Source organism: Mobula birostris, chromosome 7 (genome assembly GCF_030028105.1).
Source record: "Mobula birostris isolate sMobBir1 chromosome 7, sMobBir1.hap1, whole genome shotgun sequence".
Classification (NCBI taxonomy): domain Eukaryota; kingdom Metazoa; phylum Chordata; class Chondrichthyes; order Myliobatiformes; family Myliobatidae; genus Mobula; species Mobula birostris.
In genome coordinates, this window is record NC_092376.1 from 7,280,692 (window position 1) to 7,424,870 (window position 144,179).

Genomic DNA, 144,179 nt, shown 5'->3' on the forward strand with positions numbered 1-144,179 from the left:
CAGGGAAGATATCAACAGATTGAAAGAGAGCAGAGAAAATTTACAAGGATGTTGCCAGGACTTCAGGACCTGAGTTATAGGGTTAATAGGTTAAATAGGTTTGGACTTTATTCCCAAAGTGTAGGACAATGAGGGGAGATTTAATAGCTCTGTACAAAATTATGAGGGGTATAGATGGGGTAAACGCAAGCAATCTTTTTCCACCGAGGTTGGGTGAGACTAGAACTAGAGGTCATGAGTTTAGGGTGAAAGGTGAGATGTTTAAGGGGAACTCGAGAGTGAACTTCTTCTCTCAGAGTGTGGCGTGAGTGTGGAACGAGCGGAGAGCACAAGTGGTGGTTGCAAATTCGACTGCAACATTTGAGAGGTCTGGCTAAGTAAATGGATGGGAGATATACGGAAAGCTATGGACTGGGTGCAGTCAATGGGACTAAGCAGAGTAACAGCCTGGCACAGACTAGATGGGCCAAAGGGCCTGCTTCTCTCCTGTAGTGCACTGTGACTTTCTGGGAGGATAGCGCCAGGTTTCCGCGGAGCAATCTTAGCTGTTAGTCCTTCTCACAATTCACACATAAACCACTTGAATTCCTGTTTCCATCACTTACAGAATCTGTAACTCAGCCCAAAAACTACATATTTCTATACACTCAGTGGACACTTAATTATCTATCTCCTGTACCTAATAAAGTGGCCATTGGGTGTATGTTTGTGGTCTTCTGTTGCTGTAGCCCGTCCACTTCAATATTCGATGTGCTGTGCATTCAGAGATGCTCTTCTGCACACCACTGTTGAGTTTTGAGTCTGGTCATTCTCCTCTGGCCCCTCTCATTAACAAAGAGTTTTCTCCCACAGAACTGCCGCTCACTGGATGTCTTTTTTTTTCATGCCATTCTCTTTAATCACTAGAGACTGGTGTGTGTGTGTGAGAATCCCAGGAGATCAACAGTTTCTGAGATACTCAAACCACTCTGTCTGGCACCAATAATCACTCCACAGTCAAAGTCTCTTAGATCACATTTCTTCCCCATTCTGATGCTTTGTCTGAAGAACTGAGCCTCACGTGATTGGCTGATTAGATATTTGCATTAATGAGCAGGTGTACCTCATATAATGGCCACTCCATGTAGGATCTCTAACTCACTTCCGCACAACTCCCACAAACTCTTCATTCTTAAAAAAATATATTAGTTTTCTGGTTAAGTCCATGCCATACCACTTTTTTCCAGCTTCCCACACCCAACGATTTGCCAGGTGAAAGCAGAATTAGGCCATTCGGCCCATTGAGTCTGCTCCGCCATTCCATTATGACTGATTTACTATCCCTCTCAACCCCATTCTCCTGCCTTCTCCCCATAACATTCGACACCCTGACTAATCAACCTCTGCCTTAAATATATCCAGTGACTTGGCCTCCATAGCTGACCGTGGCAATGAATTGCACAGATTCACCACTCTCTGGCTAAAGAAATTCCTCCTCATCTCTGTTGTAAAGGGATGAACCTCTAATCTGTGGCTGTACCCCCTGGACTTTGACTTCACCCACTATAGGAAACATCCTCTCCACGTCCACTCTATCTTAGCCTTTCAATTTCAATGGGTTTCTGTGAGATTCCTCCAGCTCCTCATATGGTAACCCTTTCATCCCTGGGATCATTTTCATGAACCTCCTCTGGACCTCTCCAATGCCGATACTGTACATCCTTTCTTAGATAAGAGGCCCAAAACAGTGCTCACAATATTCCAAATGCGGCCTGACCAATGCCTTATAAAACCTCAGCATTACATCTTTGCAAAAGAAATATATCCTCCTGTCCGTTTTTGCTCTTCTGCCAATCACTTTGATTATTATCAACCTGCAGAACTTGGTCCTGAACCAAAAGACTGGACGAAAGGGCCGGGTGGGGTGGTGGGGTCGGCTGTCGGCTGGAAGGGTGGGGAGTGTGTCAGGGGCTGATTGTACCATCACCCTTGTTGGGGCCCAAGACTGCCTGAGCTGGTGAGGACCTGCTGAGACCGAGAGCAGGTAGGAAGCTTGGTTAGTGTTTGGACTGGGCTAGAGACCTCATTGACTGCCTGAAAATTGGTCAGAGTGAGGAAGGGGGTGGAGTGCCAGCGTGGCGGAGGTGCGTCTACCACGACCCACTCCTGCGTCAATTGTGGTAGACGTTCGCACATGAGGACATGTCCGGGGGATGTGCACGCTGCCACGCCAAGGTGGGCTAATGTCTTATTCGCATACGCAGACACGAGTGAGCACAGCACGCACAGATTGATGTGAATGTAGGATGTAAACACGAAAGCACATATACACTAATGTCCCTCTGATGGACATGAGCATGCATGATCTCTTCGTATCTCTCTGTCTCTCTCTCCCCCCCCCCTCACTGTCCCTCTGTCTACTGCCTGTCTCTGTCTCTCTGTCTATAAACCTCTCTGTCACTCTTTCTTCCTCTCTCTCTCGCTCACTGTCCCTCTGTCTCTGTCCATATCTCTATTTACCTCTCTGTCACTATCTCTCTCTCCCTCACTAATTGTCCCTATCTGCTGGTCTGTCCCAATCTCTCTATGTACCTCTCATTTTGTCTCTGTCATTCTCTCTCCTCCCTCTGTCTGTCTCTCTCTCCTTCTCTCTCTCTCTGCCTGACCTCCCTGTTCACTGTCTGCTGTTCTGTCTCTCTCTCTCTCTCTGATGTCTCACTTTCTCTTTCACTCACTCACACACACGTACCGCTCTCTGTACTTCGATCATGGAATGCTCCCCGAACGTTTCAAGAATTGATGGGAAGACTCTCCTCACTGCCTCCCCGCCCCACCCCGTTCCAGCCCCGGTAACTGACCCCCCGGTGACAGGGTTGGGTATGTCGCACTTGGTCGCGTTTCAGTCATGTTGTGGTGGTGGGAATGATCAGTTGATGTCAGTGTGTAGCTCCCGGTTGTGATGTGATTTGTGAACGTTGCTTGCAGTTATTTACCAATAAATGCTGATTGCTGAAAAAATCCCTGAGGTGTTTGCTCATCCTCGTTCTGTTTGTCCGTCCCACACTCAGAATCAGGCATGACGTCGTGAAGTCTGTTGTTTTGTTACAGCGGTACAAGAGTTTGTTCGTAAAGATTCCAAATGAACATCAGTGGTTCAGCCAAGTGACACCACAAGAAGTAGCATTCTCAAAACTAGCACCCTGCGATTAGTGCTAATCAGGCATGCACTTAAATATTACAAGTAACATGGAATTCCCAAGCCTATCAAGATAAACTTAACAAGCCTAGGCAGAAAGCACCAGGAGACTGCATTGGGGAATCCAAGTTGGTGGTGAAAGCATCAATAACTTCAGATATGCAGATAAAACTGTGTTAATTGCAAGTACGGAGGAAGAACTACAAAACTTAATTGATATAGTTGTTGAAGAAAGTGCAAAAATGGGTCTATCTATCAATTGCAAAAGGACAGAATGTATGGTGATATCCATCAGGAGCAGATGTGGTCGTCCAGGAGGCTGGGAGTCTCCAGGGCCTCCCACATCTGACACCGAGCACAGCTAACTGGCCTCGCACACATACTTTCTGTCTTTATTTTAAACAGATAACCTACCTGGCCCCAACCCCTTATCACCTAAGCCCCGTTGAGCGAAAGCCTTCCTACTCTGTCTCCCGTTACTCTGACACCTGCTCCGTAAATCTGTCTTCCTTTTAAACTCTTCGCGCTGTTCTCACTGGCCGACCTCCACGTGCTTGCACAGTCATGCCCCGTTCAAACCGCTGAAGAAATAACTGGAAATTCACTGGAAATTAAAGAAATATAATAGAATTTATGAAAATCTATAAACAAAGACGGACAAAAGAAGACAAACTGTGCAAATATGGAAAGTCAATGATACTGAGAATTTGAATTCAAAAGATTCTGCAGACGCTGGAAACACACACAAGGTGCTGGAGGAACTCAGCAGGCAATCAACATATCAGGCCCAGACCCTTCATCAGGACTAATTATCCCGATGAAGAGCCCGGTGAAGGGTCTCCGTCTGAAATGTTGATCGTTTTTTCTTCTCCATAGCTGCTGCCTGACCTGCTGAAAACATTGACTTGAAAGTGAGTCAAAAGATTGTGGAACCAGTTCAGTGCCGAGGGGAGTGAGGTTATACGCTCCAGTTCAGCAGCCTGGTCGTTGAAGGGTGATAACTGTTCCTGAAGCTGATGGTGTGGGAACTCAAGTTCAGTACCTCCAGCTTGATGGTAGTAGCGAGAAGAGGGCATGGCCAGTAATTCCCTCTACAGTGAAGGTGGGTGCCCTCGGGTTAACACTGTACCTGAAAGCACAATCCTTTGGTGAAGACTCCTCCTGGTTAGGCCCAGTTTAACTCAGTTCTCTGGCATGAGACAACAAGCCACAGGAGGACAGCCAGCTTCCCTGCTGACAAAGCAGTGGCGCCAGGCACGGCTCCACGGGGAAACGACCGCCTGAGGCACACGTGCGAACAAAAACAGCTGCCACCCTTGGGGAGGGAAGGGGGGGAACTCGGCAAACAGAGCTGAGGGACAGAGGAGGAGAACGAGAGATGGAGGCACAAGGAAAGAAGGAGAGTGAGGAACAGAGAGAGGAGAGTGATGAACGGGGAGAGAGGAGAGTGAGGAACAGAGAGAGGAGAGTGATGAACGGGGAGAGAGGAGAGTGAGGAACAAGGAGAGAGTAGAGTGAGGAACAGAGAGAGAGAGTAGAGTGAGGAACAGAGAGAGAGAAGAGGGTAAGGGACAGAGAGAGGAGAGTGAGGAACGGGAGAGAGGAGAGTGAGGAACGGGGAGAGAGGAGAGTGAGGAACAGAGAGAGAGAAGGGGGTGAGGGACAGAGAGAGTGATGAATGGGGAGAGAGGAGAGTGAGGAAGAGAGAGAGAGAAGAGGGTGAGGAACAGAGAGTGAGGAGAGTGAGAACAGAGAGAGAGAGTAGAGGGTGAGGGACAGAGAGAGGAGAGTGATGAACGGGGAGAGAGGAGAGTGATGAACGGGGAGAGAGGAGAGTGAGGAACAGAGAGAGAGAGGAGAGTGAGGAACAGAGAGAGAGGGGGTGGGAGACGGAGAGAGGAGAGTGAGGAACAGAGAGAGAGAGGGTGGGAGACAGGGAGAGAGGAGGGTGAGGAACAGAGAGAGAGAGGAGAGTGAGGAACGGGGAGAGAGGAGAGTGATGAACGGGGAGAGAGGAGAGTGAGGAACAGAGAGAGAGAGGAGAGTGAGGAACAGAGAGAGAGGGGGTGGGAGACGGAGAGAGGAGAGTGAGGAACAGAGAGAGAGAGGGTGGGAGACAGGGAGAGAGGAGAGTGAGGAACAGAGAGAGAGAGGGTGGGAGACATGGAGAGAGGAGAGTGAGGAATAGAGAGAGAGTGGGAGACATGGAGAGAGGAGAGTGAGGAACAGAGAGAGATAGAGGGTGGGGAACAGGGAAAGAGGAGGGTGAGGAACAGGGAGAGAGGAGAGTGAGGAACAGAGAGGGAGGAGAGTGAGGAACGGGAGTGGGGGAGAGTGAGGAATGGAGAGAAAGGAGAGTGAGCAACAGGGAGAGAGGAGATAGTGAAAGAGGTGAGATGAAGAGGAGGGAGGGTGTATGGAGTGGATTGGGTTGATCATTTATAGCGCACAAATGAGAAATGTTTAGAGGCTGGCCTTAGGAGACGAGTGCGAAGTTTAAGAAGATTTGGCATACCATAGAAAACTTTGACAGACTTCTATAGATATGTGATGGAGAGTATATTGACTGCTCAGTCCATCTCAGGTAAAGGCCTCACCACCATTAAGCACATCGGCATGGAGCATTGTCACAGGAAAGAGAGTTGTGGAGGGGAGGCTGATGTTTTATGGAAGGAGAACACTCTCGGACAATACAGAATGTTACAGCACCAGCGATCATGATCAGGGTTCAATTTGCTCCGCTCCCCATCCAGAGTTCTATGTAGCTTCTCACTGTGACTGCGTGGGTTTCCTCCACATGTCCAGTTTCCTCTCGCGTTCCAAACACATTCCGAAGGTAAGGGTTAGTGAGTTGTTGGCATGCTATGTCAGTGCCGCAAGCATAGCGACAATTGAAGGTTGCCCCGAGCGCATCATCGAAGTGTGTTGGTTGTCGACATAAAGAACACACTTCAATGTATGTGTGACAAATAAAGCTAATCTTAATCTTAACCCAAATATGACTTTTATAAAAGAGCAAGACTTTAGCAATGACAGTATCTCTTAGGCAAACCCAACCATTTCTGGTCAATTACTTTGAAGTAAATTTATTTACAGGACTGTGCGAAAGTCTTAGTCACATGCAGTATATGTAGCTAGAGTGCCTAAGACTTTTGCACTGTATTGTATGTTGTTTAAAATTGGAAGGTGGCTGAGTAACAGAAATAAGAATATCACTCAATACCTTTCATATCCACGTACGTATCCAAATGCCTTTTAAATGTTTTTGTCCCTGCCTCAGCTACATTCGCTGGCAGCTCACTGCACATACAGTACCTACCCTCTTCAAGTTCTGTGTGAAGAAGTCACCCCTCAGGTCACTGTTAAACCATATAACATATAACCATATAACCATCTCGGCCCTTCTAGTCCGTGCCGAACTCCTACTCTCACCTAGTCCCACTGACCTGCACTCAGTCCATAACCCTCCATTCCTTTCCTGTCCATATATCTATCCAATTTAACTTTAAATGACAACATTGAACCTGCCTCAACCACTTCTGCTGGAAGCTCGTTCCATAAACCTTTCCCCTTTCACCTTAAACCTATGCCCCCCTGCCGACTTCTTTTTGATTCTTTTTCCCTGGGAAGAAGGTAGTGCATTCACCCGATCTCTGCCCCTCGTGAGTTTATACATCTCTATAACTTCACCCCTTAATCTCCTACATTCCAAAGAATAGTGAAAGGATGAAATATCTTCATTGTCATTGCATAGTACAATTTGTCATGCACCAATACAGTGAAAATGAGTTTGTAACTCTCGCACTCAATGCTATAAAACAACAAATAAAATAAAAAAAATAAATAAAATCAAGTAACCAGCCAGTACAAGCAATGTCCAGCAGTACAGAAGCACAACTCAGGTGCAGGACAGCCATAAAACCAGTATTAAAGTAGCAATATAACAATTCATGCATGATGCTTGATCGATTGGTTCAGAGCAATTATAGCTCTGGGGAAAAAGCTATTTTTCAGTCTGGAAGTGCGGGCATAGAAAATCTTATAATGTCTGCCAGAGGGAAGAAGTTCAAACAGATGATTGCATGGGTGTGTATTGTCCTTACAGATGCTTGTAGTTTTCCTCAGGCAGTGTGAGCTGTAGGTGTCCTCCAGGGCTGGGAGCTGTGTCCCAATGATCTTCTGTGCACTAGAGACGACCTGCTGAAGTGCTTTCCTATCAGCTGCTGTACAACTGAGACACCACACAGAGATGCAGTACGTTAAGATGCTCTCTATGGTGCAGCGGTGAAAGGTCAGCAGCATCTGTTCAGGTAGACCAGCTTTCTTCAGCGTCCTGAGGAAAAACAAGCGTTGCTGTGCTTTCTCAACTATTGTAGTGGTGTTAGTGGACCATGTAAGGTCTTCTGAGATATGTATTCCCAGAAACCTTAAACTGGACAGTCTCTCCACTATGCTTCCATTAATGTAGACTGGAGCATACCAGTATGTTCCAGTATGCCCAACCTCTCTCTACGTCTCAGGCCTTCAAGTCACAGCAATGGTCCTCATAGATCTTCAATAAGCTTTAGAGAGGGCGCAGAGGAGATTTACCGGGACGCTGCCTGGAATAGGGAGCATGTCCTATGAGGATAGGTTGAGTGAGCTGGGTGCTTTTCTCTCTGGAGTAAAGGTGTCTTAATACAGGTGTACAAGATGCATAGATTGAATGGACTTCTTCCCTGGGTGAAAATGGCTAATACGAGAGGGGCATAATTTCAAGGTGATTAGATGAAAGTATGAGGGGATGTCAGAGGAAAGCTTTTTTACACAGAGAGGGTTGGGTGTATGGAAAGTGCTGCTAGCAGTGGTGGTACACTGGGAATTTTAACAGACTCTTAGGCACATGAAGGATAGGAAAATGGAGGGTTATGTAGGAGGGAAGGGTTAGATTGATCTTAGAGTAGGGTAAAAGGTCAGCACAATCTCATGGGCTGAATGGCCTGCACGGTGCTGTACTATTCTATGTTCTATGTACGTTCTGTGACTTCCTGCCCCTTCAGAGCCTTAATGTACCGAGGGACGTTAGGGTGCAAGTTATAGCTCCCTAAAAGCAGCAACACGAGCATATCAGGAGGTGAAAAAGGCAGATGATGTACTTGCCTTCATCAGTTAGGATGTTGAGAATAAAAGTCAGGAATTCATGTTGTATCTGTATGTGCATGGTTGCGCTATATTTGTAGTTGAGGCAGGTACCAAAAAGTGTATAGAGTCATAGGGAAATACAGCACAGAAACAGGCCCTTCGGCCCATCTAGTCCATGCCAAAACCATTTAAGCTACCTACTGCCAACAATCTGCACTGGGACCATTTCTGTCCATACCCCTACTATCCACGTACCAATCCAAACTTCTCTTTTACATTGAAATCAAGCTCACATACACCACTTGTACTGGCAACTCATTCCACACTCTCATGACCCTCTGAGCGAAGAAGTTTCCCCTCATGTTTCCCTAAAACTTCTCACCTTTCATCCTTAACCCATGACCCTTTGTTGTAGTCCCACCCAACCTCAGTGGAAAAAGCCTGCTTGCATTTACCCTATCTATACCCCTCATAATTTTGTATACCTCTATCAAATCTCCTCTCAATCTTATATGTTCTAAAGAATACAGTCCTAATCTATTCAATCTTTCCTTATAACTCACATCCTTCAGACACAGCAACATCCTTGTAAATTTTCTCTGTACTCTTTCAACCTTGTTTACATCTTTCCTGTAGACAGAAGACCAAAACTGCACACAATACTCCAACACACAAGGAAATCTGCAGATGCTGGAAATTCAAGCAACACACATAAAAGTTGCTGGTTAACGCAGCAGGCCAGGCAGCATCTCTAGGAAGAGGTACAGTCGACATTTCAGCCTGAAACATCAACTGTACCTCTTCTTAGAGATGCGCTATACTCCAAATTAGGTCTCACCAACATCTTGAACAACTTCAACATCATATCCCATTTCCTGTACTCAATACAGTGACTTATGAAGGCCAATGTGCCAAAAGTTTTCTTTATGGCCCTATCTACATCACTTTCAATGAATTATATACCCATATTCCCAGATCCCTTTTCTCAACCACACTCCTCACTGTGTAAGACCTACTCTGGTTGGTCCTACCAAAGTGCAGAACATCACACTTGTTCAGATTAAATTCCATCTGCTATTTTTCTAGCTGATGCAGATCCTTCTGCCAGCTTAGTGTCCACTACACCCTCAGTCCTGGTGTCATCTGCAAATTTACTGATCCAGTTAATCACATTGTCATCCAGATCATCTGTTCAGATTTAAAAGGCATTTGGATAAGTACATAGTTTAGAGCAGGGGTTCCCAGTCTTTTTTTGATCCCAATGAGCCCTACCATTAACCATGGGGTCCATGGATCCCGGGTTGGGAATGCCTAGTTTAGAGGATATGCAGCAAACACGGGCAAATGGGAATAGCTTGGCTAGGATGAACAAGTTGAATAGAATGGACTGTATCTCTGCTGAGTAGTAGTGCCTGGGCCAAGTATGATTGGGTTATAGACTGAGGAGTTGTCTTTTGGTGGGATCTCGGGTGGCTGTAGAGGCCAATCGGGATCCACATATTCTGGTGCAGGGTGGGCAAGAGTAAGTAGTGGCTGTGGTTACCGGTTGGGTCTTTCAGTTGTTCAGTCTCTCCTTTTAGAGCTGCCATTTGTTCTCTGCGGCACAGCGGAGATCCTTCTCATTCCTCCAAGTCGAGTGCAATGTCCACCCAAGTTTTAGAAAGCAAGCAAGTTTATTTGCACAGCACTTTTCAAACACAAGGCAGTTCAAAGTACTTTACGTAGAACAGGATATAAAAATCAAACATCAAATTTCAGACAATATAGGTTGAACAAGTTGGGTCTTTATTCTTTGGAATGTAGAAGGTTGAGGGGGGACTTGATAGAGGTATTTAAAATTATGAGGGGGATAGATAGAGTTGACATGGATAGGCTTTTTCTATTGAGAGTGGGGAAGATTCAAACAAGAGGACATGAGTTGAGAGTTAGAGGGCAAAAGTTTAGGGGTAACATGAGGGGGAACTTCTTTACTCAGAGAGTGGTAGCTGTGTGGAACGAGCTTCCAGCAGAAGTGGTTGAGGCAGGTTCTACGTTGTCGTTTAAAGTTAAATTGAATAGATATCTGGACAGGAAAGGAATGGAGGGTTATGGGCTGAGTGCAGGTCGGTGGGACTAGGTGAGAGTAAGAGTTCGGCACGGACTAGAAGAGCCAAGATGGCCTGTTTCTGTGCTGTAATTGTTATATGGTTATATAAGAAAATAAAATCACATAAAAATAGATATGATAATAGAAGTTACAGTGCAGGAGAGTCTAATTAAGAGCTACAGTGAAAAGAAAAGTTTTAAGCCTCAATTTAAAAGAGCTTAAAGTTGGAACAGACTTCAGATCCTCTGGAAGGTTATTGCAGACATGTGGAGCATAGTAACTAAAAGCTGCTTCACCATGTTTAGTTTTGACCCTGGGGACGGTAAGCAGACTCGCCCCAGACAACTTGAGAGCTCGGGAAGGTTCATAAAGCAGCAAGAGATCGGAGATGTATTTTGGCCTTAGATCACTCAGTGCTTTGTAAGCCAGTAGTAATATTTTAAACCCAATCCTCTGATGGATAGGAAGCCAGTGTAGAGATCTGAGAACTGGAGTGATATGTTCTACTTTCTTGGTCTTAGCGAGGACTCTAGCAGCAACGTTCTAAATGAGCTGCAGCTGTCAGAGGGATTTTTATGGAGACCTGTGAAATCGCCATTACCGTAGTCAAGCCTACTTAAAATAAATGCATGGGTGAGTTTTTCTAGATGTTGCTGAGACATAACCCCCTTAACTCACTATATTTTTAAGATGGTAGTGGGCTGTTAAAATTTAAGTTGAGGTCTATCACAACACTAAGGTTTCTGGCTTGGTTTGTGGAATGATGCCATGAATGATGTAACGAGAGCATCTTGGACCTCCAGGTGGTCCACAGCGGCGGCGGCGGTGGGGGGTGGGGGGTGATTGATAAGTTTGTGGCCTAAGGTAGAAGGAAATGAGTTATACAGCTCTCGTTACATGCACATGCAGTTCAACACCTTGAGTGATAATGCAGAAAGTTTGAAGTTTCTCCTTGTCTCTTTCTACCTTCAGCCACGAACTTATCAATCACCCCTGCTTTGGACCACTTCTGGAGGTCCAAGATGCTGACTTCTACAAAGAAGGGATCCATATGCCCCACGACTGCTGGACTAAGTGTGTAAATGTAGGAAAAAAATAAATGTGCTAGGTTTTCTACAATTGACTCCTTCTACCTTGGGCCATGAACTTATCAATCACCCGTGGTATGATCCCTCTCAATCTCATCTAAGACCATAAGAAATCGGAGCTGAATCAGGCTACTTGGCCAAATTGTAACTGGTCATTGTAAATGGTCCTGTGATTAGGCTAGGGTTAACTAGGCGGATTGCTGGCCAGTGTGGCTTGTTGGGCTGTAGGGGCTATACCTCTATGTCCTGCTATATCTCTAAATATATAAAATACAGCACAGGGATTCTGAGTGAGCACTGACTTTCAATCATTCTTTAGATGTAATGTTGAATTTCTTCAGGCCGATTTTGATGTTATCTGTGAAGTGTTTCCATTTCCCACCAGGGGCTCGCAGAGCTTCCTTCAACTGGGAGTAAAGGATCTGTTTGAGGAGACGTGAGTTCGGCGTCCAGATGACATGACCTATTCCTGGGAGTTGGCGTTGCTTTATCGTAGTGGAGTTGCTGTTCATTGAATGGACAATGAAGCCATGAACAACTATTTTTTTCTTTTATTTTACTCTCTTTTTTGAAGTTTTGTTTCTGAGTCAGCTATTAGTACGATGTCATCAGCATATCTGATGTTATTTATATTATGGTCTCCAATTGTGAATCCTTTGAGGTCTTTGATACTTCTCCAGATATTTTCACTGTACAGGTTGATTAAGACTGGCGAAAAGACACAACCTTGCCTGACTCCTCTCATGATATTCACATACTCACTCACTCTCCCTCTGTTCTGATGAATGCTGTCTGGTCACTGTATAAGTTTCTTAAGAAATGTATATCTTTCCCATCTATGCCATTGTCTACCTGCTGGACAGTGTCTACGCCCACCTGGACAAGCCAGCGAGCACTATGAGGGTCATGTTTTTTGACTTCTCCAGTGCGTTCAACACCATCCGCCCTGCTCTGCTGGGGGAGAAGCTGACAGCGATGCAGGTGGATGCTTTCCTGGTGTCATGGATTCTTGATTACCTGACTGGCAGACCACAGTATGTGTGCTTGCAACACTGTGTGTCAGACAGATTGGTCAGCAGCACTGGGGCTCCACAGGGGACTGTCTTGTCTCCCTTTCTCTTCACCATCTACACCTCGGACTTCAATTACTGCACAGAGTCATGTCATCTTCAGAAGTTTTCGGATGACTCCGCCATAGATGGATGCATCAGCAAGGGAGATGAGGCTGAGTACAGGGCTACGGTGGGAAACTTTGTCACATGGTGTGAGCAGAATTATCTGCAGCTTAATGTGAAAAAGACTAAGGAGCTGGTGGTGGATCTGAGGAGAGCTAAGGCACTGGTGACCCCTGTTTCCATCCAGGGGGTCAGAGTGGACATGGTGGAGGATTACAAATACCTGGGGTTACGAATTGACAATAAACTAGACTGGTCAAAGAACACTGAGGCTGTCTGCAAGAAGGGTCAGAGCCGTCTCTATTTCCTGAGGAGACTGAGGTCCTTTAACATCTGCCGGACGATGCTGAGGATGTTCTACGAGTCTGTGGTGGCCAGTGCTATCATGTTTGCTGTTGTGTGCTGGGGCAGCAGGCTGAGGGTAGCAGATACCAACAGAATCAACAAACTCATTCGTAAGGCCAGTGATGTTGTGGGGATTGAACTGGACTCTCTGACGGTGGTGTCTGAAAAGAGGATGCTGTCCAAGTTGCATGCCATCTTGGACAATGCCTCCCATCCACTACATAATGGACTGGTTGGGCACAGGAGTACATTCAGCCAGAGACTCATTCCAATGCAACACTGAGCATCATAGGAAGTCATTCCTGCCTGTGGCCATCAAACTTTACAACTCCTCCCTTGGAGGGTCAGAGCCAATAGGCTGGTCCTGGACTTATTTCCATCTGGCATAATTTACATATTATTATTTAATTATTTATGGTTTTATATTGCTATATTTATACTCTATTCTTGGTTGGTGCAACTGTAACGAAACCCAATTTCCCTCGGGATCAATAAAGTATGTCTATCTACCTATCTATCTATGGCAAGATCTTGAAGCACTTCCAGAAGATCTTGGTGTCAGACAGTGTCAAAAGCTCTTGAGAAGTATCAAAGACATCAAAGGATTCACAATTGGAGGCCATAATATAAATAACATCAGATATGCTGATGGCATCGTACTAATAGCTGACTCAGAAACAAAACTTCAAGAACTACTCACTATACTGGCAACAGAAAGTAATCGCAGAGGCCTCTCAATCAACACCAAGAAGACAGAGAGCATGGTCATCTCCAGAAAGACAAACATCCCACAATGTGTGATCAAGATCAGAAATACAAACATCAAACAAGTCAACAAATTCAGATACCTTGGCAGCCTAATAACAAGTGATGGCAGGTGCGACACAGATATCAAATACAGAATAGCAATACAGAAGCTTTCCAAAAAATGAAGACAGAAAGATGAGCACGTACACTAAAAACAGAATACTACAGTGCTACATTTATTCTATCCTGACTTGTGGAAGTGAATGCTGGACCATTTCCCCAGTAATGGAAAAGAGACTAGAAGCAGCTGAATTATGGTTCTACAGGAGAATGTTAAAAATATCATGGACCACACACACATCAAATGAAGAAGTTCTCAGAAGAGCCCAAGCAGTTCGATCACTCATACCAACAATAAGAGAAAGACAACTCAGATTCCTAGGACGCATCATGTGGAAAGATGAACTAGAAAAACTCATATTTTCTGGAAAGATCGAAGGGAGCAAACCTAGAGGAAGACCTCAGCTTACGTACATCAAAAGCCTAGCCAGGTGGCTACACATTGAGGAAATGGAAGTCATCCAAAGAATGCGGGATAGATCTGTATGGAAAACCATGGTCACCAACATTCGCATCGGATATGGAACCTAGACAGACGGACAGACTCTCTTTTTTTCACCACTTACAGTATTTAACACAAACACACATACACTTATATATCTTACTGTAATTTCATCATTATTATATGCTGTGTCGTATGACATAGGCAATCACAGTCATTCTTCCACCCTGCCCTCAAATTTACCTGGTCCATTTCTGACACTTCCCTTCCCTTTCTCAATTTTGTTGGTGATATATATTGTGTTTGGTGCTCACGGTGTGGCCTCCTGTATATCAGTGAGACCCAACGTAGATTGGGAGACCGTTTCTCTGAGAATCTACACTCTGTCAGCCAGAATAAGTGGGATCTCCCAGGGGCCACCCATTTTAATTCTGCTTGCCATTCCCATTCCAATATGTCCATCCATGGCCTCCTCCACTATTGGGATAAGGCCACACTTAGGTTGGAGGAACAACACCTTATTTTCTGTCTGGGTAGCCTCCAACCTGATGGCATGAACAGCAATTTCTCAAACTTTCAGTAATGCCTCCCCCCACTTCACCATTTCCCATCCCCAGTCCCTCTCTCATGTTATCTCCTTGCCCACCCATTGCCTCCCTCTGGTGCTCCTCCCTGCTTTTTTCCTTTCTTCCATGGCTCCTGTCTCTTTCACCAATCAAATTCCTAGCTCTTTGCTTCATCCCTCCCCCTCCAAGTTTCACCTATCACCTGGTGTTTCTCTCTCCCCTCCTGCCACCTTTCAAATCTACTCCTTAGCTTTTTTTCTCCAGTCCTGCCGAAGGGTTTCAGCATGGAATGTCGACTGTGCTGTTTGCCATAGATGCTGCCTGGCCTGCTGAGTTCCTCCAGCATTTTGTGTGTGTTGTTCATTACATGTCCATGACTTTTCTCGGCGAATTTTCCTACAGAAGTGGTTTGCCTTTGCCTTCTTCTGGGCAGTGACTTTACAAGACGGGTGACCCCAGCCATGATCAATACTCTTCAGAGGTTGTCTGCCTGGCGACAGTGGTCGCATAACTAGAATTTGTGATCTGCACCAGCTGCTCGTACGACCATCCACCACCTGCTCCCATGGCTTCACGTGACCCTGATCGGTGGGGGTGGGGGTGGGGACTAAGCAAGTACCTACACCTTGCCCAACGGTGACCTGCAGACTAGTAGAGGGAAGAAGCACCTTACACCTTCTCTGGTAGAGACGTATCTCCACCTCACCACCCATATTGTAATTTATAGTTTTTTTATCATGTATTGCAATGTGCTTTTGCCCCAGAACAACAAATTTCACAACATATGCCAGTGACATTAAACTTGATTCTGATTCTGCTCACGTTGTCTCCTCCGGTATGTTGGTGTCTCTCATTCCAGCTGATGCTCAAAATCTTTGGTAAGGCTCTTTGGCGCAGAGCCCTGTTGGCAGCTGATGGAGTAACGTCATTTTAGATTGCTCCTACTCTATTTACTTTATTGTCTCCTACCGGTTTTTTTTTGGAACCTTATTATAATACTTTGATACTGCTCTGCTATGGCTGGGAAAAGAACCAAGGCGTCTGCAAAAGAAAGAGAAATAGTGACTTCCTTAAACGGCAAAAGTCATAATTTTCCGACTTAATGGCAAATTGGATACAATCCAACAAACTGAGCATGAGAACCGAATTCAGGAAAATACTGCAAAGCTGGTGACACTTAAAGAAGATTTTGAAGATACATTTAAACTCTGCAAAGAGTTATCCTTATCCAATGAAAAAATGATGAAAAGGATAATCTGTCTAGAAAATAGAAACAGGAGAAATAACTTGCGAATTCTGGGTCTTGAAGAATCAATTGAAGGCGCTGACCCTACGAAGTTCTTTGCAAACTTTCTGAAACAGCTATTCCCTGTTCTATTCACTTCTGAGCTGAAGCTCGATCGAACATATCGCTCGCCAACTTCGAAGCCATTGTCGTTGGCAGCGAGATCCGTGTTGGTCATTCTAAGTTTTCATGAATTTCGTATTAAGGAGCTTTTAATTTGCCATACCCGTCGACAAGGAATGATTGATTTCCATGGTTACAAGGTCAGATTTGTGGAAGATTATTTGCCTGAAGTTATGGCTGATCGTATGAAATATAAAGAAGTTATGTCAGAACTTTATAATAAAGGATTTAAACCATCCCTTTGATTTCCCGCCCGTCTGAGTATTGTTTTGAAGAACAGATTGCGAAAAAGAATAAAGTCAGTTGAAGACGCAAAAGAGTTTCTGAAGGATGAAGTCTAAAACTGTTATATTTCTTACTTGATCAATTTTTCACTCTGTTAATATGAATTTGAAATAAGGTTTCAATAAGCTTACGTTTTGGCTGATCATATATTGTCTTTTGTTTCTTTTGATACTTTTTTATTATATCCCTTTTTGAGGCTTTATTTTAATATAGCTTTCTTTGAATTTGTTTAAACTGGTCCTTTTTATATTTTTGAATACTGAGTTATTTTTCTTTTTATGTTGTGTCTTGGGAGGAACATATTTGACCTTGTAGGATCAGAGATTCTGTCAACAGGATTTTTTGGGGAGGGAACTTAGTTGTTAGCTCGCTGATTGTCTATTGGTCAGCTTTCTGGCTTTGGCTGGGGGAGACGCTAGGGCCTATTTCTCTCTGGGAGCTGCGTTGGGTTGATTATATGGTTGCCTGTTTGACTACCTTACCTTACGGTTTGCTTTCTAGTTTTAATAACTTATGGCCAGATCTTTTAATTACATGATGATTTGTATTTAAAACGGTTCAAAATATTAACTTATTTAGTTTGAATGTGAAAGGGCTGAATCGCCCCGTTAAACAGAACAAAGTGTTGGCTTATATTAAAAAATTAAAAGCACCCATTATTTTCTTGCAAGAAACGCACATACGTAGCTGTGATAGCTTACATTTTTTTACTCGGTGGAAGGGTACGCAATTCCATTCTTTGTTTAGTGCAAAATCACGTGGAGTTTCGATTTTTGTAGATAATACAGTTTTCTTTGTTCAACATAAAGTTGTTTCGGATCCTAATGGTCGATTTGTTATTGTATCAGGGAGTGTAGACAGCAAATTGATGTTTTTGCTTATGTATATGCCCCCAATGTAGGCGATCCAGGAATTTTTGAACGTCTATTTTCACTTTTGCCAGATTTGTGTACCTACTCTCTTGTGATGGGAGAAGATTTTAACTGCTGGTTAGATCCAGTATTAAATCGCTCATCTGTCAAACCAGCCACACTTAAATAATCAGCTTTATTTATCCAATCCTTTCTAACTAAATGTGGTATAGTTGGTGCTTGGCGTTTTCTTCATCTGACGGACAGGGAGTATTCTTTTTTCTCTCATGTCCATCATTCTTATACCAGGATTGATTATTTTTTTATTGACAATCAAATGATTCCATTGGTTCGATCGATCGAATATAAAGAGATTGCTATTTCTGACCACTCTCTTGTACTTCTATCTTTAAATCTCCCTGGTCCTATCCCTATGAGTAGAATTTTGGCGATTTAATTTAACTCTGTTATCCGATGGGGATTTTTTAAAATTTATGGAGAATCAAATTACTCTGTTTTTTTAAGAAATTACATTGGAAGAGATGTGTAGTCTTATTATATATCTGGGGTCAAATTATTTCTTATACTGCAAACATCATTAAAAAAGTTAACAAAGAGAGAAACGAACTAGCTAATCAGTTAAAACAACTGGACCATAAATATGCTTGGTACCCGATCCTGAAACATATAAGAGACATATTGAAACCAAAACTAAATATGATCTTCTTTTAACATATCCAACTGAAAGCCAGCTTTTAAAAGATACAAGTCAATTTTATATTCACGGAGATAAAACTGGTAAGCTACTGACTAATCAATTGAAGCCATTTATAGCCAAGCAGCAAAGTAAAGAAATACCTAAAATTAATGGGGACATGACAACTGACCACTTTGAAAGTAATGACACTTTTAGGGAATTTTATTCCAAATTGTATAGTTCTGACTCTGTTAAGGATAATATTGCAATGAATAATTTTTTAGATCAATTAAATATTCCTAATCTTTCGATAGATGATTGTAGGCAATTGGATCAACCCATTTCCCAGGAGGAAATTGCTCAGGCTATTTGAGAATTGCATTCTGGGAAATCCCCAGGACCCGATGGATTCTCTGTAAAGTTTTATAAGGCTTTTTCCTCCTTGCTTATACCAGACATCCCACCTCTCCCAGAAGTTCCGGGAGTCTCCCGCAAATGAATAGTGGCTCCCTGATGCCCGCAAATTATATACAATATCACGGAAATCAATTTTTTTGAGAGCGAGCGAGCGAAAGAAAGCAAGAGAGAGCCCGAGAGAGAAAGCAAGCGAGAGAGCGAGAGTGAGAGCGAGAACGCGCCATAGCAGAGTGTTCCAGAAAAAAGAAAATATAAAACGTACATCACCCCAGACTACACTAAAGTGTACCCTGCCTAATAGGGGTCAAAAATAATGACAGTGTTGCTCGCTGCACTGTTTGCAACAGTGACTTTTCTATTGCCCACGGTGGGTTAAGAGTTGAGGTGAGGTGAGTTTAACAGGCGTCATTCATTCATTAGCATAGCTAACGTTATTTAAACTAGCTGGCCAGCTGCTAAGGACCTACTCTACTGCAGACATCCCACCTCTCCCGGAAGTTCCGGGAGTCTGCCACAAATTGATGGTGCTACCTCCCTGAAATGAGATTTTGCAGGGTGGGATGTCTGTTATACCACACTTATGTTCTACCCTTACTGATTCTTTTAAGGTAGGAAGATTACCGTAGTCTTTTTACGAAGCTTCCATTTCCCTCATTCTCAAAAAGAATAAGAATCTACTGAATGTTCTTTGTATAGACCTATCGCTTTACTAATTTTGATACTAAAATTTTATCTATAAAGTGTTGGCTCACAGACTTGAAAATATTATACCTTCTATAGTTTCAGATGATCAGACAGGATTTATTAAAAATCGATGTTCCCATTTTAATATACAGCATTTGTTAAATGTTATGCATTCTCCATCTAAGGAAACATCGGAATGTGTGATATCTTTGGATGCGGAGAAGGCCTTTGACAGAGTTGAATGGAATTATCTATTTACATCCTCAGAAAATTTTAATTTTGGACCTAATTTTATTCATTGGATTAAATTACTTGATTTATCTCCCTTCGCTCCGGTTCTTACTAATCTTCAGAATTTCTAAACCTTTTAAACTCCAACATGGAACTAGACAAGGTTGTCCTTTGAGCCCTCTGCTTTTTGATTTGGTATTAGAACCCTTAGCAATTGCTTCTTGAGAGTCTAAAGAGATTACTGGTATTTTAAGGAGAGGTACTATCCATAAAGTGTTGCTCTATGCTGATGACTTATTGCTTTTTATATCTAACGTTACAACCTCTTTACCATTTGTGTTCTGTTTACTGACTAATTTTAGTCAGTTCTCAGGATATAAATCAAATTTACATAAGAGTGAACTGTTTCCTTTAAACAGTTTAATACCAACTGATATTAACTTTCCCTTTAAAATTTTAAGAAAACAACTTACATATCTAGGAGTAACAATTACTAAGAATTATAAAGATTTATTTAAGGAAGACTTTTTAACATTAATAAATTACGTTAAAAAACACTTTCTAATTGGTTGCTTCTCTCTTTATCACTGATTGGCCGAATTAATTCTATTAAAATGACTATTTTACCTAAATTTATATACCTTTTTCAAGCTGTGCCTGTTTTTTATTCCTAAATCATTTTTTGACTCTTTGGATTCAATTATTTCTTCCTATATATGGAAGAATAAAAAAACCTCATATAAATAAAGCTCAATGTAAACACAAAATAATCTGCAGATGCTGGGGTGAAAGCAACACTCACAACACGCTGGAGGAACTCAGCAGGTCGGGCAGCATCCGTGGAAACAATCAGTCAACGTTTCGGACGAAGGGTTCCGGCCCGAAACTTTGCCCGATCGTTTCCACGGATGCTGCCCGACCCGCTGAGTTCCTCCAGCGTGTTGTGAGTGTTGCTATAAATAAAGCTCACCTTCAAAAAACCAAACAGAATGGAGACTTTGCCTTACCCAATTTTAGGTTATATTATTGGGCAGGTAATATACGAAACATTACGTTCTGGATATATTACATCAACCATGAGAATTGCCCTATATTCTTTGGAAGTCAACTCTGTTACGAAATTTTCCATTATTTCTTTAATTGGATCCTCGATTCCTTTATCTTTAAATAAACTGACAATGCGGGTAGTCAAACATACTTTGAGGATTTGGTTATAGTTTAGAAAATATTTTGGTTTATTGAGATTTTCCCTCGAGTCCCATCTTTTCTAATTGTTTTTTTAAACCATCTTTAATTGACTTACCTTTTAAAGAATTGGATGGATTGGGTATTAAACGATTTCAGGATTTGTTTGATGAAGGGAATCTCTCTTCTTTTGTGCAACTTTCAATGAAATTTAACTTTCCCAATACCCACCTTCTTTGATACTTACAGATTAGAAATTTTTTAAGATCTCAATTACATACATTTCCTACAAGTCCAGATAAGAATATAATAGATACAATTTTCAATCTGAAACCCTTTGACAATGGTTCAATATCTTAAATTTACAGTCTGCTGTTGGGACTGAAAAGGGCCTCTTTAGATAAAATTAAAAGAGACTGGGAAAAGGATTTACAGATTTTCATATCTGAAGAGAGCTGGAAGATTATTTTAAAATGGATTAATTCTTCATCATTATGTGCTCATCATTCTTTATTACAATTCAAAGTGGTACACAGAGTTCATATGTCTAAAGACAAGCTCTCTCGTTTCTACGCAGATATTTCTCCTTACTGTGATAGATGTACTAATGGAGTGGCCACACTAATTCATATGTTTTGGACATGTCCGAGCCTTGAAAATTTTTGGAAAGATGTATTTCAAACTTTTTCTGTACTTTTCAATATTAGTGTTAAGCCCAATTCCTTTACTGCCATGTTTGGCATTGTTGAGGATAGTGCAACAAAACTGAAGCCGTCTAATTTGCGGGTATTGGCCTATATGTCTCTTATGGCCAGGAGGGCGATCTTGCTCAAGTGGAAGGAGGCCGCCCCGCCCACTCATGTTCAACGGTTATCTGATGTTATATTGTGCCTAGATCTAGAGAAGATTCGTTGTTCGATTTCTGATTCTAAACGATTTTCTAATGTTATGGGGACCCTTTCTGAGTTATTTTCATAATCTTTGAACTGTTATTAAAGTATGGATCTGAGCCATTATTATTATAATATTATATGGTAAGGTATTTCTTTTTTTCTTCTCTTTTTTTTTTTACCAACCAGCTCATTTTGGTAGTGGGGGTAGATTTTTTGAATAAAATACAATTATTTTATTTTATTTTATTTCATTTCATAATTCAATCTTTTTTTTCTACATGATTGATTTGGAATATAGGATACTGTGATGATATTACTGTGATTTAAATGTAATGTAATTCATATAACTTTGTATTTGTATTTATGCAATTTATATAATATTAATAAAAATATTGAAAGAGGCTCTTTGGCAGTATTGTTCCAGTGCTTACTGTCTACACTAGGTGGTCCATGATTCAGCTATATCTGTGCTGTAACGCTCTGGTGACGCTACGATGAATGGGGCTCATTTGCTGTAGTATTTTATTCATTTTATTTAGAGATACCGCAGGAACAGGCCCTTTCAGCCCAGCAACTCACTTATTTAAACCTAGGACAACTTACAATGACCTGTGTACATACATCTACTGATGCTTTTGGACGCATCTTCAGTGATGTTCCTGGAATCATCGGGTGTTTCGGGTCTTTCAACGTCATACACCCTCCTCCAGGTGACCCAGCCGGGGCTGATCAGACCCCAGCTTGTGTCCAGATGGCTATATGATTATGATTATGAAGACACGTAGTCCTCTTTTATTGTCATTTAGTAATGCATGCATTAAGAAATGATACATTATTTCCTCTGGTGTGATATCACAAAACACAGGACAAACCAAGACTGAAAAAACTGACAAAACCACATAATTATAACATATAGTTACAACAGTGTAACAATACCATAACTTGATGAAAGTCCATTAGCACAGTAAAGTTCCAAGTTTCTCAATGTCCCACATCTCACGCTGACGGGAGAAGGAAGAAAACTCTCCCTGCCATGCCGACCACAACCCGACTCTGAGTCATCCAAAAACTTTGAGCTCTGATCAGCTCTCCGACACCGAGTACTCAGCGCCATCTCTGTCCTCCTTCTCGGTCGCCAAAAGCAGGCAAGGCCGGGGATTTTGAGGCCTACCCTCCGAAAGATTCCTGACCACACAGTAATGACAGCAGCGAACGGACATTTCAGAAATTTCTCCAGACGTTCCTCTGTGCTTTCACGTCCAGCTACTTATGACTCCATGGCTACCCTCTTTTGAGCCACAGCCATCTTGAGGCCCTCTCTGCCGCATCGGTGGTACTGCTGATGGCTCTCCTCTTCCCCTCTCCCTCGATGCCCAAATTGCTGAAGGCTGTAGCTAAGGAATGGGCTGTGAATCCCCTACAACCAACCTCCACTGAGAGACACCTCGCTCTCCATCCAGCCTGCTGACAGTTGCTGACCAGTCCTGCGTACTTGGAGAGCTTCCTTTCAAAGGCCTCTTCCAAGTGATCTTCCCATGGGACTGTCAGCTCCACTTATGGCCAAATGCCCTGATTCTGCTCCTGTGTCGTATGGTCTTGACCTACTAACCGGTACGCCTTTAGACTATGGAAGGAAAGCAGAGCACCCGGAGGAAACCCATGAGCACACGGGAAGACACGTACAAACTTGCTTGGAGAGGATGCTGGAACTGAACTCTGAACTCCGGTGCCCCAAGCTGTAATATTGTGCCAACTGCTGCACTACCACAGTGCCCCAATACTGTTATACACTTTTCCAAAAATCTGTGCAGAGATGGAGCAGACTTCTTGCAGAGGGCAATGGCTGAGGAAAAATTCAAACCAGAAACTCTCACATGGAGTCAAAGTGCAGAAACACGGACCCTAATGTTCCCTCTAAGTTGTGTGCAGGCACACACATCTTTTGCCACTGATGGAGAAAATAATTCAAACTGCACACAAAAGGTTGTCACCCTCTCCCATTGGCACGTTACAAATATTTCACGATCATACACAGTCACATTTCCTTTTCCAGTTTCAGATGCGGACAGTGTTGACAATTTGGAGTTTGTCTGAAGATTTTAGAACTGGCTTATTTATACTGTTTTCATTGAAGGAATTATTGATTCACTATGTCACACTGACAGATCCTTCGGCCAGCCGAGTCCATGCAGGCCATCTTGTGCCCGCATACACGAACCCCATTTCATTCCCCCAACTCCCAAAAACACCCCCTGGATTTCATCACCTACGCACGCAGGGCAATTTACAGCAGCCAGTTAAATTGCAAACCCTTCCTTCTGTGGGGTGTGAGAGGAAAATGGAACAGCTGAGGCGGGGGACACACAGGAGAACGAGCAAACTCCACACGTGACAGAGCTGGAGACTGGGACGTTCATTGTCATACACACAAGTACTTGTATGCACGGATGCAATGAAGAACTTAATTGCTGCAGTATCATAGGTATATACATACATATATATACCTATGAGACTGTGCAAAACTCCTAGACACATGTAACTAAATCTGTAAAGCAAAGATGCTTTCAAAAATAACAGTTTCCAAATATCAAAAAAACTATAAAGGACAGTAAGCATTAAGAAATCAATATTTGTTGAGACCACTCTTTGCCTCCAGTGCTGCATCAATTCTCTTAGGTACACTGTTATGCAGTTTTATAAAAAAAATTGGCTGGAAGATTTTTCCAAGCATCTTGGATCAGCATCTGTGGAAAAGAGCACAGTTGATGTTTTGGGCAGAGATCTTTCGGCAGGTCTGGAGAAAGAAGCTGAGGAGTAGATTTAAAAAGTGGGCCAAGGGGAGAGAGGAACACAAGGTTTGATACAGCATTGTGGGCCGAAGGGCCTGTGTTGTGCTGTAGGTTTTCTATGTTCTAACTCACCACGATTCTTCTGCAGAATCTCTCCTGCTTCCGTTTCTCCTTAATCCCTGACAAACTGTTGATATCAGGGCTCGGCGGAGGCCATCCCATCTGAAACCACATAAAAATCTAGGGTGCCTGAGACCTTTGCACAGTATAGAACACAGAACAGTACAGCACTCCCACAGGCCCTTTGGCCCACGATGTTGTGCCAAACCAAATATATTAGTCATCAAATGGTCAACTATTCTTTATTGTTGCCAAACAATTGATACTCGAGCGTACAATCATCACAGCAATATCTGATTCTGCACTTCGCGCTCCCTGGAGTACAAATCAATAGTAAATATAGTAAAATTTTAAATTATAAATCATAAATAGAAAATAGAAAAGGGAAAGTAAGGTAGTGCAAAAAACCGAGAGGCAGGTCCAGATATTTGGAGAGTACGGCCCAGATCCGGGTCAGGATCCGTTCAGCAGTCTTACCACAGTTGATCTCACAGTCTAATCTCCTCTGTCTACACAACGTCCTCACTTTCATGTGCCTACCAAAACGTCTCTTATCTAATGTTTCTTCCCACGCGCCAAGCTGCAATAGTGTCGCATTGACTGTTATGGCGCCCATGTTCTGGACTTCAGGCTCGTCATGGGAGACGTGAGGCTGCAGCACTGCTACTCGACCGCTGTGGTCGAAGGGGAAAAGGTAAAATCGTGAATATGATGGCTGCAGATCTCCCAGAACATATTCAGAAACAGATGTTCACCTTTACTGCTGGGCTGTTGTCTCTGGCTGTGACCCCTGAACTCCTGGCTCACATTGGCAATGCTGTTCCTCAGAGACAATGACCAAAGTCAAAGCCGTGTTTGTTACCACACACACAAGTATGCGTCTGCACAGGTGCAGTGAAAAACTTACTTGCAGCAGCCGCAGGGGAATAGAGCATCAGATATGCAGCATTCACAATAAAACCATAAATTATTGTGGTGGGGAACCATTCAACAGTCTAATAACAGCTTGATAGAAGCCTGGTGGTACGTGCTTTCAGGCTTTTGTATCTTCTGCCCGATGGGAGGAGAGGAGATGTCCAGGGTGGGTGGGGTCTTTGATTATGCCGGCTGCTTTACCGAGGCAGTGAGAAGTGTAACTTGAGTCCATGGAGGGGAGGCTGGTTTCTGTAACGTTCTGAGCTGTGATCACAACTCTCTGCTGCTTCTCGCGGTCTGGGGCAGAGCAGATGCGTACCAGGCCATGATGCATCCGGATCACGGATCACGGGATTTTCCCGATCACAATAGCAGTCCGCGTAGTGCGTTCCCGAATCCAAACAACCACAAACAATTCTCATTGTAAGCACACATCATAGTGGAACTACCTGTACTGGATGCGTATTTACAGAGAATACACAAAATACGCTGGAGGAATTCAGGGGTCAGACAGCTTCTATAGAGCAGAATAAATAGCTGTCGACTCGGTCCGAAATGACGGCTTTGTTCCTCGTATGCGTGCGTGTGTTGCTTTAGATTTCCAACATCTGCAAAATATCTTGTGTTCACGGAGAACAGAGACCCCCCCCCCTTCTGTCAGGGTCGATAATGGGTGTTGCGCCCCAGCTGTCTGCGTGATAAGCAAGCCAAGGCAGTACGATATGGAGAGCAAGCTGTTGCCCATGCAGCAGGCTGCCCCTGCCCACACAGCTGATGAATCCAGAGGAATTGTGGAGTCGATACAGTTCGGCACCAGCACCGTCGCGGGAGTTACCAGTCAGCATTGAATTCAGTGTATGACTGCCTTAGGGGCTCCAGCTCCGGAATTTTCTCTCGGGGTCTACCCCCGATGCCTTCCCCACGAGTGGGTATAGCCGCAAAGCAGCAGAGGTTTGAAATCAGAGTTTTCCTCTTCCTAGACGAGCTACCAACCACAGCTGATATACCCCATCTGCCCCAAGTGACTGGTTTTTAAGGCGCTAATAACTTGTGGTTGCCCCTTCTCCTGTCAGTGGAAACAGTTCCGTCGGGCTCAACAGCTAAACTACACATGAAGGCCCGGAGCTGGACTTAGCTGTCAGAGGCTACTTGAGACCATTGGGGGCATTTAATAGGTAGTGGGAGCTTATCCCTATTACCACCCTGGGCTACAGCAAACTACAGGAACCACGGAGAATAACAGTGTGACTAATAGCACCACCTGCAGGCAACACACGGAATAGCATCGCAGTGTACATTACCTTGAATATAGCACAGCACAGGCGTTTGTTCCGAGCATGATACCAAATTAAACTCAATTCCTTCTGCCAGCACATGGTCCATACCCCTCCTTCGCTCAAAGCCTCTTGACCATCATGCATTTATTGTGAGAGGGGGTAATTTCAAAGGAGATGGGAAGGGGAAGTTTTTTTTACACACGGTGGTGAGTGCCTGGAATGTACTGTCTGGGGTGGTGGTAGAGGCAGACACATTAGGGACTTTTAAGAGACGTTTAGACAGGCACATGAATGTGAGGAAAATTGAGGGATGTGGACATTGTGCACTCAGGGGATTAGTCTAGCTGCCCATTTGATTTCTAATTTAATTGGTTCGGCACAACATTGTGGTCCGAAGGGCCTGTTCCTGTAATGAGAGACGAGTGGTGGTGAACCTAGGTGCAGGGTAAGGTCTAGAAAACACTGGGGCTCAGACTTGAAATAAATCGGGTGTCACAAACGAAATCCAAAGGTGAAATCACAAACAGTAGTACTAGAAATGGAACTCCTGCAATGAGCACAGAGTGCGCAGGGTGAGGCCTTTCAGTATTGACTTTCCATGAAGGAATGTGGCAGGCAATAATTGGCAGTCTGAGTCTTAAAGTGACAGTGGCAGACATCCAAACCCCAAAGAATAGGAGTGCTAAAACTTGGGTGCCTGCTGCTGTTCGGTCAGGGCAATGATAGTTCCTGAATAGAGGGCATATGGACAAACTGGAAACTTGGCTCGTTTTCTCTGGAGTGGTGCAGGCTGAGGGGAGATCGGATAGAAGTTTAAAAGATTATGAGAGGCAGAGATAGAGTAGACAGACTGTATCTTTTTCCCAGGGTTGAAATATCTGATTCCAGATGGCATGCATTTATCGTGAGAGGGGATAATTTCAAAGGAGATGTGAGGGGCAAGTTTTTTCCCCCACAGAGAGAGTGGTGGGTGTGACTGTGTGAATTTTGGCTTATGCCAAACATAGTATTTAGTCTGATGGCCAAAAACCTTAAGTTTGGTTTCATCAGACCATAGAACCTTTTTCCGGTTGTGTCTTTTTTTTCCAAAAATACTTTATTCAGAAATATTACAAAATAAAAATAATTACATACAGGAAAAGAAAACCATTCGTTGACTGTGAGTCCTTAACCATAAGCCTTCTGGCAAACTCTAGCCAAGATTTCATGTCAGTTTTTTTCAACAGTGGCTTTCTCTTTGCCACTCTCCCATAAAGCTGTGATTGGTGAAGCACCCGGGCAACAGTTGTTGTATGCACAGTCTCTCCCATCTCAGCCACTGAAACTTGAAACTCCTCCAGAGTTGTCGTAGGTCTCTTGATGGCCTCCCTCACTAATCCCCTTCTTGCACGGTGACTCAGTTTTTGAGGACGGCCTGCTCTAGGCAGATTTTCAGCTGTGCCATATTCTTTCCAATTCTTGATGATTGATTTAACTGTACTCCAAGGGATATTCAGTGACTTAGAAATTCACTGGTAAAATGAATGTAGCGAAAACCTGATGCAGTCTGCAAGAGAACTGCGACTAGAGAGAAGATTTGTTTTCCAGCAAGACAATGACCCCAAGCATAAAGGCAAATCTACACAGGAATGGCTTAAAAACAACAAAGTTAATGACCTGTGGAGTTGCCGAGTCAGAGTCCAGACCTCAATCCAACTGAGAATTTACGGCTGCACTTGAAATCCTAATCCACAATTGCCAGATCATTTCTGGTGCCATCAAAATTGTCCTTTCCCCAGTTTAGAATCTCAACCCGTGGACTAGACCTATCTCTTTGCATATTGACTTTGGATCTAATGGCATTATGATCACTAGATGCAAAGTGTTCCCTTACACAAACTTCTGTCACCTGCCCTGTCTCATTCCCTAATAGCAGGTCAAGAATCGCACGCTCGCTCATTGGAACTTCTGCATACTGATGATGGAAGTGTTCCTGAATGCATTTGACAAACCCTTTCTCCTCCAGCTCCTTTACAATGTGGGAGTCCCAGTCAATATGTGAAACCTTAAAAATCACCAAACATAACAACCTTATGTTCCTTGCAACAGTCTGCGATCTCTCTACAGATTTGCTCCTCGAAATCCCACGGACTGTTTGGTGGCCTGTACTATAGCCCATTAAAGTGGTCATACCTTTCTTATTTCTCAGTTCCACCCATAACACCTCACGCGATGGGTTCTGCAGTATGTCTGACTGAGCACCGCCGTGACACTTCATGCATCTATCATTAAAGATCCTCACCACCCATGAAATGGTCTCTTCTCATTAATAGCATCGGGCAGGAGGCGCAGGAGCCTGAAGGCACACACACACTGTTTCAGGAGCAGCCTCTTCCCCTCCACCACCAGGTTTCTGAATGGCTGATGAACAACCAGCTCACCATTTTGCTCCCTTTTCATCCTACTTGTACTACATCTCTTTCCCGTTGTAACCGGCGGCTGCCTTTTTCCGTATTGCTACTGAAAAACAGTAAACTTCGCGACATTTGTCAGTGATGATAATCCTGACCCTGGTTCTGATTTTGGAAAGTGAGTGGCAGAGCGGACAGACACAAAAAGAGGGGTAGGGGAAATAGAGAGGGGAGGGGGGTAGGGAGTGGGAGAGGGGGTAGGAAGAGGGAGGGTGAGCAGGAGAGGGAGGGAGAGGGGTGGAGGGAGATGAGGGAAATGGAAAGAGAGGTGGAGGGAGGGAGAGAGGGTAAGTAAAGGCATCCGTTAGTCTTGCGAGACCATGGATCTGCGCCTGGAAAGTCTTCACTCTCCAGGGCGCAGGCCTGGGCAGGGTTGTATGGAAGACCAGCAGTCGCCCATGCTGCAAGTCTCCGCTCTCCACAACACCAATGTTATCCAAGGGAAGGGCAAGGGGCCGATACAGTTTGGCACCGGTGTCGTCGCAGAGCAATGTGTGATTAAGTGCCTTGCTCAAAGACACAACACGCAGCCTTGGCTGGGGCTCAAACTCACGACCTTCAGATCACTAGTCGAGTCCTTAACCACTTGGCCACGGAGAGAGGGTAGGAGGGGAAGAAAGGGAGGGGGAGGGGAAGGGAGAGAAAGGGAGAGAGGGGGAGAGAGGGTAGAGAGAGGGGAGGGAGAGTGGGAGTGAGGGAAGAGGGAGAGGGGCTGAGAGGGAGAAGGGGGGGAAGGGAGAATAAGGACAGAGAGGGGGAAGGGGAGGGAGGGGGGAAGAGGGAGAGGGAGAAGGAGAGGGAGGGTGTTGTGTTCTTTATACGTACCATGGGTTAATAAGAACAAATCATATTCTGAAAGAATAGAACTAGAAGTTTTATTTACAACAGCAAACTGCAACCACGTTTCTTACAGCCATGCTTTCTAGATCATTCTCTCATTTCTGCGCATGCTCCTGACTCCGTCCAATCACGTTCTTACACATAACAAGTATGCCCAAATTGAAAAAGAATTGCTCAGCATTATGTTTGCTTGTGAGAGATTTCATCAGTTTGTGTCAGGGCAATCTATTGATGTTGAAACTGATCATAAGCCTTTGATTGTATTGTTTAACAAACCTTTAAGCGATTGTCCTTTGCGAATTCAGTGAATGATGATCAAGTGTGTTGAATGTGTCATACACACCTGGAAAAGTCATGTACACGGCTGACACACTTTCCAGAGCTGTGGATCCAACAACAAAAGACAGTCACAGGAACGTTATTGATGTTCAGGTATTTATTGATATGGTCATGGAAACTGTACCTGTTGCTCCCAAAAAGTTGGAGCTGCTGCGTCTTGAGACAGAGAAGGACAAAATTCTCAGTCAGATTATACAAGTGGATGGCCAGATAATAGGCATGACTGTACCTCAGAAGTACAAGAATATTGGAACCACAGATCAGAACTTTCTGTTGTGGATGGGATATTGTACAAAGGTAGCAGTATTGTGATTCCTAAAAGTCTCCAAAAAGAAATGCTTGGGAAAATTCATGAAGGGCACCTAGGTATTGAAAAGCGTACGAGAAGGGTGCAGGAAGGGATGTTTTGGCCCAGGATGAATCAAGAAATTGCAGAATTGGTGTGTTCTTGTCAAATATGCTTTAAATATCACCCTAGCAACCCTAAGAAGCCACTGCATCCACATCCTAGTCCTCAGAGACCTTATCAGAAGGTAGGCGTTGATCGTTTTGTAACTGACAGCAAAGATTTTCTATTAATAACAGATTACTACTCGTTGTATCCTGAAGTGCGTGGTCTGAGCAGAACAACAGCAGAGAATGTAATTACATGCATGAAATCAGTTTTTTCCAGACATGGTGTACCTGATGAAGTTTTCACAGACAATGGTCCACAATTCAATGGTGAATATATGAAACATTTTGCTCATGAATGGGGCTTTGTTCATACAACATCCAGTTCAATTTTCCCTCAGTCCAATGGATTAGTTGAGAAGTCGGTAGGAATTATCAACAAACTGATGCACAAAGCAAAAGATAGTGGAGGTGATTTTTATAAAGCTTTGTTAGCCTATTGTACTACTCCACTTGAATGTGGATTTTCACCTGCTCAGCTTTTGATGGGACGCCGTTTGAGACCCAATCTGCCAAAAGATGAGAGTCTTCTGAGGACAGAGGGAGGTGAACAAGTGAAAAGCTGGAAAGATGAACACAAAGCAAAGCAGAAAAAATACTTTGACAGATGTTCACGTCCATTACCTGAACTGCACCAAGGAGATAAAGTGAAGATACAAGACAAGATGAACGCATGGACATAGAAAGCCACAGTACTTGAAGGAGTACAACCCAGATCATACATGGTCCAAACAGAAGAAGGAGCAGTGTTAAGAAGGAATTGCAAAGGCCTTAAGAAAGAGCCAACTTCAGAGTTTCAGTAAACTGATGCAGACCAGACAAAACATGGAAATAACCACGAAACACAAGAACTGTGTGAATCACTTAGAAGGTCAACTCGTGTTCGTAAACCCCCAGAGAGACTAGAGACATGTTAAATTATGTATTTGTACTGATCAATGTTGCTAATTGTTTTTCTTTTTAAGGAAAGGAAGACGTGATATCACGTGTCACGTGTAAGAACGTGATTGGACAGATTCCGGAGCATGCGCAGAAATGACAGAATGATCTAGAAACTATATGTTAAAGATGTGATTGCTGTTTGCTGTTGTAAATAAACGTTCTGGTTTTAATTCTTCCAGAATATGGTTTGTTCTTAGTAACCCACGGTATGTGTAAAGAACACAACAGAGGGGTGAGGGAGAGGAAGAAGAAGAAGGAGAGATACTTAGTTAGTTCTCTGCTTTCCACTATTTCCTTCCTGTTGTAATGGATAATCCTGGGTAATTTCTCTGGCTGTTCAACTAGGGAAGAGCGAGCACACAGATCATTAGGGTTTAGGATTAACCACGGCATCTCCCTAAACCACTGGGGTACCCAGCTTCGGTGCTGAATAATCTACAGATATTGTCAGCAAGATACTGCTCATGGGTTTCCATAGAAACCCAGGCCTGTAGGCCGGTGCTTAAAGAGAAGAACCGGGCCAGACTTTAATTGATGCCAGGAGGTGGAGTTGTTGACAGATGGTATATTCACTTCTTACCCCTTGGAGACCAGCCCTGGGAAAGTGGTTCACGTATAATTAACAGGCTCCAGTCTCCTGTGACCAGACTCTGAAAGAGAAAGTGTGCAGGGGTTGTGGTTAGGCCCAAATGGTGATAGAATTTTGATTAAAGGAGTAGTCTTCAAGCTGTCAGAATATTAGAAAGATATACGAGGGAGCATGAAGCTTAGTCTAATGTTTAATTCTAAGCCACTTTCATTTCATAGTTTGCTCTCTGAGAGGGTCAACGAGTCACTCCCAGTCGGTCTCTGACGAAACTTGCGGAGAGAGGTTTAGGGGGTGTCACTCTGTTACCTTTGACATTTATGAGTGGAGAAATGGCAGATGGAGTTTAATCCAGACAACTGAGAGACGTTACAGTTCGGCAGGTCAAATGCAAAAGGCGAAACTGTTATGCTTTGTAATGCCTAAACATAAATGAATTGAAAGAAAAACATGTACTCTTTGATTTTACTTTCAGCAAGACGTGCACATATGACGAGGTGGTGTAATGACGTTTGCCATTCCCGTACTTTTATATATAGCGTGTAATGAATTATGTAAGCAACAAAGGTTTAATCTAACAATATACAAATACACAACAGAAACTAGACAGCAAACTCTGAATCAGATATAGATTTGAACAGACAATGTATATATGATAAATTGAGGTACCACAGTAGTGTAGCGGTTAGCCCAACGCTAAGGGTGCTGGAGTTCAGAGTTCAATTCCATGCCGTCCATAAGGAATTTGTATGCTCTCCCCGTGACTGCATGGGTTTCCTCTGGATTCTCCGGTTTCTTCCCACAGTACGTAGACATATCAGTTGGTAGGTTAATTGGTCACTATAAATTGTCCTGTGATTAGGCAAAGACTAATTAGGTGAGTCCAACAAGAGAACCTCAGTCTCGTCGTGGTTTGGAGGCTTGCGTGCCTCAATGACCCGGAGAGCTATGTTGGCTGGAATCAGGCCTTTATGCTTTGGTTCTTGGTAGGGTCACCCATGCCAAAGAGGTCAAAGGGTAGAGGCCAGACTAAGACTGCGCTAGGTTTGGGGGGGGGCGTGCGGGGGTCAGCTCAGGGCTAACAACCCTGACGGGTTAAAAAAAAAAGCATTGAAGAACCCTTACATATCTCTGTGACTGTATGGACACAGATGGAGGACCTTCATTGCTGCCCACAATGCCAGCAGCGTAAAGGGCAGTAGGTAAATAATTAGGTGGGTTGCCGGGCAGCATGACTCATTGGGCTGTTCCACACTGCATATCTAAAGCAAAAAAAATTAAATAAATACACTGAAATTCATTGTTTGGGTTAACAAAACAACACACTCAAGATGGTGCTGGGGGGCGGCTCACAAACACCGCCACACATGCCGGCGAGATAACTTGGCAGAACAGCTCAGGACACAACAAAACGGAGTATACCAGGTGACAAAGCAACAACAGCAAAACAAGCCGCGTCCCTCCCTCCCTCCCCACCCACCCACGTGCGCAGTCCTCGAAACCCCAGAACAAGTTGTCTTCTTTGGATTCACAGACACTGGGCCTTCAGCTTCCACAGCAAACCTGCAGCGACTGGCAGACACGGGACTTTGGCCAGCGGGTCGAGGAAGCATTGATCTGCTGGAGTACATATCTATATCTCATGCACTGGTCATGCAATTTGGCAGAAGAAATAGGACATAGACTATTTTCTAAATGGGGTGCCAATTCAAAAACGGGATCCCTTGTGCAAGATTCCCGAAAAGTTAACTTGCAGGATGAGTCAGTGGTAAGGAAGGCAAATGCAATGTTAGCATTCATTTTGAGAGGATTAGAATATAAGAGCAAGGATGTAATGCTGAAGGTTTATAAGGCATCAGTCAGATCGCACTTGGAGTACTGAGAACAGTTTTGGGACCTTAACCTAAGAAAGGATGTGCTGGCATTGGAGAAGGTCTAGAGAGGTTCACGAGAATAATCCCAGGACTGAAAGAGTTAATGTATGAGGAGCATTTGATGGCTCTAGGCCTGTGCTTGCTGGAGTTTAGAAAGATGATGGGGGTATCTCATTCAAACCTATTTAAAATTGAAAGGTCTAACTAGCGTGGACGTGGAGAAGACGTATCTTATAGTGGGGCAGCATAGGACAAGAGGGCACAGCCTCTGAGTACAAGGGTGCCCCTTTAAAATAGAGACGAGCAGGAATTTCTTTAGCTAGAGCCTGGTGAATCTGTGGAATTGTCATAGACAGCTGTGGAGGCCAGGTCATTTGGAATGTTTAAAGTGGAAGTTGATAGGCTCTTGATTAGTGAGGGTGTCAAAGTTTATGAGGAGAAGGCGGGAGAATGGAGTTGAGAAGGATAAATCAGCCTTTGTTTAATGGTGAAGCAGACTCGATGGGCTGAATGGCCTAATTCTGCTTCTATGTGTTTTATCTCCCTGAAGGTGGATAAAGTGGTATTGAAGGCTGACAAAACACTTGCCTTGATTAGTCTGGCGATGTGTATTAAAAAAATAGGCCTGTCAATGAGTTGCTTATTGGCAGAGAGACTGAAGGAGCTGGACTTAGTGCAGATCACATTGCTGCCCACCGCAGAGAGGCGCTGATGCGTGAAGGCAGTGTGCAGTCTGAGAGTGAGTGATTGCCTTCATTGCTTTTCTCGCGATGGCAAGACCCTGTTGGACATTGGTAATGTGGAATGCTGCAAGCCCAATACTCTGTTTTATTGGCAAAAGGTGGAAGGGGGCGGATGGTGGGGGAGCTGCATGACCTCAGTCATAGCGAGGAGTAGGCCTCGTACCACTGTGCCCCAGGACAGCAGTGTCAGAATCGGTGTGCTCCACCTCAGGCAGCGCCGAGTGTTCACTTGGCAGATGTGTTCAACTGCAGACTGCTGTAAGATTCATGGATTCAGGGACTTGGACTTTTTTTTTCTCTGAATGTATTTTACTGCTGTCTTATACGTGCAATGTGTGCCTTGTGTTGTGACTGACTGTTCATACTGTGTTTTTCACCTTGATCCCAGAGAAACGCTGTTTTGTTTGGCTGTCTCCCTGGGGATTCATGTGTGGTTAAGTGACAATTAAACTTGAAGTCAGACATCCCACCTCTCCCGGAACTTCCGGGAGTCTCCCGCATATTAATAGTGGCTCCCTGATGCCTGCAAATTATATACAATATCACGGAAATCAATTTTTTTGATTGCGAGCGAGAGAGAAAGCAAGCGAGAGCGCGCGAGCGACCACAAGAGAGAGCGAGAGAGAGCGTGCCATGGCAGAGTATTCCAAAAAAATATAAAACGTATGTCACCCCAGACTACACTAAAGTGTACCCCTTCCTAATGGGGGTCAAAATAATGACAGTGTTGCTCGCTGCACTGTTTCCAACTGTGACTTTTCTATTCCCATGGTGGGTTAAGACTGTAAAAGTCATGTTGAGGTGAGTTTAACAGGTGTCATTCATTCATTAGCATAGCTAACGTTATTTAAACTAGCTGGCTAGCAGCTAAGGAGCTACTCTATTGCAAACATCCCACCTCTCCAGGGAGTCTCCCGCAAATTGATGGTGCTACCTCCCTGAAATGAGTTTTTGCAGGGTGGGATGTCTGTGAACTTGAAAACAAACCAACAGCAGCAAGACATGTTCTTTCCCACCTACCCACCATTACACACAGAGACAGGCCTCCAACCTCCAGTCCTTGGCCCTAGACTCGCAGATACCCGGCGAAGAGCTTCCAAACCGCGGCCAGAACTCTCAGACCCAATCTTTTTGGCTTGTCGACTTTGGTCTTCAATAATTGGGCTTCTTACTTCTTGACTCTCCGCGTTCTGGACTTAAACCTCCAGATCACTGAGCCAGGATCTGCCAAACACAGATTTGCCGTTCAGCCTCAACTTCCAGACTAGTACTCCGGTGACCTGAGGGGGCCGGACTGCCCTCGTATAAAACTTTGGTTGGCCACCCTTCTAGTATTGTGTGTAGTTCTGAACACCACATTACAGGAAGACCAGTCCAGCTCTGCATTTGATTAACGTCCCATTGTAACCATGTTCACAGGGAGAACATACGAAACTCCTTACACTGAGCAGAAAATTGCACTGGGGTCAATAGCACTGTAATAGCATAACACTAACCACCACACTACTGAGCCACTCTCAGTTCTGGCCACCCCATTACAGGAAGGGAGACGTACAAACTCCTTACAGAACAGCAGTGGAGATCAGGATTCAACTGGGGTGTTAGATCTGTGAGGCAGCAGATCTACTGGAGTTTAGAAGAATGAGGGGAGACCTCATAGAAACATTTCAAATATTGAAAGGCGTGGACAGAGTGGATGTGGCAAAGTTGTTTCCCGTGATGAGGGAGTCTAGTACGAGAGGGCATGACTTAAGGATTGAAGGGCGCCCATTCAGAACAGAGGTGCGAAGAAATTTTTTTTAGCCAGAGGGTGGTGAATCTATGGAATTTGTTGCCACGGGCAGCAGTGGAGGCCAAGTCATTGGGTGTATTTAAGGTAGAGATTGATAGGTATCTGAGTAGCCAGGGCATTAAGGGTTACGGTGAGAAGGCGGGGGAGTGGGACTAATTGGGAGAATGGATCAGCTCATGATAAAATGGTGGAGCAGACTCGATGGGCCGAATGGTCAACTTCTGCTCCTTTGTCTTAGGTCTTATGGTCTTATGATTGTCCTGGTGCATTGCTCAATAATTAGACCAGATTTCTGCAAGGCACTTATTACTGGCCTTCCAAAGTAATCTGTTGACAAACTTCAACTCTTTTAGAATGCCGCTGCTAGACTTTTAACCAAATCCAGCTTGAGGGAGCAGATCACTCCCATCCTAGCTACTCTGCATCGGCTTCCTGTATCTTTTAGAATTGATTTTAAATTCCTCTTACTTGTTTTTAAAGCTCTTAATGATCTGAGATCAGAGTAAGTCACAGAACTGCTTTTGTTTTCTAATCCTATTCGAACTCTCGGATCTTCTTCTGCCAGTCTCTTAAATTTAAATAATCTCCCTCAAAAGATAATTGGCAGCTCAGCTTTTTTTGAACTACATTGCTAAACTGTGAACTCTACCTAAAGCTATAAGGGATGCAGATTCAGTTGTCACTTTTAAACGCCAGCTCAAAACCTATTTATTTAACCTTGCTTTTAACTAACATCTTTTTATCTTTTAGATGGTATGCGCTTTCAGGTTTTTGTATCTTCTGCCAGATGGGAGCAGGGAGGAGAAAGAATGTCTGTGGTTGGTGGGGTTGATAGGATATCAGGAATTAACCTGTTATTAAGAGGCCCGGGGAAAGTTTGGGGTCCCAGCTCAATAAGGGTTTGACCAGCCTCTCCTATATCCTGTATTACAGAAGAGGTTCACCAGGATGCTGCCTGGATTCGAGAGTATTGGCTGTCGGGAGTGTTTGGACAAATTTGGATGGTTTTCCCTGGAGTGGTGGAGGATGCGGGGAGATGATAGAATTTTTCTAGGATGATGAGAGGGGTAGAAAAGCCTGTATCTTTTACCCCAGGGTTATAATGTCTAATACCAGAGGGCATGCTTTTAAGATGAGAGAGTTAAGATGTGTGGGGCAAGTTATTTTTTTTTCTAAGCACAGAGTTGGCTGGAATGAGCTGCCATGGCTGGTGATGGAGGCATTAAAGAGGCTCTTCAAGAAGAATATGCAAGAGGAGGAGGGATATGGACATCTGTAGGCAGACAGGATTAGTTTATCTTGGCAACATGTTCAGTGTAGACTGAATGGGCCAAAGGTCCTGTACCTGTACTGTACTGTTCTATGTTCCGTGGGGTCTAAATCAGGTACAATTGTACTTGGCCTGTTTCCAGATACCAAAGATCATTTCCAGTTGGGCAGTAATACGCATTATCACTCGTATCTGGGCACCATCTGCTCTTTGAGGACACTCTGTGGCAAGGAATCCCACTGACAGACTTTGTCCTCTCCGAACTCTAGTGCCAAACCCAGTGCTCTCTGGACCCCAATCTACCTCATTACGAACTCAGACTAATACATCGAGTGGCTCCTGCAGGGAAGTGCCTCCAACAAGGTGGCCACTGAGTGCATGTTTGTGGTCTTCTGCTCCTGTAGCACATCCACTTCAAGCAGCGACATAGTTTGGCACATCTAGTCCATTCTGAATTGTTATTCTGCCTGGTCCCACTGACCTGCACCCAGACATAGCCCTCCATACCCCTCTCATAAGACCATAGACCAAAAGACAAAGGAGCAGAAGTCGGCCATTCAGCCCATCGAGTCTGCTCCACCATTTTATCATGAGCTGATCCATTCTCCCATTTAGTCCCACTCCCCCGCCTTCTCACCATAACCTTTGATGCCCTGGCTACTCAGATACCTATCAATCTCTGCCTTAAATACTCCCATCCATGTACCTATCCAAACTTCTCCTAGGTATTGAAATCTGCATGCATCACTTCCACACTCTCACTACCCTGAGTGAAGAAGTTCCCCCTCAGGCTCCCCTTAAACATTTTGTATTTCACCCTTAACCCTTGAACTCCAGTTCTAGTCTCACCCAACCTCAGTGGGGAAAACACCGCTTGAATCTTCCCTGTCTATAATCTTCATCATTTTGTATGTCTATCATAGACTTTAGAGGAATTCAAGTTCTTTCTTGGCCAACTAATTTAATTCAGAGCCATTGTGAAGAAGACAGTGCTAAACATAGAAAAGTTTTATTTGGTCCTGAATATACATTAATTAACGGATTATATAAACTATATTGCTTAAATATTACAACAGAAAGCTCACAACAATAACACAATTAACAAAGACATTGCTTAATTCTAACTCTAGTATCAACAACAGCAAAGCAAATAAGGCTCAGTATCTTGGCTCAGTGGGTTAGACAGCTGGGTATGATCCAGAAGGTTGTGGGTTCAAGTCCCCCTCCACAAATGTTTTCCCAGAAACATCAATTAAAGGATGTGGAAACTTTAGAGAGAGTGTAGAGGACATTTACCAGGATGCTGCCTAGATTAGAGAGCACGTCTTATGAGGGTCGGTTAAGCAAGCTCGTGTTTTCATTTCCCTGTGTTACAGTCCAGAGTTGCAGCTCAGATCATGGATCCAGAGCCTGGAGCTGAAACACAGAGCTGGGGAACATTTCCACAAACCTTGCTGTTTCACCACAATCTCTGTCCATCCAATCAGAGGGAAAACAGGTTAATGTATTTTAGTTGGTTGGGATAAGAGAGTAAGAAATAGAACATGTTGGTGAAAGAGTTTGATTCATGCATTATTTGTGGTCTAGCTGAAGGCTGAGAAAGGATCAATCTTGCTAGACCAGGGGTTCCCAACATTTTTGATACCATGGACTAATGCCATTAAGGGGTCAATGGACCCCAGGATGTAAACCCCTGTGAGTGAGACTGACCTCTCACCAAGACTAATGTAGAATGAAGATGATCATAAGATATAGGAGCAGGACGAGGCCTTTCAGCCCAGAGTCTGTCCACCATTCCCTCATGGCTGATTTATTATCCTTCTCAGCCATATCCTCCAGTCTTCACTCTGTAACTCCTGACACTCTCTTGGCCAAAAATATCAACTTTTTATTCTTTTCCATAGATGCTGCCTGACTGCTAAGTTCCTCCAGCATTTTGCATGTGTTACCCTGGATTTTCAACATCTGCAGCATCTGTTGCATTTACATACCTATCAATACTTGTATAATTTGTTGGTCTTGTATGTGAGTCACCTCTCAACCATCAGGCTCTTGAACCAGAGGGGATAATTACATTCGTCCCACCACTGAACTGTTCCTGCAACCTATGGACTCATTATCTCATGTTCTCATTAAGGAAGGCACAGGAACATCAGGACCCACACCACCAGGTCCAGGAACAGTTATTATCCCTCAAGCATCAACCTCTCGCTCTGAAAGGGATAGCTTCACCAAACTTCACTCACCCCAACACTGAACTGTTCCCACAACCTGTGGACTCACTTTCAAGAACTCTTCATCTTATATTCAATAGTCACTGCTTGCTTGCTTGTTTGTTTGTTTATTTATTTACTTATTTTAGTATTTGTAGTTTGTTGTCTTTTGCATGTTTGGCTGCTTCTCTGACCTGCTGCTTACAGTCTTTCACTGATTCTCCTGTGTTTCTTGTATTTACAGTGATTGCCCACAAGAAAATGAATCTCAGGGTAATGTATAGTGACACATACATGCTTTGACAATAAATTTACTCTGAACCTCTGCTTTAAATATACTCAATGACTTGGCCTCCATTACCGTTCATGGCAATGAATTCCATAAACTCACTACCCTCTGGCTAAAGCTGAGACAGTGTTCGTTAGGCAACACGCAGAAAACGCTGGAGGAACTCAGCAGCTCAGGCAGCATCTATGGAAACGAACAAACAGTTGATTTTTCGGGCCGAGACCCTTTAACAAGAGGGGAAGGGCATTAGGCAAGTTCTAGCACACAGAGCCAATACTCACAATAAAAAACAACTTCACATTTCAAGATTAATGAGCAGGTAGGTATTAAATCAAGGTTAACAATAGTTGAAGACATTTCACAGTTTTGAGCATAAGCAGAAGATACTCCTGAAACATATTCTATGCTAGTGAGGTATGACAGTTTCCCTTTAAGAACCTTTACCTTTAAGTGGTTCGGATGATAATGGTCAGTTGAACACAGAGAGACCACATCACCCTCAGTGATGGCAATTGAACGGGTGAATGTAGAATGTGATGCAACATTTCAGATTTGTTAAGGCACAGCAGATGGGCATGTTATGGTTACTGGGACATTGTTGAGGAATGAGTGCACCTCATGAATCTCCTGTCAGCAGAGCAGGTGCACATGGAGGGACAGAAAAAAGTGTGTCCGTGCTTGAAGAAGCATTTCATTCCGGGTCCCATTCATCCATCGCCTTAAATGTTCACTCCTTCACCGCCAGTGCACGGTGCCGGAAATGTGTACAATCAATGCAGTACAGTAACTACCAACAGCCTCTCCCAAGCCCAGAACTCCACTGACCAGGTTTGCAAGTGCCATTCTCAGTGTTTTGCACACAGATGACGGGGTTGGGGGGACTTTCCTGAAGAAATGGATTTCTCTCTGGGAGCTGAGAGGTGTTGAACATCTTCTCCAAATCCTGTGGACATCCCATTCTTGGATACATTCTAGCCTACATTTTCTAAACTCCAAGAGAATTGGAGATGTGGTGCAAGTGGGGGGGGGGGTGGAGGGCCAATGTTTCTGCTGCTGCCTGTGTGTCAGCGGGGGTGGGGGAGCTTTGGAGCTCTGATGTTACTGTCATTTATACTTTGGAGTTTATTTTTTCGTGGATGTCTGAGAAGAGTAAGAATTTCAAGTTGTATACATTCTCTGATATTAAGTTGAAACATTTAGGGATCAGTTAGCTGAAGTCAATGTTTAATGACAGTACAAGAGGGAGTAATGAGTTTGGACATTAGACAGGGAATTTTCTACAGTCAGGATCCCTCAGGATGGATTAGGAGTACAGGAGATAGCAAGTCACTCATGGAAACAGTGCATTCTCCATTTTGTGACAACAGAACCCTCTGCCCTTTCTGACAGGCTGGCTTGTAACAGGTTAGGGAAAGGACCTTTTCTGGTATCTCATCTAACATCCAGTGTTGAGCATGTCCTCAGAAAGCCTGTGTGCGCTGCCTCACATGCTGGTGGATGGTGACACATCCATGATAGCTGATGCAACGTGGCATGTTGGACAACTGGCTCATCTTGCCCGAGGTGGGGTCAATGCAGAGAACTCGGTCCGTGCCTTCTGCCAAAGCGTCTTTCCCTCCCAGGACATAGACCATGCCACCGCAGACCGTCAGTCCACTGTTCTCCTGTGAAAGAAGAGATCAATTTTTTTTAAATCTATTGTCACCCAACATTTCCACGCCATCATGGGAGAATATACTGACTGGCTGCAGCATGGCCTGGTACGGAAGCACCAATGCCCTTGGACAGAAAAGTGACGTTCAAAGAAACAACAGTACATCACCGTATACAACCCCAAGATGCATCTTCCTGCGGGCATATACAGTAAGTTCAAGAACCATATCAGAATCAATGAAAGATTGCATCTAACAGGACGAACTAATGACCAGTGTGCAAAGGACAATTACTGTGCAAATACAAAACAAAAAAGCCTACAACAAGTAGTGGATACGGCCCAAACCATTGCAGGAAAAGCCCTCTCCACCCATTGAGCACATCTGCAAGGAGCACTCTTGAAGGAAAGCAGCATCCAGCATCAAGGAACCCTACCATCCAGGCCATGCTGCCATCGGGAAGGAGGTACAGGACCCTCAGGACCCACACCACCAGGTTCAGGAACAGTTATTACCCCTCAACCATCAGGCTCCTGAACCAACGTGGATAACTTCACTCATCCAAACGCTGAACTGATTCCACAACCTATGGACTCAGTTTCAAGGACTCAACAACTCATGTTGTGTGGGCAAGTGGCCAAGTGGTTAAGGCATTGGACTAGCGACCTGAAGGTCGTGAGTTCGAGCCCCAGCCGAGGCAACGTGTTGTGTCCTTGAGCAAGGCACTTAATCACACATTGCTCTGCGACGACACTGGTGCCAAGCTGTATGGGTCCTAATGCCCTTCCCTTGGACAACATCGGTGTCATGGAGAGGGGAGACTTGCAGCATGGACAACTGCTGGTCTTCCATACAACCTTGCCCAGGCCTGCGCCCTGGAGAGTGGAGACTTTCCAGGCACAGATCCATGGTCTCGCAAGACTAACGGATGCCTTTACTTACAACTCAGGTTCTCAATACTTATTGTTTATTTATTTACTATTATTATTATGTCTTTTTTCTATTTTATATTTGCACATTTGGTTGCCTTTTGAACATTGGTTGTTTGTCCATCTTTGTGTGCAGTTCCTATTGTGTTACTTTCTATTTACTGTGAATGCCCACAAGAAAATGAATCTCAGGGTAGCATATGGAGACATAACTGAAGTTTGATAATATATTTACTTTGAACACTTCCCAGTTCTTTGTTCCCTCCTGCTTATTACAAAACATGTTACGGATGGAAGTAAAACAAGAGCTATACAAGAGGGAAGGGTTCGATTGATATTTGTTCATTCGTTATGTGCTGTGTCGAATGACGTAGGCAATCATGGTTTTTCCAGGACCACGCTTGATCGTGGCTGATCTTTCTATGTAAGTGGTTTGCCCTCGCCTTCTTCTGGGCAGTGTCTTTACAAGATGGGTGACCCCTGCCATGATCAATACTCTTCAGAGGTTGTCTGCCTGGCGTCAGTGGTCGCATAACCAGGACTTGTGACGTGGACCATCTGCTCGTACGACCATCCACCACCTGCTCCATGGCTTCATGTGACCCTGAGTGCCACACCTTGCCCAACGATGACCTGCAGGCTAGTAGAGGGAAGGAGCGCCTTCCACCTACTTTGGTAGAGAAGCACCTCCACTCCTTAGAACAGGTTAAAAGGTGGAGACAACATCATGGACCGATGGGCCTGTATTGTGCTGACTGTTCTATTTACCGTCAAGTTGGTTTGATCAGTCTTGGTGAACTTACCAGAGGTCCTGGAACACTGGTCAGCACTGCCCAGACGCCCTGCTTTGCGTTGTACTTGTACACTGAGTCCATCAGCCCTCCCATAACGTAGAACGAATCGTTCAGGCTCACAGCGTTGATGCACCTTTGAGCAAAAGGAGTCGACGTTGTAAAAGTCCATTCGTCCTTCAGGGGGTCGTAGCTTTGTACCTACAAAATGAATACATGGAGTACGTTCAAAAAGGTGTATCTGGATTTTAGTAAGACGTTTGGAAAGGATCCCCATGGTAGTCAGCAGGCACTGCATCCAGGACGTGTGGATACAGAAGTGGCTTGCCCACAGAAGGCAAAGGGTGGTAATAGATATTGAGTAGATTTGTAGAGGGTGGTTCCTATAGTGACAGAGTCTAGGACCAGAAAGCACACCCCAAAGCAGAGGATGCCCATTTAGAACAGAGGTAAGAAGGGATTGCTATAACCAGAGGCTAGGGAATTCATTGCCTCATTTAAAGATTAAAGATTAACCTTATGGTACAGCTATAGCATCTGTGGTATGTTTTCTTTTAGTGGGGGGAGTCCAGGACCAGAGGGCACAGCCTCAGAATAGAAGGACGTCCTTTTAGAACAGAGATGAGGAGGAATTTCTTTAGCCAGAGGGTGGAGAATCTGTGAAACTCATTGCCACAAAAGGCTGTGGAGATCAAGTCATTGGGTATATTTAAAGCAGAGGTTGATAGGTTCTTGATAAGTCAGGGTGTCAGATGTTACAGGGAGAAGGCAGGTGGCAGGCAGTTGTACAAGGCCTTGTTGAGACCACACCTGGAGTATTGTGTGCAGTTTTGGTCCCCTAATCTGAGGAAAGACATCCTTGCTATAGAGGGAGTACAAAGAAGGTTCACCAGATTGATTCCTGGGATGGCAGGACTTTCATATGATGAAAGACTGGATCAACTAGGCTTATACTCGCTAGAATTTAGAAGATTGAGGGGGAATATTATTGAAGCGTATAAAATCATAAAGGGATCGGACAGGCTAGGTGCAGGAAGATTGTTCCAGATGTTGGGGAAGTCCAGAATGAGAGGTCACAGTTTAAGGATAAAGGGGAAGCCTTTTAGGACCGAGATGAGGAAAAACTTCTTCACACAGAGTGGTGAATCTGTGGAATTCTTTGCCACAGGAAACAGTTGAGGCCAGTTCATTGGCTATATTTAAGAGGGTTAGATATGGCCCTTGTGGCTAAAGGGATCAGGGGGTATGGAGGGAAGGCTGGTACAGGGTTCTGAGTTGGATGATCAGCCTTGATCATACTGAATGGCGGTGCAGGTTCGAAGGGCCGAATGGCCTACTCCTGCACCTATTTTCTATGTTTCTATGGGGTTGAGAGGGATAACAACTCAGACGTAGTGAAGCAAACTCGAGGGCCAAATGGCCCAATTCTGCTCCGATTTCTATACTTTTATGGAGAGTTTTCGTCCTGGAGTTTGCTGACTAATGGTGGCCACAGCCGTCTGTTCTGAGATGTCTGCTCTTTGTGATTTTTACAAATAACTTGGATGAGGAAGTGGAAGGGTGGGTTAATAAGTTTGCAGATGACATGAAAGATGGCGGAGTTTTGGATGATGTAGAAGGCTGTCGAGCTGGGCTGAGTGGCGGGTGGAGCTCAGTTGGATAAGGGTGAAGTGATTCACTTTGGAAGGTTGAATTTGAAGGAAGGACACAGGGATAATGGCAGGATTCATCACAGTGTGGAGGAATGATAGTGATGGAGTGGTAAGCATGACTCCTTTCCAGGTTGTTGTCCCAGGTTCAATTCCCGGCCATCGCAGGCTGTGGGGTTTAAGGGTGGAATGGTGGCGTACCGGTTAGTGTAATATTTCACAGTATCAGCTGTAAGATCAGGGTTCAATTCCTATCCCTGTCTTTATGGAGTTTGTACATTCTCCCTGTGACCACGTGGGTTTCCTCCAAGTGCTTCTGTTTCCTTCCACATTCCGAAGATGTACAGATTACGGGTTAGTAAAATGTGGGCATGCTGTACTGGCACTGGAAGCATGGCGACACTGGTGGCCTGCCCCCAGCACACTCACGACGCGAAAAGACCCATTTCACGGTGTGTTTAGATGTTTCTCTGCACATGTGACAAATAAAGCTAATCTTTACCCAACTGTCATTTCCCCAGTGCTGGCGAGTCCAAAACAAGAGGACACAGGTATGAGATAAGAAGGTAGAGATTTAAAAGAAACCTGAGAAGTAACACCTTTACACAGAGGGTGCCTGTGAGTGGCTGAGGCAGGTCCAACTGTAGAACTTCAGAGGCACTTGGAACAGATTTATGAAAGGGAGGGGCATGGAGGGTTGTTGGCCGAAGACGGACAACCAGAACGAGCGGGGTTTTGCTGTGGCTGGAATAGACTGGTTGGCCTGAAAGGTCTGACTCCATACTGCATTTCTTGATGACTGACGATTCGAACATTACAAGTTGAAAGTCAAAATGTCCATTTAGAATGTCAAACCAGCATAGGACTGATACGATGCAGGGCGGGGTAATAGGAAGCGTAATGAAACAAGAGGGCTCGAGGAGTACCAGCATCAGAGTTAGGATAATTGCATGTGGGTAGTGAGAAGTTGGATTTAGGAGATTCAGCTCAATGGGAAGGAAGGCAAATGCAATGTTAGTATTCATTTTCAGAGGACTGGAATATAACAGCAAAGGTGTAAAGATGAAGCTTTATAAGGCATTGGTCAGACGATAGTTGGAGTATTGCGAACAGTTTTAGCTCCCTTATGTAAGAAAAGATATTCTGGCATTAGAGAGGGTCCAGAGAAAGTTCACGAGAATTATCCCAGGAACGAAAGGGTTAATATATGTTGAGCATTTGATGGCTCTGGGCCAGCAAATATTTGAAAGGCTTAGATAGAGTGGATGTGAAGAGGATGTTTCCTGTAGAGGAGGAGTCAAGGACCAGAGGGCATGACTGCAGGAAAATGCTGGAGGAACTCAGCAGGTCATGCAGCATCCGTGAAGGGGAATCAACAGTCTACGTACATTTCAGGCTGAGACCCTTCATCAGGGCTGGAAAGGAGGAGGGAAGACACCAGAATAAGCTGGGGGGAGGGAGGGGAAGGAGTACAAGCTGGAAGGTCAAATCACAAACAAGAGAAAACCTGCAGGTGCTGGAGATCCGAGCAACATATACAAAGTGCTGGAGAAATGCAGCAGGTCAGGCAGCATCTATAGAAAAGAGTAAATGGTCAACGTCATCAGGACTCATTCCAAAATGTCGACTGTTTTCTCTTCTCCATAGATGCTGCCTGGTCTGCTGAGCTCCCCCAGCATTTGTGTGTGTGCTTAAGCTGGAAGGTGAGAGCTGAAGCAAAGAGGTTGGGGGTGAGAAACTGGGAGGTGATAGGGGGGAAAAGGTAAAGGGCTGGAGAAGGAGGAATCTGATGGGAGAGGAGAGTGGAGCTTGGGAAAAAGGGAAGGAGGAATGGCACCAGGTGATAGGAGGGTGAGGAGGAGAGAAGTTGTAAGTGGGGAGTCATGGTGGGGAATGGAAGAAGATGGAAGGGTGAGGAGTAAAATTTTACACTCCATTCTTAGCTTGAGCCTCTTCCTCATTGGTCCCTCCCAGAACTGTATCCATACCGAGATCATGGAAGGAGGAGATCCCGAGTACTGGATTTTGAAGGGAACGCTTGTGTCTTACCTTGTTGGAGTTCAGTTTATCACTGAGCGCTCCGCCAATGACGTGGACCTTGTTTAGACAGGCAGTTGCTGCCGCTGAGCTGACAGCTTCCAGTAAAGGAGCCCGGTATCTCCAACAGTTCAAGGTAGCGTTGTAGCATTCGACACTGGACATCCTGCTGAATCCATTAAAACCGCCCACAGCATAGATCTGCACAGGTAGAGAGACAGGCAAAGCTCAAAGTATACACGTCACCATATACTACCCGGGGATTCATTGTCTAGTGGACATACTTAATAAATCTGGAGAATAATAACTATAACAGAATCAATGAAAGACCACCCAACCAGGGCGTTCAACCAGAATGCAGAAGACAAAAAACTGTGCAAATACAAAAGAAGAAATATTAATAATAAATAAATATCAAGAACCTGAGATGAAGAGTCTTTGAAAGCGAGTCCACTGGTTGTGGAAATAGTTCAATAGACAATAGGTGCAGGAGTAGGCCATTCAGCCCTTCAAGCCAGCACCAGTTCAGTGATGGGGCAAGTGAAGTTGAGTGGACTAATCCCCTTCAGTTCAAGAATCTGATGGTTGAACTGTTCCTGAACCTGGTGGTGAGAGTCCTGAGGCTCCTGTACCTTCTTCCTGATGGCAGCAGCAACAAAAAAGCATGGTCTGGGTGGTGATGGATGCTGCTTTCCTGCAACAGCGTTTCATGTAGATGTGCTCAACGGTTGGGAGTTTAGTATTGGTGTGCGGGACGTTATCTTCTCTGGTTTAGGAGCCTGATAGTTGAAGGCTAATAACTATTCCCAAACCTGGTGGTGTGGGACCTAAGGCTTCGGTACTCCTTCCTGTTAGTAGCAGTGAGAAGACAGCATGGGCTGAATGGTGGGGGTCCTTAATGAAAGATCCAGTTTTCCTGGGACAGTGCTTCAGGCTCAGACACCACCTTCCTCCCTCTCCTAGGACACCGAACCAAACTTGCAGATTAATTTCTGGGAAGGTACGACGTATTTAATCTTAACCTTCCCTGTCGACCATAATTGTTAGCAATATAAACAAGGAGATTCTGCAGATGCCGGAAATCCAGAGCAGCACACACAAAAAGCAGGAAGAACTCAGCAGGTCAGGCAGCATCTTGCAGGGGAATAAGCAGTTGACTTTTCAGGCTGAGACCCCTCATCAGAAATGGAAAGGAAGGGAATAGAAGCCAGCGTAAGGTGGGGGGCGGAGGGGGCACTGGTTCTTCTAAGCTGTGCGGCAGTAACTGAAATGCTCCCGCGCACATAGCCTTTGTTGCCACCCAGCTGGAACTGGACACTGCTCGAAAAAGTTACAAACCATGAATGATTTTCTTTGTGGCACCCTATTCCATTATTACCTTCAATTAAAATAAAAAGCATCTTACTTTTCGATTTTCATTCTAAGTATTCATAGTATGCATATTACAAAAAATACATTTAAAGAGCCATGCGGTTTTCAGGCTGTGTAAAAATTTCCTGCTCAGGGCAATGGTTGGTTCGCACAGCTGTGAAGAAATTAGAGGGAATGCTGGGGGTGGGGGGGCAGGGGGGGGTAAGGAAAGGGAAGGAGCACAAGCTGGCAGGAACAGGTGAGGGGGAAGGGGTGATAAAATGAGAAGCTGGGAGGTGACAGGTGAAAAAAGCAAAGGGCTGAAGAAGAAGTAATTGTTGGCATTAGTAGCTTGAAGAAAGTGGCCTTCTTTAGGGAGGGCACCAAGTATAGGAGTTGGGAGGCCATACTTGGGAGTATGGCAAATAGTTTTAGACACCTTGTTGACCTATTTATTTATTTGTTTCTTTAGCGATACATCACAGAACAGGCCCAGTAAGCCACATGCCCAGCAACCCACCTATATAACACTAGCCTAATTTGTTCATTTGTTATGTGCCTTTTCGTCATGTGATGTAGGCTATCATGGTCTTTCCATGACCTTGACTGTTCTTGGCAAGTTCTTCTACACAGGTGGTTTGCCATTGGCTGCTTCTGAGTAGTATCTTTACAAAACAGGTGACCCCAGCCATAATCAATACTCTTCAGAGATTGTCTGCCTGGCGTCAGTTGTCACATAACCAATTATAGGGCAATTTATAATGACTAATTAACCTACTAACTGGTACTTTCTTGGACTGTGGGAGGAAACTGGAGCACCTGGAGGAAACCCACATGCACATGGGAAAAAACATACAAACTTTCTTGCAGAGGACACCGGACTTGAACTCCAGACTCCAATGTCCTGAGCTGTAATAGGACCACGTTAACCACTACAGTACCGTGGTGCCCCAACACGTGTCATTGGAACGATGTAATTAACTGGAAAGAGTGCAGAAAAGATTTATGAAGATTTTACCAGGATAACAGCACCTGAGTTATAGGGAGAGGCTGGCCCGGCAAGGCCTTTATTCCTTAGGATGTAGGAAAATAAACCTGACAGAAAAGTTTTAAATGATGAGAAGCACACATAAGGTGGACAGTAACCATCTTTTTCCTCAGCTAGGGGACACTAAAGCTCAGGGACATTGGCTTGGAATCAGAGGGGAAAGATTTCAAAAGGGCCTCAGGGGCAACTTTGTCACCTAGAGGGTGCTGAGTATATGGAATGAACTGCCAGAAGAAGTGGTTGAGGTAACTACAATATCATCATTTAAGAAGCACTTGGAATGGTACATGGAAGGGAGGTCTTCAAGAAATATGGGCTGACTGCAGGAAACGGGAACTGGGTGAGCACCAAGGGTTCAAGGGCTTATTGGGCCAAAGGGCCTGTATATGTTCTGTTTCGTTTTATCACTCCAAGTTTATTGTCATGGGCATACATACCCAAGGTGTACGTTCCATTTCTGAGATAGGGTTAAGATTGTACAGGTTGGTTCAGGAACTGAACGGTTGAAGGGAAGTAGCTGTTCTGGAAGCTGGTTTTGTGGGACTTTTGGTTTCTGCACTTCCTGCCTGATGGCAGCAGCAAGATTAAGGCTTGACCCAGATGGCGGGGACTCCTGGTGATTGATGCCACTTTCTTGTGGCAGCACCTCCTGTGGACGTTGTCTAACTCTGTGATTCCAAGTCAATGTGATCTGAGTCTACGGCACATCTTTCCTGCATGACAGGTCCCTATTCACTGTGTTTCTCTCAGATAAGTTACCCTGCTCTTATCAGGAGAAATTGGTGTAGTTTAAGTCGTATGTCTTGCCACCCCCACTATTTGAAAGCTTGTTTTTGGGAGTAAGCTGATAGTTTGCTGTGAGCCCAGACGTACTGGGGTACCGCGGTAGCGCAGCAGTTAGTGTGGCACTATTACACTTCGAGACAGAGTTAAGAGTTCAATTCTGGAAGTGGTCTGTACATTCTCCTTGTGGAATGTGCGGGATTTCTCCAATTGATCCAGTTTCCTCCCACAGTCCAAAGACGTACTAAATATTGGTCAATGTAAACTGCCCTGTGATTAAGCTAGGGTTAAGACAGGGGTTGCTGGGCCAGCAGCTTTAAGGGCTGGAGAGGCCTATTCCACACTGTATCACTGAGTAAATATGTCCTGCTTTGTCTCCAAGTCACTATCAACTGACAGACAGCAAACAAAATCTATCAGTGAAAGCTACAAATGACGTTTGACTTTGGCCTTCTGGAGGATTTCCAAACCTTCACTGCCTATGTACCAAGAACTCCTTGTCATTACCTGTAGGCCAGCAGGTTCCAACTTTCAAGAGACAAGAGAATGCTGACGCTGGAATTTGGACGCTGGAATGCAGATCAGGCAGCGTCTACGGAGGGGAATAAGCCGTCAGTGCGTCAGGCCGAGACCCTTCATCGGGACAAACAGTGCCTGAACCAGGTCTCAACCTGAAACGTTGACAAAGGTCGCCAACATTTGATGTCCTCAGGAAGCTACAGAAATTCAGCACGTTCCCCATTACTCGCACCAATTTTTAATTGATGCACCACAGAAAGCATTCTGTTTGGATTCATAACCGGCTTGGCATGGCAACTGCTCAGCACGTAACTGCAAGAAACCACAGAGGGTCGTGGACATATCTCAGCACACCAGCCTCCCCTCTTTACTTCTCGCGACCTCAGTAAAGCAGCCAGCCCACCACAGACATTCTCCCCTCTCTACCCTCCCTTCGGGCAGAAGATACAAAAGCCTGAAAGCAAGCTCATGGACTGCTCTATCTCACTGTTATCAGACTCTTGTATGATAAGATAGACTCCTGGCCTCATGATCTACCTTGTAATGATCTTGCACTTTATCTTTTACCTACACTGTTATTATTTTACCTTATTCTACCTCAATGCATTGTGTAATGATTTAATCTGTTCGAACAGCATTCAAGATGAGCTTTTTACAGTATTCTGGTACATCTGACAAAAATAAGCCAAACAAAACAATCATTTCCCCCCACTTCCTGCACAGATGCTGCTCGACCTGCAAAGTTCTTCCAGCAGATTGTTTCTGATTTCAGTTTGAAGCTCTTTGTTTGAAGCTGATCCCTTCAGCTTCTATCATTCCATGACCTTAAACACCTCGCATAACTCACATGTACACCCATTGGTCACTTTATGATACGATGGACTGTTCTGCTGTGCAGTAGCTCAGTCACTTCAAAAGTTCAACACACTGAGTGCTGAGATGCTCTTCCGCACACCACTGTTGTGACGTGTGGTTATCTGAGTTACTGTCTCCTTCCTGTCAGCTTGAACCGGTCCGGTCATTATCATCTGACCCCTCTCATTAACAAGCTGTTTTCACCTACAGAACTGTTACTCACTAGATGTTTTTTTTTCTTTGCTTCTCACAATATTCTCTGTAAACTCTAGAGACCACTATGCATGAAAATCCCAGGAGATCAACAGCCTATACGTAAACCACCCTGTCTGGCACCAAGAATCATCCCACTGTCAAAGTCACTTAGATCACATTTCTTCCTCATTCTGATATTTGGCCTGAACAACAGCAGAACCTCTTGACCATGTCTGCATGCTTTTATGTATTGAGTTGCTGCCACATGATTGGCTGATTAGATACTTGCATTAACGAGGTGTACAGGTGTTCCTAATAAAGTGACCACTGAGTGTATGTCAAAGTCAAAGTAAATTTACAAATAAAGTACATACTGTGTATGTCACCATATACAACCCTGAGGTTCATTTACTTGCAGGCATTTACAGGAAAATAAAGAAATACAATAGAATTTACGTAAAACTATACTTAAAGACTGCTAAACAACCAACGTGCAAGAGAAGTCAAATTGTACAAAATACAATATCAAAAAATAATGCCAAGTGCACAAGTTGTAGAGCATGTAGGTATTCAGAGTTGAAAAAATGAAGTTATCCACGCTAGTTCGAAAGCCTAACGCTCGTAGCATAATAACTCTTTCTGAACCTGGCAGTGTCAGACCTAAAGCTCCTGCCTGATGATAGCAGTGAGAAGGGAGCATGACCTGGATAGTGGTTAGGCCTTGATGACAAATGGCGTTTTACTCTGGCAGTGCTCCTTGTAGATGCGTCAGTGGTAGGAAGGGCTTTGCCTGTGATAGATTGGACTGTATCCACCACGTTCTGGAGACCTTTCCGTTCCCGGGCATCGGGGTTTCCACACCAGGTCATAATGCGAGCATGATAAAAAAGCTGATTGCAATTTATACAAGACCTCATGATAGCTGAAGGAGAATGAGGGGAGATTTGAGAGAGGTGTACAAAGTTGCTAAGGATATAGATAGGGTAAAAGCAAGCAGGCTGTTTCCACTGACATTGGGTGAGACTAGAACTGGAGGTCATAGGTTAAGGATGAAAAGTGAAATATTTAAGGGATAGCTTCATTCAGAGGGTGATGCAAATGTGGAATGAGCAGCCAGCAGAAGTGGTGGACGCTATTTCAATGGGAATGTGTAAGTTTGGACAGGTACACAGAGGAAGGCTATTGATGGGTTATGGTCCAGGTGCAGGTCGATGTGCATCGGCAACATGATAGTTTGGCATAGAGTAGATGGAACAAAGGGCCTGTTTCTGTACTATAGTGACGAATAAAAAATCTCCTTGAGCCTGGTGATACATGTCCTCAAACGTTTGCATCTTCTGCCGATGAGGGAAGGGGGCAGAGAGAAAATGACCGGGGGTGGGGTGGGGGGGTCTTGTTGTGGATGCTCTGCTATTTTAAATGGAATGAAGATTATAAAAACTGAGAGGAATTCCATGATGAAGATTGTGAAAACTCAGGAATTCCATGAAGAAGACTGTGAAAACTCAGGGGTGGGTAAACCGAACCACGATACAGACTGGCCACAGTCCATCTAACTAATGGGATGGATGCTTCTTTGACACAGAGATGGGGTGGCCACCAGTTACACCAATACCATGCAAGTTACACAAATACCACGACCCACCCAGCCAACACATTTTTCGTCCCTCTTCCTTCCAGGAGAAGGCTCAGGAGCTTGAAGACTCATACGGCCAGATTTGGGAACAGCTTCTTTCCAACTATGATAAGACTGTTGAACGGATCCTGACCCGGATCTGGGACGTACCCTCCAAATATCCGGACCTGCCGCTCGGTTTTTTTTGCACTACCTTACTTTCCATTTTTCTATTTTCTATTTATGATTCATAATTTAAAGTTTTAATATTTACTATCGATTTGTAATCCAGGGAGCGGGAAAGCGCAGAATCAAATATCGCTGTGATGATTGTACGTTCTAGTATCAATTGTTTGGCGACAATAAAGTATAAAGTATAAGTGTAAAGTTGAAGAGTCCTACCTTGCCGTGTAAGGCTACCATTTTATGCCTCCATCTTCCTTTATTCAGAGGTGCCACTCTCAGCCAGACATTGAGGAGGGAATTATACATCCACACGTCCTTGCTGTACAAATGTCCACCTGAATATTCCAAAAAAAAACTATGTTGGAATTGCAAATGGTTTATTGGCAGTTAATCTGATTAACAATTCTAGTTCTCACCCCACCCCCCCCTATCTTTAACCTCCTTCACTGCACCTTAAAAACTTTAAACCACTTTTTATAATGCTGTTTACATTGTAAATACATGCTGGTATTTATGTACCTGTGCACATTTTATTCCATATCCAAACTTTAACTTCTAACTTATTTTATACTATATATTCTTTATAATTTTTGAATGTTGCCGTTTTTTGTTGCACATTGTGATGTGGGATACAAATTACAATGCGAGATAGAAAAGGTATTTTTTTTAAAAAGGGCAATGGTATGATAGTCATGGGGGATTTCAATATCCAGATAGATTGGGAAAAAACTATGTTGGTGCTGGATCCCAAGAGAGATTTTGTAGAATGCCTTCGAGATGGCTTTTTAGAGAAGGTTGTCATTGAGCCCTCTCGGGGAAAGGCGATTCTGGATTGGATGTTGTGTAATGAACCAGAATTGATTAGGGAGCTTCAGGTAAAGGTATGCTTAGGAGGCCATGATTATAATATGACGAAAGTCACCCTGCAATTTGAGAAAAAGTAGATAACGTCAGAAGTATCAGTATTGCAGTGGAGTAAAGGGAATTACAGAGGCATGAGAGAGAAGTTGGCCAAAGTTGATTGGAAGGGGACACTAGCAGGGATGATGGCAGAACAACAATTGCTGGAGTTTCTGGGGCAATTCAGAAGGTGCAGGATTGATACATCCCAAGGATGAAAAAGTATTCTAAAGGCAGGGGATAACACAACCATGGCTGATAATATAGCAAAAACTATTGGGATGTTAAGGGGACTCAGAAACCCACAGAAGGCAACTAAAATGCCATAAAGAGAGAAAAGATGAAATATGAATGTAAGCCTGCCAACAGTGCAAAAGAATATACCAAATGATTTTTCATTTGTAAAGAGTAAAAGAGAGGTGAGAGCAGATATTTGACTGCTAGAAAATGATACTGGAGAGGCAGTGGGAGTCAAGGAAATGGCAGATGAACTTAATAAGTATTTTGCATCAATCTTCACTGTGGATAACACTAGTACTTTGCCAGAAACTCAAGTGTCAGCAGGCAGAAGTGACTATAGTTGCTTTTACTAAGAAGCTGCTTAGAAAGCTGAAAGGTCTGAAGGTAGATAAGTCACCTGGATCAGAAGGACTACACCTCAGGTTTCTGGAAGAGGTGGCTAAAGAGATTGTGGAGGCATTAGTAATGATCCCTTCAGAATCACTAGATTCTGGAATGGTTCCGGAAGACTGGAAAATTGCAAATGTCACTCCATCCTTTAAGAAGCAAAGGAGGCAGAAGAAGGAAATTATAGGCCAGTTAGCATGACTTAAGCAGTTGAGAAGATGTTGGAATCCATTATTAAGGATGAGGTTTTGAAGTACTCGGAGGCACATGATCAAATTTGTGAAATTCAGCATGGTTTTCTAAAAGGGGAAACCTTGCCTGCCAAACGTGTTGGAATTCTCTGAGGAAATAACAGATAAGATAGACAAAAGAGAGTCCATGGATGTTCTTCACTTAGACTTTCAGAAGGTCTTTGACAAGGTGCTGCACATGAAGCTGCTAAACAAGATAAAAGCCCACGGTGTTACAAGAAAGATACTAACATGGATAGACAATTGGCTGATAGGCAGGATGCAAAGTGTGTGAATAAAGGGATCCTTCTCTAGTTGGCTGCAGGTGGAGTGTCACAGGGGTCTGTGCTGGGACAGCTTCTTCTTGCTCCTCCAGTTTTCTGTTTTTATTTCAGGTTTCCAACATTTGTGGTCTTTTTTTCCCTCTTTCATATATGTAGATACATGCCAAAACACACTCCCATGTCTGTGCTCCAATACATTACCATGTTTATAGACACAGAATAAGATTAACTTTCACACATGCATATTAATGAATCAGGCATTACTTACTGTACTGTTGCCACTAAACATCAAATGTCAGAAATAAAAGATACAAGAGATTCTGCAATGCTGGAGATTTTGAGTCAAATACACAAATGTGCTGGAAGAAATCAGTAAGTCAGGCAGCATCTTTCTTTTTCAATCTTTTTATTAATTTCAAAATATAGAAACAAAACATAGCAATAATACAAATAATATGAGATGTATTGTTACATTTAAAAAAAGAGTAATTGTAAAACCAAATAGTGGAAATTACCAAAACTCCCATACATGTAGAACTGATCACGGATAATATAAAGCAAAAAAAAAAAGGAAAAAGACAAAAAAAGAAAAAAAAACCCATCCCAAAAGAAAAAAAAACTAAACTAAACTAAAAGACTTGGGCAAAACTAACAACTTAAAAATGGAAAAGAAGAAAACCTCAGCGTCGACGCCTCCACTCCCCTCCAACAACAGTACAGAGAAATAAAACCAGTTTGGAAATGATCAAATTACATCAAATGAAAACGCTGAATAAATGGCCTCCAAATTTTTTCAAACTTAATAGAAGGGTCATAAACTGCACTTCTAATTTTCTCCAAATTCAGACACACCATAGTTTGTGAAAACCAATGAAATACTGTAGGAGGGTTGATCTCTTTCCAATTCAACAAGATGGACCTTCTAGCTATTAAAGTAAGAAATGCAATCATCCTTCGTGATGAAGAGGTTAAATTATTTGAGTCTATCATTGGTAATCCAAAGATAGCAGTAATTGGATGAGGTTGTAAGTCTAGATTTAGGACCGTTGAAATAATATCAAAAATATCTTTCCAATATTTCTCCAACAAGGGACATGACCAAAACATGTGAGTTAAAGAAGCAATCTCAGACTGGCATCTGTCACATATTGGATTAATATAAGAGTAATAACGAGATAGTTTATCTTTGGACATATGAGCCCTGTGAACTACCTTAAACTGTATCAACCTATGCTTAGCACATACAGAGGATGAATTCACCAACTGAAGAATTTTTTCCCATTTTTCAGTCGGTATATTAATCTCAAGTTCTCTTTCCCAGTCAGCTTTAATTTTATTAGAGGCATCAGGACATAAATTCATAGTTATATTATATACAATTGCTATTACACCTTTCTGAGAAAGATTTAAGTCTAAGATTTTTTCCAAAGTGTCCATTGGATATGGGTGTGGAAAATTAGGAGAGACAGTAATTAAAAAGTTTCTAATCTGTAAACATCTAAAAAAGTGAGATCTGGGTAAGTTATATTTATTAGAAAGTTGATCAAAAGACATAAAACATTTATCCAAAAATAAATCGCGAAAAGATATTATACCTTTGGTTTTCCAATCAAAGTAAGCTTGATCCATCATGGAAGGTTGAAAAAGAAAATTTGATATAATGGGACTTGCTAGAATGAATTGATTAAACCCAAAAAATCTTCGGAATTGAAACCATATACATAAAGTATGTTTAACTATTGGGTTATTCATTTGTTTATATGATTTAAAAGAAGTAAAAGGAAGTAAAGTTCCTAAAACCGAACCCAAGGAAAACCCTTGTAATGAATTAGATTCAAGATTTACCCAATGAGGGTTTAAAGATGCGTCCAAATCTTGTAGCCAAAATTTTAAATATCGCATATTAATTGCCCAATAATAGAATCTAAAATTTGGGAGGGCAAGTCCCCCCTCCTTCTTGGATTTCTGTAAATATCTTTTACCTAACCTAGGATTTTTATTCTGCCAAATATATGAGGAAATTTTTGAATCCACGTTATCAAAAAAAGATTTTGGGATAAAAATTGGAACCGATTGAAATATATACAAAAATGTAGGCAAAATGATCATCTTAATAGCGTTAATCCGACCAATCAAAGACAAAGAGATTGGGGACCATTTGGTAAATAAAAGTTTAATCTGATCAATTAAAGGTAAAAAATTAGCTTTAAACAAATCTTTATATTTTTTGGTAATTGTTATCCCTAAGTATATAAATGAATCAGTAACCAATTTAAATGGTAAACGTCCATAAATAGGTACATGCTTATTTAAAGGGAATAATTCACTCTTACTAAGATTCAATTTGTAACCAGAAAAGTTACTAAATTGAGCTAACAGATCTAAGATAGCAGGAATTGACTTCTCCGGGTTAGAGATATATAACAACAAATCATCTGCATATAATGATAGTTTATGTATTTCATTTCGACGGGTAATACCAACAATATTTGGCGAGTCACGGATAGCAATTGCTAAAGGTTCAAGAGCAATATTAAATAGTAAAGGACTAAGAGGGCAACCTTGCCTAGTACCACGAAAAAGACGAAAAAAAGGAAATCTATAATTATTTGTACAGACTGAGGCTACCGGGGAGTAATATAACAATTTAATCCAAGATATAAATGTCAAATTAAAATTAAATTTCTCAAGAAGATTAAATAAATAAGGCCATTCAACTCTGTCAAAGGCTTTCTCAGCATCTAATGAGATAATACATTCCGGGGTAGGCAGCATCTATGGAGGGAAATATTTCAGGCTGAGATCTTTCACCAATCCCGATGAAGGATCTTGACCCAAAATATTGACTGTTTACTCTCCAGCACCAGTCATAGTCATACTTTATTGATCCCTGGGGAAATTGGTTCAAGAGGTACCAGCTGTAAGATCGTAGCTCAATTCCCACCCGTCTGTAAGGAGTTTGTACACCCTCCCAGTGACCATGTTGATTTCCTTTGGGTGCTCCCGTTCCAAAGGCAAACAACTTAAAAGTTAGGGAGTTGTGGAGATGTCATGCAGGCACTGGAAGTGTGGTGACACTTGTGGGTAGAGCCCAGCACCACCTTGCTGATTTGATTTGATGCAAACGACACGTTTCACTGCATGTCTCCATGCAAGTGTGACAAATCCACATAAACAGAATGTCAGGGTGGACTCCCTTAATGGACAATGCGGGTATGACTTTGTTTAATGTGACGAGGCTGGTGCACAGCCAGTCACGACGTGGTCCTTGACAGATCAAGGTCAGGGACCAGTGGCGTGGAATGCAAGACAAATGGGGACATTGCTGGAACTAGGGGACATTGCTTCAAGATTCAGGGGAGAAGATTTAGGACGGAGATGAGGAGAAACTGTTTTTCCAGAGAGTGGTGAATCTGTGGAATTCTCTGCCCAGGGAAACAGTTGAGGCTTCTTCACTAAATATATTTAAGACACAGTTAGATAGGTTTTTACATAGTAGGGGAATTAAGGGTTATGGGGAAAAGGCAGGTAGATGGAGCTGAGTTTACAGACAGATCAGCCATGATCTTATTGAATGGCGGGGCAGGCTCGATGGGCCGGATGGCCTACTCCTGCTCCAATTTCTTATGTTCTTATGTTCTTCACTGCTACTGCCTTCCTCCACCTTCACTGTTGCTGTGATGCGTTATCATCTTCCGCCAGCTCCACCGTTGAGGTTTCCATTGTCAGGGAACTCTCCCCTGACCTACCACCATGGGTGGCCCTACCAGGAGCTAAGCTCCAGGCAGTATCACTCTCTGCATCTCAGGAAACTCACAAGTCTTTCCACCGAGACAAGGTGACGACCCTCAGAGAATTCAAAACCATCACCCCCTCGAAACATTTACATATCAGCGCAGAGCAAGACTCACACATACACGTGTGTAAGCAGTAATTGCTGGCTAGATTGAGTACACCCGTGGTCAATCCTGACCAACAGAGGCCTCATCATCACGCAGTAATATATTCATATAGGCATGCTCCAAGGCGTACACTCTGTACCTCCTGTGGCCAATGAGCGTATGTTCATGGTCTCCTACTGCTGTAAGGGCAAGCTTTCTGCTTCCAAAAGGGCAAGATGAGGGAACACAAAGCAATTCTAAGAGGGATCAGAAGTGGAGAGAGGGAGCAATTTCAAGTTCCTGGGTGTCAATATCTCTGAGGACCTAACCTGGTTGCAACATATACTGATGCAGCTATAAAGAGGGCAAGACAGGACATACATTTCACAAGGAGTTTGAGAAGATTTGGTTTGTCATCTCAAACACTCAAAACTTCTACAGTTGTACTGTGGGGAGCATTCTGACTGGCTGCATCGTAGTCTGGTATTCTGGTATGGAGTGGGCTGGGGGGTGGTTACGGCACAAAATTGAAGTTGTAGAGAGTTGTAAAATTGGTCAGCTCCATCATGGGTACGAGCAACCATAATATCCCAAACATCTTCAAGGACCAGTGCCTTGGTAGGCAGCGTCCATGATTAAAGACCTCCACCACCCAAGGTATGCCCTCTTATAATGGTTACCATCAGGGAGGAGGTACAGGAGCCTGAAGGCACGCACTCAGTGATTCAGGAACAGCTTCTTCCCCTCTGCCATCTGATTTCTAAATGGACATTAAACCCATGAACACTACCTCACTACTTTTTTAATTCTATTTTTGCACTACTTATTTTTCATATATACTGTCATTCAGTTTTTTCTATATTATCATGTATTACATTGCACTACTGCCACAAAGGCAACAAATTTCACGACATATGCTGCTGATATTAAACCTGATCCTGACTCTGCAGCCCATCCACTTCAAGGTTCAATATGTTGTGAGTTCAGAGACGCTCCGTTGTACACAGGTGTTATAACAGGTGGGTATTTGAGTTACTGTCACCTCCCTGTCAGCTTGATCCAGTCTTGCCATTCTCCTCTGACCTGACCTCTCTCATTAAAAACGGATTTTTGCCCGCATAACTGCCACTCACTGGATTTTTCTTCCCCGCACCATTCCCTGTAAACTCTCGAGACTGTTGTGCATGAAAATCCCAGGAGATCAGCAGTTTCTGAGATACTCAAACCATCTCGTCTGTCACCCACAATCAAAGTCACATCTCTTCCCCGTTCTGATGTTTGGTCTGAACAACAACCAAAACTCTTAACCACTGAAAACAATAGGAATTCTGCAGGTGCTGGAAATTCAAGCAACACACATCAAAGTTGCTGGTGAACGCAGCAGGCCAGGCAGCAACTTTGTTATGTGTTGCTCTTAACCACTGCATGCTTTTATGCATTGAGTTGCTGCATCATTTAAGATCCAAGATCCTTTCATATCACTTCCAGTACACAAGTGTAAAGGCGAATGAAGTAATTGTTACTCTGGATACGACGCAGAACAAGTAAAAACACACAAGATAAAGAACACTATAACAATAATAAAACACAATAAATATAAATACCTTAGATAGCTTATACGTGTGACTGGCTGATTAGACAGTTTCATTAATGAGCAAGTGTACCTAATAAAGAGGCCACTGAGTGCATGAGGGGTGATTGAGAAGTTTGTGGCCTAGGGTAGAAGGAGATGAGTTATTAACTTCAAACTTTCTGCATAATCACTCAAAGAGTTGAACTGCATGTGCATGTAACGAGAGCTGTATAACTCAACTCCTTCTACCTTAGGCCACGAACTTATAAATCACCCCTGTTGTGGGCACTTTCTGGAGGTCTAAGATCCGTATGCTCCACGAAGGCTGGACTAAGCGTGTAAATGTGTGAAAAATAAATGTGCTAGGTTTTCTAAAATTGACTGCTTCTACCTTAGGCCACGAACTTATCAATTATCCCTTGTATATTATTCTGGAGAATGACAGCATACTTGAGGGCTTGTGTACACACGGTGCCCTGCAGCGCCGGACTAACCTGACAGGAAGATGTCGTTCTTTAGAATGCAGACAGCGAACTCTGACTTGGTGTAATCTGGAATCTTGGCGAGCTGAGTCCACTCGCCAGTGCTGGGGTTGAACCGCTCGGTGTACGGCAGTGACGCCCGGCCTTTCTTGTCGCAGCCACCCACCACGACGATCACCTCCGCCACGTTTGCAAACCTGGGGCAAAGGAGCAAGCAGTCCGGATTAGGCCTGGTGACGGGAGGGCGGAGCGCCTGTGGCCTTGCTCCTTGTCGACATGGTGATCAAACAGACGCGCATCAGAACGCACGGCTTCACGCTCCCAACGATCACAGGTACTTCTAAAGGCCAAGAGAAGGGCAGTGTGAATTCACAGACATAGAGCACAGAGCAGTACAGCACAGGAACAGGCTCTTTGGCCCACAATGCTGTGCCTAACCAGTCAAATTAGTGATCAAATGTCCAACTAGACTAATCTCTTCTGGCCACACAATGTCCGTATCCTTCCATTTTCCTCACATTTATGTGTCTTATCTAAATGTCTCTTAAAAGACTCGAATGTTTCTGCCTCCACCACCACCCCAGGCAGTGCATTCCAGACACCCACCACTCTGTGTTAACATAATTTGCTTCTCACATCTTGTTTGAAATTACACGTTACACCTATTTGTGTTGTGGGGTGGAGATACGTCTCTACCAAAGGAGGTGTAAGGCATCCCTTCCCTCTGCCAGCCTGCAGGTCACCCTTGGGCAAGGTGTAGCACCCGCTTAGCCCCCCCTCCCCCTCCCATCAGAGTCACATGAAGCCATGGGAGCAGGTGGTGGATGGTCGTATGAGCAGCTGGTGCAGATCGCAAGTCCCGGTTACATGACCACTGACACCAGGCGGACAATTTTTGAAGAGTATTGATATTGTCTGGGGTCACCCATCTTCTGAAGACACTGCCCGGAAGGCGGCAATGGAAAACCACTTCAGGAGAAAAAATTGCCAAGACCAATCATGGACAGGTCATGATCGCCCACGTCATACAACACGGCACACGATGACGATGATGTTACACCTATCCTGAGATTTATGAGGATGTTACCAAGACGTCATGGCCTGAATTATAGGGAGAAGTCGGACATGCTGGGACTTTATTCTTTGGGGTGTAGGGAAATAGAAAACTGCCTTTAAAGAGGTGTATAAAACCAGGAGGATCATCGATAGGCTGAATACACTCAATTTTTATCTCCACAGAAAGAGAATCAAAAACTAGAGGGTACAGGTTTAAGATGAGGGGAGAAAAATTTTAAAGGGAGCTGAGGGGAAACTTCTTCCACACAGAGGATGATCAGTATACAGAACGAGCTGCCTGAGAAAGTGGTTGAGGCAGAAATAATAAAAACAATGAGAAGACACTTGGATAGGAAAGGGTTAAAGCAGGGGTTCGCAACCTTACTCATGCCATGGGCCAATATCATTAAGCAAGGGGTCCGTGGACCCAGGTTGGAAACCCCCGGTTTAGAGGGATGTGGAGAAATGGGTTTAGCTTATAAACACAAGAGATTCTACAAATGTAAACATGAGGAATTCTACAGATGCTGAAAATTCAAGCAACACACATCAAAGTTGCTGGTGAATGCAGCAGGCCAGGCAACATCTCTAGGAAGAGGTACAGTCAATGTTTCGGGCCAAGACCCTTCGTCAGGACTAACTGAAGAGCTAGTAAGAGGTTTGAAAGTGGGAGGGGGAGGGGGAGATCCAAAATGATAGGAGAAGACAGGACAGGGAGGGATAGAGCCAAGAGCTGGACAGGTGATTGGCAAAAGGGATATGAGAGGATCATGGGACAGGAGGCCCAGGGAGAAGGAAAAAGGGGGAGGGAGGGGGAAAAACCCAGAGGATGGGCAAGGGGTATAGTGAGAGGGACAGAGGGAGAAAAAGGAGAGAGAGAGAAAGAATGCGTGTATATAAATAAATAACGGATGGGGTACGAGGGGGAGGTGGGGCATTAGCGGAAGTTAGAGAAGTCAATGCTGGAAATCCAGAGCAACACACACACACACACACACACACACAAAATGCTGGAGGAACTCGGCAGGTCAGGCAGTATCTAGGGAAGTGAATAAACAGTCGATGTTTCAGGCCGATAAAGGAAAGGGGAACACACCAGAATAAAAAGCGGAAGGAGTACACGCTGGAAACTGATAGGTGAAGCCAGATGTGTAAGGGAGGGGGGAGGTTAGGTAAGAAGCTAGGAGGTGATAGGTGGAAAAGGTAAAGGGATCAAGAAGGAGGAATCTGATAGGCAAGGAGAGTGGACCACGTGAGAAAGGGGCAGCAGGAGGTCAAAGGCAGGTGAGAAGAGGTAAGAGGCCAAAGTGGGGAATGGATACAGCAGAGTAACACACCTTCCGGTCCAACAAGCCCTCACTGCCCAGTTACTGTACACCCATGTAACCAATTAACTTACCAACCTGTACGTCACTGGAAAGCAGAAGGAAACTGGGACACCTAGAGAAACCCACAAGGTCACAAGGAAAACATGCCAACTCCTCATAGAGAGCAGTAGAACTGAACCCAGGCTGTTGGCACTGTGGAAGTATTACACTAGCCGTTATGCTAGATGCCAACCCAAGTTATTTGGTCATCTTGGTCAGCATACCTGAGAGGCCTGTTTCCATTCTGCTTTGCTCTATGACCTTATTTCCAGCACTCTCTGTTCTAAATGTAGTTCCTGCTGTGCAAATTGCAGTCAGGCAAGGGTTGAAGACAACATCCAGGCAAGGGTGACTGGTGATGTGTAGTCAAAGCCAGACAAAGGAGACCTTTGAAGTGCCAATCTTGTTTCAGATAGACAAATGAGAATGACAAACAAGAGAAAGTCTACAAGCGTTGGAGATCCAAAGCAAAACACCACAAAATGCAGGAGGAACTCACCAGGCCAGGCAGCATCTATGAAAAAAAGTACAGTCGACGTTTCGGGCTGAAATTCTGCATCAGGACTGAGTCAGACCTGAAACGTCGACTATTTATTCTTTTCCATAGACGTTGCCTGTCCTGCCAAAGTGAGAATGACTGAGGCAATGTGTAATCAGCTGAGAAGAACACAACTTCCCTTTACAGAGGGAAGATGAGATGGGAATACTGGAAGGATGTGAAATGCATCCAACAGCAAAGGGAGAATTGCTTTAGTAACATCAAAATACCATCGGTTGTCAGCTTGAAGTTTTGATTGACTTTGAATGTCTCTACTGTGAATGGCGACTGATCTTGCAAGTAAGGAATGCAAACATGTACAGTTTATCAAATGATCAAGATATGTAACTGACAAATCAATTCTGTATAAAAGTAGCAGTTTCCTGTTCAGACCAGAACACTGTGGGTGCCAGGGGCCTTGGTATTCTCCTTGTGCCTGCAATGGACCTATTCGCTATTTACCCTCCGCTGGATCCACGCTTTCAATCGCCGGTTCTTTAACTTTCTCATGTCCTACAAGATTCAGAAGATCGCCAGTCCGCAGACCACAGAGCCTGCCGTCTCCAATGCCAGTGGTCTCCATACTGCAACCCCTACAGCTGCCGACTCCAGCCTTGACTGACAGCACCTCCAGGCTAAGACGTGACACACTGTTGCCGGAAACCCGTCTCCCCTTCCCCCACCACCACTCTGCAATCCCGTCTCTCCCAGGTCCCATCGCCAGCTCTTGTGTCCTCAAAGGCTCCATCTTCCTCTCACCCTACAATCCCTGAACACCCCAACTCTCCCCTCTCATGACACAACCAACCCCCTCCCCCCCTCCGATCCCAGCTCTCATCCATGGCCGGGTCTTCACCATCCCCTCCGACCTTCCCCTCTCTGAGACAGAAGGTTCTGTCCTTAACAAGGGCCTCACCTCTGTCCCCCCTGCACCCACAACTCAATGAGCTCCACACCTGCCATGACGCTGAGCTCTTCTTCCACTGCCTCCATCTCCATTCCTACTTCTTTGACAAGGGCTCTCCACCCTGCACCGATGACCCCTTCTCCCGTCTTCAACCCCCCCCCTCCTCTTCCTGGATACCCCCCCTGGTCTTCTGCCTGCTCTGGACCTCTTCATTGCCCTCCCCGAACCTTCCAACTCTTGACTCGTCTCTTTATTTTCACCAGTCCTGCAAGAGAGTCTCGGCGCAAAATGTCGACTCTACTCCTTTCCATACATGCTGCCTGGTCTGCTGAGTTCCTCCGGCATTATTTTTTGTGTGTTGCTAAAATAAAGAGTGTTTCAGTTATAAGAATTTGAGTGTTCGGGGCCCTGTTATTATAGACACTTTATTATCGAGGACTTACTTCCGTGGCCTTGTCCTGGGGGTCGCTATCTCACTGCCAAAGATGTGGTACTTCCGAGCCTCTTGGAGCAGCGGAAAGCATTCTTTGGAGTTCAAGATCAACTCGTCATTTTCCACCTTCTCGACAAAGTATATGGGGTCCAGGAGGGGGATTCGAACCAACTCCAGCAGTTCTTTTAGCGCACACACCCTGCCGGCGACGTCGTGCCGCACCCAGCGCATGACCGCCTCGAAGACGGTCTCCTCCTGGCCAACGGCTAAGAGGTCGCTGGACAGGTGGTCGAGGAGCTCACTCTTGGGCACCTGCAGGAACTCGTCGTGCTGCGTCACCTCCGCAAAGCTCTCCATGAGGAGCTTCCGGCTCTTCTCGGACAAGGCCGGGATGGAGAAGCTGTTTGCAAAGCTCAGGATTCCCAGGCAGTTGCAAGGATCGAGCTGCTCCTCCAAGAACTTCTCACAGCTGCCCCTGAGGGCCGACATCTGGAAGAGATCGGCAGCCTCCAGCAGGTCCTGCACGTTGTCCTCATGGATGTTCTTGCTCCCCCCGTACATGTAGTCCAACATGCATTCCATCGTGTCCTCCGAGACCCCCTTGATGTCCACGACGCCCTGCCGGCTCTCCTTGAGGCCAATACAGAACATAGTCCAGAAGTAAATGCTGTTGGCAGAGAGGACAGCGCGGTGACAATGGAACTCACGCCTCCCAATGCGAAGCACGACGTCGGTGAAGAGCCTGCGCTGGCAAAAGGCATTCATGTTTCTCAGAATGTCCTCAGCGTGGCATGTCTCCCGGGGGTGGTCTGCACTGAAGGCATCGCAGGCGATTTGCGATTCCCTAGATCCATCTTCTCGACTTGTGCAGCCAAACCCCATCCCTGGATACTCTTACCGCCAGAAACCTGAAACACAGATCCGATCAGATTTCAACAGGTATATTTAATATCGGAGAAATGTATACAATATACAGTCTGAAATACTTTTCCTTCGCAAACATCCACGAAAACAGAGGAGTGCCCCACAGAATGGATGACAGTTAATCGTTAGAACCTCAAAGCCCCCCCCCCCCGGCTCCCCCCACACACACACAAGCAGCAGCAAGGCAATGATTTTCACACCCCCACCAGCTAAAAAGCATCAGCACCCCCATCGAGCACTCAAACGTGCAATAAGGTACATGCCGTACTCCAAAGGTTACTCGCTAACCCGGTAGTTCGACATACCGCAAGCTTCTCTCTCCCTAATAAGGGAAAAAGAGGTCTCTGTTTCACTTCTTTGGAAGTGGAGAGATAACAAACTCACTGTTTTATGATGTTATGACAGTGAAAGTCCTGTCACTTTCTAGAACATTCGCAGAAATGTAACACAACCCCTTTTCCTTCCTTTCTTAAAGTCAACCACCTCCCTAGAAGATTAAAGAGCTTTAAAACTCCTAAACCGTGGAGCTTAATACCTAAAACAATAAGGGATACAGACCCAGGTGACACTTCTAAACACCAGCTCAAAACCTATTTATTTAACCATGCTCAAACACACAAACACCTGACCAAGGGTCTCGGCCCAAAACGTTGACTGTACCTCTTCCTAGAGATGCTGCCTGGCCTGCTGCGTTCACCAGCAACTTTTATGTGTGTTATTTAACCGTGCTTTTAGCATCATCCCTGATAAAGGTGGCAGAGTTTGTCACTGAAACATCGTTTAAAATCGATATCTGTACCCAACTGGTTACCACAGAAGAATTTATTCATCATATATGCCAGGAAAGCACTTGATCCTTTTTTGTACAAAAACATATAACCACATAACCATATAACAATTACAGCACAGAAACAGGCCATCTCGGCCCTTCTAGTCCATGCTGAACTTTTACTCTCACCTAATCCCACCAACCTGCACTCAGCCCATAACCCTCCATTCCTTTCCTGTCCATATAGCTCTCCAATTTAACTTTAAACGACAATATTGAACACTTGTGTATATGAAAAATGCACTATAAATTATTATTATTAAAGGAGATTGAGGGGAGATCTTTCAGAAGCACAGAAAATTATGAGAGGCATAGATCGGGTGAATGCAAGCAGGCTTTTACCTGTCAGGTTGGGTGAGGCTAGAACTGAGCTCAAAGGTTTAGGGCAAAAGGTGAAATATTTAAGGGGAACCTGAGGGGGAACTTTTTCACTCAGCAGGTGGTGAAAGTGCAGAACAATGTGCCGGCAGAAGTGGTGGAAGTGAATTCAATTGCAATATTTCAGAGAAGTTTGAATAGGTACATGGATGAGAGGGGAACTTTGGGCTATGTCCATGTGCAGGTCGCTGAACACCAGGCAGGTATGGACTGGAGTTTTATTTTCTTTTCACGTTTGCACCTTACCCTATTGTGAAGCACTTTGAACTACATCATCTGAATGAAAACGCTCTATAATAAGTTATTATTAATAATGAATAATAGCTTTTCTTGCACTATGCCATCTTACTCTGTGTAAAGGTGCATGTTCACAGCCCACTTTAAGGCAGATAAAATATTTTCAAAGGAGACCAGAGTACTGCCTGGACTGGAGGGCATGTCTTTTGAAAAGAGGTTCAGTGAGCTAGGGCAATTCTCTTTGTAGTGAAGGGGGATGAGAGGTGACTTGAGGAGGTGTAGAAGGTGATAAGAAACATACAGTGGGCAGGCAGAGATTTTTTCCCCCAGGGTAGAAACAGCTAGTATGAGAGAGCATAACTTTAAGGCAATTAGAAAAAGATATAGCGGGGGATGTCAGAGTTTATTTTAAAACACAGAGTGGTGGGTTTGTGGAAAACACTGCCGGGTGGTGGTAGAGGCAGAGACATTAGGGACATTTAGGAGACTCTTCGATAGGCACATGGATGAAAGAAAAACGGAGGGCTGTGTGGGAAAGATTAAGGACAAAGATTTGCATTATTTGTCACATGTACATTGAAACATCTGGTGAAATGCATCATTCACATCAAACCAAATCAGCAAGAATGTCACCAGCATAGTGTGCTCACAACTCCTAACCTTAATCCATGTGTCTTTGCAATGTGGGAGGAGGCACACATTACTCAGGAACAGCTTCTTCCTCACTGCCATCAAATTTCTGAATGGACAGTGAACTCAAACACAATACCTCAACAATTTTTCTCTTTGCATTATATAAAATATCTATTTAACTTATAAATTACAATATATATATATTTTATCAACGTTCTGCAAACTGCTCTGCCAGCATTGTTCTGTGATACCTCACAATGCTGGAAACCTTGACCAACACAAGCAAAATGCGGGAGGAACTCAGCAGGTCAGGCAGCATCTATGGAGAGGAATAAATAGTTGACATTTCGGGTTGAAACCCTGCATCATTTAGTGTACTTAAGGCAGAGATTGATAGGCTTCTGAGTAGCCAGGGCATCAAAGGTTATGGTGAGAAGGCAGGGGAGTGGGACTAAATGGGAGAATGGATCAGCTCATGACAAAATGGCAGAGCAGACTCAATGGGCCGAATGGCCAACTTCTGTTCCTTTGTCTTATGGTCTTATCATGTCTGGAAAGAAAGGGAGCAGAATCCAGGGTAAGGTGGGTGGAAAGGGAGAAGTACAAGAGGGCAGTTGAGGAGAAAGGTGGGGGGGGAGCCAGAATGGGCAATGGAAGAAGAAAGAAGGGGGTGGGGGTGGGGGGAGAGAAATTACCGGAAGCTGGAGAAATCTGTGCTCATGCCATTCAGTTGGAGGCTACCCAGAGGTGTCATTCCTTTTGGTCGGCACGCACATCTTGGTCCGAAGACCGGTCTCGGCACTATATAACTATGGCAATCCCACTCACCTCAGGCGGGGCTATGGCCACAGGCACTCGCGTGAGCCACGCAGTAACACGTACACTATTCTTGCACCTGACACACTACAAACACTAGTGAATACAAACTGGGCACTTTGCCAATGCCAGACTATTCATGGGGAGCATGAGAGCTTAGCTCGGTATAACAGAAGGGGGATTGTTACAGGAACAAGTGCAGAGCAGCAATTAATCAGAATCAGATTTAATATCACTGCATACATCCTGGTTTTTCTCTTCTGTGGCAGCAGTACATTGCAATAAACAACTGTAAATTACAATGAGAAATGTTTTTAAATTAAATAAGTAGCATAAAAAGAGAACTAAAGAATACTGAGGTAGTGTTCCTGGGTACATAGTCCATTCAGAAATCTGATGGCAAAGGGGAAAGAAGCTGTTCCTGAAACACTGATTGTGTGTCTTCAGGCTCCTGTACCTTGTCCTTGATTAACATGGTGGTCTCCTTCTGTGGTCAGATTTAAGGATTAGTGGGGGATTTTTTTTGAGGGGGGGGTTTAATCTTTTCTTAGATATATCCTCTCCATAAATCCTGGCACAGATCCTCAGTGGAGAACCGGGTGACAGACCCACATGGAGAGAGAGAGAGAGAGAGACCATCTAGTTACACTGTGCCTTTGTCTGCCCCCGGACCGTGCGCTCCATTAGAATTGTGCGCAGCACAGTAGCACAACGCTGTAAGGTCTGGATTCAATTCCTCTGCTGTCCGTGAGGAGCTTGTACCTTCTCCCTGTGACTGTGTGGCATCCTCCCAATGCCCCGGTCTCCTCCTACCCTCCAAATATGTTATCGAAACATAAAATTATGAAAGGGATAGATAAGATAGAACATAGAACAGTACAGCACAGTACAGGCCCTTCGGCCCACAATGTTGTGCCGACCCTCAAACCCTGCCTCCCATATAAGCCCCCACCTTAAATTCCTCCATGTACCTGTCTAGTAGTCTCTTAAATTTCACTAGTGTATCTGCCTCCACCACTGACTCAGGCAGTGCATTCCACGCACCAACCACTCTCTGAGTAAAAAACCTTCCTCTAATATCCCCCTTGAACTTCCCACTCCTTACCTTAAAGCTATGTCCTCTTGTATCGAACAGTGGTGCCCTGGGGAAGAGGCGCTGGCTGTCCACTCTATCTATTCCTCTTATTATCTTGTACACCTCTATCATGTCTCCTCTCATCCTCCTTCTCTCCAAAAAGTAAAGCCCTAGCTCCCTTAATAGAGGCAGGAAAGTTGTTTCCATTGGTAGGTGACACTGGAACTAAAGGGCATAGCCTCAAGATTCGGAGGAATAGATTTGGGACAGAGATGAGGAGGAACTACCTTTCCCAGAGAGTGGTGAATCTGTGGAACTCTCTGCCCAATGAAGCAGTGGAGGCTACATCACTAAATATATCTAAGATGAGGTTGGCTAGATTTTTGCATAGTGGGGGAATTGAGGGTTATGGGGAAAAGGCAGGTAGGTGGAGATGAGTCCATGGTCGGATCAGCCATGATCTTATTGAATGGCAGAGCAGGCTCGACAGGTCAGGTGGCCTACTCCTGCTCCTATTACTTATGTTCACAGAAGATACAGGCTAGGGTTAGTGAGTTGTGGGCATGGTATGTTGGCACCAGGAGCGTGACAAAACTTGCGGGCTGCCCCCACTACATCTCGGATGTGTTGATCCTTAAGGCAAATACCACATTTCTCTGTATGCTTCTGGTGAAAAATAAAGTGAATCTTTCTTTTAAAAAAACACTAAGTCCAAGAACAGCTTTTATCCCACTGTTATCTGACTCTTGAAGAGCCCTTGTCCATTTACAGTAAAACATATAACAACCATATAACCATATAACAATTACAGCATGGAAACAGGCCATGCGGCCCTTCTAGTCTGTGCCGAACTCTTACTCTCACCTAGTCCCACCGACCTGCACTCAGCCCATAACCCTCCATTCCTTTCCTGTCCATATATCTATCCAATTTAACTTTAAACGACAACATCGAACCTGCCTCAACCACTTCTGCTGGAAGCTCGTTCCACACAGCTACCACTCTCTGAGTAAAGAAGTTCCCCCTCTTATTCCTTTTACAATGGACAATCAACTTTAATATAATTGGTACCAAAAAGGGATTAAATTTATAGGAGATTGTTTTGAACGAGATATATTGATGTCATTTGAACAACTAAAGGATAAATATAAAATATCAAATAATACTTTCTTTTGTTACTTTCGATTAAGGGCTTACTTAAAAGGTAAGCTGGGTCAAACAATGTTTTTGCCAAAACCTAATGAAATTGAAATTTTAATTCAAAAAGGGAAAATTAAAAAATTTATTTCTTGTATGTATAATTTGATTCAAGAACAGACAATTAAACAAGGAACCCATAAGTCAAAGTAAAAATGGGAAACAGATCTGAATATTAATATTGATGAAACAAATTGGTCAAGACTCTGTCTTGACAGTATGACAAATACAATAAATGTTCGACTTAGATTAGTACAATATAATTTTTTACACCAATTATATATTACACCACAAAAAATAAATAGATTAAATTCAAATTTATCCGATAAATGCTTTCGGTGTAATCAAGAAATTGGTACTTTTTTACATTCTACTTGGTCTTGTTTTAAAATTCAACCCTTTTGGATAAATTTAAGAGTCTTATTGGAACAAATTACTGGAACTCAACTTCCACATAACCCTGTATTATTTCTATTAGGTGATATTGAAGGGATAAAGCCGAAACTTAAATTGAATAAATATCAGAAAGAATTTATAAAAATTGCATTGGCAGCAGCTAAGAAGACTATAGTAGTTACTTGGAAATCTGATTCGTATTTAAGTATGGATCGTTGGAATAATGAAATGGCTAGTTCTATTCCACTCAAAAAAATTACTTATAATTTAAGAGATAAATATGTAACATTTTTGAATATTTGGCACCCTTATTTACAAAAGATAGGATGGCATATTTAAGTGCTCCAATAAAGACCTTGGTCCCTTGGGGAAAGTAACAAATAATTATACCAAATTTATTTTGAATCCCATGGAGCATGTGGAAACCTTCCAACACCCAGGCGGCTCCTTTTTTTTTCTTTTTTTTCTCTTTTCTTTCTTTTTAGGTAGGACTATATATGAGGGGGGAGGGTTAAGGGGAGGGGGGAGGGTAGATTTTATCTTTTCATGTATTCTTTTTGAAAACTCAATAAAAATTATATTACAAGAAGTTCCCCCTCATGTTACCCCTAAACTTTTGCCCTTTAACTCTCAACTCATGTCCTTTTGTTTGAATCTCCCCTACTCTCAATGGAAAAAGCCTATCCACGTCAACTCTATCTATCCCCCTCATAATTTTAAATACCTCTATCAAGTCCTCTGGACTAAACACACAGAGGCTCTGTAAAAGAAGGGACAGAGCCAGCTGTACTTCCAGAGGGGGCTCCGGTCACTCCATGTCCGCACTACTATGCTGCAGATGTTCTACGACTCAGTGGCGGGCAGATTCTATTCTACGCTGTCCTCTGTTGAGAGCATCTGAAGCCAAGAAGATCGATAAGCTCCTCAGGAAGGCTGGTTCTGTCCTGGGTGGTGGAACTGGATTCCCCGGTGGTTGTGTCTGACAGGAGGATGCTGCAGAAGCAATGGAGCATTATGGACAATCCCTCTCACCCCCTCAATAACATACTGGACAAACAGAGGACCACCTTTAGTAACACACTGATTCCACAGAGGAGCACCACTGCACTGAACGTCACAGGAGATCCCTTCTCCCTGTGGCTAGAAGGCTCTACTCCTCCTCCTCGAGTGTTGTGGGGATGGAACTGGACTCTCTGACGGTGGTGTCTGAAAAGAGGATGCTGTCCAAGTTGCATGCCATCTTGGACAATGTCTCCCATCCACTACATAATGTAGTGGTTGGGCACAGGAGTACAGTCAGCCAGAGACACATTCCACCCAGATGCAGCACTGAGCATCATAGGAAGTCATTCCTGCCTGTGGCCATCAAACTTTACAACCCCGCCCTTGGAGGGTCAGACACCCTGAGCCTATAGGCTGGTCCTGGACTTATTTCCTGGCATAATTTACATATTACTATTTAACTATTTATGGTGTTATTACTATTTATGGTGCAACTGTAACGAAAACTAATTTCCCCCAGGATCAATAAAGTATGACTATGACTATATGATTTCATTGCTCATCTGTGTTTTGCACTATTACTTTTTAATTCATATTTTGTATCTCTTTCATACCTCAATGCTTACATTTTGTATTTTAAATATATATTTCTGACGGAGCAAACTTGAAACAATAATCTCCTTTGTGATAAATAAAGTGTTATCTTAACTTGTACAATAAGATGGACCCTTGGCCTTGGAATCTTCCTGGCTCTGATCTTGCAGTTAATCGTTTGCACTTTTCCAGCAGCGTTTACACTTCATTCTGCAGTCGGTTATTGTTTTACCTCAGTAGGGCTGTGTAATGATTTGAGCAAAATGCGCTTCTCACTGTGTCTCGGCCCCTGCGACAGAACAATTCCAAACACAAGACTTCCCCCTTAGAAAGGAAGAAACGGAGCGGAGACCTCTCTCTCCATCTCGGGCCACTGGTCGCAATGAAGAGACCACCCCCCACCCAACAGGGACACAACGCCGCAGGAACTCAGCAGGTCAGGCGCAAGGCACGGACATCGACGTTTCGAGCGGAGGCCGTTCTTCAAGACTGAAAAGCAAAGGGGCAGAACCAGATTAAAAGGAACACAAGAGATTCTGTAGGTGCTGGAAATCCGAAGTTACGCACACAAAATGCAGAAGGAACTCAGCAGGTCACACAACATCTATGGAAGGGAATAAAGAGTCGACGTTTCGGACTCTGTCGAAGAGACCATCGACTGTGCGAGTGTGTTTGACTGGATATCCAGCATCTGCGGAATCTGCTGTGTTTATAAATATTATATCAAATCACAGCGACAATTATTACAAAAGGGTCTATTTAAATCTTCGGCTAATTTATGCAAGGTTTCATCTAATACACACAGTCCATTGACACTTTATCTGTTAACATTGCTATGCAATTACAGGCAATTACGTTATTTCAAGAAATTTACCGATAGCGTCCTTCATGAAAATAAGCCGCTGACGCCAACAAAGGGTTCACTGAGAACCTGCGGCGAGATTCACGGATTGAAACCGGCACGCTGAAACTCGGAAGTAAGAAGCCCGCAGAATCCTAAATGTCCAAGTATTTTTTGTTTTTGTTCTTTTCCGTCTCTTCAACTCCCTGCAGGGTACGAGAGCCCTAACCCAGCCTTTAATGCAAAATGCTTACAGCAGAACTCAGTTTATAACATTGGAGGAAACCACACACGCCTCAGTTCGCTGGAACTGCTTTGAATATTTAATTGGCACTTCACGCAGTTCCTGGAACTCGCTCAGGGGAACGGTGGTGGCGGGGGTGAGCGAGGGATTTACGAGTTGGTCAAAGGAGAGGAGGTGGTGAATTAAGTGGAGAAAGAGGGTTATTCGGTGGATTTGACTCCAGTGCAGCGGATCCCACGGGTTTCCAGACGCTTGAAGCAGGGTTCAAAGTAAATTTGTTATCGAAAGAGCATATATGTCACCATATATAATCCCGACATTCATTTTTGCAGGCATACTCAATAAATATATAGAATAATAGCCAGAACGGAATCAATGAAAACTGCACCAACTGGGGTGTTCAGCTAGCGTGCAGAAGGAAACTTTGTCACATGGTGTGAGCAGAATTATCTGCAGCTTAAAGTGAAAAAGACTGAGGAGCTGGTGGTAGACCTGAGGAAAGCTAAGGTACCGGTGACCCCTGTTTCCATCCAGGGGGTCAGTGTGGACATGGTGGAGGATTACAAATACCTGGGGATACGAATTGACAATAAACTGGACTGGTCAAAGAACACTGAGGCTGTCTACAAGAAGGGTCAGAGCCGTCTCTATTTCCTGAGGAGACTGAGGTCCTTTAACATCTGCCGGACGATGCTGAGGATGTTCTACGAGTCTGTGGTGGCCAGTGCTATCATGTTTGCTGTTGTGCGCTGGGGCAGCAGGCTGAGGGTGGCAGACACCAACAGAATCAACAAACTCATTCGTAAGGCCAGTGATGTTGTGGGGATGGAACTGGACTCTCTGACGGTGGTGTCTGAAAAGAGGGTGCTGTCCAAGTTGCATGCCATCTTGGACAATGTCTCCCATCCACTACATAATGTACTGGTTGGGCACAGGAGTACATTCAGCCAGAGACTCATTCCACCGAGATGCAACACAGAGCGTCATAGGAAGTCATTCTTGCCTGCAGCCATCAAACTTTACAACTCCTCCCTTGGAGGGTCAGACACCCTGAGCCAATAGGCTGGTCCTGGACTTATCTCCTGGCATAATTTACATATTACTATTTAACTATTTATGGTTTTATTACTATATTATTTATGGTGCAACTGTAACAAAAAACAATTTCCCCCCGGGATCAATAAAGTATGACTATGACTACTACTAGAAGACAACAAACTGTGCAAATACAAAAAGAGAGATATAATAATAATAAATAAACAATAAATATCAAGAACATAAGATGAACTTAAAAGAGGCATATTAGAAGTATTTTTTAAAATATTGTCCGCTGACTACTGAACTTCAATGTGGTTCAAGTCACCTTGGAGTCTAACTTTTCAAATATATAGTGGGATATTAGATACATGTGCGCTCGGTGGCCACTTTATTAGGTACACCTGTACACCCGCTCATTAATGCAAATATCTGATCAACCAGTCATGTGGCAGTAAATCAGTGCATAAAAGCATGCAGACGTGGTCAAAAGGTTCAGTTGTTGTTCAGACCAAGCATCAAAATGGGGAAGAAATGTGATCTCAGTGGCTTTGACTGTGGAATGATTCCTGGTGCCAGATGGGGTGGTTTGAGTTTTTCAGAAACTGCTGCTCTCCTGGGATTTTCGCCCACAACAGTCTCCAGAATTTACAGAGAATGGTGTGAAAAGCAAGGTAAAAATCCAGTGAATAGCAGTTCTGTGGGAGAAAATGCCTTCTTAATGAAAGAGGTCAGAGGACAGACTGGTTCAAGCTGACAGGAAGGTGACAATAACTCAGATAACCACACCTTATAACAGTGATGTGCAGAAGAGCACCTCTGAATGCAGAACATGTGAACCCTTGTAATAATTGGGCTACAGCAGCAGAAGACCACAGACATTCACTCAGTGTGAACTTTATTAGGTACAGGAAGCACCTAGTAAGGTCTCTGAGTGTTTATCTAAGATATGTTGGTGAGAGTCCAAGTCCATAGTTTTCTGAAAGAGGCAACAAAGGTCACTGGAGTGGTGAAGAAGGAATGTGGCATGCTTTCAGTTTTTTTTTAACACAGAGGGTGGTTGATATCTGGAAGGCAGATACTCTAAGAGACATTGAGACAAGCAGTTGAACAGACAGGGCATGGAATAATACGATCCAAACAGGACTAAGGCAGAAATATCTTCTTAAAGGAGGCATCATTTTAAGGAAAATACAGGGGTGTTTGGAGTAGCATCTCTGGTGTAGGGACTTGTTATGTCTTCTCTTCGGGCTCCACCAGACACTCAGCTCTCACCTTGTGGCTCCAAGTAGCTGCTGGCATGCGACAGAAGCCACACCCCATGACATAGCTTTGACAGGCAGGCTAAACCAGGAGAGGGTAGCTGGCAGCCTCAAACCCGGCGGAGACAGGGGCATGCATGTCCTTGCATGTGAAGTCAGCCCTGGCAGACAGGGCGGATGGGATTGGCAGTGCAATCCAAGGGCCATGCAAGCTGTTCTGCAACCCTACCTAGAGAGCAAAGGGCAGGACAAGGCATGGAAGTATGGTTATCCACTGCAACCATGGAAGGTCCTAGATGTGACAACGACTCGTACCACTGGACACAAACTTTCAAGGTTGAGAGAGTGGAACCGACGCAGTGCAACATTTTTTCCACTTTACAAACTCTCCCACACAGGTTTCCTGTCATCGTCCAATGACAGTCAACCACCATCAGAGGTAAGTTCTTTGTATAGAGAATCTGGGGTGGTGGCAAAGGCAGATACGTCAGAGGCATTTAAGAAACTCTTAGGCACATGGATGAAAACAAAATGGCAGGGTATGCAGGAGGGAAGAGTTAAATTAATTTTAGGGTAAATTAAGAAGTCAGCACAACACCATGGGTCAAACAGCCTGAATTGTGCTGTAATGTTCTAGGTTCTGTATTCGAAGGTGGGCACGTGGCCAAGTGGTTAAGGCATCGGACTAGCGACCTGAAGGTCGTGAGTTCGAGCCCCAGCCAAGGTGACGTGTTGTGTCCTTGAGCAAGGCACTTAATCACACAGTGCTCTGCGACAACATCGGTGCCAAGCTGTATGGGTCCTAATGCCCTTCCCTTGGACAACATCGGTCTCGTGGAGAGGGGAGACTTGCAGCATGGGCAACTGCTGGTCTTCCATACAACCTTGCCCAGGCCTGCACCCTGGAGAGTGAAGACTTTCCAGGCGCAGATCCATGGTCTCGCAAGGCTAACGGATGCCTTAATCTGTATTCTAGAATTAAGATTCAAGGTTCAAGATTGTTTCATGTCATTTCCTGTACACAAGTGTAAGGAGAACTAATAACTGTTACTCTGGATCCGACACAAAAGATAAGAACATGATATTAATAATAATTTTAAAAAACACAGTAAATATACATAAATGCTGAGGGAACTCAGCAGGCCAGACAGCAAAACCTGGATTTCTAGCATCTACGGATGAATCTGCCTGGCCTGCTAAGTTCCTCCAGCATTTTGTGTGTGTGTGTGTGTGTGTGTGTGTGTGTGTGTGTGTGTGTGTGTGTGTGTGTGTGTGTGTGTGTGTGTGTTGCTTTGGATTTCCAGCATCTGCAGATTTATTCATGCCTGGCACAATAAATATAAATGTGTAAGATAGCCTGTGCTCATAGATTGATTGTACTTCCATAAAGTGGCTCTAGGCTATACGGAAGGTGACTGACGGGAAATAATAAAGTAGTAGGGGAGTTAGTGGATGGAGGTGTTGATCAGCCTTTTGAGGCCTCTGTTGGTCAGGCTCAACCATGGATGTTGTGTCCTAGCAGTACAATATGGAGAGCAAGCTGTTGCCCATGTAACAAGCTGCCCCTCTCCAGGCTTAGTAGCTAAGCCATATGTCAAGGCCAGGAGCTGGACTTGGTTGACAGAGCCTACTTGAGACGCACGACATTGGGAGCATTTAATAGATAGTGGGAGCTTATCCGAACTAACAACTCCCCCCACCGCGCCCTCACCTGGGCTATAACATGATCAGGCTTACTGCTTGGGGAAAATAACTGTTTTTGAGTCTGGTGGTCCTGGTATGGATGCTACATTGCCTCCTCCCTGATGGGAGTGGGTTGAGCAGTCCATGAGCAGGGTAAGTGAGATCCTTCATGATGTTACTGGCCCTTTCTGGCACACTTCTGTACTGTGCTGTAAGTGCTCTATCTTCTATGTTCTAATTCATGAAAGTGAGATTAGTGTAGGTGAGCAAAGTGGCCATTATGGAGACGGTTGACCAAAGAGCCAGTTTCTATCCTGGATTACTCTAAGATTCCTCATTCATTATTTGATCTTCTTTCTGTGCTGGAATTTCATTGTAAATGAAGTTATGTAATACAGAGCTTTTCATTGTTGTACCTTTGCTTCTGTCCTCCACCTACGCCTTCCAAATAATATGAGCTCACTCTGTTTCCCAGTTATTTATAGCATTTCACATTTATTAGTGTACTGAAGAGCAAAACCTATTTACTGATGCTCTTATCTGTGTTGTTAAGTACATTTCAAAGTCAAGGTTGCATTTATTGTCAAGTGCACAAGTACAAGCATGCAAACAGGCAGTAGAAAAAGTTGCTTGCGGCAGCTTCACAAGCGCATAGAATCAGATACCGCAAGAATGATGCAAGTTAAACTTAAAATATGTACTACTTTTGCAAGAAACAACACAATTAGGGGCAGAGTGGTATGGTATCGGTTAGCGCAATTGCTTCACAGCGCTGGCGATGGCAGGTAAGGGTTCAATTCCTGCCGCTATCAGTAAGCAGTTTGTACATTCTCCCCGTGAACTTGTGGGATCCCTCTGGGTACTCCAGTTTCCTCCCAGATTTCAAAGGCGTACTGGTTAGGATCAGTAAATTGCAGGGATGCTATGCTGGCACCGGGGGCTTGGCAACACTTGATTGCTGTCCCCAACACATCCTCGGACTGTGTTGCTCATTGACACAAGCGATACATTTTTAGATTAGATTAGATTCAACTTTATTGTCATTGTGTCGAGTACAGGTATAAAGCCAATGAAATGCAAAGAATAGTGTTATTTACAAAATAACTGCGAATAAAAAGAGTGCTACAGCACACAAATATAAAAGTACTGAGACAGTACAATACGGATGCAATACTGCTTAGTGCTGTGATGTGAGGTTCAGCAGTGTCACAACCTCAGGGAAGAAGCTCTTCCTGTGCCTGCTGGTGCGGGTGCGGAGGCTCCTGTCCCACCTACCGGATGGGAGGAGAGTAAAAAGTCCATGGTTAGGGTGAGATGCATCCTGATAATGCTTTTCGCCCTGCCCAGGCAGCGTTTATGGTAGATGTTCTCAGTGGTGGGCAATTGGGTGCCGATAATCCGCTGGGCAGTTTTCACCACACGCTGGAGTGCTTTGCGGTCCGATATGGGACAATTGCCATACCACACTGAGATTCAGTTGGTGAGTATGCTCTCAATGGTACAGCGGTAAAAGTCCGTCAGTATCCTGGGACAGAGGTGAGCTTTCTTGATGCTCCACAGGAAATAAAGGCGCTGTTGTGCCTTTTTGATCAGGATGGAGGAGTTCAGGGACCAGGTGAGATCCTCGGAAATGTGGACACCAAGGAATTTGAAGCTTGATACACGCTCCACTACAGTTCTGTTGATGTACATGGGGATGTGAGTGTGACTCCTGGCATGCCTGAAGTCCACAATGATCTTGGTCTTCTGGGTGTTAAGGGTCAGGTTGCTGTCGGCACACCACGCAGCCAGGTGCTGGACCCCGTCCCAGTAGGTCGTCTCATCATCCCCTCTGATCAGTCCAACCACCGTGGTGTCGTCTTGATTATGGAGCTAGAACCATGTACAGGTACGCAGTCATAGGTGAAAAGGGAGTACAAAAGAGGGCTCAGCACACAGCCTTGAGGCACGCCGGTGTTCAGGGTGAGAGTGGAGGAGGAAAGGTTGTCTAACTTAACTGATTGGGGTCAGAAAGTCCAAGGTCCAATTGCAGAGGGATATGCTGATACCAAGCTTCTTTCTTTTCAAATCTTTTTATTGTTATATTATACAGGAAAAATAACATGAGCACATTGAAGTAACGACAATTACAATGTCTCAAAAAAGACATTACCTTAAAGATTGAAAAAAAATTTTGTGATAACAAAAGAAACCTACTGAGCAGAAAAGTGAGAAAAAAAAAGAACCCATTAGGTGTACAACCCCGGAGCCATGCGTCATACAAAAAGCTTCTAAAAATAAACATCAAACCGCCAACAAGAAAAGAAAATATACTAAAAAATTTAGAATTAGATCGTGGAAAAATTATATCAATTAACTCAAATGATAATAACGAGCAAATGAGCCTCATCTTTTCTCAAAATCAAATAAAGGTTCAAAGGTTCGACTTCTAATTTTCTCCAAACTAAGACATAGCATCACTTGAGAGAACCATTGTGACAAAGTGGGAGCTGATACCAAGCTGGTGAAATTTGGCGATCAGCTTGGAGGGGATCACTGTATTAACTGTATTCATTAAGTGCCGAGTCGTTTGACATGGTTGGTCATGGTCTTTCCATTGCCTTCTTCTGGGCAGTGTCTTTACAAGACCGGTAATTCCCAGCCATTATCAATACTCTTCAGAGACTGTCTCCCTGGCATCAGTGGCTGCATAACCAGAACTTGTGATGCATCAGCTGCTCATAAAACCATCCACCACCTACTCCCATGGCTTCACATGACCTTGGTCAGGGGAGGGGTTACTAAGCAGGTGCTACGCCTTGCCCAACGGTGACCTGCAGGCTAGCGGAGGGAAGGGGTGCCTTACTCCTCCTTTGGTAGTAATGTATCTTCACTCCGCCACCCGCCACTGTGTGTACCTGTGAAAAATAAAGTTCATCTTTATCTTTAGCCCTCTGGCCTGCATCAATGAGGCATTAAGTAGAGGAGCTGGGAAAGTGTAGAATGAGTAAGAGGGCAGCATAGCAGTGTAGATGTTGTCGCAACAGTTTACAGTGCCAATGGTCACTGATTGGGGTTCAATGCCTGCCATTGCCTGTAACAAGTTGGTAATTCTCTTCAGGGCTTCCTCCGGGTGCTCTGGTTTCCTCCCACATTCCAAAGACGTATGGGTTAGAATTAGTAAGTTGTGGGCATGCTGTGTTTGGCACTGGCAGCGTGGTGACACTTGTGGGTTGCCCCCGTAAGATCCTCGGACTGGTCGCTGACACGAGAGACACGTATCACTGCATGTTTTGATGTACGTGTGACAAATAAAGCTATTCTTTAATTAGAGTGAAAAAATACAAAGTCCATTTTAGTGCAATCAGATTTATTATCACCAACATAAATTGTGAAATTGGTTGTTTTCCGACAGCAGTACAATGCAGGCAATAACAAATTTCAATAACAATAAATCAAAGACATTTATTATATTATATTATTATTTATTATATGGCCCCTGTGGCCATTCCCCTCAACAACAAGTACACCGCATTGGATACTGTTGGGGGGGATGACTTACCTGGGACTAGCTGCAGTTGCCGGATCTCTGGCACTGAGTCTGGCTCTGCAGTGCAGAAGGGAGGGGGAAAAAGAGGAGAGCGGTAGTGACAGGGGACTCGATAGTTAGAGGTACAGATAGGAGGTTCTGTGGTCGTGACAGAATCCAGGATGGTTTGTTGCCTCCCGGGTGCCAGGGTCAAGGATGTCTCTGATCGATTGCATGACATTCTGAAGTGGGAGGGTGATCAGCCAGATGTCGTGGTGCACGTCGGTACCAATGACATAGCAAGGAAGAGTGAGGAGGTCCTGGAGAGTGAGTATAGAGAGCTTGGTAGGAAGTTGAAAAGCAGGACCTCGAGGGTGGTAATCTCAGGATTGCTACCTGTGCTACATGCCAGTGAGGGTAGGAATAGGATGCTCTGGAGGATGAACAAGTGGCTGAAGAACTGGTTTAGGGGGCAGGGTTTCAGATTTCAGGATCATTGGGAGCTCTTCTGGGGCAGGTGGGACCTGTACAAGAGAGACGTGTTACACTTGAACTACAGGGGGACCAATATCCTTTCAGGGAGGTTTGTTAGTGCTATTGGGGAGGCTTTAAACTAGATTTGCAGGGGGATGGGAACCAGAGTGCCAGAGCTGACAGTGGGGCTGGGGTGAAAATGAACGATGTTAAAAGTTCAAGCAAATCTGCTAATAGAAAGGTTGTGAGTGGTGGTAAAAATCTTCTGAGGTGTATATATTTCAATGCTAGGAGTTTTGCGGGGAAGGCGGATGAGTTGAGGGCATGGATTGACACGTAGAATTATGACGTTATAGCAATTAGTGAAACTTAGCTACAGGAGGGGCAGGACTGGCAGCTTAATATTCCAGGGTTCCGATGTTTCAGATGTGATCGAGGCAGAGGAATGAAAGGTGGGGGAGTAGCATTGCTTGTTAGGGAAAATATTACAGCAGTGCTCAGGCAGGACAGATTAGAGGGCTTGTCTACTGAGTCCTTATGAGTGGAGCTGAGAAACAGGAAAGGTATGGCCACATTAGTGGGATTGTATTACAGACCACCCAATAGTCAACGAGAATTAGAAGAGCAAATCTGCAGAGAGATAGCAGGCAACTGCCGGAAACATAAATTTGTGGTGGTAGGGGATTTTAATTTTCCATATGTTGATTGGGACTCCCATACTGTTAGGGGTCTAGATGGTTTAGAGTTTGTAAAATGTGTTCAGGAAAGTTTTCTAAATCAATATATAGAGGGACCAACTAGAGGGGATGCAATATTGGATCTCCTGTTAGGAAACGAGTTAGGACAAGTGACGGAAGTGTGTGCAGGGCAGCACTTTGGTTCCAGTGATCATAACACCATTAGTTTCAACTTGATCATGGACAAGGATAGATCTGGTCCTAGGGTTGAGGTTCTTAACTGGAAGAAGGCCAAATTTGAAGAAATGAGAAAGGATCTAAAAAGCGTGGATTGGGACAGGTTGTTCTCTGGCAAGGATGTGATCAGTAGTTGGGAAGCCTTCAAAGGAGAAATTTTGAGAATGCAGAATTTGTATATTCCTGTCAGGATTAAGGCAAAGTGAATAGGAATAAGGAACCTTGGTTCTCAAGGGATATTGCAACTCTGATAAAGAAGAAGAGGGAGTTGTATAGGGAGCAGGGAGTAAATAAGGTGCTTGAGGAGTATAAAAAGTGCAAGAAAATACTTAAGAAAGAAATCAGGAGGGCTAAAAGAGGACATGAGGTTGTCTTGGCAGTCAAAGTGAAGAATAATTCAAAGAGCTTTTACAGGTATATTAAGAGTAAAAGGATTATAAGGGATAAAATTGGTCCTCTTGAAGATCAGAGTGGTCGGCTATGTGCGGAACCAAAGGAAATGGGGGAGATCTTAAATAGGTTTTTTGCGTCTGTATTTACTAAGGAAACTGGCATGAAGTCTATGGAATTAAGGGAAACAAGTAGTGAGATCATGGAAACTGTACAGATCGAAAAGGAGGCGGTCCTTGCTGTCTTGAGGAAAATTAAAGTGGATAAATCCCCAGGACCTGACAGGGTGTTCCCTCGGACCTTGAAGGAGACTAGTGTTGAAATTGCGGGGGCCCTGGCAGAAATATTTAAAATGTCGCTGTCCACAGGTGAGGTGCCGGAGGATTGGAAAGTAGCTCATGTTGTTCCATTGTTTAAAAAAGGATCGAAAAGTAATCCGGGAAATTACAGGCCAGTAAGCTTAACGTCGGTAGTAGGTAAGTTATTGGAGGGAGTACTAAGAGACAGAATCTACAAGCATTTGGATAGACAGGGACTTATTAGGGAGAGTCAACATGGCTTTGTGCGTAGTAGGTCATGTTTGACCAATCTATTGGAGTTTTTCGAGGAGGTTACCAGGAAAGTGGATGAAGGGAAAGCAGTGGATATTGTCTACATGGACTTCAGTAAAGCCTTTGACAAGATCCCGCATGGGAGGTTAGTTAGGAAAATTCATTCGCTAGGTATACATGGAGAGGTGGTAAATTGGATTAGACATTGGCTAAATGGAAGAAGCCAAAGAGTGGTAATAGAGAATTGCTTCTCCGAGTGGAGGCCTGTGACTAGTGGTGTGCCACAGGGATCAGTGCTGGGTCCATTGTTATTTGTCATCTATATCAATGATCTGGATGATAATGTGGTAAATTGGATCAGCAAATTTGCTGATGATACAAAGATTTTCAGAGCCTGCAGAGGGACGTGGACCAGCTGGAAAAATGGGCTGAAAAATGGCAGATGGAGTTTAATACAGACAAGTGTGAGGTATTGCATGTTGGAAGGACAAACCAAGGTAGAACATACAGGGTTAATGGTAAGGCACTGAGGAGTGCAGTGGAACAGAGGGATCTGGGAATACAGATACAAAATTCCCTAAAAGTAGCATCACAGGTAGATAGGGTTGTAAAGCAACACACATCAAAGTTGCTGGTGAACGCAGCAGGCCAGGCAGCATCTGTAGGAAGAGGTGCAGTCGACATTTCAGGCCGAGACCTTTCGTCAGGACTAACTGGAGGAAGAGTGAGTAAGGGATTTGAAAGTTGGAGGGGGAGAGGGAGATCCAAAATGATAGGAGAAGACAGGAGGGGGAGGGATAGAGCCAAGAGCTGGACAGGTGATAGGCAAAAGGGGATATGAGAGGATCATGGGACAGGAGGTCCGGGAAGAAAGACAAGGGGGGGGGACCCAGAGGATGGGCAAGAGGTATGTGCAGAGGGACAGAGGGAGAAAAAGGAGAGTGAGAGAAAGAATGTGTGCATAAAAATGAGTAACAGATGGGGTACGAGGGGGAGGTGGGGCCTTAGCGGAAGTTAGAGAAGTCGATGTTCATGCCATCAGGTTGGAGGCTACCCAGACGGAATATAAGGTGTTGTTCCTCCAACCTGAGTGTGGCTTCATCTTTACAGTAGAGGAGGCCGTGGATGGACATGTCAGAATGGGAATGGGATGTGGAATTAAAATGTGTGGCCACTGGGAGATCCTGCTTTCTCTGGCGGACAGAGCGTAGATGTTCAGCAAAGCGGTCTCCCAGTCTGCGTCGGGTCTTGCCAATATATAAAAGGCCACATCGGGAGCACCGGACGCAGTATATCACCCCAGTCGACTCACAGGTGAAGTGTTGCCTCACCTGGAAGGACTGTTTGGGGCCCTGAATGGTGGAAAGAGAGGTTTTAAAGGGTTGTAAAGAGAGCTTTTGATACATTGGCCTTTATTAATCAAAGTATTGAGTATAAGAGCTGGAATGTTATGATGAGGTTGTATAAGGCATTGGTGAGGCCAAATCTGGAGTATTGTGTTCAGTTTTGGTCATCAAATTACAGGAAGGATTTTAATAAGGTTGAAAGAGTGCAGATAAGGTTTACAAGGATGTTGCCGGGACTTGAGAAACTCAGTTACAGAGAAAGGTTGAATAGGTTAGGACTTTATTCCCTGGAGCGTAGAAGAATGAGGGGAGATTTGATAGAGGTATATAAAATTATGATGGGTGTAGATAGAGTGAATGCAAGCTGGCTTTTTCCATTGAGGCAAGGGGAGAAAAAAAAAACCAGAGGACATGGGTTAAGGGTGAGGGGGGAAAAGTTTAAAGGGAACATTAGGGGGGGCTTCTTCACACAGAGAGTGGTGGGAGTATGGAATGAGCTGCCAGATGAGGTGGTAAATGCAGGTTCTTTTTTTAACATTTAAGAATAAATTGGACAGATACATGGATGGGAGGTGTATGGAGGGATATGGTCCCTGTGCAGGTCAGGGGGACTAGGCAGAAAATGGTTCGGCACAGCCAAGAAGGGCCAAAAGGCCTGTTTCTGTGCTGTAGTTTCTATGGTTTCTATAAGAGTAAGGTAGTGATCTTGGTCTGTTCAGAAATCTGATGGCAGAAGGGAAGAAGCTGTTCCTAAAATGTTGAGTGTGTCTTCAGGCTCCTGTACGGCTCTTTGACGCCAGTAATGAGAAGAGAGCACGTCCCGGGGGGGACCAAATAGATCAATGCAGTCATTGTTAAACTGTAGTGATTAGGGTTGTGCCGGTTGGTCCGGAAAACAAATGGTTGAAGGGAAGTAGCTGTCATTGACCCTGGTGTGTTGGTGTGGGACTTCAGACTTCCGTACCTCCTGCTGATTTCATTGTCAATGTAGATTATTTGCAGCAGTAGCTTATTTTTTTATTGTTTCATTCTGACTTTTTATTTGCAAAGTCAGATTTATTGTCTTGAGCACAAGTATGGTGAGATGCAGTACAGTTAGTCCTTTGGCCTACGGTGTGGTGCCGACCTTTTAAACTACTCCAAAATCTGATAGAGATGTATAAGATGATGAGAGGCATTGATTGTGTGGACAGTCAGAAGCTTTTTCCCAGGGCTGAAATGGCTGACATGAGAAGGCACAGTTTTAAGGTGCTTGGAAGTAGGTACAGAGGAGATATCAGGGGTAAGTTTTTTACGCAGAGAGTGGTGAGTGCATCGAATGGACTGCCGGCAATGGTGGTGGAGGCGGATACGATCGGGGCTTTTAAGAGACTCCTGGGTAGGTATGGTACTTGGAGCTTAGAGAAATAGAGGGCTATGGATAAACCTAGGTAATTTCTAAAGTAAGCACATGTTCGGCACATCTTTGTGGGCTGAAGGACCTGTATTGTTTCTATCAACTCCTGCCTGAAAAGCAAATTAGATCCACTCCAATTCACCTACTGGCACAACAGTTCCATTGCAAATGCCATCTCACTGGCTCTTCATTCAACCCTGGAATATCTAGACAGCAAAGATGCAGACATCACAACTCTACATTTAATACCATCATCCCCTCAAAGCTAATTAATAAGCTCCAAGACCTTGACCTCAATACCTCCTTGTACAATTGGATCCTTGATTTCCTCTCTTGCAGACCCCAGTCAGTTTGGATTGGCAACAGCATCTCCTCCACAATCTCAATCAGTACAGGTGCACCATAAAGCTGTATGCTTAGCCCCCCGCCCTAATCGTTTTACCCTTATGACCGTGTGGCTAAGCACTCCACATCTTTGTCCCAGGGTTGGAGATTCAGGAACTAGAGGACATAGGTTTAAGGAGAGAGGAGAAAGATTTAGAAGGAACCTGAAGATCGATGTTCACACAGAGGGTGGTTGGCATATTGGAACAAGCTGTAAGAGGAAGTGGTTGTGGCAGGTGCATTAGCAATATTTAACAACGATTAGACAGGTACATGGATAGGAAAGGTTTGGAGAGAGGTGACCCCAATGTGGACAAATGGCACTGACTTAGATGAGCAATTTGATTGGCATAGATGGATTGGCATCGGGAGGAGTAGAAGATGGCAGTGCGATGACAGCGCGCGCAGCCACTTCGGAGATGCTATCTGTTATCTGTCAAGTAGGGGACTGTGCACAATTCTGATTTGATGGAGACAGACGTGAGAGTACGGAGGAGCATCTGGAAAACTTCTGAAATGCCCGCTTCACTACCGCTGCTACTGTGTGGTCCGGAATGTCCGGAGCAGAAGGCCCGGAGATCCTCAGCTTTGCGTGTTTCAGTGGCCGGGGAGAGGTCGAAGGCGCTCGGCAGAGGATGGCGCTCGGGAGGCTGTATCGGAGAGGCTGGTCGGAGGCTCGAAGTTTTTGGACGGATGGACTCAGTGTTGGCTGTGGTCGGCTGCTTCCAAGGCATCGGCAAGTTGACAGTTCCTGGAGGTTTATGGCAGGGAGTTTTTCCCTTATGCCGCCTGCTATCGGGGACTCAGGAGTCGATCAACTCGGGGACTTTTGAGACTTTATTTACCACGCCCATGGTTTGTTCTTCATCAAATTATGGTATTGCTTTGCACGGCTGTAACTATATGTTATAATTATGTGGTTCTGTCAGTGTTAGTCTTTGGTTTGTCCTGTTTTCTGTGATATCACTCTGGAGAAACATTGTATCATTTCTTAATGCATGCATGCATGCATTTCTAAATGACAATGAAAGAGGACTGAGTGTTCTCATAATCTAACTAAAGGGCCTGATTCCATACTGTAGGACTCTAAGACCTTTTTTGTGACAGAGTTTGGACCAGAGTACCTATTACATGAGGGTTTATAGCAAAATGCTCTGGGATATTGTGGGATGGGATTCCTTCAAGTGTGATATCTTTTCCGAGGACTTACCTATAATGATAAGACCCAAATGAAATGTAGTCAATGCTTCAGATGATTTATTCATCTTTACCCTGGTATTTTAAATATTGGAGTTGCAACACTAAATTAATCATGTTATGATCATGGTCTCCTTGGGGTTCCTTTACCTTAAGCTCTCTAATCAATTCTGGTTCATTGCACTTTCCCCTAGTGGACTCAACCACAAGCTGCTCTAAAAAGCCACCTTGTAGATATTCTACCAAATTCCTTCTCTTGGGATCCAGCACCAACCTGATTTTTCCCAATCTACCTGCATCTTGAAGTCCTAGCTAATTCAGATGAGAGTAACTTGAGCAAGGTTTTCTCTCCTGAACCCTCTTTTTCTCCCCTCACTGACCTTGAAACTAACTACCACTCTCTCGTGAAAACTGCATTCAGATGATAAGATTAGCTGTATTTGTCACATGTACCTCGAAACAAAATGCGTGGTTTTGAGTCAACAGCCAACACAGTCCGGGGATGTGCTGTGGGCAGCCTGACACCATGCTTCCAGTGCCAATAGAGCGTGCCCACAACTTAGTGACCCTAACCTGTGCGCCTTTGGACTGCGGGAGGAAACTGGAATACCTGGAGGAAACCCATGCAGTTATGGGGAGAACACCCCCTTGCAAACAGCAGCGGAATTGAACCCGGGTCACTGGCGCGGTTGTGCTCTATGACACTTCTGTTTTATAATATAAGATGGTAACAGGTCCTTTCATCCTAACGAGCCCGTGACGGGGCTGGCTGAGTTTTCAATTTTCTGCAGCTTTTTAACATCTTGTGCAGTGGCCCCTCCATACCAGATGGTGATGCAACCAGTCAGCATGCTCATTCTCCTACATTAAGTTGAGTTCAACTTGAAATTTGAGAGGGAGAAAGTAAAGTCTGATGTAGCAGTATTTCAGTGGAGTAAGGGGAATTACAGTGTTAGGAGAGAGGAGCTGGCCAAAGTAAATTGGAAAGAGTTGCTGCTGGCGGGGATGTCCAAAAGTGAAAAATACTCAAATGGCAAAATTGTTCAACCGTGGCTGGCAAGGGAAGTCAAAGCTAATGTAAAAACAGAAGAGGGGGCATACAACAAAGCAAAAATTAGTGGGAAGATAAAGGATTGGGAAGTTTTTAAAAACCTGCAGAGAGCAACTAAAAGAATCGTTAGAAGAGAAAAGATGAAACATGAAAACAAGCTAGCAAATAATAGCAAAGTGGATAGTAAAAGCTTTTTCAAGTATATAAACATAAAAGAGAGATGAGAGTGGATATAGAACTGCTAGAAAATGAGGCAGGAGAAATAATAACGGGGAACAAGGAGATGACAGATGAACTAAATGAGTATTTTGTGCCAGTCTTCACTGTGGAAGATACTAGCAGTATGCCAGATGTTGTAGTGTGTGAAGGAAGAGAAGTGGGTGCAGTTACCATTACAAAGCTGAAAGACCTAAAGGTACGTAAGTCACCTGGACCAGATGAACTGCACCCTAGAGTTCTGAAAGAGGTAGCAATGGAGATTGTGGTGGCATTAGAAGTGATCTTTCAAAAATCAATGGACTCTGGCATGGTTCCAGAGGAGTGGAAAATTGCAAATGTCACTCCACTCTTTAAGAAAGGAGGAAGGCAGCAGAAAGAAAATTATAGATCAGTTAGCCTGACCTCAGTAGTTCGGAAGTTGGTGGAGTCGATTGTTAAGGATGAGGTGATGGAGTTCTTGGTGATGCAGAACAAGGTAGGACAAAGTCACATGGTTTCCTTAAGGAAAAATCTTAAAGTGAACCTGTTGGAATTATTTGAGGAGATTACAAGTAGGATAGATAAAGAGGATTCAGTGGATGATGTACGAGGGGTGATTGATAAGTTTGTGGCCTAAGGTAGGAGGAGTCAATTTTAGAAAACCTAGCACATTTATTTTTCCTACATTTACACACTTAGTCCAGCGGTCGTTGGGCATACGGATCCCTTCTTTGTAGAAGTCAGTGTCTTGGACCTCCAGAAGTGGTCCAAAGCATGGGTGATTGACAAGTTTGTGGCCTAAGGTAGAAGGAGATGAGTTACTAACTTCAAACTTTCTGCATTTTCACTCAAGGGGTTGAACTGCACATGCATGTAATGAGAGCTGTATAACTCTTCTCCTTCTACCTTGGGCCACAAACTGATCAATCACCCCTGCTGTGGACCACCTGGAGATCCAAGACGCTCTCGTTACATGCACTGCAGTTCAACACTTTGAGTGATAATTCAGGAAGTTTGAAGTTAATAACTCATCTCCTTCTCTCTTAGGCCACGAACTTATCAATCACCCCTGCTGTGGACCACTTCTACAAAGAAGGGATCCGTATGCTCCACGACCGCTGGACTAAGTGTGTAAATGTAGGAGGGGACTATGTTGAAAAATAAATGTGTTAAGTTTTCTGAACTTGACTCCTTCTACCTTAGGCCATGAACTTATCAATCACCCCTCGTATATTTGAACTTTCAGAAGGCCTTTGACAAGGTGCCACCCATGAGGCTGCTTACCATGTTAAGAGCCCATGGTATAACGGGAAACTTACTAAGATGGTTCAAGCATTGGCTGATTGGAAGAAGGCAATGAGTGGGAATAAAAGGATCCTTTTCTGGCTGGCCGCCAGTGACTAGTGGTGTTCCACAGGGGTCAGTATTGGGACCACTTCTTTTTTGCTGTATATAAATGATTTGGATGATGAAATAGGTGGCTTCATTGCCAGGTTTGCCGATGATACGAAGGTTGGTGGAGGGGCAGGTAGTGTTGAGGAAACAGGTAGGATGCAGAAGGACTTAGACAGATTAGAAGAATGGACAAGAAAGTGGTAAATGAAATATAATGTTGGAAAATGCATGGTCATGCATTTTGGTAGTAGAAAGCAATGTGCGGACTATTTTCTAGACGGGGAGAAAATCCAAAAATCTGAGATTCAAAAGGACTTGGGAGTCCTTGTGCAGAACACCCTGAAGGTTAACTTGCTGGTTGAGTCAGTGGTGAGGAAGGCAAATGCAATGTTAGCATTCATTTCAAGAGGTCTAGAATACAAGAGCAGGGATGCGACTCTGAGGCTTTATAAGGCACTGGTGAGGCCTCACTTTGAGTATTGTGTACAGTTTTGGACTCCTCATCTTAGAAGAGATGTGCTGGCATTGGAGAGGGTCCAGAGGAGATTCACAAGGATGATTCCAGGAATTAAAGGGTTATTTTATGAGGAACGTTTGGTGGCTCTGAGTCTGTACTCACTGGAATTTAGAAGGACGAGGGGGAATCTCATTGAAACCTTTCGAATGTTGAAAGGACTAGACTGAGTAGATGTGGAAAGGATGTTTTCCATGGTGGGAGAGTCTAGGACAAGAGGGCACAGTCTCAGGATAGAGGGGCGTCCATTCAAAATAGAGATGCAGAGAAATTTCTTTAGCCAGAGGGTGGTGAAGTTGTGGAATTTGTTACCACAGGCAGCTGTGGAGGCCAGATTACTGGGTGTATTTAAGACAGAGATTGGTAGGTTCGTGATTGGACATGAAATCAAAGGTTGTAGGGAGAAGGCTGGGGAGTGGGGCTGAGGAGGGGAAAAAAGGATCAGCCATGATTGAATGGCGGAGCAGACTCAATGGACCAAATGGCCTAATTCTGTTCCTATGTCTTATGGTCTAACCGTTACACAGCACAGGGATGGCATGACAGCACAGCAGTTAGTGAAACACTTTCAATGCCGCCAAGCTGGACTCAATTCCAGCCGCTGTCGGAAACGATCTTTCTCATTCTCCCCATGACCACGTAGGTCTCCTCCAGGTGCTCTGGTTTCCACCCACATTCCAGAAACGCACTGGTTAGTAGGTCAATTGGTCACGTGGGTGTAATTGGTCAGCACGGGCTCATTTCAACTTTTACTGTGTTGTATTTCTAAATAAAAATAAAAATGAAAACAATCCTTTTTGGCCCAACTCATCCATGCCACCCAAAATGTCTTTCTAAGCTGGTCCCTTTTGGCCTTTATTGTGTCCAGCTTTGGTCACTTCATTATGTGGAAGCTTTAGAGAGGGTGCCGAGGAGACTTACCACGATGCTGCCTGGATTAGAGAGCGCGTCTTATGAGAAAATGTTGAGTGAGCTAAAGCTTTCCTCTTTGGAGTGAATGAGGATGAGAGAAGACCTGATAGAAGTGTATAAGAAGATGAGAGGCACAAATGGAGACCATAAGACCACATAGTCATGTATAGGAGCAGAATTAGGCCATTCAGCTCATTGCATTTTCTCCAGCATTTCTCTACAGCTGACTTATTATTTCTCTCAGCCGCATTCTCCTGCCTTCTCCCTGCGACCTTTGGTACCCTGACTCATCAACATCACTTTAAATATACCCAATGACGGTCTCCACAGCCCCCTGGAGCAATAAATTCCACAGATTCACCACCCTCTGGATAAAGAATTTCATCATTATCTCTGTTCAAAATGGCTATCCCTCTATTCTGAGGCCGTGCCCTCTGGTCCTAGACTTCCCCACTATAGGAAACATCCTCTCCACATTCACTCTCTCTCAAGTTTCAATGAGATCCCCTTTCATTCTTCTAAACTCAAGAAAGTACAGGCCGAGAGCCATCAATAGCTCCTCATAGATTAACCCTTTCAGTCCCAGAATCTTTCTTGTGAACCTCATCTAGACCCTCTCCAATACCAGCACAACTTTTACTAAGGGGCCCAAAACTGCTCAGAATACTGCAAGTGTGGTCTGAACAATGCTTTATAAAGCCTCAGCATTACTTCCTTGCTTTTATATTTTAATCCTAGAGTGGATAGCCTGAAACATTTCCACAGGGCATAAATGGCAAACATGAGGGAACGTAATTGGAAGAAAGTTTAAGGGAGATGTCAAAGATAAGTTTTTGACACAGAGAATATTTGACATACAATATTTCAATAATTTAGGAATGCAAAAGAACATACAGTGCTCTCCCTCAGATATGTTGGATGTTAAAGCAAACAACATATTTGATATATACATGATGAACAAATTTGAATCTTGAATCATGAATCTTGGGTCACTATGAGGCGGCCACTCTACTGTACCACATTTTCTCCCTGATAACTTATGTTATTTAAATCACAAAGATTTGACAGTATTTTACAATGGTGGAGAGAAAAATGAAGGGCTCTGTGGGAGGAAAGGGTTAGATTCATCTTCAAAACAAAATTCAAAAGTAAAATTTATTATCAAAGTACATATGGTGTCTATAAAAACCCTTCCAGAGCCTGGTGCAGTGAAACATCCCCACAGCATGACGCAGCCACCACCATGCTTCATGGCATGGATGGTGTGGTTTTGATGATGTGCGGTATTGGTCTTACACCAAACAAAGCGTTTAGTCTGATGGCCAAAAAGCTCAATTTTGGTTTAATCAAACCATAGAACCTTCTTGCAACTGACTTCAGAGTCTCCCACATGTCTTCTGGCAAACTCTAGCCAAAATTTCATGTGAGATTTTTTTCAACAGTGGCTTTCTCTTTGCCACTCTCCCATAAAGCTGCGATTGGTGAAGCACCTGGGTAACAGTTGTTGTATGCACAGTCTCTCCCATCTCAGCCACTGAAACTTGAAACTCCTCCTGAGTTGTCGTAGGTCTCTAGGTGGCCTCCCTCGCTTGTCCCCATCTTGCACGGTGACTCAGTTTTTGAGGACGGCCTGCTCTCGGCAGATTTACAGCTGTGCCATATTCTTTCCAATTCTTGATGATTGACTTAACTGTACTCTGAGGGATATTCAGTGACTTGGAAATTTTCTTGTATCCATCTCCTGACCTGTGCTTTTGAATAACCTTTTCTCGGAGTTGCTTGGAGTGTTCTTTCATCTTCATGGTGTAGTTTTTGCCAGGATACTGACTCACCAGCAGTTGGACCTTCCAGATACAGGTGTATTTTTACTACAATCAATTGAAACACCTTGACTGCACACAGGTCTCCACTGAGCTAATTTTGTGACCAATTGGCTGCACCAGTGATGATTCAGAGGCTCAAATTAAAGGGGTGAATACTTAAGCAATCAATTATTTGGTGTTTTATATTTTTTAACTAATTTAGATCCCTTTGTAGAGATCTGTTTTCACTTTGACGCAAAAGAGTCCTTTTCTGTTGATCAGTGTAAAAAAAAAGCCAAATTAAATCCAGGATGATTCAATGTTGTAAAACAATAAAACAAGAAAACTTCCAAGGAGAGTGAATACTTTTTACAGGCACTGTATGTCACCATATAAGACCATATGACATAGGAGCAGAATTAGGCCATTTGGCCCATCAAGTTCACTCCACCATTTCATCATGGCTAATCCCAGATCCCATTCAACCTCATATACCCGGCATATCCTTTGATGCCCTGACCAGTCAGGAATCTATCAACTTCCACTTTGAATGTACCCATGGACTTGGCCTCCACTGCAGTCTATGGCAGAGCATTCCACAGATTCAACACCCTCCTTACTACTGTTCTGAAAGGTCGTCCCTCAATTTAGGGGTTGTGCCCCTTAGTTCTGTAGGAAACATCCTCTCCACATCCACCCTATCTTCACCTTTCAACATTCGGTAGGTTTCTGAGATCCCCTGCATTCTTCTAAATTCCAGTGAGTACAGGCCCAAAGCTGCCAAAGGCTCCTCATGTGTTAACCCCTTCATTCCCAGAATCATCCTTGTGCACCTCCTATAGACTCTCTCCAATGACAATACATCCTTTCTGCGATATGGGGCCCAAAACTGTTGACAATACTCCCAAGTATTGCAAAGAAAAAGAATTTCAGGATATACTTTGTATACATTTCTCTGACATTAAATGTATCTATTGAAACCTATTGAAGTGCAGCCTGACTAGTGTCTAATAAAGCTTCAGCATTATCTGCTTATTCTTATATTCTATCGCCCTCGAAATAAATGCCAACATTGCATTTGCCTTCTTTACCACAGGCTCAATCTGTGAATTAACCTTCCTAAGTTCCTTTGCACCCCGATCTTTCAATTTTCTCCCCATTTAGATAATAGTCTGCAGTATTGTTCCTTTTACCAAAATACATTATCATTCATTTCCCAACACTATATTCCATCTGCCACTTTTTTGCCCATTTTTCCAATTTGTCTAAGTCCTGCTGCAATTCTGCCTCAGCACTACCTACCCCTCCACCGATCTTCGTATCATCCGCAAACTTGACCACAAAGCCATCATTTCTATTATCTAAACCATTGACAAACAATATGAAAAGTAGAGGTCCCAATACTGACCCCTGAGGAACACCACTAGTCACTGGCTGCCAACAGAAGAGGCCCCCTTTATTCCCACTCACTGCCTCCTGTCTCTATCCATGCCAGTATCTTTCCTGTAATGCTCTAGGAACTTACGTTAAGCAGCTTCATATGAGACACCTTATCAAATGCCTTCTGAAAATCCAAGTAAGTGACAGCTACTGTCTTTCCTTTGTCCACCCTGCTTGTTACTTCCACAAGGAATGCCCAAAAGATTCGTCAGACAAGATTTCCCATTATAGAAACTGTGCTGACTCTGACTTATTTTATCATTAGTCTCCAAGTACCCCGAAACCTCTTCCTTGATAATAGACTCCAACATTTTCCCAACCACTGAGGTTAGGCTAACTAGCCAATAATTTCTTTTGCCTTGCTCCCTTCATGAAGAGTGGAGTGACATTTGTAATATTCCAGGTCTCCAGGACTATGCCAGAATTGAGTGATTCTTGAAAGATCATAACCAATGCATCTGTTATCTTTTCAGCAAACTCTCTCAGGTCTCTGGGATGTAGTCCGTCTGGTCCAGGTGACATCCACCTTAAGACCGTACAGTTTTCCTAGCACTTTTTCCTTTGTAATAGCAATGTCACTCATTCCTGCTCCCTGACACTCATGGACCTCTGTCGTACAGCTAGTGTCTTCCACAGTAAAGACTGATGCAAAGTACTTATTAATTTCATCTGCCATTTCTCTGTCCCCCCATTACTACCTCACCAGCATCATTTTTCTATGGTCCAATATCAGCTCTCAACTCCCTTTTACTCTTTATGTAACAGAAAATCTTTTAGTTTCCTGCTTTATTTTATTAGCTAGTTTGCCCTCACATTTCATCTTTTCCCTTCTTACAGCTTTTTAGTTGCCTTTTGTTGAATTTTAAAAGCTTCCCAATTAGCCAACTTCCCACTCACTTTTGCTTCGTGGACTCACTGTCACTCAGTGAGTGATGTATGCAGTCCTTAACTTTCCTTATCAGCCACGGTTGCCCACCCCTGCCCTTTGTGAACTTTTTCTTCTGTGGGACATATCTCCCCTGGAACTATTCCCAGAAACTTCAGCCACCTCTGCTCTGCCGTCATCCCCACCAGTATCCTCCTCCAATCCACCTGGGCAAGCTCCTCTCTCATGCCTCTGTAATTCTGTAATTGTGATACTGAAACATGTAACTTGTGCTCTTCCCTCTTAAATTGCAGTATGAATTCAATTATATTACAATTATTCTGAACAGAGGATTCCTTTACATTAAGCTGACTCATAAGATCTGGGTTATTACACAACACGCAGTCTAAGATAGCCTATCCTCTAGCAGGCTCAAGCACAGGCTGCTCTAAGAAGTCATCTCATAGGCCTTCAACAAATTCCCTCTCTTGCGATCCGACCCTAACCTGATTTTCCCAATCCCCTTGCATACTGAAGTTCCTCATTACAAATGTGACATTACCCTTATTGCATGCCTTTTCCAGCTTCATTTGCAATCTCAGCCTATTTGGAGGCCTTTATATGATTCCCATAATGGTTTTTTTTTACTCTTGCAGTTTCTTAACTCCGCCTACAACGATTCAACACTCTCTGACCCTGTTATCTCTTTCTATCTCTTACCAATAGAGCCACACCACCGCCTGTGCTGTCCTGCCTCTCCTTTCAACACAAAGTATGTCTTTTGACGTTAAACTCCCAACTATGACCTTTTTCAGCCACAGTCAGTGATGCCCACAACGTCATACTGACCAATCTCTAATATGTAATCCTGAGATTCATTTTCTTGTGGGCATACTCAATAAATCCATAGAATAATAACCATTATAGAGTCACTGAAAGACTGCACCAACTAGGGTGTTCAGTCACAGTGCAGAAGACAACAAGCTGGGCAAATACAAAAATAAGAAATAATAAATAAATAAATAAACAAACAAACAAACAATAAATATCAAAAACATGAGATGAAGAGTTCTTGAAAGTGAGTCCATTGGTTCTGTGAACATTACAATGATAGGGTGAGTGAAGTTATCCCCTTTGTTTCAAGAGCCTGATGGTTGAGGGGTGGTAATGGTTCCTGAACCTGGTGGTGTGAGGCTCTTGTATCTCCTTCCTGATGGCAGCAGCGAGAAGACAACATGTCCTGGATGGCGGGTGTCCCAGATGATGGATGCTGCTTTCCTGAGACAGAGTTTCATGTAGACGTGCTCACTGGTGGGGAGGGATGGACTGGACCCTATCCACTACATCTTGAAGGACTTTCTATTCAAGAACATTGGTGTTTCCATACCAGGCTGTAATGTAGCCAGTCTCTATATTCTCCACTACCCATCTATAGATCTTAGGGTAGGTTGAAATGTTGGCACAGCATTGTGGGCCGAAAGGCCTGTAAGCATAGACATAGAACATTACAGCCCACGATGTAGTGTTGACATTTTAACTTACACCTAGATCAATCTAATCCTTCCATCCAACATAACCCTCCATATTTCCATCATCCATGTGCTTATCTAAGGCTTTCTTAAATACCCCTAATGTCTCTGTCTCTACCACTGCCCCTGTCAGTGCCTTCTACACACCCACCATCCTCTGTGTAAAGAATATACATCTGACACCCATTCTATACTTTTCTTCAATCCCCTTAAATTTATGCCTCCTTGTATAAGCCATTTACACCCTGGTAAAATGCATCAGTCTGTCCAATCGATCTATGCCTCTTACCATCTTATACCCGTCTATCAAGTCACCTCTCATCCTCCTTCACTCCAAAGAGAAAAACCCAAGCCCGCACCACCTATCCTCATAAGATATGCTGTCCAATCCAGGCTGCATTCTGGTAAATCTCCTCTGCACCCTCTCTAAAGCTTCCTGTAATGAGGCAACCAGAACTGAACACAGTACTCCAAGCAACACACAACACACACAAAATGCTGGAGGGAGTCAACAGGCCAGGCAGCTCTGCTCTTCACTCTCTCTGCACTAATCCTAATCTGCAGATAAGTGGGGGGGGGGGCACCTGTAGTAGTCTGCAAGACTGACCTTTACTTTGCTGAGGCCCATATAACTGTCAGACACCTCCTCTTACTTTTCCCTCGAACAGGACCCCACTGAGGAGCACCAGGCCATAGTCTCCCACACCATCACTGACCTTATTAACTCCAATCCACTGCCACCTCCCGTTTCTACCTCCTACCCAAGATCCACAAACCTGCCTGTCCAGGTAGACCCATTATTTCTGCTTGTTCCTATCCCACTGAACTCATATCTGCATACCTCGACTCAGTTTTATTTCCCCTGGTTCAGTCCTTCCTACCTACGTCCGTGACACTTCACACATTCATGATCTTTTCAATGACTGCAAGTTCCTTGGTCCCAAACATCTTACTTTCACCATGCATGTCCAGTCCCCTACCAGGAAAGCCTCTCTGTTTCTTTCTGGACGCCAGTTCCACTCCGCCACCACTCTCATCCGTCTGGCGGAACTTGTCCACGCCGTTGATCATTTCTCCTTCAGCTCCTCCCACTTCTTTCAAGTAAACAGCACAGCCATGGGCACTCGTATGGGTCCCAGCTATGGGAACAGTCTGTGTTCCAAGCCTACACTGGTATCGCAGCCCATCTTTTCCTACACTACATCGATGACTGCATTGGTGCTGCTTCCTGCACCCATGTGGAGCTCATCAACTTCATCAACTTTGCCTCCAACTTCCACCCCGCCCTCAACTTGACCTGGTTCATTTCTGATACCTCCCTCTCCTTTCTCCATCTCTCTGTCTCTCTCTCTGGCGACAGCTTATCTACTGATGTCTATTATAAACTCCCTGACTCTCACAGCTACCTGGACTATACCTCTTCCCACCCTGTTACTTGTAAAAATGCCACCCTCTTCACTCAATTCCTCTGTCTCCGCATCTGCTCCTCAGGTGAGGCCTTTCATTCCAGAACAAAGGAGATGTCAGAGACAATAGGGTCTATTAAGAGATAGATACATGGAGCTTAGAAAAATAGAGGGCTATGCAGTAGGGAAATTCTAGGCAGTTTCTAGAGTAGGTTACATGGTCGGCACAACATTGTGGGCCGAAAGGCCTGTAACGTGCTGTAGATTTCCATGTTTCTTTGTTTCAAACAAAGGGGCTTCCTTCTTCCACCATGAAAGCTGCCCTCAATCGCCTCCCTTCCACTTCATGCACGTCTACCCTCACTCCATCCTCATACCTCCCCACCAGGGATAGGGTTCTTCTTGTCCTCACCTACCACCCCAACAGCCTCCGCGTCCAGCACATAGTTCTCCGTAACCTCCGCTATATCCAACAGGATCCAACCACCAAGCACGTCCTTCCATCCCACCCCACTTTCTGCTTTCCACAGGGATCTCTCCCCATGTCACTCCCTTGTTCCCACTGACTTCCGTCCTGGCACTTATCCTTGCAAATGGACCAAGTGCTACACCTCCTCCCTCACTGCCATTCAGGGCCCCAAACAGCCCTTCCAGGTGAGGCAACACTTCACCTGTGAGTCTGTTGGGGCCATCTACTGTATCCAGTGCTCCTGGTGTGGCCTCCTGTACATTGATGAGACCCGATGTAGATTGGGAGACCGCTTCACTGAATACCTATGCTCTATCTGCCAGAATCTCCCAGTGGCTGCCCATTTTAATTCCACTTCCCATTCCCATTCCGACATGTCAGTCCATGGCCTCCTCTAATGTCGCGATGAGGCCACACTCAGGTTGGAGGAGCAACAGCCTATATTCTGTCTGGTTAGCCTCCAACCTGATGGTATGAACATCGACCTCTTGAATCCCAGTAATGCCACCCCTCTTCACGTTTCCCATTTCCTTTTCCCTCTCTCACCTTATCTCCTACCTGCCCATCACCTCTCTCTAGTGCTCCCCCCACGCAACTTTTCTTTCTTCCATGGTCTTCTGTCCTCTCTTATCAGATTCCCCCTTCTCCAGCCCTGTATCTCTTTCACCAATGGACTTCCCAGCTCTTTACTTCACCCCTCCACCCTCCTGCTTTCGCCTATCACCTTCTGTTTCTTCCTCCCCTCCCCCCACCTTCGAACTCTGACTCCTCATCTTTTTTTTCTCCAGTCCTGATGAAAGGTCTTGACCCAAAACGTCGACTGTACTCTTTTCCATAAATGCTGCCTGGCCTGCTGCGTTCCTCCAGCATTTTGTGTGTGTTGCTTGGATTTCTAGCATCTGCAGAATTTCTCTAGTTTACAATACTACAAGTGTAATTTAACCATGGTTTTATAGAGCTGCAACATTACTTTGTGTCTCTTGAATTCAATCCCCCAACTAATGAAGGCCAACACTCCATTCACATTCCTAACCACTCCATCAACATGTGTGGCAACTTTGAGGAATTTATGGACGTGGACCCCAACATCTTTCGGTTCCTCTACACTGAATCCTACCCCTAACCCCCTGTTCTGCCTTCAAACTTGACCTTCCAAATAAATGATTTTACACTTTGCATACTTTGTACAGCTGGGCACTGTGTTATATGGTCAATTTTCTAAGTAATTCCTTTCTGATTCCCGCCTAGAAGCTTTACCAAGATGTGTGTTCGTTTTTCCAAATGCAGGCACAACTCCATAATCTGATTCCAGGAAATCTGGTATTCATTGATCTGATAAGCGCCCTTAATTGTCCTGGCTGCCCAGAAAATTATCTGCAAATCCTGTCCCAGAAAAACATTTCAAAGTCTGCACTATTTTATAAACAAACATCCAACCTTGATTAGAAGAAATTCATAACACGTAAGTAAATAAACAACCTCTTCTCGAATTTCCATCACTGGGGTGGAACATTATAGTTTAGGAGACAGAATGAGCATACAGAGCAATTCAAGGTTCTGAAGAAAAATTCTGAGAAGGATTACAAACGTTTAGAAATGCGCTCAGTGGCCACACCTGCTCGTTAATACAAATATCTAATCAGCCAATCATGTGGCAGCAATTCAATACATAAAAAACATGCAGATTTGATCAAGAGCACAGGTTCCCAACTTTTTTTATGCCATGGACCCCGACCATTAACGGAGTGGTCTGTGGACCTCAAGTTGGGAACTCCTGGTCAAAACTTCAGGTGTTGTTTAGACCAAACTTCAGAATGGGGAAGAATGTGACCTAAGTGACTTTGACCGTGGAATGATTGTTGGTGCCAGATGGGCTGGTTTGAGTATCTCAGAAACTGCTGATTACCTGGGATTCTCACGCACAGCAGTCTCTAAGAGTTTACAGAGAAAGGTGGAAGCAACAAAAAAAATCTAGTGAGTGGTAGTTCTGTGGGTGAAAACATCTTAAGAGAGGACAGAGGAGAATGGCCAGACTGGTTCGAGGTGAGAGGAAGGCGACATTAACTCAAATAAACACTCATTACAACAGCGTGTGCGGAAGGGCATCTCTGAACGCACAACATGTTGATCCCTGAAGTGGACGGGCCACAGCAGCAGAAGCTCATATCAGGATCCACTCCTGTACCTTATAAAGTGCCTACAGGGTGTCAATAATGACTCCAAAGTAATGAGAGTAAAGATTATATTTGCAGTTGAACAAGGCATAGGGTAGTACAGGGGATTACAAATTATGTTTGATAAGTTTCCACAGAAAAGCTGTTCGTTACCTTGAAGTATTAATCCAATTAATAAGATATCATGGCAGTGGCTATAATTCTTTAGGAGTTTGATTAGGCTTGGTATATATTAACTAATGACTTTCATAAATTTCTGCAGATGTACCGTGGGAAGCATTCTAACAGGTTGCATCACCACCTGTTCAGGGAGGTGTGCGCTGCGCTGCACAGGATCAGAAAAAACTGCAGGAAGTTGTAAGCTCAGTCAGCTCCATCATGGGCACCAGCCTGTCCAGCATCGAGGACATCTTCAAAAGGCAATGCCTCAAAAAAACTGCATTTGTTTGCAATGTGCCATGTCGTACGGCATGTGTGATCATGGTCTTTCCATGGCCATGATCGTTCTTGGCAAATTTTTCTACGGAAGTGGTTTGCCATCGCCCTCTTCTGGGCAGTGGCTTTACAAGACCGGGGACCCGCGCCGTTACTGATACTTTTTCAGAGATTGTCCGTCTGGCAGCAGTGGTCGCATAACCAGGACTTCTGACATGATGCCATGGGAGCAGGTTTTCAAATAACCATCCACCACTGGCTCCCATGGCATCATGTCTCCCTGGTTTCACATGACTGCTAAGCAGGCGCTACACCTTGTCCAAGGGTGACCTGAAATCTAGTGGAAGGAAGCAACACCTTACACCCCTTTTGGTAGAGACATATCTCCACACCGCCACGCACATCCATCATTAGGAGAACCCCATCGCTAGGACTTAAGTCCACAAGACTATAAGACACAGGAGCGGACCATTAGCCCATTGTGTCTGCTATGCCGTTCAATCCCGGCTGATCCTTTTCTTCCCCTTCCTCAGTCCTACTCTCTGGCCTTCTTCCTGTAACAACTGATGCCATGGCCAATCACGAACCTATCAAGCTCTGCCTTAAAAATCCCCAGTGACCTAGCCTCCACAACTGCCTGTGGTAACAAATTCCACAAACTGCCCACCCTCTGGCCAAAAAAAATTTCTCCATATTTCTGTTTTAAATGGACACCCCTCTATCCTGAGGCTGTGCATTTTTGCCCTAGAGTCCCCCACCATGGGAAACATCCTTTCAACATCTACTCTCTTGATACGCTTCAGTAAGATCCCCCTCATTCTTCTAAATTCCAGCAAGTACAGACAGAGAGCCGTCAAACATTCTTTGAATGATAGCCCTTTCATTTGCAGAATCATCCTTCTGAACCCTCTCTAATGTCAGCGCATCTTTTCTTAGATGAGAAGCCCAAAACTGTTCACAATACTCAAGGTGAGACCTCACCAATGTCTTATAAAGCCACAACATCTCCTCCTTGCTTTGTCTTCAAGGCCTCTTGAAAGAAATGCTAACATTGCCTTCCTCACCACTAACTCAACCTGCAAGTTAACCTTTAGGGTGTTCTGCACAAGGACTTCCAAGCCCCTTTGCATCTCAGATCCGTTACAAATCTAATTTTTCCATTCAACCTGCATATTGAAATCTCTGACTATTATAACATTGCCCTTTTGACGTGCCTTTTCTATTTCCTGTTGTAATATGTGGTCCACATCCCGCCCACTGTTGGGAGGCCTGTGTATAACTGCCATCAGGGTCCTTTTACCCTTCCAGTTTTTTAACTCAATCCACAGCAATTCAACATCTTCTGATCCTATGTCACAACTTTCTACTGATTTGATGCCATTCTTTACCAGTAGAGCCACAGCACCCCCTCTGCCTACTTTCCTATCCCTCCGATTCAATGTGTAACCTTGGATGTTCAGCTCCCAACTACAATCATCCTTCAGCCATGATTCAGTGACGGTCACAACATCATACCTGACAATCTGTAACAGTGCAACAAGATCATCCACCTTATTTCTTGTACTCTGTGCATTGAGGTATAACACTTTGAGTACTGTATTTGCTACCCTTTTTGATCCTGCATCCCTAATGAACTGATACTCATGCTGCTGGCTGTAATTTTATCCTATCATCTGCCTGCCCTTCCTGACAGTCTGACTGCACACTATCTTTGCTTTTTTACCATCCATCCTATCCTAAGTCCCTTCACGCGAGTTCCCCCCACCACTGCCAAATTGGTTTAACCCCTTCCCAAAAGTGCTAACAAACCTACCCATGGGAATATTGGTCCCCCTCGGGTTCTGGTGCAACCTGTCACTTTAGTAAAGGTCATACCTCCCCAGTAGAGATCCCAACGATCCAAGAACCTGAAGCCCTGCCCCCTGCACCAGCTTCTCAGCCACACATTTGTCTGCCAGATCGTCCTGCTTCTACCCTCACTGGCACATGGCACAGGCAGCAATCGAAACATTACTACCCTGGAGGCCCTGTTTCTCAGCTTTCTGCCTAGCTTTTTAAATTCTCTCTTCAGGACCTCTTTGCTTTTCCATCCTATGTCACTGGTACAAAGGTATATCAGGACATCTGGCTGCTCTCCCTCCCCCTCCAAAATGTTGTGGACGTGATCCGAGACATCCCTGACCCTGGCACCTGGGAGGCAACATACCATCCGGGTGTCCTGTTCACGTCCACAGAATCTCCTGTCTGTTCCCCTCACTATCGAGTCCCCTATCATCTACCGCTCCCTTCCTCCTCTTTCCCTTCTGCACCATGAACCCATGCTCAGTGCCAGTAACCCAGTCTCCGTGGCGTTCCCCTGGGAGGTCAACCCCCACAACAGTATCCAAAGCGGTACACTTGTTTTTGAGGGGAATACCGCAGTGGTGCTCTGCTCTAACTGCCTATTTCCATTTCTCCTGACAGTCACCGAGGTACTTGCCTCCTGCAACTTCGGAATGACTACTTCCCTGTAACTCTGATCAATTATCTCCGTACTCTCCTCTACAAGCCCTCTTCTCATTGCTATCCTCAAAGAGGAAATACAGGAAGGAGCCTAAAGATACACACTCAACGTTTCAGGAACGGTTTCTTCCCCTCCACCATCAGATTTCTGAATGAGCAATGAACCATGAACACTATTAGGAAAATATATTTTTTCCTCTCTTTTTTCACTATGTATTTAATCTTGTTTTTATTATTTATGGGCACGTGGACAAGTGGTTAAGGCATTGGACTAGCGACCTGAAGGTCGTGAGTTCAAGCCCCAGCCGAGGCTGCGTGTTGTGTCCTTGAGCAAGGCACTTAATCACACATTGCTCTGCGACGACACCGGTGCCAAGCTGTATGGGTCCTAATGCCCTTCCCCTGGACAACATCGGTGTCGTGGAGAGGGGAGACTTTGGGCAACTGCTGGTCTTCCATACAACCTTGCCCAGGCCTGCACCCTGGAGAGTGAAGACTTTCCAGGAGCAGATCCATGGTCTCGCAAGACTAATGGATGCTTTTACTATTATTATTATTTTAAATTTTTTATGCTTATTTTAATTTAATTTTTAAACATGTAATTTAGTGTTTTTATTATTATATATTATAAAGTACTACTGCTGCAAAACAACAAATTTCACGATATATGCCAGTGATATTAAACACGTCTCTGATTGTGAACATGGAGCAGACGGGCAGCACCCATTGCCCAGGGCAACAATGGCAAATCCCGTTTAAGGTGAGTGGACAATGGTTTAGACGGGAATGTCAGAGGTAGTTTGTTTTACACAGAGAGTGGTATGTGTGAGTAATACACTTGCAAGGGTGGTGGTAGAGCCAGAATTTATATTTTTATTTCGAGGCACTGCACGGTAACAAGCACTCTCAGCCCAATGAGTTGCTCTGCCCGATTACCCATATCAACAATTAACCTACTAACCCGTACATCTTGGGAATGTGGGAGGAAACCAGAGCACCTGGAGGAAACCTACATGGTCATGGGGAGAACCCAGACAGCAGCTGGAATTGAACCCGGGCTGCTGGCACTCTAATAGTGTTAGGCTAACCGCTACGCTACTGTACCGTCCATTAGGGACATTTGGGAGACTCTCATGTGGGCACGTGGCCAAGTGGTTAAGGCATTGGACTAGCGACCTGAAGGTCCTGAGTTCGAGCCCCAGCCGAGGGAACGTGTTGTGTCCTTGAGCAAGGCACTTAATCACACAGTGATCTGCGACGACACTGGTGCCAAGCTGTATGGGTCCTAATGCCCTTCCCTTGGACAACATCGGTGTCATGGAGAGGGGAGACTTGCAGCATGGACAACTGCTGGTCTTCCATACAACCTTGCCCAGGCCTGCGCCCTGGAGAGTGAAGACTTTCCAGGCGCAGATCCATGGTCTCGCAAGACTAATAGAGGCCTTTAGTTGGGCACATAGATATACGGAAAATGGAGGGTAGTGGGCTGTGTGAGAGGAAAATATTAGACTGATTGTGGAGTAAATCTTCGTAGCAGGTCAGCACAAAATGTGGACTGAAGGGCCTGCACTGTGAAACTTCTGAAATAATCAAATGATGGTATTGGGCACAGTAGCCTTCATCAGTCAGGGCACTGAGTAGAGACTTTGGGTGGCATGGTAATAGGTCGGCACAAATTTGTGGGCAGTAACGTGCTGTTGTGGTGGCTGGGTGGAGGTATGCCTCTACCAAAGGAGGTGCAGGGTGCTCCTTCCCTCCGCTAGCCTGGAGGTCAATCTTGGGGAAGGTGTAGCATCTGCTTAGCCCCCCCCGCCCCGATCAGGGTCACGTGAAGCGACGGGAGCAGGTGGTAGATAGTCATATGAGCAGTCAATACATCAAAATCAGAATTAGGTTTATTATCACGGGCATGTGACATGAAATTTGTTAATTTCAACAGCAGGTCAGTGCAATACATACTACAGAAGAGAAAAATAATAATAATAAATAAAATAATAATAATAAGCAAGCCAAAATCAGAATAGGACCAATAGAAAGAGAGAAATGGGGTGGGGTTCTAGTGGAAAGGAAAGCTTGTCTTATCTTTACCTCCCTCACCACCACTCTGCTTTCCTCCCTCTGTGATTCCTTGTCCATTCAACTCTCCCCACTAAAGCAGCAGGCCCATCCGCCTTCACCCTCACCTCCAAACAGCCTGAATCTGCTGGGGTTGTCTGCTGCGTCCGGTGCTCCCACAACGGCCTCCTCCAGGTTGGCGAGACCTGTCGCAAACTGGGGGACCGTTTCACTGAGCCCCTCTACTCCGTCCACCAGAAGTGCAACATTTTAATTCCCATTCTCATTCCCATTCCCGTACCAACACGTGTCAAGGTGAGACCACCCTCAGGGTGGAGGAGTAACACCGTATATTCCATTTGAGTAGCCTCCAACCTGATGGCATGAATATCGATTTCTATTTCCAGTTTTAAAAAATCCCCTCCTCCTCCGCTCTTCTTCTAATCCCCACTCTGGACCGTTCTCACCTGATTATTACCTCTGCCAGGTCCCCTCCTCCTTTCCTTTCTGCAACGGTCCACTTTCCTCTCCAATCCAATTCCTTCCTGTCCAGCCCTTCATCCTTCCAACCCTTTGGCTTCACCTATCACCTTTTACCTATTCTCCTTCCCCACTCCCACCTTCTTATTCTGGCATCTTCCCTTCCCCTTTCCAGTCCCGAAGGAGGGTCTCAGCCCGGAAATATCAACTGTTTATTCACTTCCATAGATACTGCCTGACCTGCTGAGTTCCTCCAGTATTTTGTGTGTGTTGCTTCAGATTTCCGGCATCTGCAGAATCTTTTGTGTTCTGTCTTTTTAAAAGTTGTTATTGTACCTGCCTCAAATACTTTCTCCTTTCGATAAGCGGCAGTTGCCCCTTGGGTCCTCTTCTTCCATTCCCCGTTCTGGCCTCTTACCTCTTCTCATGAATATTGATTTCTCCTTCTGTAAAAAAATATTCTCCTTCCCCCTCCCTTCTTCTTCTATTCCCCATTTTGGCCTCTTACCTCTTCTCACCTATCTATCATCTCCCCTGGGTTCCCTCCTCCTTCCCTTTCTCCTATGGTCCGATCTGCTCTCCAATCAGATTCCTTCCTCAATAGACAATAGACAATAGGTGCAGGAGTAGGCCATTCAGCCCTTCAAGCCAGCACCGCCATTCACTGTGATCATGGGTGACCATCCACAATCAGTATCCAGTTCCTGCCTTATCCCCATAACCTTTGATTCCACTATCTTTAAGAGCTCTATCCATCTCTTTCTTGAAAGCATTCAGAGACTTGGCCTCCACAGCCTTCTGGGACAGAGCATTCCATATATCCACCACTCTCTGGGTGAAAAAGTTTTTCCTCAACTTCGTTCAAAATGGCCTACCCCTTATTCTTAAACTGTGGCCTCTGGTTCTAGACTCACCCATCAGTGGGTACATGCTTCCTGCCTCCAGCGTGTCCAATCCCTTAATAATCTTATATGTTTCAATAAGATCCCCTCTCAGCCTCCTAAATTCCAGAGTATACAAGCCCAGTCGCCCCAATCTTTCAACATATGACAGTCCCGCCATCCCGGGAATTAACCTTGTGAACCTACGTTGCACTCCTTCAATAGCAAGAATGTCCTTCCTCAAATTTGGAGACCAAAACTGCACACAATACTCCAGGTGTGGTCTCACCAGGGTCCTGTACAGCTGCAGAAGGACCTCTTTCCTCTTATACTCAATTCCCCTTGTCATGAAGGCCAGCATGCCATTAGCTTTCCTCACTGCCTGCTGTACTTGCATGCTGGCTTTCAGTGACTGATGTACAAGAACACCTAGATCTCGTTGTACTTCCCCTTTTCCTAACTTGACTCCATTTAGATATTAATCCTCAACAGCCCTTTAATTTTCCCACCCACCTGTCTTCAGCTATCACCTTCTGGCCAGCCTCCTTTCCCTCTGCCCCCACATTTTTATTCTGGCATCTTCCCCTTTCCTTTCTAGTCCTGATGAACGGCCTCAGATCGAAACATCAACTGTTCATTCATTTCCATAGATGCTGCCTGACCTGCTGAAACCTCCAGCATTGTGTGTATATGGCTATGCTTTTCCAGCATCTGCAGAGTTTCTTGTGGATGTGGAAGCTTGTGGATCTTGTGGAAAGTGGAGTGGAACCTTAACTGTTCTCCTAGATAGCGCAATTGCTTTACAGAGCAACACACACAACAGGCTGGAGGAACTCAGCAGGCCAGCAACATCTGTGGAAAAGAGTAAAGGATCAATGTTTCAGGTGTGGTGATATCATGTATCACGTGTAAAAACGTGATTGGACAGAGTTCGGAGCGTGAGCAGAAATGACAGAATGATCTAGAAACTTGTATGTTAAAAAACGTGGTTGTTGTTGCTGTTGTAAATAAAAGTTCTAGTTCTAATTCTTCCAGAATATGGTTTGTTCTTAGTAACCCACAGTACGTATAAAGAACACAACATGGTGTCAGAGGTCGGTCTGGAAGAATAATACGGAAACGGGAGAAACGAAGATATTCGGGGAAAAAAACTAGCACGTGAACTGTTTGGTGTGCTAACAGTTTTACAATTGGAAGGGTTGAAACCTCCGAAAACACCTCAGCTGACTGGGGATGTGGCTGGTAACTGGAAAAGATTTAAACAGCGTTTTGAAATTTACTTATCGGCGATCAGAGCAGATGAAAAATTGGAAGAAACAAAAGCTGCAATTCTACTCCACGTAATAGGAGATGATGCAATTGAGATATATAACCATTTTACTTTTGAAAATGGAAAGAATTTAAATTTCAAAGCGATAATGGACAAATTTGACGCATTTTGTATACCGAAGCGCAATGTGACATATGAACGGTACAAATTTTTCAAATGTCGGTAGAGACCTGGTCAAATGATTGATCAATTTGTTATGGACTTGAGGCACCACAGTAAAACTTGTGAGTTTAAAGAGCTCACAGACTCTCTCATTAAAGACGGAATTGTTTGTGGCATTTTGGATAATGGTCTGAGAGAAAGACTGTTAAGAGAACAAGACATCGACCTGGAAAAAGCTTTAAGGCTGTGCAAAGCTTCGGAAACTGTGATGTCGCAGGCAAAAGAGCTTTTTATTGAGAGCTGCGTAGATGCTATAAAACGCAAACAAAGAAACATAGAAACATAGAAAATAGGTGCAGGAGTAGGCCATTCGGCCCTTCGAGCCTGCACCGCCATTTATTATGATCATGGCTGATCATCCAACTCAGAACACTGCCCCAGCCTTCCCTCCATACCCCCTGACCCCTGTAGCCACAAGGGCCATATCTAACTCCTTCTTAAATATAGCCAATGAACTGGCCTCAACTGTTTCCTGTGGCAGAGAATTCCACAGATTCACCACTCTCTGTGTGAAGAAGTTTTTCCTAATCTCGGTCCTAAAAGGCTTCCCCTCTATCCTCAAACTGTGACCCCTCGTTCTGGACTTCCCCAACATCGAGAACAATCTTCCTGCATCTAGCCTGTCCAATCCCCTTAGGATCTTATATGTTTCAATCAGATCCCCCCTCAATCTTCTAAATTCCAACGAGTACAAGCCCAGTTCACCCAGTCTTTCATCATATGAAAGTCCTGCCATCCCAGGAATCAATCTGGTGAACCTTCTCTGTACTCCCTCTATGGCAAGGATGTCTTTCCTCAGATTAGGGGACCAAGACTGCACACAATACTCCAGGTGTGGTCTCACCAAGGCCTTGTACAACTGCAGTAGTACCTCCCTGCTCCTGTACTCCAATCCTCTCGCTATAAATGCCAGCATACCATTCGCCTTTTTCACCGCCTGCTGTATCTGCATGCCCACTTTCAATGACTGGTGTATAATGACACCCAGGTCACGTTGCACCTCCCCTTTTCCTAATCGGCCACCATTCAGATAATAATCTGTTTTCCTATTTTTGCCACCAAAGTGGATAACTTCACATTTATCCACATTAAATTGCATCTGCCATAAATTTGCCCACTCACCCAACCTATCCAAGTCACCCTGCATCCTCTTAGCATCCTCCTCACAGCTAACACTGCCACCCAGCTTCGTGTCATCCGCAAACTTGGAGATGCTGCATTTAATTCCCTCATCCAAGTCATTAACATATATTGTAAACAACTGGGGTCCCAGCACTGAGCCTTGCGGTACCCCACTAGTCACTGCCTGCCATTCTGAAAAGGTCCCGTTTATTCCCACTCTTTGCTTCCTGTCTGCTAACCAACTCTCCACCCACACCAATACCTTACCCCCAATACCGTGTGCTTTAAGTTTGCACACTAATCTCCTGTGTGGGACCTTGTCAAAAGCCTTCTGAAGATCCAAATATACCACATCCACTGGTTCTCCCCTATCCACTCTACTAATTACATCCTCAAAAAATTCTATGAGATTCGTCAGACATGATTTTCCTTTCACAAATCCATGCTGACTTTGTCCATACCATACAATACCAAACATACCAGAAAAAATAATGAAGCGACAACGAAACCGACAGAGAGAAAGACGTCATCTGAAAGAAAAAATTTTGTGATCGCTGTGGGCAGCAGCACCGACCAAAAAGGTGTCCAGCGTATCGGAAAATGTGCAACGGCTGCGGTAAGAGTAATCATTTCTCACGCTGTTGCAGAAGTAGAAAGAAAATAAAACGAGTAAATGCAGTGCTTGAAAATGAACGTGAGGAGTTTTATATAGATGTGCTTTGTGAAAACAAACAAAGTAAGAATGACCGGACTATTCCATTGCAAGTGAATCAAAATAATATTCTGTTTAAACTTGATACTGGAGCACAAATAAATGTTCTTGCAGAATCTGAGTTGAATGCATTAAAGCCAAGACCAAAGTTACATCAGACAAATATAAAAGTGACTGGGTATTCAGATGCAGACATTCCAGTTAAAGGAACATGTGTGGCAAAAGTATCACATAAAAATACTGTGCACACACTTTCATTTGTGGTGGTGCCAAAGAAGGTACAGTCAATACTGGATCTATCTGCCTGTGAGAGACTGAATTTGGTGAAAAGAGTATTAGTCCTGGACGGTGATACAATGTCAGAATACAGTGGACAGAGGCCAAACTTACTGGTACAATACAATATGGATTTGAAACCAGAGTGACAAGAATCAGGATCTAATTGAAGAAGTGAAAGCACAAGTGAAGGAATTCAGAAGTTTTATTGAGATGATGATGTCTCAGCATAAAAAAGAGATTACACAGTTAATGAATGAATTGTGATTTCTTCTCAAAGACCTTAAAGAGCCAACTTCAGAGTTTCAGTTAACTGATGCAAACCAGACGAAACATGAAAATAACAACGAAACACAAGAGCTGTGTGAACCACTTAGAAGGTCCACTCGTGTTCATAAACCCCCAGAGAGACTGAGAGAGACTTGTCAAATTATGCATTTGTTTTGATTAATGTTGCTAATTGTTTTTCTTTTTAAGGAAAGGAAGATGTGGTGATATCACGTGTCACGTGTAAGGACGTGATTGGACAGAGTTTGGAGCATGCGCAGAAATGACAGAATGATCTAGAAACTTGGATGTTAAAAACATGGTAGCTGTTGCTGTTGTAAATAAAAGTTCTAGTTTTAATTCTTCCAGAATATGGTTTGTTCTTAGTAACCCATGGTACATATAACAAACACAACATCAGGCTGAGACCATACATCAGTGCTAGCCTGTAAAATCAGGGATCGATTTCCACTACTCTCTGTAAGGAGTTTGTACATTTTCCCCGTGACTGCATTAGGTTTCCTCCTGGTTTGTTCCCACATTCCAAATTCCACATTAGGGTTATTTATTTTTATTTAGAGATACAGCACAGGGTGGGCAACCCCCGATAACCCCAGTTTAACCACTGGTCAATTTTCCTACAAGTACATCTTCGGGATGTGGGAGGAAGTCGGAGCACCCGAGGAAAACCCATGCATTCCACAGGGTACAAGGGAGATTCTTCAATGAGGGGCACTTCTCACTACTTGAAATTCTGAAAAATGAAATTTCTTGAAACTCTCACACAAGAAAATCTGTGGATGCTGGAAATTCAAGCAACACACACAAAATGCTGGTGGAACATGGCAGGTCAGGCAGCATCTATATGAAGAGGTACAGTTGACGTTTTGGGCCGAGACCCTTCGTCAGGACTAACTGAAAGAAGAGATAGTAAGAGATTTGAAAGTGGAGGGGGGGGGAGAGGGAGATCCGAAATGATAGGGGAAGACAGGAGGGGGAGGGATGGAGCCAAGAGCTGGAAAGTTGATTGGCAAAAGGGATACAGAGCTGGAGAAGGGGGAGGATCATGGGATGGGAGGCCTAGGGAGAAAGAAAGCGGGAGGAGAGCCCAGAGGAAGATGCAGAGCAGGCAAGGAGTGATTGTAAGAGGGGCAGAGAGAGGGGAAAAAATGGTGGGGGAAGGAATAAAAATAAATAAATAAGGGATGAGGTAAGAAGGGGAAGAGGGGCATTAACAGAAGTTAGAGAAATCAATGTTCATGCCATCAGGTTGGAGGCTACCCAGACGGAATATAAGGTGTTGTTCCTCCAACCTGAGTGTGGCATCATCTTGACAGTAGAGGAGGCCGTGGATTGACATATCAGAATGGGAATGGGACATGGAATCAAAATGTGTGGCCACTGGGAGATTCTGCTTTCTCTGGTGGACAGAGCATAGGTGTTCAGTGAAATGGTATCCCAGTCTGCGTCGAGTCTCACCAATATATCGGTCACACCGGGAGACCTAACCAGTTCCCTTCTACCACCACTCTCCTCCGTCTAGTGGAATTAGTCCTTACTCTTAATAATTTCTCCTTTGTCTCCTCCCACTTCCTCCAAACTAAAGGTGTAGCCATGGGCACCCGTATGGGCCCCAGCTATGCCTGCCATTTTGTTGGCTTTGTGGAACAATCTATGTTCCAAACGTACTCTGGTATCTGTCCCCCACTTTTCCTTCGCTACATCGACGACTGCATTGTTGCTGCTTCCTGCACGCATGCAGAGCTCATTGACTTCATTAACTTTGCCTCCAACTTTCACCCTGCTCTCAAGTTTACCTGGTCCGTTTCCGACACCTCCCTCCCCTTTCTAGATCTTTCGCTCTCTGTCTTTGGAGACAGCTTATCTACTGATGTCTACTATAAGCCTACTGACTCTCACAGCTACCTGGACTATTCTTCTTCCCACCCTGTCTCTTGCAAAAATGCCATCCCCTTCTCGCAATTCCTCCGTCTCTGCTGCATCTGCTCTCAGGATGAGGCTTTTCATTCCAGGACAAAGGAAATATCTTCCTTTTTTAAAGAAAGGGGCTTCCCTTCCTCCACCATCAACTCTGCTCTCAAACGCATCTCCCCCATTTCACGTACATCTGCTCTCACTCCATCCTCCCGCCACCCAACTAGGAATAGGGTTCCCCTGGTCCTCACCTACCATCCCACCAGCCTCCGTGTCCAACATATAACTCTCTGTAACTTCCGCCACCTCCAACGGGATCCCGCCTCTAAGCACATCTTTCCTTCCCCCACTCTTTCTGCTTTCCGCAGGGATCGCTCCCTACGCGACTCCCTTGTCCATTCGTCCCACCCATCCCTTCCCACTGATCTCCCTCCCGGCACTTATCCGTGTAAGCGGAACAAGTGCTACACCTGCCCTTACACTTCCTCCCTTACCACTATTCAGGGCCCCAGACAGTCCTTCCAGGTGAGGTGAACTTCACCTGTGAGTCAGCTGGGGTGATATACTGTGTCCGGTGCTCCCGATGCGGTCTTCTATATATTGGTGAGATAAAACGCAGGCTGGGGGACCGCTTCGCTGAACACCTACACTATGTCTGCCAGAGAAAGCAGGATCTCCCAATGGCCACACATTTTAATTCCACGTCCCATTCCCATTCTGATATGTCTATCCATGACCTCCTCTACTGTCAAGATGAAACCATTCTCAGGTTGGAGGAACAACACCTTATATTGCATCTGGATAGCCTCCAACCTGATGGCATGAACTTTGATTTCTCTAACTTCTGTTAATGCCCCCCCTCCCCTTCTTACCCCATCCCTTATTTATTTATTTTTATTCCCCCCCCCCCCTTCCTCCTCTCTCTGCCCCTCTCACAGTCACTCCTCGCCTGCTCGCTGTCTTCCTCAGGTGCTCCCCTTCCCCTTTCTTTCTCCCTGGTCCTCCTGTCCCATGATCCTCTCATATCCCTTTTGCCAATCACCTGTCCAGCTCTTGGCTCCATCCCTCCCCCTCCTGTCTTCTCCTATCATTTCAGATCTCCCCCTCCCCCTCCAACTTTCAAATCTCTTACTCACTCTTCTTTCAGTTAGTCCTGACGAAGGGTCCCGGCCCGAAAAGTCGACTGTACCTCTTCCTATAGATGCTGCCTGGACTGCTGCATTCCACCAGAATTTTGTGTGTGTTTCCTGAAACTTTGTTTTGTTTATGCTATATATAACCTTTATTTTAGGCTCGGGAATGCAGACCAGATCTTGGCATTGGTCAGCCTATGAAAGAACTTCTATACTTTAAGGTGTTTTTGCAGAGTTTTCATGGATGAATGTCATTACCCTCACACCATCAAAATACTGGATTTAATTTAAAATAAAATGACAAAGATTTCAAAGTCAATCCTACGAATAAAAACTATGCCCTTGAATAAATTTGTTTAACTCATTTTTAAGTACATTTAGAATATGTTTTTGAGACATATTTTCTTAAGCATGTCAATACTTTACTTGTAAACAACAAAGCATTTGTTTGCTGATTAGACTATTGGAGTTTTAACCCTTTTAGACAGAATGCTGATTTTGGCATCAACGAACTTGACTCCAGCAAATGAGTTCAGACCAATATTACTGAACAAAACTTTATTTCCCATCAAAATATGCGCTGTGATGGTAATGACAAAATACATTTGACATTGACCTTATATTCCGCCTGGGTAGCCTCCAACCTGATGGCATGAACAATGACTTCTCTAACTTCTGCTAATGCCCCACCTCCCCCTCGTACCCCATCCGTTATTTATTTATATACACACATTCTTTCTCTCTCTCTCCTTTTTCTCCCTCTGTCCTCTCACTATACCCCTTGCCCATCCTCTGGGTTTCCCCCCCTCCCCCTTTTCCTTCTCCCTGGGCCTCCTGTCCCATGATCCTCTCATATCTCTTTTGCCAATCATCTGTCCAGCTCTTGGCTCCATCCCTCCCCCTCCTGTCTTCTCCTATCATTTTGGATCTCCCCCTCCCCCTCCCACTTTCAAATCTCTTACTAGCTCTTCCTTCAGTTAGTCCTGAAGAAGGGCCTCGGCCTGAAACGTCGACTGTACCTCTTCCTAGAGATGCTGCCTGGCCTGCTGCGTTCACCAGCAACTTTGATGTGTGTTGCTTGAATTTCCAGCATCTGCAGAATTCCTCGTGTTTGCGTTGACAAACAATGGTTTTAGTTTAACATTAACTCAGACAAAAAATCCGTCCAACTAGAAGAAGCAACACTTAATAACTTAAAAAGACATCCTTACAGCCTGCACTATTTATCACAATTCCATAAGAGATCAATTTTTAAGGTAGACAGCTGGAGAATGTTGTTAAAAACATCCACGTGAAACATGAACATAGGCAGCCCAGCTAAACTAGGCATTGTCCAGTCTTGTTAAAAAAAATGTTTACAAAATATCTGCCTATCCCTCCCCAACTCTGGAATAAGCAGCAATTCAAATTTCAAACAGATTTAATGCAAGCAGGCGTTTTCCTTGGAGGTTGGGTGGGACGACAACCAGAGGTCATGGGTTAAGGGTGAAAGCGGAGAAGTTTAAGGGAAAGTTCTTCACTCAGATGATTGTGAGAGTGTGGGACAAGCTGCCAGTGCAAGTGGTGCATGCAAACTCGATTTCAACCTTTAAGAGAAGTTTGGATAGGTACGTGGATAGTAGGGATATGGAGGGCTATGGTCCTGGTGTAGTTCGATGGGAGTAGCCAGTTTAAATGGTTTTGACATGGACTAGATGGGCCAATGAGCCTATTCCTGTGTTGCACTCTATGACTCTGTTACAGAGATGATTATTTTTCAATTGTACTTGAGAGAGAACCCTTTAACACTAACAAAACATTTACTCAACCCTCCACACACATTATTTTATCAGTAAGACTTATAAAACGTTCACAGAAATCCCAACAACTCTGAAAAAAGCAACCCTTGAAATTTAAAATACCTTCTTACTGTCTCCATTAGTGCACAGTGAAGCCTCAGGAAGACGGAAGTCATTCTGTTCTTGTTGCTGGCCTACTGGAGATATTCTCTGCTATAAAACTTTGTACTGCCTGTCTTTTCTTAACAGCAGCCCTATTGTTTCTTGATTAAATCTCCACTGTTGTCTCTTCAGTCTCTGTTTGCACTTTAGTAATTGTGAGACTGGTAGAGGATAAGCCCAATATTGTGAAATTCTGGCATATTCAAGTTTTTAACTCACTTAAAATTTAAGAAAATGTTATTTATGAAGCATAAGGAAAAAAAGTTTAGAGTCACTATTACCTAATTTTTAAAGCTACAGTACTTGTTTTCGTAAAAACATTTTTTTTCTTGCAAATCTCCCCCAGGGACAGAAAAGTTGCCCTATTTAAAGAATCCTTCACAGTCTCCTTACAGGTGACTTGAACTCTGAACTCCGACAGCTCTGAGATGTTATAAGACCATAAGACAAAGGAGCAGAAGTCGGCCATTCGGCCCATCGATTCTGCTCCGCCATTTTATCACGAGCTGATCCATTCTCCCATTTAGTCCCACTCCCCCGCCTTCTCACCATAACCTTTGATGCCCTGGCTACTCAGATACCTATCAATCTCTGCCTTAAATACACCCAGTGACTTGGCCTCCACTGCCGCCCGTGGCAACAAATTCCATAGATTCACCACCCTCTGGCTAAAAAAATTTCTTTGCATCTCTGTTCTGAATGGGCGCCCTTCAATCCTTAAGTCATGCCCTCTCGTACTAGACTCCCCCATCATGGGAAACAACTTTGCCACATCCACTCTGTCCATGCCTTTCAACATTCGAAATGTTTCTATGAGGTCCCCCCCACTCTTCTAAACTCCAAGGAGTACAGTCCAAGAGCGGACAAACACTCCTCATATGTTAACCCTCTCATTCCCAGAATCATTCTAGTGAATCTTCTCTGTACCTTCTCCAACGTCAGCACATCCTTTCTTAAATAAGGAGACCAAAACTGCCCACAGTACTCCAAGTGAGGTCTCACCAGCACCTTATACAGCCTCAATATCACATCCCTGCTCCTATACTCTATTCCTCTAGAAATGAATGCCAACATTGCATTCGCCTTCTTCACTACTGACTCAACCTAGAGGTTAACTTCATTTGCCACTTCTTTGCCCATTCTTCCAATCTATCCAAGTCTCTCTGCAGACTCTCCGTTTCCTCAGCACTACCGGCCCCTCCACCTATCTTCGTATCGTCAGCAAACTTAGCCACAAAGCCATCTATTCCATAGTCCAAATCGTTGATGTACAATGTAAAAAGAAGCTGCCCCAACACGGACCCCTGTGAAACACCACTGGTAACCGGCAGCCAACCAGAATAGGATCCCTTTATTCCTGTTCCTTGTTTCCTGCCAATCAGCCAATGCTCTATCCACGTATATAACTTTCCTGTAATTCCATGGGCTCTTATCTTGTTAAGTAGCCTCATGTGTGGCACCTTGTCAAAGGCCTTCTGAAAATCCAAATATACAACATCCACTGCATCTCCCTTGTCTAGCCTACTTGTAATTTCCTCAAAAAATTGTAATAGGTTTGTCAGGCAGGAATTTCCTTTAGGAATCCATGCTGAGTTCTGCCTATTTTGTCATATGCCTCTCGACTCCAACAACTTCCCAACCACCGATGTCAAGCTAACAGGTCTATAATTTCCTTTTTGCTTCTTTGCCCCCTTCTTAAATAGCGGAGTGACATTTGCAATCTTCCAGTCCTCTGGAACCATGCCAGAATCTATCGACTTTTGAAAGATCATCACTAATGCCTCCGCAATCTCCACAGCTACTTCCTTCAGAACACGAGGGTGCATTCCATCTGGTCCGGGAGATTTATCTACCTTTAGACTATTCAGCTTCCTGAGTACTTTCTCTGTCATAATTGTGACTGCGCACACTTCTCTTCCCTGCCACCCTTGAGTGTCCGGTATCCTGCTGATGTCTTCCTCAGTGAAGACTGATGCAAAATACTTGTTCAGTTCCTCCGCCATCTCCTTATCTCCCATTACAATTTCTCCAGCATAATTTTCTATCGGCCCTAATCTATTCTCACCTGTCTTTTACTCTTTATATACTTGAAAAAGCTTTCAGTATCCTCTTTAATATTATTTGCTAGCTTCCTTTCATAGTTCATCTTTTCCCTCCTAATGACCTTATTAGTTTCCTTTTGTAAGCTTTTAAAAACTTCCCAATCCTCTGTCTACCCACTAGTTTTTGCTTCCTTGTATGCCCTCTCCTTTGCTTTAACTTTGGTTTTGACTTCCCTTGTCAGCCACGGTTGCATCCTTTTTCCATTCAAAAATTTCTTCTTTTTTGGAATATACCTGTCTTGCACCTTTCTCACTTCTTGCAGAAACTCCAGCCGCTGCTGCTCTGCCGTCCTTCCCGCCAGTGTCCCTTTCCAGTCAACTTTGGCCAGTTCCTCTCTCGTGCCACTCTCTCTCATAATAGTGCCACGCTAAGCACTAGCAGCCACGGTTAGAAAATTGTGGGCATGATATATTGGTGCTGGAGGCATGGCAACACCTACAGGCTATTCCCCCCACCCCTTCACCAGCGCATCCTTGCTAACTGGATTTGACGCAAACCATGCATTTCACTGTATGTTTCGATATGCATGAGATAAATAAAGATAATCTTTACCTTTTATCTTTAATATCTGATCTTAAATCATCCATGTTGGAAAGACAGAACAGGCTTGATGGACCAGTTGGCCTAATTCTAATGCTATGTCTTATGATCTTATCGAACAGTACAGGAAGGGAACCCTTGATAACTGCACCAACAATGATTCCGATCTAAGCTAATTCCATCTGCCTGCACATGGTCCCTATTCTTCCAGACCCTGCCTTCTCATGCATCTATCTAAATGCTAGTGTCAAATCTGCTTCTACCACTTCCCTGAACAGTCCATTTCTGACAATTATCATTCTGTGTGTAAAATCCCCTCGTTCTGTAAGGTTGTCATAGCTGGGGGTCGGGTGATCGTAGGGATAAGCTCCACTACCTATTAAATGTTCCCAATGGTGTGCATCCCAAGCCAAGTCCAGCTCCTGGCTTTCGGTGTGGCATAGCTACTAAGCCCAGTGGAACCATTTCTACTGACAGGAGAAGGAACAAAGGTGGCTTACTGGCGGCTTAAAACCAGTCGCTTTGGACAGATGGGGCTCCCTCAGCCTCTAGGGGAAGGAGATCTCTGATCTCAAATCTCATGGGTTATACTCACCCATGGGGAAGCCTTTGGGAGTAAAACTCTGGAGCTGCAGTCCCTGAGGCAATCCCACGTAAGTTCAAACTCCTACAACGCCATTTGTACCAAACTGTATCAGTCTATGCCATTTCTTTGGGTTCATCATCTGAGTGGAGAGAGGGAGCCTGCTGCACAGGCAACAGCTTGCTCTCCGTATTGTACTGCCCTGGCTTGCAGATCACGTAGACTGTAAGACGCCATATCCATGGTCGACTTCGACTAGCAGAGGTACTTAGGTAAATATCTTTTAAAATTACTTCCACTTGCCTTAAACCTTTGTCCTTCGGTATATAACATTTTAGTTCTGGAAAACATCATGAAAGATCCCACCTACCCTGCTCACGGACTGTTTCTCCCACTCCCATCAGGGAGGAGACTATATAGCATCCACGCCAGGACTACCAGACTCAAAAACAGTTACTTTCCTCGAGCAGTAAGGCTGATCAACACCTCCAGCCATGAACAGACCCCCAACCACCACTACTTTATCATTTCCTGTCAGGGTCACATTATGTACAGACAATCCTGTGCCTAGTGTCACATTATGGACATACAATGTATATAAGCTATCTTACAGTATGTATTTACATTTATTGTATTTTTATTATTGTGCTCTTTATGGGCAGAGAAATGGCAGATGGGGATTAACCTAGATAAATGTGAGGTTAAAAATGCAAACTTGAGGAAATCTGCAGATGCTAGAAATTCAAGCAACACACACAAAATGCTGGTGGAACGCAGCAGGCCAGGCAGCACCTCTAGGAAGAGGTACAGTCGACGTTTCAGGCTGAGACCCTTTGTCAGGACTGACTGAAAGAAGAGCTAGTAAGAGATTTGAAAGTGGGAGGGGGAAGGGGAGATCCGAAATGATAGGAGAAGACAGGAGGGGGAGGCATGGAGCCAAGAGCTGGACAGCTGATTGGCAAAAAGGATATGAGAGGATCATGGGACAGGAGGCCTAGGGAGAAAGAAAAGGGGAGGGGAGCATCAGAAGAAGATATAGTGAGAGGGACAGAGGGAGAAAAAAGAGAGAGAAAGAAAGGGGGGAAATAAATAAATAGATAGATAGATAGATAAATAAAGGGATGGGGTAAAAAGGAGAGGAGGGGCATTAACAGAAGTTAGTTAATGTTAAATGTGAGGTGTTGCATCTCGGTAGGGCAAATGCAAGGACACAGCACACTGTTAAGGGCAACATTATTAACAGTGTTGCTGAGCAGCAAGATCTTTGGATCGAAGTTCACAGCTCCTTGAAGTGGCCACACAGGTCGATAGAGTGGTCAAGAAGGCTGGTGGAATGCTTACTTTTATTAGTCGAGGTATTGAGTTCAAAAGTCAGGAAGTGATGTTGCAACTTTATAAAACTCTGGTTAAGCCACATCTTCAGATTAGAGTATTGCATACAGTTCTAATCGCCCCACTATAGGAAGGATGTTGAGGCTTTGGAGAGGGTGCAGAAGAGGTTTACCAGGATGCTGCCTGGTTTAGAAAGCATGTTTTAGCATGAAAGGCTGGATAAGCCTGGGTTGTTATCTCTGGAGGGCCAGAGGCTGAGGGGAGATCTGATAGATTATGGGAGGCATAGATAGAGTGGATGGAGAGTATCTGTTTCCTGGGGTTGAAATGTCTAACACCAGAGGTCATCCTTTGAAGCTGAGAGGGGGTAGGTTCAAGGGGGATGTGCGGGGTAAGTTTTTTACTCAGAGCGCTGCCTGCTGTGGTGGTAGTGATGAGTACGCTAGGGGCTTTTAAAATACATCTGGATAGCCACATGGATGTAAGGAAGATGGAGGGATATGGACATGGTGTAGGTAGGAGGGATTAGTGTTTGGGTGTACTTGATTTGCTTTTTAATTAGTTTGGCACAACATTGTGGGTCGAACGGCCCATTCCTGTGCTTAACTCCTCCCATATTCTATGCTTATCTTATGTTTTTTTTGTGCTGCATTGGATCTGGAGTAACAATTATTTTGATCTCCTTTACGCTTGTGTACAGGAAATGACATTAATCAATGTCCACATTAATAAATCATTACATTAAAAGACTCTTTCTATCCTAGATATAACTTTCGTAATTTTATATACTTTTATCAAGACTCCCCTCAGCCTCCAAGTCTCAGGATAAAACAATCCAAGTTTGTCCACCCTCTGCTTCTGTCAAACACCCACAGATGCATGTGATATCCTGTTGAACTTCTTCTGAACCCTTTTCAAAGCCTCCACATCCTTCCCCTAATACATTGACCAGAACTGCACACAGTTCTTCAAACATGGCCAAACTAAAGTTTCACACCAGCTGCACCACCCTACCCCCATCACCAACACCAGCCTCCCCCCATCACCAACACCACCCTACCCCCATCACCAACACCAGCCAACCCGTATCACTGACACCAGCCTCACCCCATCACCGACACCAGCCTCCCCCCATCACCAACACCAGCCTTCCCCATCACCAACACCACCCTATCCCCATCACCAACACCACCCTACCCCCATCACCAACACCAGCCAACTCGTATCACTGACACCAGCCTCACCCCATCACCGACACCAGCCTCCCACCATCACCAACACCACCCTACCCCCATCACCAACACCAGCCAACCCGTATCACTGACACCAGCCTCACCCCATCACCAACACCAGCCTCCCCCCATCACCAACACCAGCCAACCCGTATCACTGACACCAGCCTCACACCATCACCGACACTAGCCTCCCCCATCACCAACACCAGCCTATCCCCATCACCAACACCACCCTATCCCCATCACCAACACCACCCTACCCCCATCACCGACACCAGCCTCCCCCCATCACCAACACCAGCCTCCCCCCATCACCAACACCACCCTATCCCCATCACCAACACCACCCTACCCCCATCACCAACACCAGCCAACCCGTATCACTGACACCAGCCTCACACCATCACCAACACCAGCCTCCCCCCATCACCAACACCAGCCAACCCGTATCACTGACACCAGCCTCACACCATCACCGACACTAGCCTCCCCCATCACCAACACCAGCCTATCCCCATCACCAACACCACCCTATCCCCATCACCAACACCACCCTACCCCCATCACCGACACCAGCCTCCCCCCATCACCAACACCAGCCTCCCCCCATCACCAACACCACCCTATCCCCATCACCAACACCACCCTACCCCCATCACCAACACCAGCCAACCCGTATCACTGACACCAGCCTCACCCCATCACCGCCACCAGCCTCCCCCCATCACCAACACCACCTTACCCCCATCACCAACACCACCCTACCCCCATCACCAACACCAGCCTCCCCCATCACCAACACCAGTCTACCCCCATCACCAACACCACCCTACCCCCATCACCAACACCAGCCTCCCCGTATCACTGACACCAGCCTCCCCCCATCACCAACACCAGCCTCCCCCCCATCACCAACACCAGCCTCCTCCCATCACCAACACCAGCCTCACCCCATCACCGACACTACCCTACCCCCATCACCAACACCAGTCTACCCCCATCACCAACACCAGCCTCCCCCCATCACCGACACCACCCTACCCCCATCACCAACACCAGCCTCCCCGTATCACTGACACCAGCCTCCCCCATCACCAACACCAGCCTCCCCGTATCACTGACACCAGCCTCCCCCCATCACCAACACCAGCCTCACCCTATCACCAACACCATTCTACCCCCAACACCGACACCAGCCTCCTCCCATCACCAACACCAGCCTCACCCCATCACCGACACTACCCTACCCCCATCACCAACATCACCCTACCCCCATCACCAACACCAGTCTACCCCCATCACCAACACCAGCCTCCCCATATCACTGACACCAGCCTCCCCGTATCACTGACACCACCCTACCCCCATCACCAACATCAGCCTCCCTCCATCACCAACACCAGCCTCCCCATATCACTGACACCAGCCTCCCCGTATCACTGACACCAGCCTCCCCCCATCACCAACACCAGCCTCCCCCCCATCACCGACACCAGCCTCCTCCCATCACCAACACCAGCCTCACCCCATCACCGACACTACCCTACCCCCATCACCAACATCACCCTACCCCCATCACCAACACCAGTCTACCCCCATCACCAACACCAGCCTCCCCATATCACTGACACCAGCCTCCCCGTATCACTGACACCACCCTACCCCCATCACCAACATCAGCCTCCCTCCATCACCAACACCAGCCTCCCCATATCACTGACACCAGCCTCCCCGTATCACTGACACCAGCCTCCCCCCATCACCAACACCAGCCTCCTCCCATCACCAACACCACCCTACCCCCATCACCAACACCAGCCTCACCCCATCACCAACACCAGCCTCCCCATATCACCGACACCACCCTACCCCCATCACCAACACCAGCCAACCCGTATCACTGACACCAGCCTCACCCCATCACCGCCACCAGCCTCCCCGTATCACTGACACCAGCCTCCCCCATCACCAACACCAGCCTCCCCCCATCACCAACACCACCCTACCCCCATCACCAACACCAGCCTCCCCCCCATCACCAACACCAGCCTCCCCCCATCACCAACACCACCCTATCCCCATCACCAACACCACCCTACCCCCATCACCAACACCAGCCTCCCCCATCACCAACACCAGTCTACCCCCATCACCAACACCACCCTACCCCCATCACCACCCTACCCCCATCACCAACACCAGCCTCCCCGTATCACTGACACCAGCCTCCCCATATCACCGACACCAGCCTCCCCCCATCACCAACACCAGCCTTCCCCATCACCAACACCCCCTATCCCCATCACCAACACCACCCTACCCCCATCACCAACACCACCCTACCCCCATCACCGACACCAGCCTCCCCGTATCACTGACACCAGCCTACCCCCATCACCAACACCAGCCTCCCCGTATCACTGACACCAGCCTCCCCATATCACCGACACCAGCCTCCCCGTATCACTGACACCAGCCTACCCCCATCACCAACACCAGCCTCCCCGTATCACTGACACCAGCCTCCCCATATCACCGACACCAGCCTCCCCCCATCACCGACACCAGCCTCCCCATATCACTGACACCAGCCTCCCCATATCACTGACACCAGCCTCCCCATATCACTGACACCACCTACCTGCCATCACGGACACTTATACAGAAAGGTACCAGAAAAGGGCCCAGTGCCATCATGAAGGATCCCACCCACCCTGCTCACAGACTGTTTGTCCCACTCCCATCAGGGAAGAGGCCGGGACCACCAGACTCAAAGCCATTTACTTTCCCCAAGGCTGATCAACACCTTCACCCACTAACCCAGCGGTCCCCAACCACCACATACAGTCACCTTGTATACTGACACACCAGTGCCTGGTGTCACTTTATGGACATACAATCAATCTAAGTTTTCAAGCTATCGTATGTATTTATATTTGCTCTGTTTTGTTTATTATTGTGTTCTTTAGCTTATCGTGGTTTTTTTTGCACTGCATCAGATCCAGAGTAACAATTATTTCATTTTCCTTTACACTTGTGTACAGAAAATGACACGAAACAACCTTGAATTTTGAATCTTGATGAAGTGCACAATACACCTTTTCCACCCTATCCTGCTGTGTGGCCACTTTCCTGGAGCTGTGGACTTGCCATTTACTGTATAATTGATTAATGACTTTGATATGAGAGAAAGTGAGATATCCATTGTTCAAAATTATTTCCTATTTAGAGAGGCTACCAGATCTCCAGATACGTACGACCAGATTTGGGAACGGCTTCTTTCCAACTGTGATAAGACTGCTGAACGGATCCTGACCCGGATCTGGGCCGTACCCTCCAAATATCTGGACCTGCCTCTCAGTTTTTTTTTGCTCTACCTTACTTTCCATTTTTCTATTTTCTGTTTATGATTTATAATTTAAATTTTTAATATTTACTATTTTTAATATTTAATATTTGTAATCCAGGGAGCAGGAAGCTCAGAATCAAATATCGCTGTGATGATTGTACGTTCTAGTATGAATTGTTTGGCGACAATAAGGTATGAAGTATAAGTACTGCACAGTAACATGCCCCTCTGGCCCAATTACACCCATGGACCAATTAACCAGTACTTCTCTGTAAGTGGGAGAAAACCAGAGCACTCAGAGGAAGTACAAACGCTTTGTAGACAGCAGCAGGAATTGAACACAGATAATAGCATTACACTAATGACTGTGTTGCCCTCTGCAAAGATCTGGAGACATAAGAAACTGCAGATGCTGGGATCTGGGTCAAAACATTGAGCTGCTGGATGAACTCAGAGGGTCAGACAGCATCTGTGGAGGGAAATGGTTCCTTCACAATCTGGCAGATACAATCAGAGGCCACTTTATTAGGTACACCTGTACATCAGCTCATTAATTTCTAATCAGCCAATCATGTGGCAGCAACTCAATGCATAAAAGCATGCAGACATGGTCAAAAGGTTCAGTTGTTGTTCAGGTCAAACATCAGAGTGGGGAAGAAATGTGATCTAAGTGACTTTGACCATTGAATGATTGTTGGTGCCAGATGGGGTGGTTTGAGTACCTTAGAAACTGCTGAACTCCTGGGATTTTCACACACAATAGTCTCTAGAGTTTACAGAGAATGGTGCAAAAAAAACTAAAAAAAAATCCAGTGAGCACAGTTCTGTTGGTGAAATTTCCTTGTCAATGAGAATGATTGGACTGGTTCAAGATGACAGGAAGGTGACAGTAACTCAAATAACCACTCAGTACAACAGTTTTCCTTAAGGTTGTTATGGCCAGGGGTGGTAATGGGGATAAGTTCCCACTACCTAATACCATGGCATACATCCCAGAGAGCCTCTGACAACCAAGTCTAGTTGGACAGATGTTTTGTCAGAGTTAATGTCAAACTAAAACCATTGTTTGTCAATGTCAAATGTATTTTGTCATTACCATCACAGCACATGATGGGAAATAAAGTTTTGTTCAGTAATATTGGTCTAACTCATTTGCTGGAGTCAAGTTCTTCGATGCCAAAATCAGCATTCTGTCTAAAAGGGTTAAAACTCCAATAGTCTAATCAGTAAACAAGTATTTTGTTGTTTAGTCAAGGAAAATATTGACATGCTTATGAAAATGTGTCTCAAAAATATATTCTAAACGTACTTAAAATTAGTTAAAACATCTCTATTAAAGGGCATGGATTTTATTTGCAGGATTGACTTTGAAATCTTTGTCTGTCATTTAATTTTAAATTAAATTCAGTACCTTGATGGTGTGATGGTAATGACACTCATCCATGAAAACTCTGCAAAAATGCCTTAAAGTATAAAAGTTCTCTTAAAGGTTGATCAATGCCAAGGTCTTGACTTCATTCCAGGGTTTGAAATAAAGGTTATAACATAAAAAATAGAGTTTCAAGAAATTTCATTTTTCAGAATTTCAAGTGGTCAAAGGTGCCCCTCATTGAAGAATCTCCCTGTTACATCTTGGGGCCTTGGAGTTCAGAGTTCAACTCTGGCACTCTCTGTAAGGAGTCTGCAAGGGAGTGTGGACAACCTTCTACTCGTCAGTGCGTGGGTTTACTCCAGGTGCTCTGGTTTCCTCCTACAGACTAAAGATGTACTGGTTAGTACATTAACTGGTCATTTTAAATTGTTCTGTGTTTGGCTCTGGTTAAAGGGGTGGGTTGCCGACTGGTGTGGTTCATTGGGCAAGAAATGCCTATTCCACGCTGCATCTCTAAATAAATTGTTGAGCCGACTGGGGGATCAACAATTCTAAGTTGAGTTTTGTGTAGTGAACTGGATATGATTCAGGAGCTTAAGATAAAGAAACTTTATGTTCAAGGTTTTAAAAGGCAGATCTTCGCAACAGTTTTCTCTGAGTTGGACAAGCAACGTCAAGGGTGCGTAAAAAGAGCTATCTTTCAATCAGGACAGCGATCAAAATTTTAAAGGCAGAGCGTTGCAGCAGTTTCTTTGAGTAGAGGAGTGACAATCAAGAAGAGGGATTCATTCGAAAGGGCCAATAAAATAACTCAAGTGCAGGCGGGGCGGCCATTCTTTTGAGTTTAGTGTTTAGTCTGGCTTTGGTTCGTCAGGCTTGGGTGAGGTAAAGTATTTGGTAAATTTCTCTCTTTCCGTTCTTGTTTGTTCATTCCTTGTCTGTTAGGGCATAGTAGTTAGTGAGAATGGTTCCGGGGCAGTGTTTTGTACTGTGTGTGGGATGTGGGAAGTCTGGGAGACCTCCATTCTCCCAGATTAACACGTCTGCACCAGCTGCACTGAACTGCATCTCCTAAGAGAATGTATTAAGGAACTGGAGCTGTAGCTCAATAACCTTCAACTTATGTGGGAGAATGAAGAGGTGATAGACAGGAGCTACAGGGAGGCAGTCATCCCTAGATTGCAGGGGACAGGTAGCTGGGTGACTGTCAGGAGAACGAGGGGAGATGCACAGCCAGTGAAGAGTACACCTGTGGCCCTTCCCCTCAATAATAAGTATACAACTTCAGACACTATTGAGGGGGACGTCCTACTAGGGGAGAACCACAGTGACCAGATCTTTGGCACTGAGTCTGGTGCTGTGGCTCAGAAGAGGTGAAAAGAAACTGCATTGTTGATAGGAGACAGCTTAGTCAGAGAAACAGAGGCGAGGTTCTGTGGACGCAATAGAGGCACCCAGATGGTATGTTGCCTCACAGGTGCCAGGGTCAGAGGTGTTTCGGATCGGGTCCAAGGCATTCTCAAGGGTGAGGGTGAGCGCCAGAAGTCTTGGTGCATATTGGTACCAATGATATAGGTAGACAAGGTGAGGAGGTCCTGAAGAGAGATTTTAGGGAGCTAGACAGAAAACTGTAAAACAGGACTTCCAAGGTAGTAATCTCCAGATTGCTGTCTGTGCCATATGCCAATGAGGATAAGTATAGGATGATTTGACAAGTGAACATGTGGCCGAGGAACTGGTACAGGGGGTAGGGGTTCAGATTTATTGATCATTGGGGTCTCTTCTGGGGAAGGTATGACCTGTACAAAAGGGACTGGTTACACCTGGACACAAAGGGGTCCAATATCCTTGTGGGCAGGTTTGCTAGATTTGTTCGGGTGGGTTTAAACTAATTTGTCAGGGAGATGGGAATCGGCGTGATAGTGCTGAAGATGAGGTAGATGGTTTACAAACAGAGGCAATGTGTGGTGAGACTCCTGGCAAGGAGAGGCTGATGATAGGTCAAAATTGCAGTCAACAGGATGAGTTGCAACATCAAGGGCAGACAAAATCAAAAAGGGACTGAAGATGTTATATTTAAATGTGTGCAGTATACGGAATAAGGTAGATGAACTTGTAGCACATTTGCAGATTGGCAGGCTTGACGTTCTGAGCGTCACTGAAATGTGGCTGATGATTATAGCTGGGGGTTTAATGTGCAAAGATACACACTGTATCAAAAGGAAAGGCAGGAAGGCAGAGGGGATGGTGTTACTTCACTGGTAAAAAATTAAATCAAAGAACAGTGACCCACAAAGTAAGCCTTTAACTGAGTACTTTACAATTACCACAGAAAGTCCATAAAGCATCAGCGTTTTATAAAATGTTCAAGCACTCCGTGGGTGAATCGTGTACCAATCTCAAAGCAGCACGGCAGAAAGATCTTGGAAGTGATATTGAAGATAATGAGTGGTCAACTATTTTATCAAATGTGGGTAGACATATTAGGGAAGCGAGAGGGAAACTTACTCAGTATAAGATAGTACACAGATATTATTGGACACCAACAAGACTGTACAAAATGGGGATTGTTGATAATAATTCATGCTGGAAATGTAAAAATGAGGTGGGCACATATTTTCACATGATTTGGGAGTGTTCCATGGTTCGTCCATTTTGGTGTAAAGTTCTTGATTTGTTGGGGAATTGGTCGGGTTCCACACTGCCCTTGTGCCCAAGGCTTTGTCTCCTGGGTGATAGGACAATGATACCTAATGTAAACAATGACAAATTTACTATTTTGAAGGTGGGTCTCATCACAATTTTATTGCAAAACTGGAAAAAAAACCCACCCACTGTGAGGGAATGGACTGAGGAAATGATTGAGATTTCATCATATGAACACATGTTGGGAAGAATTAACAGTGAGGGAAAAGTGCAAGACGCGTGGGATCAAGTTTGGTTCTATGTTAATTTAAACTTAAATTACAACTTCTTTCGGTCTCTAAGTTTTATTTGTTTTCCTGTCATGGGATGGCTGTGTAAATATGCTGTATTGTATCTGCTCTGTGATATGCTGTGCTGCTTTGTAAAATAAGAATAAATAATAATAAAAATTTGAATAAAAAAAATAAATAAAATCATTAGAAAGAGGTGACATAGATTCGGAAGGTGTTGAATTGTTGTGTATAGATCTAAGCAACTGCAAGGGTAAAAAGACACTGATGGGAGTTGTATATAGACCCCCAAACAGTAGTAAGAATGCAGCCTACAAATTACAATGGGAGATAGAAAATGCATGCCAAAAGGACAATGTTACAATAGTCATGGAGGAATTGAATATGCAGGTAGAATGGAAAAATAAGTTTGGTGCTGAAGGGGTAATTTATAGAGTGGATGTGGACAGGATGTTTCCTTTGGTGGGAGAGTCTAAGACCAGAGGACACAGCTTCAGAATAGAGGGGAGTCCTTTTAGAACGGAGACGAGGAGGAATTTCTTTATCCAGAGAGTGTGAATCTCTGGAATTCTTTGCCACAGGAAGCTGTGGAGGTCAAGTCTTTATATACATTTAAGGCAGATGTTGATAGATTCTTGATTGGTCAGGGCATGAAGGGATACGGGTGAAGACAGGAGATTGGGACTGAGAGGAAAAATGGATTAGCCCCATGATGAAATGGCAGACTCGATGGGCCAAATGGCCTAATTCTGCTCCTATATATTATGGTTGTATGGGCTAAACCCTTAGGAATCAGTGATCATAATATGATAGATTTCACCCTACAGTTTGAGAGGAAGAAGCTAAAGTCAGATGTATCAGTATTACAGTGGAGTAAAGGAAATTACAGAAGCTTGAAAGAGGAACTGGCTAAAGTTGATTGGAAATGGACACTAGCAGGGATGACAGCAGAGCAGCAAAGGCTGATGTTTTTGAGAGCAATTCAGAAGGCACAGGACAGATACATCCCAAGTAAGAGGAAGTATTCTAAAGGCAGGCTGACGCAACCATCGTTGACAAAGGCAAAGCCAAAACAAAGGCAAAAGAGAAGGCATCTGTAGCAAAAATCAGGAGGAAGTTAATGGATTGCAAAATTTTTAAAAAACAACAAAAGGCAACTAAAAAAAACCATAAGGAGGAAAGATGAAATATGAAGGTAAATTAACCAATAATATCAAAACTGACACCAAAAGTTTTTTTCAGATATATAAAGAATAAATGAGAGGTAAGAGTATATATTGGACTGCAGGAAAATAACGCTAGACAGATAGCATTGGGGGACAAGGATTGATGGACAATGGAGGATGAAATGAATATTTTGCATCAGTCTTCACTGTGGAAGACACTGGTAGTTTCATTGTGGAAGACACTGGTAGTATGCTGGAAGTTCGAGAGTATCAAGGGACTGAAGTGAGTGCAGTTGATATGGAGATGGAGCTTGGGAAACTGAAAGGTCTGAAGGTAGATAAGTCACCTGTACCTGATGGACTACACCCCAGGGTTCTAAAAGAGGTAGCTGAAGAGATTGTGCATGCATTGGTACTGACATAACCATATAACAATTACAGCATGGAAATAGGCCATCTCGGCCCTTCTAATCCATGCCGAACTCTTATCCTATCCTGGTCCCACCAACCTGCACTCGGCCCGTAACCCTCCAATCCTTTCCTGTCCATATATCTATCCAATTTAACTTTAAACGACAATATAGAACCTGCCTCAACCACTTCTGCTGGAAGCTCGTTCCACACAGCTACCACTCTCTGAGTAAAGAAGTTCCCCCTCATGTTACCCCTAAACTTTTGTCCTCTAATTCTCAACCCGTGTCCTCTTGTTTGAATCTTCCCCATTCTCAATAGAAAAAGTCTAACCACGTCAACTCTATCAATCCCCCTCATAATTTTAAACACCTCTATCAAGTCCCCCCTCAACCTTCTACACTCCAAAGAATAAAGACCTAACTTGTTCAACCTTTCTCTGTAACTTAGGAGATGAAACCCAGGCAACATTTTAGTAAACCTCCTCTGTACTCTCTCAATTCTATTGACATCTTTCCTATAATTCAGTGACCAGAACTGTACACAATACTCCAGATTTGGCCTTACCGATGTCTTATACAAATTCAACATTACATCCCAAATTCAACATTACATCCCATTCAACATGATCTGACATGAATCAATAGATTCCTGCATGGTTCTGGAAGACTGGAAAATTGCAAATGTCACTCCACTCTTCAAGGGGGGGGGGCGGTGGATGAAAGGAAATTATAGACCAGTTAGCCTGACCTCAGTGACTGGGAAGATGTTGGAGTCAATTGCTAAGGATGTGGTTTCAGAATACTTGAAAGCACATGACAAAATAAGCCAAGGTTAGCATGGTTTCCGCAAAAGAAAATCTTGCCTGAAAGATCCTTTGAAATCCTTTGAAGATATAACAAGAAGGATAGACAAAGGAGAATCAGTGGATGTTGTGTACTTGCGTTTTCAGAAGGTCTTTGACAAGGTGCCAAACACGAGGCTGCTAAACAAGATAAGAGCCCATGGTATTATAAGAAAGAGTAGGAATAAATGGATCCTTTTTGGATTGACTGCAAGTGACTAGTGATGTCCCACAGGGGTCTGTGCTGGGACTGCTTCTTCTTGTGTTGTATGTCAATGATTTGGATGATGAATTTGACGGCTTTGTGGCTAAGCTGCAGATGATACAAAGTTAGATGGAGGAGCAGTTAGTGTTGAGGAAACAGAGGTTGCGGAAGGATTTAGACGGGTTAGGAGAATGGGCAAAAAGGTGGCAGATGGAATAGCGTCGGGAAGTGTAGAAGGAATAAAAACCCTGTGGTCCTGTACTCTCCTGCTACAGGAAACATCCTCTCCACATTCACATTCTTTCAATATTCCAGAAGTTTCATCAAGTTTCCCCTCATTCCTCTAAACTTCAGTGAGTACAGGCCCAGAGCCAGAAACCGCTCCCAAATTTTCATTCCCGGAATCATTCTTGTGAATCTTCCTGGGAACCCAAAGCTGCTCACAATACTCCCAAATGTAGTGAGAGATTTTTCAGGCAATACTTAATGCCTTATAAAGCCTCATCATTGCATCCTTACTTTTATATTCTAAAACAACAGGAATTCTGCAGATGCTGGAAATTCAAGCAACACACATCAAAGTTGCTGGTGAACGCAGCAGGCCAGGCAGCATCTCTAGGAAGAGGTGCAGTCGACGTTTCAGGCCGAGACCCTTCGTCAGGACTAACTGAAGGAAGAGTGAGTAAGGGATTTTTATATTCTAATCCTCTTTTAAAGAATGCTAACATTGCCTTCCTTACCACTGATTTAACCTGCAAGTTAACCTTCAGGGAATCCTGTATGAGGGCTTCCAAGTCCATTTGCTCTTCTGATTTTTGAATTTTCTTCCTGTTTAGTTAACTGCCCACACTTTTATTCTTTCTACCAAAGCACATGACCATATATTTCCCCGCACTGTATTCTATCTGCCACCTTTTTGCTCATTCTCCTAATCTGTCCAAGTCCTTCTGCAGGCTCCCTGTTTTCTCACCACTACCACCCCTCCACCTATCTTCCTTTTGTCCACAATCTTGGCCACAAAGCCATCAATCCAACTCGATGCTTCAGATTCTGATTCAAATTCATTTATTTCTCAGACGTACATCAAAACATACAGTGAAATGATCAACATCTCTGAAGGATGTGCACCCAAGTGTCACCACACATTCTGGCACCAACATAGCATACCCTCAATGCTCATAGCATGGCCAACAACACAGAACACAAAAAGCAACAAAACAACAGCAGAAAGACAAGCCCTTTTGCCTCCAACACACACAGATCTCCCTCCAACCCTCAAACAGGCCTCCAGTCTCCGGGTTCTGGCCGTCGGGATTCATCTGTGAAGTCCGGGTCTTTGGGTATATTTAAGGCTGAGGTTGATAGATTCTTGATTAGTCAGGGTATGAGTGGTTACAGGGAGAAGCCAGGAAAGCGGGGTCGAGAAGAAGATTGGATCAGCCATGATGAAATGGTGGAGCAGACCCGAGGCGATGAATGGCCTGACTCTGCTCCTGTGTCTTATGGACTTATCTTCCGGACTTCTGTTTGATGTGTGGGATTTGAACTTCAATATCGATCCCCGGACTAGATAATGACAGGACTCCAAATTCAGTGCTTGTGCAGATATCCAATCCTGAGACCCATTGACCTGGGACAGCCTGACATCCTCAGATATCCTTCCGTCACACTGGCCTCCAAGTGCGTAGCAGAGGCATACACACTAGACGTCCTTGATTCTATGTCCATGTTGCTATACCAGGGCACCAAGTATTGGATTGTGATTATATAATGAGTCCCAAACTCCTTTCCATATATAGTGAGGAATAATCAGACTGCTGTTTTGTGATCTTGAAAGGAATCGAAAATTCACATATGATTCCACTGTTGAGGAAGTCAATGGGTAAGAGATCACAAAATCATAATGAGACTAGTCAGGGGAGAAGTTTGAGGGGGTCGACTGAGACTTGTATTCGGACATCCTGTGTCTGTGAATAATATACATCAATAATATATCTATCTATTTATTTTCCTTATTTAGAGACACAGCGTAGAACAGACCTTCCTGGCACAGCAACTCACCCATTTACCCCTGGCCTAATCATAGCTATGCTGCTGTAATGCGGTCAGAGAGTTACAGCACAGTAAAACAGGCCTTTCGGCCCCACCACCTCCATACCAAACACACAGAGGTTACATTTAAAGATCAGCTTTGTCACATGAGCATTGAAACATTGGGAACTTAAGAGTGAAGTAAGCCATTTGCGTCAGCAGCCAACACAGTCCGAGAACGTGCTGGGGGCAGCCCGCGAGTGTCACCATGCCTCCAGCACCAACGTAACCCTAACCTGTATGTCTTTGGAAGGTGGGAGGAAACTGGAGCACCCAGGCAGCACAGGAGGAGGATTGAAACTGCTTACAGACAGCACCGGGATTCAGAACCCCGAATGTTGATCTCCCACTCTTGCAGTTGTAGGGGGGGCCTCTCTCTCACTCCCTCCCTGGTGAGACAGAGCCTGTCTGAGATACCGAAGTGCTAGGTTATGGACTGTCGTTTTTGATGCTCTAGTTTAACATCTCTTTGTGTGCTTTGCTATTGCTTGCATAGTGGGGGGGGGGTGGGGAAGGGGGGGGTTCGGTGCTTCTGCTGCTGCTTGTGCATGGGAGGGGGAGGGGTGCTTTGGGTTCCAATGTTTCTGTCATTCATTCTCTTTTTCTTTTTTGTTTGTGGATGTCTGCTAAGACTAAGAATTTCAGGTTGTATATTGTATCCATTCTCTGATACTAAATCGAACCATTTGAAACCACAAAGTCTGATCTTATACTGTGCCTTTTGCAAACACTTTCTATCATGATACTGTACTATATTTCTAAATAAAGAACAATACAATGCTCAGTGCCTGTGATGTTGCTGTGAGTAAGTTTTTCATTGCCCCCGTGCATATCTGTATTGTGTATTTGACAATGACAATAAGCTTGGCACAGTAGTGAGAGCACTTAATCTAGTACACTACTTAACCAGCTCCCTGGACTAATGACCTGGTAAGATAATGTTAAATCTTGTAAAAACAGGGGAGCATTGAAACTGAACTACTGACTCACAAGAATGATCCAGTATCAGTTCCATTGGCCATGAAGAAACCGTAAAAAGCACCATCAAAAATATCCATTTCACTTCCCCTTTCTGCCATTTAAGATCATGCCCTCTCATATTAGCCATTGGCACCCAGGGGAAAAGGCATTGGCTACCTACAGTAATCTATCTAGGCTTCGTCACATTATCATTTGCTCGTTATGTACCGCAGGCTGTAGTCCCACACAATTTTGCTTAAACATTGAAATCAAACTCACATTCACCACTTGTGCTGGCACACTCACGACCCCCAAGTTCCCCTTAAACTTTTCGCCTTTTACCCTTAATGTATGACTTGGGTGATCATGGTCTTTCTGTGACCATGATTGCTCTTGGCAAATTTTTCTTTACGTCTTATACATCTCTACCAAGCCATCTCCTGTAAACACAAGAGATTCTGCAGATGTTGGAAATCTTGAGCAACGCACACACCAAAGTGCTGGAGGAACTCAGCAAGTTGGGCAACATTTCTGGCGGGGAATAGGCTATTTATATTCTTCAAACTGGAGAGACCAGAACCAGGGGGAAAGGGGATCAGATGATAGGAAATATATTTAATCTGAGATTTATAATTCTATGAAGCTTTGGAACTTGAGTTCAAGAGCCGTGAGGTAATGTTGCAGCTGTATGAAACTCTTGGAGGACCCACAATTAGAGTATTGTGTTCAATATTGGTTGCATCATTATAGGAAGGATGTGGAAGCTTTAGAGAAGTTGCAGAGGAGATTTAACAGGATGCTGCCTAGGATAGAGAGCAACACACACAAAATGCTGGAGGATCTCAGCAGGTCAGGCAGCATCTATGGAAAAGAGTAAATGGTCAATGTCATCAGGACTCAGCCCAAAATGTTGACTGTTTTCTCTTCTCCATAGATGCTGCCTGGGCTGCTAAGTTCCTCCAGCATTTTGTGCGCATTGCTTGGATTTCCAGAATCTGCAGATTTTATCATCTCTGAATTAGAGAGCATGTATCTTGAGGTTCAGCAAGCTAGGACGTTTCTCTTTGGTGTGAAGGAAGATGAGAGGTGACTTGATAGAGGTGAACAAGATGATAAGAGGCATAGATTGAGTGAATAGCCAGAGACCTTTTCCCAGGGTGGAAATGGCTAATATAAAGAGATACAATTTTAACTTGTGACTATTTCCCATCAGGGTAGTCACCTGATTGCATGAACATCGATTTCTCTGATATCTGGTAATTTTCCCCCTTCCCTCGACTTCCAATCCCCACTCTGGCTCCCCTTCACCTCTTCTCCTCAACGCCCATCGTCGCCCTCTGGAGCCTCTCCTCCTTCCCTTTACTCCAAGGTCATCTCTCCTCACCTATCAGATTCCGTCTTCTTCAACCCTTTCCCTCTTCCACCCATCCCCTCTCAGTTTCTTACTTCATCACCACTCCCTCAACTACCTACCTTCCCTCTCACCTGGTTTCACCTATCACTTGCCAATTTGTCTTCTTCCTCCTCTCCCTTCTTATTCTATCTTCTCCCCCCTTCCTTTCCAATCCTGATGAAGGGTCTTGGCCCGAAATGTCAACTGCTTATTCATTTCCATGGATACTGCCTGCTTGAATAGGTAGGACATCATTCCTTTGACTTAGAAGATTGAGGGGAGATTTGATCAAGGTATACTAAATTATGAGGGGTGTAGATAGGATAAATGCAAGCAGGCTGTTTCCCCTGAGGTTGCGTGGGACTACAACCAGAGGTCATGGGTTAAGGGTGAAAGGTGAAAAGTTTAAGGGTAACTTGAGGGTCATGAGAGTGTGGAATGAGCTGCCAGCACAAGTAACGAATGTGAGCTCAATTTCAACGTTTAAGCAAAGTTTGGACAGGTACATGGATTAGGGGCATGGAGGGCCATGATCCCGGTGCAGGAGTAGGCAGTTTAAGTGATTTTGGCAGAGACTAGATGGCCCAAAGGAGCTGTTTCTGGGCTGTACTTTAGTATGACTCTATGACTCGCTGAGTTCCTCCAGCATTTTTGTGAGTGCTACTGCGGATTTCCAACATCTGCAGAGTTTCTTGTGTTTATGATCTGTGGTCTCTTGTATGTTTGATGAGGCATATTTCATTGAAAACCTCCAGCCAAAACTGGACATGCACCATGCACCACACACACACACACACACACACACACACACACACACACACACACACACAGAGTTTTGAGTCCACCAATCCATCTTTGGAGACAAAAACCGAAAACCAAAACCCTGAGGTAATCCCCACAAGTAGAAATAACAAAGAAATGGGGTGCGTGCTTCTCAATACTGCTGGACATTTACAAGTGTTTTTTTTTCCCATATATTTATATATAACCTTAACACGTCCACTGAATGTAAACTGAGCATACAACTGGCCAAAGGAGAGACACAAGTAACAACCAGAGATCTTTCAGCAGGAGCGAGGAGTGGCCAAAGTACCAGACAGCAGATAGGGAGAGGTTCCTGCTTTTGCCTCAGTAACAACAGACCCTGCCCTCCTCACCCTCTGCCCCGGTTGGTGCACAGCCCCAGCCTGAGGTCTGAGGGGATCAGAGAGCTCACTGGGGTGGAGTAGAGGAGGGGAGGGGAATTCCTCCTTCACAGATCCTTCTGTGCAGGCCATGTCCAAAGTCTCTCAGGGAATCTTTATCTCCCATTCCGCATTCTTCTCCACCAACAACCACACCCCCCACCACACCCGTACCCCGCTCCCCGGTCCCTGGAGCGGATTACAGAGTGGGATTCCGGCTCTCCAGATGTGAGGGAATACAGGCCAGGAAGGGGGATTTGGCTGGGAGGAGGGAAAATCAGGGGCGGTGGAGATGAAGAGGAGGGCAAATCGTCGTGACAACTGAGATGTCACGAGAAGGAGGCAAGCAAGAGTCCCCTCAGGGCGCCGGTCTCAGTTGATGCGCCTTTTCGACCCACGGTGGCCCGGGGAGGCGACCGTTTCATTCATGTAGCCGTCGAAACCGCTCTCAGAGCAGAGTGAGCCATCGTCCGAGCTGCCCAGCCCATTATTAATCTCTGCAACGACAAGGGTGAGGCAGCAGTTAGCAGTCATGCCTGACCCATCCTGCACTCCTCCCTTCTCTCACGTACTCCACACCTCATCCCTTCCTTCCTGCACTCCTTCATTCACACACTCATCTCTTCCCACACTTCTTCCTCCCCCTCATCCCTCCCACCCCCTTCCTCTCTTCACGCCTGACTCACCCCGCACTCCTTCACACCTGCACTCCTTCACTCCTGCACTCCTCTCTTTTCTCATTCTTTCTACCCCGCATTCTTTTCTTCCTGCACTCTTCCTTTCACACACTCATCCCTTCCCATTCTTCCCTCCCTGATCCTCCTCCTCTTCATCCTTCCCTCCGTTTATCCCTCCATCCGCATATCCCTCCCTCCCATCCTTCTCCCCTCTATCCCCTTACTCCTCCCTGGCTTTCCCTCCCTCCTCCCATCCCTCCCCTCATCCCTCCCTCCTTCCCTCACCCCATTCTTTCCTCCTTCTTTCCCTCTACCCTTTCTTCCCACATTCTGATGGTTGCATCGCTGTCTGGTGTGGAGGCTGCAATGTGCAGGATCTTGCCATAAGCAGTCCATAAACCCATGAATACTACCACACTATTTTACTCTCTTCTTGCATTAATTTTTAAAAACTTTTCATATTGAAACTCGCAGTATCTGTTACGTATTGCACTGTACTGCTCATAGTCATAGTCATACTTTATTGATCCCGGGGGAAATTGGTTTTTGTTACAGTTGCACCATAAATAATAAATAGTAATAAAACCATAATTAGTTAAATAGTAATATGTAAATTATGCCAGTAAATTATGAAATAAGGCCAGGACCAGTCTATCGGCTCAGGGAGTCTGACCCTCCAAGGGAGGAGTTGTAAAGTTTGATGGCCACAGGCAGGAATGACTTCCTATGACGCTCTGTGTTGCATCTCGGTGGAATGAGTCTCTGGCTGAATGTACTCCTGTGCCCAACCAGTACATTATGTAGTGGATGGGAGACATTGTCCAAGATGGCATGCAACTTGGACAGCATCCTCTTTTCAGACACCACCGTCAGAGAGTTCAGTTCCATCCCCACAACATCACTGGCCTTACGAATGAGTTTGTTGATTCTGTTGGTGTCTGCTGCCCTCAGCCTGCTGCCCCAGTGCACAACAGCAAACATGATAGCACTGGCCACCACAGACTCGTAGGACATCCTCAGCATCGTCCGGCAGATGTTAAAGGACCTCAGTCTCCTCAGGAAATACAGACGGCTCTGACCCTTCTTGTAGACAGCCTCAGTGTTCTTTGACCAGTCCCGTTTATTAAATGACACATTTTACGACATACGACAGTGGTAATAGATCTGATTCTGATTCTGATTCTGAACCCACCGGACTGGACGCGAGAGATGGGTAGCACCCTACCTGTGAAGATCAGCTTCTCTTTCATGATGTTGACCTCACGGCTGGACCTGCGAACTGCTGCACTCAGCATAATCTGCTCGGGGTTGTAGCTCCTCATGGTCCCCAGGCGCCACCTGAAATAGGGGGTGGGGGGGGTGGGAACACAGAACCAGTGTTAGAGGGTGCACCTCCCCTGGGAGCCCCCTCCCTGCGGTAGACCACTCAAATCTGGGATGCCAGGGTCCTTCAAGACAAGGGAGAGGTCAGGGGTGAAAGGTAAGGAGGGGTGGGAGGGAGGTAGGGGAGAAGGGAAAGGTAGATTGAAGCCAGAAGTGAAGGGGGGGGGGTGAGGAGAAGGTTTGATGAAGAGCTTGAGAGAGCATGTGGATATGAGGGCAAATTGCTTAAATACACCCAGTAGTCACTTTATTATGTATCTCCCGTACCTAATAAAGTGGCCACTGAGTGTATGCCTGTGGTCTTCTGCCACTGTAGCTCATCCAAGTCAGCATTTGATGTAATGTGCCTTCAGAGATGCTCTTCTGCACAGTACTGGTGTTACGGGTGATTATTTGAGTTACTGTCACCTTCCTGACAGCTTGAACCAGCCTGCCCTCTGACCTCTCTCGTTAACAAGGTGTTTCCACCTGTAGGACTACCGCTCACTGGATGTTTTTTTTTGTTTTTCACACCATTCTCTGTAAACTCTGGAGACTGTTGTGTGTGAAAATCCCAGGAGATCAGCAGTCTCTGAGATACTCAAACCACCCTGTCTGGCACCAACAATCATCCTACAGTCAAAGTCACTTAGATCTCATTTCTCCCCCATTCTGATGTTTGATTTGAATAAAAATTGAACCCCTTGACCATGTCTACATGCTTTTGTGCTTTGAGTTGCTGCTGATTAGATGTTTACATTAATGAGCTGGTGTACAAGTGTACCTAATAAAGTGGCCACTGAGTGCGCATTGGGCCATTCTCCCCTTGCCCTGACTTTTATGCTTGAACACTTTCCTTTGGAAACTTTGTGTAAATGTTTCTGATAACCAATTTAAAATCTATTCAACATTAAACATTTCAAAGTAAATTTAACTAGAAGTCGGAGGGAGAAGATGGCAGAGTGATGTAGCTCACAGCGGCCACTCCGGTGGTGATGTCTGTTGTCTGTCAAGTAGGGTGCCGTGCACAATCCTGATTTAATGGAGACGGACGTGAGAGCACGGAGGAACATCTAGTGAAACTTCTGAAATGCCTGCTTTGCTGCTGCTGCTACTGTGCGGTCCAGAATCTCCAGAGGGGAAGGCTCCGAGTCCTCAGCTTTGCTTGTTGCACAGTGGCCGGGGCGGGGTTGAAGCGCTCGGCAGAGGATGGTGCTCAGAGAGGCTGCGTCAGAGGGGCTGGTCGGAGGCTTGAAGTTTTCGGATGGACTCAGAGTCTGTCGCGGTCGGGTGCTTCCAATGGTGCTGCATCGGCGAGTTGGTGACACTTGGAGGTTCATGGCAGGGAGAGTTTCTCCCTTCTACCGTCTGCGTGAGATGATGGGGCTATCGGGACTTCGAGACTTTTTTTTTACCGTGCCCATGGTCTACTCTTTATCAAATTATGGTATTGCTTTGCACTGTTGTAACTATATGTTATAATTATGTGGTGTTGTCAGTTTTAGTCTTGGTTTGTCCTGTGTTTTCTTGTGATATCATTTTGGAGGAACGTTGTATCATTTTTTAAATGCATGCATTTCTAAATGACAATAAACGAGGACTGAGTGTCCTCATAATCTAATCTAAAAGACTGTGCTTATTAATATTAACTAAGATATGAAAGAGTCACTTTTCTTTTTATTTCAGTCGAATAGCCCTGCTCAAATAATTGAGGCCATTATGCTAATATGTGGGTGGTGAATGCAGAATATATCAGCCAATCAGCTCAGCGTGACTAAGCCCCACCCCTGGATTGCACTGAGTCCAACAGCAGACATGTTGGCATCAGGCACCAAGCTTGCTCCCGGATT

The 144,179-nt window shown here is 44.6% G+C and overlaps 2 protein-coding genes across 9 annotated transcripts in view; both read right to left on the bottom strand.

Annotated features, from left to right (window-relative positions):
• Window positions 1–38,927: 38,927 nt before the first annotated feature.
• On the bottom strand, window positions 38,928–75,475 carry LOC140199992 (kelch-like protein 24). 3 transcript variants are annotated; one of them, XM_072262572.1, is made up of 7 exons: window positions 75,251–75,475; window positions 66,306–67,203; window positions 62,007–62,191; window positions 54,234–54,352; window positions 47,479–47,667; window positions 43,793–43,981; window positions 38,928–42,072 (listed from the first exon to the last, which is right to left on the bottom strand). In XM_072262572.1, exons 2-7 carry the CDS (start codon window positions 67,175–67,177, stop codon window positions 41,869–41,871), a joined length of 1,758 nt encoding a protein of 585 aa, XP_072118673.1. In that variant the 5' UTR covers window positions 67,178–67,203; window positions 75,251–75,475; the 3' UTR covers window positions 38,928–41,868. The 3 variants fall into 3 exon arrangements, with proteins under 3 accessions (XP_072118673.1, XP_072118675.1, XP_072118674.1); XM_072262574.1 differs by lacking the exon at window positions 75,251–75,475 and adding an exon at window positions 74,492–74,660; XM_072262573.1 differs by lacking the exon at window positions 75,251–75,475 and adding an exon at window positions 73,848–73,916.
• A 63,186-nt stretch (window positions 75,476–138,661) lies between these two features.
• Window positions 138,662–144,179, bottom strand: part of gdpd5b (glycerophosphodiester phosphodiesterase domain containing 5b) — a 369,021-nt gene continuing 363,503 nt past the window's right edge. For all 6 annotated transcript variants that reach the window (XM_072262580.1, XM_072262584.1, XM_072262581.1 and 3 more), the window contains 2 exons: window positions 142,193–142,305; window positions 138,662–140,787 (listed from right to left, as the gene is read on the bottom strand). In XM_072262580.1, the coding sequence (XP_072118681.1) occupies window positions 140,663–140,787; window positions 142,193–142,305 (238 nt within the window). In that variant the 3' untranslated portion in view covers window positions 138,662–140,662. The remainder of the gene's footprint in view (window positions 140,788–142,192; window positions 142,306–144,179) is intronic.

What these genes read in the sequence shown, in the direction of transcription:
- LOC140199992 (XM_072262572.1), bottom strand. Translation starts at nt 67,177, where the DNA reads ATGGGGTTTGGCTGCACAAGTCGAGAAGATGGATCTAGGGAATCGCAA. An exon ending in TGGTAGCCTTACACGGCAAG is followed by an intron (nt 47,668 to 54,233) that starts GTAGGACTCTTC and finishes CTACCTGTGCAG; the next exon opens with ATCTATGCTGTGGGCGGTTT. An exon ending in ATAAACTGAACTCCAACAAG is followed by an intron (nt 43,982 to 47,478) that starts GTAAGACACAAG and finishes TTCATTTTGTAG; the next exon opens with GTACAAAGCTACGACCCCCT.